This window comes from Schistocerca serialis, chromosome 9 (genome assembly GCF_023864345.2).
Source record: "Schistocerca serialis cubense isolate TAMUIC-IGC-003099 chromosome 9, iqSchSeri2.2, whole genome shotgun sequence".
Classification (NCBI taxonomy): Eukaryota; Metazoa; Arthropoda; class Insecta; order Orthoptera; family Acrididae; genus Schistocerca; species Schistocerca serialis.
The window spans coordinates 209,232,301-209,376,479 of record NC_064646.1 but is presented as its reverse complement, the minus strand read 5'-3'; the positions used below and the strand labels follow the sequence as shown (position 1 = coordinate 209,376,479).

At 42.2% G+C, this 144,179-nt stretch overlaps 1 protein-coding gene across 1 annotated transcript; it reads left to right on the top strand.

The window, feature by feature from the left end:
• The first annotated feature begins 66,092 nt into the window (after positions 1-66,092).
• On the top strand, positions 66,093-135,935 carry LOC126419486 (odorant receptor 43a-like). Its single transcript, XM_050086674.1, has 5 exons — positions 66,093-66,904; positions 84,611-84,710; positions 115,657-115,758; positions 121,113-121,268; positions 135,867-135,935. Exons 1-5 carry the CDS (start codon positions 66,093-66,095, stop codon positions 135,933-135,935), a joined length of 1,239 nt encoding a protein of 412 aa, XP_049942631.1.
• The last annotated feature ends 8,244 nt before the right edge of the window (positions 135,936-144,179 follow it).

Below are 144,179 nucleotides of genomic sequence, written 5' to 3'. Positions count from 1 at the left end.
GCGTTATTTTCCGCGTCCCCCCGACACGTTTTATACAGGGTGTTACAAAAAGGTACGGCCACACGTTCAGGAAATATTCCTCACACACAAAGAAAGAAAATATGTTATGTGGACATGTGTCAGGAAACGCTTACTTCCCATGTTAGAGGTCATTTTATTACTTCTCTTCAAATCACATTAATCATGGAATGGAAACACACAGCAACAGAACGTACCAGCGTGACTCCAAACACTTAGTTACAGGAAATGTTCAAAACGTCCTCCGTTAGCGAGGATACATGCATCCACCCTCCGTCGCATGGAATCCCTGATGCGCTGATGCAGCCCTGGAGAATGGCGTATTGTATCACAGCCGTCCACAATACGAGCACGAAGAGTCTCTACATTTGGTACGGGATTGCGTAGACAAGAGCTTTCAAATGCCCCCATAAATAAAAGTCAAGAGGGTTGAGGTCAGGAGAGCGTGGAGGCCATGGAATTGGTCCGCCTCTACCAATCCATCGGTCACCGAATCTATTGTTGAGAAGCGTAAGAACACTTCGACTCAAATGTGCAGGAGCTCCATCGTGCATGATCCACATGTTGTGTCGTACTTGTAAAGGCACATGTTCTAGCAGCAAAGGCAGAGTATCCCGTATGAAATCATGATAACGTGCTCCATTGAGCGTAGGTGGAAGAACATGGGCCCAATCAAGACATCACCAACAATGCCTGCCCAAACGTTCACAGAAAATCTGTGTTGATGACGTGATTGCACAATTGCGTGCGGATTCTCGTCAGCCCACACATGTTGATTGTGAAAATTTACAATTTGATCACCTTGGAATGAAGCCTCATCCTTAAAGAGAACATTTGCACTGAAATGAGGATTGACACATTGTTGGATGAACCATTCGCAGAAGTGTACCAGCCAATCAGCTGCTGATAGTGCCTGCATACGCTGTACATGGTACGGAAACAACTGGTTCTCCCGTAGCTCTCTCCATACAGTGACGTGGTCAACGTTACCTTGTACAGCAGCAACTTCTCTGACGCTGACATTAGGGTTATCGTCAACTGCACGAAGAATTGCCTCGTCCATTGCAGGTGTCCTCGTCATTCTAGGTCTTCCCCAGTCGCGATTCATAGACTGGAATGTTCCGTGCTCCCTAAGACGCCGATCAATTGCTTCGAACGTCTGTCGGGGCACCTTCGTTCTGGAAATCTGTCTCGATACAAACGTACCGCGCCACGGCTATTGCCCCGTGCTAATACATACACCAAATGGGCATCTGCCAACTCCGCATTTGTAAACACTGCACTGACTGCAAAACCACGTTCGTGATGAACACTAACCTGTTGATGCTACGTACTGATGTGCTTGATGCTAATACTGTAGAGCAATGAGTCGCATGTCAACACAAGCACCGAATCAACATTACCTTCCTTCAATTGGGCCAACTGGCGGTGAATCGAGGAAGTACAGTACATATTGGCGAAACTAAAATGAGCTCTAACATGGAAATTAAGCGTTTCCGGACACATGTCCACATAACATCTTTTCTTTATTTGTGTGTGAGGAATGTTTCCTGAAAATTTGGCCGTACATTTTTGTAACACCCTGTATACCCTGTACTGCCGCTTGCCCTGTGTTAATGGTTATTGCATTTTGACCTCGAAGATAAGACTGTGTACCAAGTGTCGGGAAGAATAGTAGGCCAGCCGCGGTGGCCGAGCGGTTCTAGGCGCTTCAGTCCGCAACCGCGCCTTGGCTACGGTCGCAGGCTCGAGTCCTGCCTCGGGCATGGATGTGTGCGATGCTCTTACGTCAGTTAGGTTTGAGTAGTTCTAAGTTCTAGGGGACTAATGGGCTTAGGTGATAAGTCCAATAGTGCTCAGAGCCATTTGAACCATTTGAAGCCGGCCGGTGTGGCCGTGCGGTTTAGACGCTTCAGTCTGGAACCGCGTGACCGCTACGGTCGCAGGTTCGAATCCTGCCTCGGGCATGGATGTGTTTGATGTCCTTAGGTTAGTTAGGTTTAATTAGTTCTAAGTTCTAGGCGACTGATGATCTCAGAAGTTTAGTCGCATAGTTCTCAGAACCATTTGAACCATTTTGAACCATTTGAAGAATAGTAAACGTTTGTGGTAACACTATAGACTAATTTGAGTAATACAGCCCTCATAACATGTCTACAATTTTTATTGGTTCGAGAGAAACAGCAGCTCCAACATAACTGAAATAAACACTCGCAGATGGAGTCAGGCAAGGAAAGTTGATTTTCATTTTTCACCTCCTACTTCAATGCATTTTCGTATTCTTGTCAAAACACCACGTGTAGCTCTTCTGAGATCGTCTTGAAGCTCTTATGAGGCAACACTAGTCATACATCAAAAGATAAATTTGTTCCTTGTGTCTGCTTCTTTCCTATACATTCGACCTTCCATACAGGCACAGACCCAACTGGCTAACGTTTGGAGATCTTGGTTGTCAAGAAAGATGACTATGTATACCGAACGATGAGTAAACACCTTAGAATCGTACTCTGTAGGTAGTAAATTGTCTACTGTATCATCTTCAAGTAGCAGCAGCGCTTCCATCACAAAACCCGTACGTATATATCATATCGGGATACTCAGCATTCCTAAATACCTGTGGCTTGCTTAAACGATGCAGTGGAACTGTCAGTATATCACAGTCGCAGCTGAAATATTCAATTATATAAACTCAAACACAACTTCAAAACCTAAGATTCAAAACAAGAATGAGTCGATAAATAAATTCATAGCAAGTGGAGTGTCATCAAGCGAATGGGAAATATATCTCCGTAACGAGCTAGATCTCTCGAATGTTTCATTCGAAATAGTTTTTACTACCACGTAAAATATGTACTGCTCCTCCTGACGCACGCTGCATCTTGTGGCGATAGAACTGATGCTTCGGTCACGGCTGGTAGCACACACTGGTGAAGGTATCATCCTATACACATGACAGTCGCGTTCATCTGAGTGTCCTACAGACTTACTGGGTGCTGTGTAGACTAATCGCAATAAAACAAAATGTCGTGTGACTAGGGCCTTGGCGTCGGGTAGGCAACATGAAATTCACTCAAAACGGAAGGACCAATTCGACATGTCGAAACTTGCCCTATAAGTTTTTATATAAGACGTATAAATCTGCTAAGACACAGTGCAAGTCTTTGGATTTGACGCCACTTCGGCGTCAAAGGGGATGAAATGATGATGATTAGAACAACACAACACCCAATCCTTGAGCGGGGAAAATCTTTAACACAGCCGGGAATCGAACCCAGGCCCTTAGGATTGACATTCTATGGCGCTGACCACTCAGCTACAGGGGGCGGACAGTTGCAACGCTTATACCTAACAGTACTCTGCGGACTACGTAGAAATTCCCGTGGGCTTTGTTGTTATGAACAGTGCGCGACGCTTACCGTTACGCTACTAGCTCACACATGGCTACAATACCTCCAGCAGTCAACAATTCTTCCATAACTTCCGCATTCCACAGTGCTGTGAGATAATGCATATGGCCGGATCTAGACTTCTGAGAGATGGACAGTTACAGCTTTTCTTTTGCACTGCATGACGTTTTCAACAAACAGATAGCGCAATAGAGTAGCTCAAGTCGAAAGGAACACTTCCTATTTAAATTTCTGCGTCCTAAACTGTTGGCAGTTCTGTGTAGGTAGCAGTTACATTATTTTGTTTCGGTGATTACAAAATAGAGTCGAATGTATGCACTGGGCAGCCGAGGCCGCTAGTTCATGGCGATTGGGTCAACCAAGTACATGAATGTACTGAACATGCTGGTAACAGGGAGCCTGTGCGTCAGAATTCTTATCCAGTGTGGCGCAGCGTTGTTACGATAGAAAAAGGAATACTAGAGAGGAGGATTTGGTGGTCTGTTGGATTGGTGATTGCTCCTATACTCATGGTCTTGGTTCGATTTCAACTTCTGCTGATGATTTTTTATAAGAAGAGACAGATTCTGTTCTTTTCTGGCTACGCCAAGTGAAGAAGGTATAATGGCATTGTGGTCTGACATTCACGTTAAACATGATATTCCTTATCTAACAAGTAGACGTTAGGTTGAACCACAATAAAGTCAGGAGTCACGACACGTAGAAACTCTATCAGCTCTAACTTTTCTTATACTAGTTATTTATTTCTAGTGACGAAACAAGCGCTATGTGAGGTCACAGGACACTTATTCCATCTCTTATTTGAGTTTCTGTATGTCGATGAAATTGGTTATGAACTGGGAATGCAACTCAGACCGCCCTTAACGCGGAATTTGATACCTTAGTGACAATACAGCTCGACTACAATTTGTTGTTTGTTCAAAACTGCAGATTCCTCAACATCTCCACATAATGCGCGTGAATGGGTTCGAATCGTGGCCCGGCACTAAAGTTTTCATTATGTTATTATCCAGCTCTAGCATGAGAACACCTATCTGCTGGTGGATAATAATTTTTATTTTTAATGTATTTTTATTCGTTGTCAACACTAACTATATCTGACGTTTTTGATTCCCAGTGAGACACAGAACTGTTTGCGAGATCACTGTAAGTTCAAGGATGTTATTCAGAGCTTCTGGTGGAGGAAAGTTCGGTAGCTGACGTCTCTTTGTGTGCAATCAACAACAACATGTGTGGGGTTCGATTCCCAGTTAGCACTGAACACTTCGTCATATCGTTTCTAGTTCAAACATGGTCACATGTCGCTGCTGGTGTAACAAACCCATATTTAAAGTTCGTTTGCTCTAGAATATAACAGCGATAGGTGCCAAGTTGGAGTCCTGGAAAGGAAAACATTAATGTTTCGTCTTGTCATTTCAGTTAAAACATCTAGCTACTGCCGAGAAAATCCGATATTCACAGTTGATTGTGCTTCGATAACAATGCAATTATGTTCTGGATTCGAATCCCTGTTCAACACAAAGCTTTATCTCACAGCATTTCAGGTAAGTTACTTGTGAAGAAGCAATATTTAACATCTCTCCTGGTTCGCTAACAAGGACAATAGATGCTGGGTAGGAATTCGTGTCCATTAAAAACGTTTACGTTATGTAATTTAAAGTTGATATTTGCTAACTGATATCGTCTAAAATCGAGGTATATCACTCTCTGTATGCCTAGTCAGGAATGACTGTTAGTTTCCGTCTGTCACGAAGTCTTTACTTAGTCTGTATGACCTGGGTTTGAATCCATATGCAGAACGAGACGGTTCGTCGTGTCATTTGAAGTTCATACATATTCTCATCTAGCTGCTCGTGAATAACTTAAATTTTTAATGTCAGTTTGTGTTAAATAATAAGTACGGTATGTTACTTTGAAGAGGGAAGTATGAATACGACGAACGTATTTTGTGAATTGCCTATCTGACGTAATAATGTGAGTGGTAACATTACAGGTACGTCGTTTTTTGTAATAAATGTGAGCTTACAAGCATTAAGGAGAGTCTTATCGGTGATAAGGTGTTCCCTGATATCTGTAGTACCTTGGTTTACATTACAGTTTGAGTTATTGCGATACAGAGCAGTTTTTTCTAGTGGTGTCTTGTTCGAACCATTTTCAATAGTCAACGACTGTACCGAGGAGCGATTAGAGGTGCTGCTAGACAGCTGCGTTATGTGGGTTGCATTCGAATCAGGTGAAATGCAATTCAGGACGTTCGGATACTTTCGAGCACGACTGTACGTACTGAGTTCATCGCTTATCAAAGCGTTTGATTTGCAGGAATCACTACTAGGAATGACGCAGGACGTCAAAAAGCAGCAGCAACAAACAATAAAATGATGCCTTTGAAAAGGTAGCTTCACGCCTTGATGACAGTGACAGAAAGATAGAAAAACGACTTGCTGGTGGTGAAAAATTGGCGGAAGATCGGCACAAAGCTCTTCAGAATCAGAACGATGGAAGAAAACCTTAAACACCTAGCAGAAGAGACGGATGCGGAGTTTGACAAAATAGACGGAAGTCTTAAGGAGCCAGATGATCGATCCTCGAAGGTAGAGAAGCAGATTAATGACAACAAAAAAGGGTGCAAAGATCTCATAACGCTGGACGAGAAATTAGAATCTGAGATAAGTTATGTCTGAGCAGAGACGAAAGAAATCATTGACGAAAGCATCAATGGAGCTTTCGAGGTGGTAATGAGCACTACTTGTGCCTTATGAAAAAATGCTCTTGTTTTATAAGACAGGGAAGAAGAAGTTTCAGATGAAATAGTTGTACGTATAGAAAGGAGTCCGGACAGGACAGGTCCGATGATTTTGGGGAATCTCATTGTACTATCTCATCTCAATAATTTCTAAAATATTAGATGTCACGTCGAGGTTGCACTGTTGACGCAATGCTTCAGGCAGTTTTTGGAACAGCAGAGTAGCCTTAAACGATAGGCTTTGGCAACAGTCCATAAATTATCTGCCACAAAATCCAGCAATTTTGTCAACATAGTGGTGTCTCCTACTTAAAATGAAACACTTTACATCCCCAAAGAACATTTATAACCAGCTAAGAAGGCTCAAATTTTAGCAAATATAACATAACCTGAGTTGGCTCTAAACGTTTCATTGCGCCTTTACAGAATTATGCCAATTGACGAAAAATGTTTGTAAGTAGGCTGTTTAGGTTCTTATATTGGTAACGCCACCTCTGTATAAAAATCACTGGCTGTGCTGTGTGCAGTCTGTGTCTAGTTTGCATTGTTGTCTGCCATTGTAGTGTTGGGCAGTGGCAGCTGGATGTGAACAGCGCGTAGCGTTGCGCAGTTGGAGGTGAGCCGCCAGCAGTGGTGGATGTGGGGAGAGAGATGGCGGAGTTTTGTAATTTTTCATGAACTGCTATATTTATATATGATGATATCAAGGTAAATACATTGTTTGTTCTCTATTAATATCTTTCATTTGCTAACTACCCCTATCAGTAGTTAGTGCCTTCAGTAGTTTGAATCTTTTATTTAGCTGGCAGTAGTGGCGCTCGCTGTATTGCAGTAGCTTGAGCAGCGAAGATTTTTGTGAGGTAAGTGATTTGTGAAAGGTATAGTTTAATGTTAGTCAGGGCCATTCTTTGTAGGGAATTTTGAAAGTCAGATTGCGTTGTGCTAACAAAATATTGTGTGTCAGGTTAAGCACAGTCCTGTATAATTGTTCAAAGGGGACGTTTCATATGGCGACCCTGCCAGGATACCTCACTGGAATCTTCTGATTTTTTGTTGTAGTTTGTGTAATTAGTGTAGATTTTGTTTATTGCTAGTGCGTAATTGTAGAGAGAATCTCCTTTGTAGTTGTAGTCTTTCATTGTTGTACAGTAAAACAGTCGTGGCATGCATGTAGATTTGCACCAAGTATTTCGCAGCTGCAATTAACTAGATATTATTTTCAGTGCTATTTTAATGTGTTCTCTTATTTTTGATCTTCAAATTGTGTTTTTCTGTGTTGTCGTGTGAAATACTGTGACAATAATGGCGTGTGAAAAACGTAATACTAGGCTCCAAAGTAAACTGAGAAATGACAGTGAAAATGAAAGCAGTGTGTTAGCGCCACGGAGTAATGAATTAACTGATGTTCAAAGTAGTAATTTGGTAATTGTGCATAGGGAAATGGAGCGGGCGGCAAACAATGGCGTGGACAGTGAAACAATTAGTGAAGAGGGAAGCATTATCGATCGATCGGTCGGCAACAGCTCGCCTCAGGAATCCGAAATGACAGGACACAATTTTGCAAATACTGTAGATTCAGGTTTTGGATCCTCACTGTTTTCTCAAATAGGCCAAGACACATTTTCTGCTTGTCAAAATGTGAATGTTTCCGGTGCAAATTCACTGCCGAAAAGCACTGAGGAACATGTTTCAGACACCAATGCATTGTTATTACAATTAATACAACAAATGGGACAAACACAGCAAAAGCTTCAAAAGTTAGACTCAATGGAACAAAATCTTAAAAAGTTAGACGCAATGGAACAAAATCTTCAAAAGTTAGACTCATTGGAACAAACTCTTGAACAAACACGTGAGGATTTAACTACTGAGTTACATCACATTGAATCGAAATGTCAAAAAGTCTGTAATGACGCAAAAACACAAATTTGTGAGCATTTCCAACCTATTTTTTCGCGTCATGAAAATGCATTACAGAATCATGAAGCAGCCATAAAAGAACTGCAAACTATTGTTCATGAAAATCACAACACCTTGCAAGCTAAAATTGACTCAGTTGCATCTACCGATTCGGTTACGCAACTTGCAAGAACTCAGGAAAACTTAAAGGACACAGTAGATACCCTAAAAAATTGGTTCAGAAAGACACATGGAGGAAATAAGTACACTATCGGAGAAAGTAGCCGAACTTTCGGATCAGGTCACTAGCTTATCTACAAAGGTAGATGATGATCTGAATGACACAAGACCCGTAGCCTTCACTGACACAGAAGAGTATGAACAAATAAGAAAATTCAAACAAAATCAAAATCAAATCAATACATAGGACAAAAGAGAAATCCGGGAAGTACAAGATCAGTTGACGCAAGTAATACAAGAATTACGTATTTCAGAGGACACTCGCGCTCCAATACGGGAAGAGGGACATAGAAATACGGAACAACCACAAAATAATAACACAGGACACTTCGGAAATTATGAAAGAAATTGGCAAGGCGCATTGGATTTTGAGATGGAACCGCCGAAACGAAGTAACAATGACCGACATGCGACTCGCCGACATGACCATTTTGACTATAAGCTGTTCATTACTACACGTAAATTCAAAACATTTAAGAATTCTGGCAACGACATTCATCCACAAGCATGGCTCCATCAATTCTCTCATTGTTTTCCTCCCAACTGGTCATTAGAACACAGATTAGAATTTATGTGTGGCTACTTAGAGAATGAACCAGCTGTAAGAATGCGATCGGTAATTCACGATTGCCACAGTGAAGGAGAGTTTTACCATGCCTTCCTCTCAGCATATTGGTCTCAAGCCACACAAGACCGTGTAAAACATAGCATCATAATGATGAAACGTTTCGAACAATCTGAATTTTCCAGTCTTATGAAATATTTTGAAGACATGTTGCATAAGAATCAGTATCTTTCAAACCCATACAGCCCCTCAGAACTCATCCGCATTTGCTTACTCAAATTACCTGAACATTTACGACATATTATTTTGGCAGGACGTTGCAAAGACGACATTGAAGCATTTCAGGGACTCTTACAAGAATTAGAAATTGACACTGATAATCGCGGAACGCGAAAACAAGGACACAACAATTACAGGTCACATCCGTCACAATTTCGTGACGACAGAAACAATAACTGGACACGAAAAGGCTATTCTTACAACGCAAATCGTGACCAAAAGAGACACCACCCATATGACAACCACTGGCAGAGTAATAATAGTTACAGAGAAAGATCGCATTTCCGTAGTAATGACTATCACAGAGACAATCAGAGAAACAGACAATATGGGAACCAAAATAAATACTATCAAGGGAGACAGAATAACTTTAGACGCAACGGACCAGCGCGCAGTTACGATTCAGGGAGAAATTCTCCACCATGTGACCGACAAGAAAGAAACTATGGAATCTACCGACATGACGACAGACGATATGATCGTAACGACAGACCTGAGTTGCATCAGAACTGGCGGGATTCAAACAGAGCAGGGCCCTCTCGTCACGGTAAATTCGTAGAAGTTAGGTCTCCAAATCCCAATAACGACGCGCGCCAACAAAGAGACAGACAATGACTCGCACCGCAGGCAGCCGCGTGCGCCGGCTAGCTCAGAGAAAAATAACATAGACGCTAACCTTGAGAAAAACTCCAGTATTCTTTACCGACGTATACCGCCTGACAATTGCATTCAAGTTCAAACTCTGAGTACTATGAAGAGTAAAGGTTTACACCACATTTCACATGTAAAACCGTTTATTGAAAGATAATCTGCTTTTTAACTTTGTCTTTGCCATAAAACTTTTCACTTCACATTTCTAGTATGTTTTGTCAGACTTAGAATCTGTTAACATACAACAATGTTTGAAGTTAAATATCCAGTCTAGAACCTAGGGAACATTTTTAAACAGAAATTACGATTGCATTGTTATAGTGAACATACGACACAGTGTTGTATTTGTACATTCTTGCTTGTTAGTTGCTTGATTACGTAACAACTATCAGGGTCACATACTTAGAACATATACCGGCACTGCTAATGAGATTTTCATGTAACATTTTGGTTTACTTGAAAAGACATTCTTTATTTCAAGTACTTTTTGTGGGATTAAATATGAGTTAGCACTTGGTTTCTTTGACAGCTACACAATTATATCACGACGCTACTAATGTGTGACACAATTTACATTGTTGCTTTTGTGCTGTATCTGCTTTATATCTGCACAGTTTTTTTTAATTCTTCTGCAAAGTAAAATATGTTTTAGTAGTAACTTTTGTGGTATAGCTACATGAGACTGCCTTTTCCGTAGCACAACAATACGTTACAGCACAGTACTTTCTTCATCATGGCAATAAGCGTAATAACTAAGATATCTATACGCAAAGCATTTCACTTTTGTTTATCATGAGGTAAGTACATTGACTTCTGCAGAACTTAGCTTTCGGAGGACGATAACTACGACACTTCCACAGAGATTATGTTGCAACAAGACGCACATTTAGCGCTACAGGACACGTATTTGAGTCACTAATTTTGTACTTAAAACATTTATTTTTAAAGATTTTTGAATTACAAAGAAAGTTTTCCGTGATATATTTCATTCCATTGGTGTAATCTGTAACACCTGAGGGTATAATTACATTAATTCTCAGGGGGGTACATGCTTACTTTGTGTACCATGTGTGTGGCAACCACAAGGAACCCTAGCTAATATGGTATTTGCTTATACAACTTTACACATCAGTACCATATTTCTCTAACACACAAATTACACAGCTATCTGATCATTTAACTGAGAGATAAACATGTTTTTTACTACGTCAGTGACACATGTTTACGTAATTACACCGTTGGATAACTTCACACTTACGAAATTGTATTTTGTCTGTACTGTGTGAACTCTTCATATTTTTTCGGAACCATTGTGATACTATGAGAGCTTTGAATGATGTATTTGGTATGGATTCATGATTTTTAAAGTACGTTTGAGGCAGATGACACTTTTGACATGAGCAGAGAATTTTTTTATTTATTGGAGGAAGCTACGACGATTTTGAGATTTGACTGAGGTGTTATGATGTTATTTTTACGACGACGATGTGTATTATGCTGCTGAGGTATGTTTATGATTAATAGGCTGAGGCTATATGAGTTATTTGATTATGCTTCACATTTATAATGACGAAATATTGGCGAGTGTCGATGGATACGTATATGTGTAATAAGGTAAGGAGTAATGAATAGTGTTTAGGGACTCTGATTTGTGGAAAAGGTTGTTGGAAACCAAGAATCGTACTTTAAGAGTTATGAGATGTGTGTAAATGCGTGAATGTATCACAATGCCGGCGAAAATTTTTTTGGACACTTATATTTATAGGATTTTGTTTCTACAGATTTGCAACGCTAATTCTTGACCTGTGAAATATTTTTATATGCGACTGCCACAGTAGCAGAAACTGCTGTCGTAAATATTTCCGTACGAAAGTTAAGTGACCACCTGCACGTAATGCGTTGTGGCGCCCAGCTGGGCCAGCCGCCCGGAGAAAAAGCCATTAGGTGGAGAAAAAAAAAAAAAAAAAGAGGCCATTAACCTCGCTTCTGACATTCCTTTGTAGAAAACATCGCAAATACGACACGCTAATAATAACTTGGAAACATTCTTACATCTGCACACCTGATTATGACAAGCGTCTTTCTACGAGAGTTGAGAGAGTTTCTACTAACTTATGAAATGTCACATGACTACTGAATGATATTTTTATACTTTGCTTTTCGTAGTTGCTTATTTCACTTGATATCTGGTTTCCAGCTGTGTTGCAGCATTGCTTTTATAAAATGAAATGCATTTGCTAATGTGAACACTTTCTGTCAACAGATCTATTAAATAATTATTTTATGATCCACATTCTTTAAAAAAGGAGCACTTGGAAAGGAAAGAACAATAAGAAGGAACTAGTAACAGTAATACATAATTTTCTTTTCAAGTACATGGTAATATTTCTTTTTACAATCAGTTGTTGTGGTGCACCACTTTAATTACTTAGACATTAAGATGTGATTATACATTTCCCTTATCTGCATTGTTGTCTTTAGTGTAATGTTTTTTTTTTTTTGCTTGAGCTATGTCATGTTTAGATATAAGCTGCTGTTTGCCAGGCATAGTGCTACTGAACTTTAATTTGTGTTACTCTGCTAAGCCAGATTTATTTTTTTGTTGCTGCACATTGGCTCATATTAGTTGTAATTTTGCATTTTTTCTGTTAATTTAGATTTACTGTAGCTTGCTTTGCAATTTTCCATTTTTTTGGTCATTGTTGTTTGTGTTACTTATTTTGTGCTGCTGCATTGCCTCGTCCCTTAGTTTAATATCTGAGCTCAGTAGATTTAAGTTAGCTTAAGAGGGGGTAGACTATATAAGAAACTGACTATGGACAATATGAAAAAGATTTGGGCCAAAATGAGTATTGTACACTGAGAAATAATTATATTGAAAGAAATATGAATAGAATACAGAAAGCATGCTTGGATAGGATTTTTTTGGTGGAAACAAAGGATGAAATAAGAGGAAAGATATATGAAGTTTTGGGTTGGACTGCAGTACCAAATGTTACACTGAAAACGAACCCTGTCCTTTCCTATTGGTGTTATCCCACTATGTGTTTGTGTACCCTTGAGTATTTGTTTTCTTCCTGTCTCTGTGTAGTTTCATAGAATTTTTTCTTCTTTTAATATTAAGCTACATTCACTATGATGAGGAATACTGTTATCCTCGAATATAATTGGCATTAATAATATGTTATTCCCCCATGAACCATGGACCTTGCCATTGGTGGGGAGGCTTGCGAGCCTCAGCGATACAGATGGCCGTACCGTAGGTGCAACCACAACGGAGGGGTATCTGTTGAGAGGCCAGACAAACATGTGGTTCCTGAAGAGGGGCAGCAGCCTTTTCAGTAGTTGCAGGGGCAACAGTCTGGATGATTGACTGATCTGGCCTTGTAACATTAACCAAAACGGCCTTGCTGTGCTGGTACTGCGAACGGCTGAAAGCAAGGGGAAACTACAGCCGTAATTTTTCCCGAGGACATGCAGCTTTACTGTATGATTAAATGATGATGGCGTCCTCTTGGGTAAAATATTCCGGAGGTAAAATAGTCCCCCATTCGGATCTACTCAAGAGGACGTCGTTATCAGGAGGAAGAAAACTGGCATTCTACGGATCGGAGCGTGGAATGTCAGATCCCTTAATCGGGCAGGTCGGTTAGAAAATTTAAAAAGGGAAATAGATAGGTTAAAGTTAGATATAGTGGGAATTAGTGAAGTTCGGTGGCAGGAGGAACAAGACTTTTGGTCAGGTGATTACAGGGTTATAAATACAAAATCAAATAGGGGTAATGCAGGAGTAGGTTTAATAATGAATAAAAAAATAGGAGTGCGGGTTAGCTACTACAAACAGCATAGTGAACGCATTATTGTGGCCAAGATAGACACAAAGCCCATGCCTACTACAGTAGTACAAGTTTATATGCCAACTAGCTCTGCAGATGATGAAGAAATTGATGAAATGTATGACGAGATAAAAGAAATTATTCAGGTAGTGAAGGGAGACGAAAATTTAATAGTCATGGGTGACTGGAATTCGTCAGTAGGAAAAGGGAGAGAAGGAAACATAGTAGGTGAATATGGATTGGGGGGAAGAAATGAAAGAGGAAGCCGCCTTGTAGAATTTTGCACAGAGCATAACTTAATCATAGCTAACACTTGGTTCAAGAATCATAAAAGAAGGTTGTATACCTGGAAGAATCCTGGAGATACTAATAGGTATCAGATAGATTATATAATGGTAAGACAGAGATTTAGGAACCAGGTTGTAAATTGTAAGACATTTCCAGGGGCAGATGTGGATTCTGACCACAATCTATTGGTTATGAACTGCAGATTGAAACTGAAGAAACTGCAAAAAGGTGGGAATTTAAGGAGATGGGACCTGGATAAACTGAAAGAACCAGAGGTTGTAGAGAGTTTCAGGGAGAGCATAAGAGAACAATTGACAGGAATGGGGGAAAGAAATACAGTAGAAGAAGAATGGGTAGCTCTGAGGGATGAAGTAGTGAAGGCAGCAGAGGATCAAGTAGGTAAAAAGACGAGGGCTAATAGAAATCCTTGGGTAACAGAAGAAATATTGAATTTAATTGATGAAAGGAGAAAATATAAAAATGCAGTAAATGAAGCAGGCAAAAGGGAATACAAACGTCTCAAAAATGAGATCGACAGAAAGTGCAAAATGGCTAAGCAGGGATGGCTAGAGGACAAATGTAAGGATGTAGAGGCTTGTCTCACTAGGGGTAAGATAGATACTGCCTACAGGAAAATTAAAGAGACCTTTGGAGAGAAGAGAACCACTTGTATGAATATCAAGAGCTCAGATGGCAACCCAGTTCTAAGCAAAGAAGGGAAGGCAGAAAGGTGGAAGGAGTATATAGAAGGTTTATATAAGGGCGATGTACTTGAGGACAATATTATGGAAATGGAAGAGGATGTAGATGAAGATGAAATGGGAGATAAGATACGGCGTGAAGAGTTTGACAGAGCACTGAAAGACCTGAGTCGAAACAAGGCCCCGGGAGTAGACAACATTCCATTAGAACTACTGATGGCCTTGGGAGAGCCAGTCATGACAAAACTCTACCATCTGGTGAGCAAGATGTATGAGACAGGCGAAATACCCACAGACTTCAAGAAGAATATAATAATTCCAATACCAAAGAAAGCAGGTGTTGACAGATGTGAAAATTACCGAACTATCAGTTTAATAAGTCACAGCTGCAAAATACTAACGCGAATTCTTTATAGACGAATGGAAAAACTGGTAGAAGCGGACCTCGGGGAAGATCAGTTTGGATTCCGTAGAAATGTTGGAACACGTGAGGCAATACTAACCTTACGACTTATCTTAGAAGAAAGACTAAGAAAAGGCAAACCTACGTTTCTAGCATTTGTAGACTTAGAGAAAGCTTTTGACAACGTTAACTGGAATACTCTCTTTCAAATTCTGAAGGTGGCAGGGGTAAAATACAGGGAGCGAAAGGATATTTACAATTTGTACAGAAACCAGATGGCAGTTATAAGAGTCGAGGGGCATGAAAGGGAAGCAGTGGTTGGGAAGGGAGTGAGACAGGGTTGTAGCCTCTCCCCAATGTTATTCAATCTGTATATTGAGCAAGCAGTAAAGGAAACAAAAGAAAAATTCGGAGTAAGTATTAAAATTCAGGGAGAAGAAATAAAAACTTTGAGGTTCGCCGATGACATTGTAATTCTGTCAGAGACAGCAAAGGACTTGGAAGAGCAGTTGAACGGAATGGACAGTGTCTTGAAAGGAGGATATAAGATGAACATCAACAAAAGCAAAACGAGGATAATGGAATGTAGTCAAATTAAGTCGGGTGATGCTGAGGGGATTAGATTAGGAAATGAGACACTTAAAGTAGTAAAGGAGTTTTGCTATTTGGGGAGTAAAATAACTGATGATGGTCGAAGTAGAGAGGATATAAAATGTAGACTGGCAATGGCACGGAAATCGTTTCTGAAGAAGAGAAATTTGTTAACATCGAGTATAGATTTAAGTGTCAGGAAGTCGTTTCTGAAAGTATTTGTATGGAGTGTAGCCATGTATGGAAGTGAAACATGGACGATAACCAGTTTGGACAAGAAGAGAATAGAAGCTTTCGAAATGTGGTGCTACAGAAGAATGCTGAAGATAAGGTGGGTAGATCACGTAACTAATGAGGAGGTATTGAATAGGATTGGGGAGAAGAGAAGTTTGTGGCACAACTTGACTAGAAGAAGGGATCGGTTGGTAGGACATGTTTTGAGGCATCAAGGGATCACAAATTTAGCATTGGAGGGCAGCGTGGAGGGTAAAAATCGTAGAGGGAGACCAAGAGATGAATACACTAAGCAGATTCAGAAGGATGTAGGTTGCAGTAGGTACTGGGAGATGAAGAAGCTTGCACAGGATAGAGTAGCATGGAGAGCTGCATCAAACCAGTCTCAGGACTGAAGACCACAACAACAACAACAATATGTTATTTACTTTGTAAAGATGTTAGACATTATTAATTCTGTTCTGTTCAATGCTCATGTGTGAAGTTGATGTTTCAAAAGTTATTGTGATCTTTTATGTATGTACTCATGTCATAATTCCACTGATGTATATGTTAGTTCGATTCTTTTGTAAAGCCTGTACTACAGATGTTATCTGTATTGTTATGTTCTTTAATGATGTATTTTGTACCTTTGTAATTGTATTATTATGTTATAAAATTGTAATTGTCACCAGTTCATGATATTATTAACTTGTTAGTTACATTTCACTGCACACGTTTCTGTTGGTCATAGTATATGGACAATATGTGAGAAGTAGGGACTGTTAGTGTTTGCACGTGTGTTGATAATTCAGCAAGGGACTGGATAACAGCATTGCTGGTTCTAAGGACAATTCCAAAAACTTTGTGAGTGCACAAGTGGTGGTTTATGGACTTGCTATATTCTCCGCAAGACTCTTCGATGGTGAATGTGCACCTGCACAATCGCAACAGATGGCTGCTGGTCATCTCTACAAGGACTACAGTGGGTCTGCACCTCTGGTGGCCCACCAATACCATTATCTCTACAAGGACTACAGTGGGTCTGCATCTATGATGACCTACCAACGCCATTATTTCTACAAGGACTGCAGTGGGTCTGCACCTCTGGTGGCCCACCAATATCGTAATCTCTACCAGGACTACGGTGGGTCTGCTCTGTGATGACCTACCTACCAATATTCTTCAAAACTTCGAATGACTCTGCTGTGGGTTTGCTCCATTGTGGCCCATTACCTGTCAGCATGTCAAGAGTCAGCACTGTCTTTCCGTTGGAAGGACAACACTACTTCTTCAAGACTGCATGGAAATCCACTACTTCTGTGTGCAATTTCTTTTACTAATGAGACTTTGTGAAAAAAAACCTGTAACTACTATTATGATGAATGATCAGGACTATCTTTATGGACTGTGAGAAAATTTTAGCTTTTGACCAACATAATATCAATAAGTGTGTGCATTTGATTTCTTTGTTATTGTAATTATGAAAAATTTTATCAAATCATTATTGGCCACTGCCCAAAAAAATTTTGTAAAATTTTTTGTGGGGAGCATGGGGGCTATGTAAGTAGGCTGTTTAGGTTCTTATATTGGTAACGCCACCTCTGTATAAAAATCACTGGCTGTGCTGTGTGCAGTCTGTGTCTAGTTTGCATTGTTGTCTGCCATTGTAGTGTTGGGCAGCGGCAGCTGGATGTGAACAGCGCGTAGCGTTGCGCAGTTGGAGGTGAGCCGCCAGCAGTGGTGGATGTGGGGAGAGAGATGGCGGAGTTTTGTAATTTTTCATGAACTGCTATATTTATATATGATGATATCAAGGTAAATACATTGTTTGTTCTCTATTAATATCTTTCATTTGCTAACTACCCCTATCAGTAGTTAGTGCCTTCAGTAGTTTGAATCTTTTATTTAGCTGGCAGTAGTGGCGCTCGCTGTATTGCAGTAGCTTGAACAGCGAAGATTTTTGTGAGGTAAGTGATTTGTGAAAGGTATAGTTTAATGTTAGTCAGGGCCATTCTTTTGTAGGGAATTTTGAAAGTCAGATTGCGTTGCGCTAACAAAATATTGTGTGTCAGGTTAAGCACAGTCCTGTATAATTGTTCAAAGGGGACGTTTCATGTTTTGCGGAGTTTATACAGGAGTCAGCCAAGGATGCTGTTGACGTTACTGAATCCGTAGGTAAACTCTGCTCTCCACTGCAGAATGAGCCTAGTATTATGGAGCTCGGAATTGTTCTGTCAGCAAAGCCCTGTCACGTGCAGTAGATACGAGTTACGAAAGGTTACAAAAACTAAAACACCACGTGAACTTGGAACACGAATTTCAAGATGTATTCTTGATGAAGATCCGAGTCATAGCTCATTCGAATGATACCCATAATTTAAACAATGATATTAAGTCTTGATCTATATTATTTGCGTCAACCTGAAGCTCTGCTGAATTTCGCCGTGATGGCGTATAAACCGTGAAACATTTACTTAGACAGCTCTGTGATATTACTCAACGTGTCAGTCAAGGAACCCTTCTGCGAACTGCAATTCGGTCTCTAACCGAATAATAATGACGCATGTACAGGTCGTAACATATTTGAGACTTCATCAAAATAATACGGTATTGTAACCTGCACCGTTAATTCTCATTTAGCTTTCTCTGCTAGGGGGCAAAGTGCAAGTGGTCTTCATGGATGAGGCACGGACGTCTGACACTTTGTCTACAGTCAAATTCAGCGTCAGTTCTCCGATGTCGGTAAGGAGTAACGGAGATGTAAAATACATAAATACATATACGGCATCATCCTACAGCTCGTTATATGTCGTCGAAGATTCAAAAACTTTCTAATATTATCAGTAGTATTTCCTGTTTAATTTTAAACTTTAACATTTGAAAATATTTTGTCCACAATGTAGCTTCAGGGCAGCCACCTTCACTGTGCTTGTAAAAATCTGAATATTTCGAAATTTTTTTCCGGTTGTGTTCAAAAGTATTTATCCAAGAAAGTACCTAAACGGTCTATCTTGCACTATTTCCACATATAGCATACGTCTATAAAACACAAACCCGTTTATACAATGAACTTACAGGTAAGGCAACAGTTGTGACTTTCCAATTACTGCCTTTGTTGCAAATGATTCGCAATCACTCGAGATTATGTACGAAAACTACTTGGTAGGAAGGCTGCAATATTTACCAACCAGAATTATAATCCCAATGATCTCTAAAATATTTATAAACTATATTCCCTGTAATATACTATTAAATAATACCAAAAGTATAATCTAAACACGAGAGGTAAATTCACACGGCACGATCATGGAGAAACAACTCACCAAACATAATTTTAGGAAGAAGGTATTTCGACGAGATCTTCTTTGCGACATAACACTTGGATTGCATATTTTCGTGATACCAGAGGAGAAATTCATAAAACTAAATATTTATGTGCTACGAAGGTAGGAACATTAATAGTAGCAACTATTTATTTACAACTTACACAAAACAGAAACATGTTTCACAGATTTGCTGTGGTTTAAAGTAGTCACCAGCATTGTGTGAATCCGTTGTGTGCGTTGTGGAAGTAGTAAAAACCCCTTAGGAGAGAGTGTCGCCACTTCCTTCTCTAAGCTGTTAATTTTTGGGAGACAGCATGCCACCTTCTTAGAGAAATAAACGTCAAAAATATTTGCAGAACACGCACATCATTTTGCACACTGTTGTTGGGCACATGTGGTGAAACCTGTGACTGAATCGTTCGATCGATGGGCTGGAAGTGCTACACTACCCTTCACACCCCGTGGACATACACCATTTCGGCTTCAACGTGATTCCTGAAACGAAGACGCTTCATACCACTGGATTAGGAACTGTTACAGAGAATCGCCGATCGATAGACCATTCCATTCGAACTGTCAACGCAACTGGCGGTGCTGAGGGTAAACTATGACTTTCACACTGTTTGGAAAGAGTTGTACATAATGGTGGTGACTACTTTGAAGGACAGCACAACTTAGAAACATGTATTTATTTCGTCTGAAGTGCAAATAAATAGTTGCCACAATTAATTATCCAGTCCTCGTACAAAACATGGAGGATTATGTTGATGAGTCAATAGAGATTTAAGACGGCCAAAGATAATGGTAAAATAAGGCAGAGGTTAAAGATCTATATCTATGCACTATTCGTGCAGATGGTGGTTGTCTTATAAATGTCCCCATCTGTTGACTCAGGGATCGAGACGTGGCTGCTCGATCCGTTACAGCCATGCGGATAAGATGCCTGTCATCTCGACTGCTAGTGATACGAGACCGTTGGGATCCAGCACGGCGTTCCGTATTACCCTCCTGAACCCACCGATTCCATATTCTGCTACCAGTCATTGGATCTCGACCAACGTGAGCAGAAATGCCGCGATACGATAAACCGCAATCGCGATAGGCTACAATCCCATCTTTAACAAAGTCGAAAACGTGATGGTACGCATTTCTCCTCCATACACGAGGCATCACAACAACGTTTCACCAGGAAACGCCGGTTAACTGCTGTTTGTGTATGAGAAATCGGTTGGAAACTTTCCTCACGTCAGCACTTTGTATGTGTCGCCACCGGCGCCAGTCTTGTGTGAATGCTCTGAAAAGCTCATCATTTGCGTATCACAGCACCTTCTTCCTGTCGGTTACGTTTCGCGTCTGTAGCACGTCATCTTCGTGGTGTAGCAGTTTTAATGTCCAGTAGTATACTACTAAATAATAACAAAAGTATTTCTCGATACAGAAAATGTTCTACTGCTGCCCTGGCCAACACATTCTCCAGATCTCTCACCAATTGAAAAAGTCTGGTCAATGGTGGCCGAGCAACTGGCTCGTCACAATACGCCAGTCACTACTCTTAAATAACTATGGTATCGTGTTGAAGCTGCATGGGCTGTACCTGCACACGCCATCAAAGCTCTGTTTGACTCAATGCCCAGGCGTATCAAGGCCTTTATTACGGCCAGAGGTGGTTATTCTGGGTGCTGATTTCTCAGCATCAATACACCCAAATTGCGTGAAAATGTAATCACATGTCAGTTATAGTAAAATATATTTGTCCAGTGAATAACCGTTTATCATCTGCATTTCTTCTTGGTGTAGCAATTTTAATGCCCACTAGTGTATAAGGTGTAAACGGGAAAAGTTGTTTACAAAAATGCCAAAAATTTTGGATTGAATTATGGTAAATGTTTGTATGATACTCTAATGAACGCTCAGACGGATATGGGCTACATATTTATGATATGTAATGTATACAAATATATATGTATTACATGTAGGGCAAATGTTATTAGCAATTATTTCGAAAAGGGTTTTGACCGATTTACTTGACATTTTTAACGACACTCTAATATTTATTCAGGCAGATATAGGCTACATGTTTTTCAACACAAAAACTTACAGACAACCACATAGGGGAATTAAAGTTGTTATTAAATTCCTCAAAAATTTCTTGACTGGTTCACTGCAGATTTTTACACGATACTCTAATAAACATTTGGAGGAACTTAGGATTCATACTCGTATAATGTAAAATTATATATGCAGTAAGTAAAGGGGGCCGGCTGGTGTGGCCGTGCGGTTCTAAGCGCGTCAGTTTGAAACGCGTGACCGCTACGGTCGCAGGTTCGAATCCTGCCTCGGGTATGTATGTGTGTGATGTCCTTAGGTTGGTTAGGTTTAAATAGTTCTAAGTTCCAGGGGACTGATGATCTCAGAAGTTAAGTCCCATAGTGCTCAGGGCCATGTGAACCATTTTCAACACCTCTGGTCACTAGGATATGAAGTTGGTTTTATGTAACTGCCATACTGATTTTGGAACCGTAGTGTGATAGTTTTTAATAGGGATGTTGCTTAAATGATATGTACATGATTACTATTAATAACCGACAGTCTCAAGGAAAGTACTTTTAAGATCGGTTCGAAATGGTTCAAATGGCTCTGAGCACTATGGGACTTAACATCTATGGTCATCAGTCCCCTAGAACTTAGAACTACTTAAACCTAACTAACCTAAGGACATCACACAACACCCAGTCATCACGGGGCAGAGAAAATCCCTGACCCGCCGGGAATCGAACCCGGGAACCCGGACCTGGGAAGCGAGAACGCTACCGCACGATAAGATCGGTCTTACCAACTAACTAATAACCACTGACCCACTACCATCACATTTTGCTAGCAGAGTATGATTACGAGTGTGGTAAGTGGTGTGACTAACTGGAAATTAAGAAGGACGGGCGTCTTGAGTTCCAAAATTCACAACATTTTGTTTGATGTTAAGAAGTGGTTTTCCCGCGTTCCTGTCGATTCTTTTTTGAGACGCCATTTGGTGTTTCAGAATATTTCCGGAGGACGTGCCCGGACTCGCCGGCTTGCACAAGGAAGAATTTATTTATGGACTATGAAGGTTTTTTACTAAATTGTTTAAAACTTTAGAGGGAGTGTTGTGGGAAGTGGTAGTATTGCCATTAGTGTGCAGTGAGGAGACTGAGTCTTTCATTTGTAGCATCGAGGTGAAATATTTGCCTTGAATGACGAACAGTGTTACCAAATTTTGTGTGCGGTGGTCATGATGCATTACAATAGTCTTTGAAGCAGGCGCTGTGGAAAAATTTTACCTTTCCGGAATTTAGGTAGCGTAAGTTGATAGAAGAATTACTTTGGTTTGCGGCAGCATAGTGAGTTATTGAGAAAGTACATAAAGAGAGTGAAGGACGCCAGAAGTACACTGATGAGCCAGGACATTATGATCACCTACCTAACAGGCGGTATGTTCACCTTTGGTGCGGATAACAGCGGCAACGCGTCTTGTTATGGAAGCAATGAGGACTTGGTAGGTCAGTGGAGGGAGCTGGCAGAAAATCTGCACGCACAAGTCCCGTCATTCCCATAAATTTAGGGAAGGGGATCAATGAGCTCTGACGACACACTCAATCACAAATCGGATGTGTTCGAACGGATTCATATCTGGTGAGTTGCGGGGCTAGCACATCTACTGGAGCTCGCCACGGTGTTCGTCAAACCACTCCATCACTTCATGCCACCTGACATGGCGCATTATCTTGCTGAAAAATGCCACTTTCGTCGGGTCTATGTGGTCGGCAACCAGTATACGGCACTGCGTAGCCGTCATGGTGCCTTCACGAGCTTCGTGGGACCCATTGATGCTCTCATGAATATACCCCAGAGCGTAATGAAGAGATCGCCAGCTTGTATCGGTCCCGCAGTATAGGTGTCATGGAGCTGTTGCCCTGGAAAACGCCGGATTGATGAAGTTATCGGGATTCATCAGACCATTCAAAACCCTGTCACTGCACCGACGTCCAGTACCGACGCTCACGTGCCCATTTCAGTTGTAGTCGATGGCGTGGTGTTGACATTGGCACATGCATGGGTCGTCGACTGTGGAGACCCATCGTTGGGGTGTTGGATGCACTGTATGTTAAGATACACTTGTAGTCTGCCCATCGTTGAAGTCTGATGACAGTTCCGCCACAGTTCGCCGCTTGTTCTGTTTTGCAGTTTGCCCTGCCTAAGACGTCTGACGTCTGTAATGAGGGATCGCAGTTTAACTCCACGATGTCTGAATGTGGATTCACCTCCGTTTCACAATGTCTTGAAGAGACTCACCTAAGCACTCTTTGAACACTCGATGTGTCTTACAGTTTCAGAAATGCTCGTGCCGAACCTCTTAGCCATCACAATTAGCCCTCGATCAACCTCAGATCGCGATCCTTTCCGATTCTACACACGGACAGCACGCCGACCGATACTACTTGCACTGTGCGTGTATCTAATAGCTATTCCTCACCAAGTGCCGCTGCTATCGCCTGAAGAGGTTTATATCGATTGTAAGTCGGCGGTCATAATATTCTGCCTGATCAGTGTATGTGTTTAGATTTTCAGAAACTGAGACTATTTACAGTACTTTGGAACGAATGTGTCCCATTGGTACTCTAGAGTTGATTTTGATGAGCAGCTGAAGAGTTTCCAAAAGTTGGGAAGATTAGTTTCGGAGGTTGGGGCCATGCACCTTACTGACGATATTCATGTAAAGATTGGGGTAAGAAGGCAGCAGCCGTGTGACAGTCGAGTGCCCGTTAATAGATCATACTTACTTAGCTGGTGTTACGAACTAAAGGTGCTGGGTAAAGGGTCACCTAGCGAGGAGCTGTACACAGCCAAGGAACTGGTCTGATACATGGCAAGAAGCGAATGACGCCTTGCCTCGTGTCACGTTTTGTAAAAGCCTAGCTGAAGAGTTTTAATGGTGCTCTTTAGAATTACAGGGGATCTCTGAGTCTGCTTAATAAAGGCTGGTATCTGTCACCCCACGAAACATGCCCGCTTCCTAAGATCACAGTCAACATAGAATAATGTGGAGTAGCAAATTCTGGGGAAATGCAGTTGTTGAAGAATGTTACCATTAAGGTGCGGATTCAAAATGTTACTTAGATGATTCACGTCAAAGTGGCTCAGAATTTGTTGGTTCCCGCTGTTCTGTTTAGCAGATTTTATACGTGTGGGTCTACTTAGAGGAGAGGAAAGTTTCGCTTGGATCTGATGTCGCCACGCCTATGACTTTTGTAATCTCCAGTCGGAAAGAGGCAACGAGAAGCCAACGAGAGTGGTCACAACGGATTTGGTTAAGGAAGACACTTATGATTTTAGTCATTTATCTCCTGAGCGGCGTAATGGACTTACCCACATTCCGTATTTTATGGACTATAAGACGCTACGGACTATAAGACACTCCTTAATTTTTAAGCAATTTTTAAAGTAATATTTCTATTATTAGATTGCAAAGACAGAAAACAAAAAATACTTAGTTTATATAACCGATTTGACCTTAAGAATCCTTGAATTTTCCTCTTCTCCATCATCTTCGAAGATTCAACAGTAATGTCTTCTTTCGCTCTAGACCACGAGTGTATTATCCACCGACACACTTGTTTGATTGGAGATCGTTTTAAAGCTCCCTTCAGCGTGAATTCTTTTTGGGTTTGATGCGTCATCCATTTGTTTCATTCCTCTCTCATACACATTTTAAATGGTTCATTTATCGAGACGTCACGAGGCTGCACTTGTGAAGTAAGTCTTCCTGGAATAGCAGCAAGCTCTGTATTTCTTTGTCTCAACTTCTCTTCTACAGTACATTTCAAATGACTACTACACTGACCTATCACATGAAGAGGACTCAGACAATGGAAAAATCCATGAAGGAATGTAACGATATTATGATGAAGATAGTTGATGGAATGAGATTTTCTCTCTGCAGCGGAGTGTGCACTGATACGAAACTTCCTGGCAGATTAAAACTGTGTACCGGACTGAGACTGGAACTCGGGATATTTGCCTTTCGCGGGCAAGTGCTCTACCAACTCACGCCCCGTCCTCCCGAGTTCGAGTCTCGGTCCGGCACACGGTTTTAATATGCCAGGAAGTTTCAAGATAGTTGATATTCACCATATAGCCGAGACGCCGAGTCTCAGACAGGCACGACAAAAAGACTGTCACAAAACAAGCTTTTGGCTGAGACGGTTTTTGTCAAATATAGACGACAGACAGACACACACACACACACACACACACACACACACACACACACACACACACACACACACACACGAGCGAGAGCGCATCTCTGTGAGTTACGTATGCGTAAGGGTATGGGTGTCTGTCGTCAATTTTTGACCAACGCCAAAAACTTGTTATGTGACATTTTTTGTTGTTGTTCCTATCTGCGACTCAGCGTCTCCGCTATACAAGAAGAGAACTTTACCAACCCCGTCCGTCCAACTCCTGTCATGTACGAGAACGACAACGCCTGGGGGTATTTAAGATGGTTTTGGCACTATTTTGGGCTTGAAAATGATTGTTGGATTAAGTTTAGTACAACATCAAAGGACAACAGAGTAGTGCATTTTTAATGTCCACTTTTTCTTATAGTTACTGTTTTACCACCTTTCATGGCAACAGTTCTGTTACTTGGCACCTTAAATGTCCGAGGAGATTCGTGCGTATTCGCTATTTGGCTTAGTTTTACACTGGTTTTCTTTCGACGTTGAATAATAAAGCGATGGAAAGAAAATATTTTCTCTTCATACTACTATTGCATTTTCTGAGATGTTTTGGTTTTGATTTGCATGCTAAATCCATGACGCTTAATGAACCTGTAGCAACAACCAACTTCCTGTTATGTTTAAAGTCTGTTAAATTCCATTTTAGCGTTACCTTACGAGCGTATTTTTTGAACCATTTTTGTATTGATTCCAATATCCTTGTAACGGTGTTCTTCAATCCATATGAGTGCGTCACTTCCACTTTGGCTATTTTTGCATTTAGTCCTCTATTTCCACATTTAGTCTTCCTCATTTTTTTTCAGTTCTTCTTTACCAGCCCGACAGCCGTGAATCGCTTTTCCTGTTGGTGGAGGGTCGACATGCCGCTCATCTGCTCTGTTTCCATGTGCTTCTGCGTATGCTATTACTTTCAATTTGTAACCCACATCATATGAACGCCTTTTTTCCATTATAAAACTAGCTACTACCAAAAATAATGTATTGTTACCGATAACAAAAATCACTCTCAATTCGGTTCACTGGAACAGTCGACTGCAATGACGTATCACAGGCTATCCAGTGTTCTGGGTTTGTGATGGCGGTGCTGCCAGTTGAATCCAATGTTGCCATATAGAAATAGGTTTCCCGCGCCAAGGAATATTTGGCCTTTTTTAAGATTGGCGGTAATTTTAAATGAAACATTGGATATTTTTATTTTAATTTCGAATATAAGACGCACCTGAAGTTTGGAGGCCACTTTTCAATGAAGAAAGTGCGTCTAATAGTCCGTAAAATATGTTACGTGGTCAGTTTAACGATGTGTTGTTCGATCGTCCGGTGGAAGTGAATAGTGAAGAACACAAAACAGCGCTTAGAGATGATATCACTGTAGGACATCTGCCACATCGGCTCTCTCCCCTCGCAATAAGCAGCTCAGAATCGTCATAGATAAGACGATGAAAGGGGGAATTATTAGGACAGTGAGCCCATCATATTTCTCAACATATTGGTTGTATCCAATCTGCCGGATTTGGTACACCCCACTGTGGGGTACCGAGCCTTAACCGTTTCGCAGCTACTAGGGCCGAGCGTCCTGCCTTTCTGGCTGGCAAAACGGGTCAAACCTATTGTGAGCCTGGCTGGCGGGCGGCTGACAGCGAACAACATCTGTAGGCTACGCCCATCTGTATGTTAACTGTACGTTCCAGTTTGGGCGTTTTCGCTAGAAACTGTTTGCTTTAAAACTACATATCTTGAAAAGTATTTGTCTAGTGTTAATGAGATTTTAATAGGTTGTAGGTACACGTATTGGTTGTGTAAATATGAAGTTACAAAATACACCAATTACAAAAAATTTCTCATCTTTTTCTCAAACAGCTTTTTATCAGCTAAGAATAAATTTATAACTCAAAGCTAGAATTAGTTATGAAGTTCTCTTTCGCTTTTATAAGAAACTGCAGTCACTGCGCCCACTCAGTTTGATACTGTTTTTATAAAGGCTATTACTGAAGAGTTCTAGATATCTGCTTGGTATAGCGATCACTTCAACCATCATATCAATGAGATCATGGCTGAAGTGATCGCTGTAGCAAGTAGAAATCTACTAATACCGGTATTGCTGGTCCCTGTTTTGACTAGAACCGAGGTTGAATCCTCCTGCGCGTCGGTAAGGGGCCTGAAGAAGGCGTAGTAAATCGCCGAAACTGATAGCCAAATAAAATAAATTTGGAAACTAAACGGCTGAAAGGTGTTTGATTTGACATCCTTCTTATAGATGCATGAGGCTGAGAGGATTTCCACGGAGGGTTGGGCATTAGATTCCACCAAAACTTCCACCTCAGTGACCATGGGACTAAGTTTTATGATCACGTCGGTGAGTGTCTATCGCCGACGAGGTGGGTTGGGGCTGATGAAGAGAGAGTAGGTAAGGAAAGATGTGAGAGACAAATGAGGGCCAAAGGTGATATGGGAACTTTCGAGGGACTACAGTGTGTTCAGGGGGAGAGGGGGATTACATATGGACGTAATCTCTGTTGGTGATAAGCTGAGCAATGGGAGCACTGGGGATATATTTGCAGATATGTTGCATGAGGGTACCAGCATCAAGGAATTTGGGATTGATGTTGGAAAGGATGAATGTATGCCGGGTGGGTGCCGGAGATGTGGGAGGAGGGGTGGTGTCCATAGGGGGGATCATAAGGAAGAGGGGTGGGCGGTGGTTTCTTGGTGGCTGGTTCTTTTTTTTGGGAGGGGGGGCGGTTGGCCTAAGGAAAGGAATGGAGGGCTGGCTGGTATGGGAAACGGTGGGAGGTAGGCCCCTCGTACGAGGCAGAGGCACTTTGAAGGGAGCGTGGGTGCTCTGTGGTGGCGACTTTGGAACAGTGGGTGGTGATATGGATGGGAAGGTAGGGGCAGTCATAGCAGGACGAGTGGGTAGTGGGAAAAAGTCATTCATACAGGTAGTAGAGGTGGGAGTGGGGGCAGGGCATGGGCAGGAGGAGGAGGAGAAGTAGGAGCAGGAACAGGGGCAGGGGCAGTATACAGGTGGGGATACAGGGCAGGGGAAGAGATGGAAGGGGAGGAGACTGTGGGTAGGGGAAGTGGAGCAGAGGGGTGAAGTACAGAGGAGGCACTCAAGCAGGTATTGGGGCAGGGGTAGGGGAGGTGTAAATGATTGTGGTTGTGGGAGTGTCCATGATTGACTGTGCAGACTACTGCGACAGGTGTCACCGAGTTAGAGGGAAAGAATGAAGATGGGGCGGCAGCAGCGACGAAGTCAGGTGGTGGTGACAGGCACCAGTGGTGTGTAGTGACGGGCAGATGGATGGAAGGTAGCAGACAGATGACAGCAGATGGGATGCAGCATGTGGCGACTGATGGCAGCAAATGGCTACGGATGGCGACAGACGGCAGCAGACGGATGGCAATGGATGGAGACGGACAGCAGAAGACGGCCAGTGACAGTTGGCGTCAGATGGACAGCAATGCAGCAGCTGGCCATTGACGGCAGCAGACGGCGACAGACGGACAGCAGCGCAGCAGCTTGTGACTGACAGCAGCAGACAGCGATGAGCAGTGCAGATAGCAATGGATGGCACCAGATGGACAGCAGCACAGCAGCAGGTGACTAATGGCAGCAGATGGTGACGGACAGGAGACAGCGACAGGGGGGAGCTTCAAAAGCGTTGATTTTGCCCTTGAGGGAAGACTAGGCCATGAAAAGCTTCTGGCTTGGAAGTTGTGGGACGATGTCAGGCTGGCACTATTCCCTGCTTATATACCTATTATTACGCCCGCTGGCACCAACCAGAGAGGGCGGAAAAGACACATGTAGTGAAGGTGAGTTGGGCTGCTCATGGCAGCTCTGGCCTGCCACGGGACTGAGTGAGGTCAGGTGGTGTGAAGGGCCGGGACTACTTTTGAAACTGCTGCTCCTGCATCCTTACAAGCTTTAAGCATCCGTCTTTGCTTCCTTTCGACATCCAAAGCCCACCCCCTTGCCATACTCAGTGTGTAACCGTGTTCTCTGTTGAAGTTGTTGCTGTTCGTTCTAATCTCAGCCTCCTCTTTTATAATAGGCTCTCAGTATGTTGATGCATGAGCCAGGACTCGTGTTCTCAAACTGTACTTTGTGTCCACTTGCGAGGCATTGGTCAGCTATGGCCGATTTGTCAAGCTTTCTTTGCTTGATATGTCTCTTGTGCTCTGTGCAAAACTGTTCTACTGTGCGAATTTTCTGGCCTCTATAGGAGCTGCTGTGCTCTCATGGGACTCCATACATACTGGACACTCAAAGATCTGTGACGTCCTCAACAAGATGCAACATATCTTGTATCTGTCTGGTGGGCTGGAACACTAGTCTCAAACCATATCTCTGCAGTACACATCTTAACTTACTGCTCCTTTCCCCACAGTATGCCAGGGAAACTGCCAGATTAGCTTCTTCTGCTGATTCATAAGTCGTCCTCCTTGAGTGGCACTTGAAAGTGTTTTCAGTGTCTCTTTCCCATAGCCATTCTCCATGAATGTGAACTTCAAGTGCTGTAATTTAGACTGTAGGTGTTCGTCGCCAGAAATAATTTTTTGTTATGTGTACTAACTTTCTGAGGACCGCTTTCTTGTGTACAGGGTGGTGAAAATTACTGGCGTTCAAATATCGATCAGTGTGCGTCGGTCCCTGTACACTGAATGACCAAGCCGGTCACCAGCCTTCCGCTCAGCTAAAGAATGGTAGCTTGCCATTCGAGAAGATTTTATTCTGTCATGACGCCATGAAAGACGCTGAGAACAAAACTTGGATTTACGCTGCTGCCATCAAACGACTACTGTAAAAGGTACAACTGACTCTTCCATGAGGTGTAGTGCCTCACGGAAGGACATATGATTGGTAGATAAAGAACTACAGCCTGTCTGGTTCCACTGTGGACGCCCTGGAGACAATGTGTGCTGCCACAGTGAAAGAAACGAGTGTCTTACAACAGGTGCACTCCAGTCAACTGCAGACGATAATAGTCGACATATGGAAAGAAGCACACTTTCGTACTCTGGACGAGATCGCTGCACACCAAGACATACAAAGGTATCAGCTATTACATTGGCACCAAATTCAGCAAAGCTCAGTCAGTCGGCCTCCATTGACAACAGTCACCAAGATGCCATAAAATGTCACTGACGTCATAATTGATGGTCAAACTGTCAATAAGCTAGTCGACTTGGCAACTTTCTTTCCTGTAATGTCTGCTGCATATAGTCGCCTTCTAAACCAGATTATGCTCTGTGATATGAAAGCAATTGTGTTGAAATTCACAAAAAGAAATATGTCCGCCAGCCGATGTGGCCGAGCGGTTCTAGGTGGTTCAGTCTGGAACCGCGCATCCGCTACAGTCGCAAGTGCGAATCCTGCCTTGGACTTGGATGTGTGTGATGTCCTTAAGTTAGTTAGGTTTAAGTAGTTGTATGGTCTAGGGGACTGATGACCTCCCATGTTAAGTCCCATAGTGCTCAGAACCATTTTCAAGAAATATGTCCAACCAAAAATGTATTGCAAGAATAACTATCAATGACAGCACACAGCCCACCGAATTTGTCATTTTAAAGAACTGTAGTAGTAGTAGTAGGGCAAAGCTGGTGCAGCCCCACTCTGCATTGCTTCCACATTTATTGAAGATGGTGGGTCTAAGATGTCAGCGATAGATGTGGCTACACCACACAGACAACATGTGGGAACTTCAAATTTCTGCGGGAAAATAGTTCAATTGGGTTACCTCCACAAACCTAACCCCACCATCCTTTCCCCTCTCCAATCTCCTCCCAACCCCTCCCTTTCCCTCCCCATCAAGGAAAGGATTCATTCTTTGCTGGGCTGTGGGATGGGATGGATGTAAGTCTTTATTCTCTATCCTTTGTGATACATTGTTTATTTATACATTTCGAGTTATCTTAGATAGCACCTCTATCCAGTGTGTTCACCTTGTGGTCTGGAGTCCTACTGAAGTAGTTCACAGCACCACTACCAGATGGTTCTGTGGGCCCTGTCCCCTTCTCACCCATGGTGTAATCAATTATGGCGGCCCAGGGAAATATGGTGGGAAATTCACTCTGTGCTGAGCTTACCAAGAGGATGGACATAATTGTTTACTGTGTACTATGTGTTCAATGGATGTGATGTCTGTGCTGGAGAGTTTAACAGTTGTAATCATGAACTTGGAAAGTAATGTTATTTGGTGAATGTATGAAGAAGTGAATACGCTTCATCAAATAAGGTAGATGGAGCAGGATGGGGCTAAATTACACTTCACAACTTATGCTGCTAAATGGTTGTGCTCTAACTGTAGACCAGGTGAGAAAAGTACAGTCAGTCTTCTGAAGTACAAGAGCACGATACGGACCCACTCTGCTGCACGTGCTCCCTGTCCCGGCTCTACACACCCACTGGCAGAGCCCACATGCTGGACTCACAGTGCTGGCACGTCGTAGCCTCAGAACAGCCGCACTAAGCACTTACTGTCGCACTGGAAATACCCACAACCTTCCTCCCCTCACCTCTGGCACACTGATACCGCTTGTCATTGAACAAGAACTGCCTCAGGAGTTGTTACAGAGCACTACATATTCCCCCCAAGGTTGGTCGGTCATCCACCGCAGTCAATGGTCATCAGGCAACTGCCCCCACACACGCTGGTCTGATGTGCTATCAGAGCGTTCTCCACAGACAGAAGTCATTTTCTGAACTGGTGTGAAGGCTGGAATGGTTCTCCCAGCACTAAGGCGCAGTGGCGAAGCGTGAGGGGAGACTTTGAGACTTATAGTATCCCCTGTATTCGTGCTTAAAAGAAGCAATATAAATTCATAACAAAAAAAAAAGTTCTACCATGAGCACTAAATGTGCGATGACATCAGTTTTGTAGTCCGCGCCGCCGCATCCTGAGTACTGGTGTATCTGCCTGCTTCAGACTCGACTGCTCTCAGTCTCTGCCTCCCTTCCCTTACCTGGCTGTGTGCGCCTCAGCGTTGGTGACTTTCTCGCCTCCCCTCCACTTCCCCTTCCACAAAGGCCGGTGCGCTGCACTTGCTAGCAGGTATCGAGACTAGTCTCTGTCGCTTCTATGCTGGCTTTTAACATGGAAGTGAACAGTCGCGCGGTTTGTGTTCATAGCCATTATTGTGTGATTTTAGTGCATATTTTCGTTATGTCGCCAACATGAGTGAGCCAGAAATTGAACACTTTATACAATTTTTATTAAAAACGCCTATTTCTACATTAACGTACGAAAAAAAGTGCGAATTGAAGGACAAATGACCTTCACCTATACTCAGAGTAGTTTTGTAGTTTTAAGTGAAGCCAAACAAAAACGCTCTTTGTAGACAGCCTGGTACGAAAAGTATGCTTGGCTGACTGCGAACGCAGTTAATAACAGATTATTTTGTTATACATGTCTTCTGTTTGGTGGTGAAAAGGAATAATGGAATGAGAGCATTTGTACAATGAAGAACTTTGACAGGAAAGCACAAAAGCATCCGATATCAAAACGCCACCTGCAGAACAAAGAATCATTTCTGTTACTGGGCAAAAGTAGAATTGAGCACGCCCTTTCTGAAGCCGCTCGTCTGACAGCAATAAAATACAACAAACAAGTTGCATCCAGCAGGAGAGTATTGGCTCGTCTTATTGAGGCAATTGTATTTATTTGTAAACAAGGACTAGCCTTTTGGGGCCATCGAGAAGACGAATCCTCCAGCATCAAAGGTAACTATCTGGAATTGTTGGATTTACTAGCTCAAGGAGAGCATTTAATCCGAGACTATCTGTCATCACCTTCAACCTTTAAAGGAACTTCTCCAGATATACAGAATGATGTACTAGAAATGATAACTCTGGCAGATAATGAGAAAATAAAATCTGAAATTCAGAACTGCAATTTCATTTCTATTCAGGCTGATAAAACATTAGACATGTCATGCAAGACTCAAATGAGTACAATATTCAGGTACTGTATTGCAGACAAAATTGAGGAAAGATTCGTTGGATTTTACGATGTTTCTGGAGATAAAACTGCTGAAGGTTTGTCAAATATTATTCATGCAGTATTGAAAGAATAGAATGTGGAAGGAAAAGTGGTTAGTCAAACATATGATGGCGCTTCAGTAATGGCGGGCAGAGAAAGAGGACTACAACAATTGGTGAAGCAGTTCTGTGCCTATGCGCTGTTTATTCATTGCTACACACACCAGCTGAATTTGGTACTGTTACATGCCTCTAAAACCATTCGACAGGGACGCATATTTGTAAGTGATCTTACTGCATTCCATTCGTTTTTCAGCAAATCATCAAAACGAACTGTATTGCTTACTGAGAAAGGATTTAAACAGTCACCTGCAAGCAACACTCGCCGGAACTTTCGTTCCAGGGCAGTTTCAAGAACATCTAGTCATTTCTCAGGGCTATATAGTGTTTTTAATTGTATATTTGATGATACAGAATCTCCGTGGGACCCAGAATCTTTGAGCTGTGGTGTGGGAATGAAACGACGGATGGATGATCCTACGTTTGTCTACTTCCTTTGCTTCTAACGAGGGTACTTGGTTTAGATTGAATGTTCTTCAGTCAAAATCTGTCAGCATAACTGCTTGCCACGACGAAATAAGAACTGTTTTGAGAAACTTACGACGATTAAGAACGGAAACATTCGTTGATGAATGCATTAAATGCAGCTTGTGTTTCAGTGGCAACTTGTCATTCTGTGACAGTCAAAAGACATCTCTCAGGGCATTAATTTACGAGATACTGGATTTACAAATTGTTCAGATGGAAAGAATGTTTCCCCAAATTCAGTTTGTTGAACTTTTGAGCGAAAAGTGTTTTTCGAACTATCAAAAAGAATTCCCAAAGTTGAAAACTGCTTCAATTATTAGAACAGTATTCTTTTTTCAAACAAGAGCAACTTGAAAGTGAACAGTGTAGCATAAACGCTACGCTTATTTCAAGGAATCCTATTAAAGTACGATGTCAACAATGATTTAGAATCCGTCTATGAAGAAACTTCGAAGTTCCTGCGTTTGGTTTTGACCCTACCCGCAACTACAGCAAGTAGTGAACGAAGCAAGAGTGCTCTTAAAAGAGTGAAGAATTATTCATTATGCTGCGAGAAGTTGAAAATGCACATCGAGTGAAGAATTATTTAAGGAAATCAATGTCCAACATCCGGCTGTCGTTTTTGAGGACGTTAACCATAGAAAAGACACTACCTGGAGAGCTATCCAGTGATCATATTTTTGTAGACCGAGCTATAGACATTCGTGGAAAGAAAAGACAGGCGCATTGCACTTGTGTACAAGAAAATATAAGTACTTCTTCTCTTGCTGCTGGGGTTCTGCAAATTTGTCATCGTTTCTTGAACAAGTTAGTTATTATCATTATTATTATTATTATTATTATTATTAGTGGCGGTGGTTGTGATAGTGCTATTAGTAGTAGTAGTAGCTGTTGTTGTTTTGTTTGATGCATTTTGTTTCATTTGTTTAAATTATTGTTTATTGTACTATTTTGTCTCCCTATAATAACTGCAGAGTCTCCCCAACTTTTACAACCACGCTACGCCACTGCTAAGGCGTCACTCTTTCCAGCCCCAAGTTGCCTGCATACTATAACATGTGTATTTTCACATGCCTTGCCAGAATATTATACCATTTACGCGATAGTTCTCGGCATTAGCTACATAGCAGTATGGTACCAATTGTGGATTCATTAATGAAATGTTGAGAAGAGTGACTCTTCTTGTATTTTTTGAAGTTTTATTATCTGACCACATGCTTTTGTGTCAACAGGTTTTATACGCTGACGTAATTTCCCGATAGATTCCAAGTACAATTTTTTTTTTTTTTTTTTTTTTTGCAGAATTTGTGCTGTATTAAGTAATAAGACCAGCATTGCAGTTTTATTACATCATTAGGCGCTATTTTATAATCATATTTTATACGTTGACGTAATCCCAGCACAAGTAAGTTTATTGACCTCCGAGTACTAGTGTTCTTTTATAAAACAACAGATCTGTATTACGAATATGTCTAGCCTTCCTGGCAACTAACAGTAAATATTGTACTGGCGCCCTTCAGAAGACACCAACCTTATTATCTTTGAGAGTTGCCATCGACCCCAGTCGTTGTGGTAACACGTGGAGTCCATGATATACATCTTGGATACTTGGTGATCATCTTACTATGACGTCTCCATGGCAACGGCATCCATAGATAGCAAGTACGGGCCAAGAGACTGAGCAAATGTTGCACTAAATTTCGTATCATTCAGAGCGCAGTGTAACTACTGCTTATTAACGAGAGATGATAATTACTTTACATTAGTCCACGTGTCTATTCTATATGCACATTCTGTTGATTAAATAGCCTTTGCTTTGGGTACATTACATTGATTAAATAAATTATTTCCACGAGATGGTGCTATAAGAAATGAGAGAAATAACTTTTAAATCTTATTACATTATCCACATTTTTAACATTCTGTCCTGTCCTATAGGCACTACTTTTTATAAATCGTCACTTTTAGGTAAACTGTTTCTTCAAGTGATATGTAACTTGTAACTTATATAAATCGTCCTTCATTGGCTGATGGTGACGTCACACGGCACAAACACGCCCTCACGAAATCTATATAATGCAATGTTGCTTGGCCAACAGCAGCAGTTTCAGCGATTGAGGTCTACTGACTGTTGTAGACATCGTCAACTTCAGCTGATGGGAAACGTCTCTTCGATTTTAATATCTACAGATTACTTTATTATAAGTCACTGACTTCTTTATGCAACTACCACATTTTCTACCTTTCAGTGTGATACTCTGAAGATGGCCTAAGATTAGGCCAAAACCGGTCATTTAAATGCAATAAAAGTCGCGATCTATATTTTTTTTCACTGATTTTATGTAGCTTCCAAGGTCACCGTTTCCCAAAAATGTAACTAAAAATTTCAAAAGAAATGTACTAGTATCAAACACAGGCCTTAATTTGAGGAAGAAGTTTCTGAGAATTTTCATTTAGAGCACCCTATTTTGTCGTAGTCAATCGTGGGTACTAGGAAAACCAGAACAGAAGAGGACCGAAGCGTTTCAGATATGGTGTTACAGAAGTGTTTTGAGACTAAGTTGGACTGATAAGATAAGGAATGAGGAAGCTCTCCTCAGAATCTGCGAAGGAAGGAACGTATGCCAAATACTGACAAGAAGAAGCGACAGTCTGATAGGACATGTCGATAATGAAATTCTATGTTATGGCAAGAAATCAGATTAGAGAACTTCACGAGAACACAATAATTCTAGTTTTTTGTGTTATACTCATTGCCAGCTAACTGGACAGTAGGAAAACGATGGTTACCACTGAGAGTCAGTCATATGACACCAAACTGGAGATATTTCTACTTCAGTCATTGAGATTCCGAGTCCATAAACGTGTCTAGAGACGCCCCAAACAACGGTGGGATACCAACCTGACTAGTGCTCGCCATACGTCCTGACAACCAGGTGTGATTTCATTTTGTTGTAGGAAACCTTTGGTTGTTATCCTCGGCACTCTTACAGCACAGCGGTGCATCGACTATATTGTACGCTCTATTTTGTTGTCCTTCATGGCAGGCCATCCGGGACTTACATTTCAGCAAAATACTGCCAGCCTGCACATAAAGTTTCCTACCTGTGTTCGCGCCTTCCAAACCCTACCTTGATTAGCAATGTCGACGTAGCTCTCCCCAACTAAGAACTTTTGAAGCATTAGGGTCATGGCTCTCCACCCAGCACGAGATATTGACTCTCTAACTATCCAAATCGACAGAATTCGAAGCAATATCCCTCAGGAGGAGCCTAATAATCTTCTACATAAGGACCAGAAGTGTACTAACGTGCTGTTGACTTTCTCAATTTGTGTAGCTCTCCCTCCTGATTAAATCATCCAATTTTTCTGAAATTGTAATCAATTGTTTGCCTGTACATTGCACTAGTTTAGCGTCCCTTTCTATTATTTCATTCGTAGTGCTTTATTTCCTTTTTTATCTTACAGTGTACACGGTGCTGCCACGTTCTTTAGTACTATGAAACTGAGAAACTGAACAAACTGCAGGGGGTACTTCACACATCGACATACTGGGTCACACTGGTTGACTCCCTACGAGGAAACAAATATAGTGATTCTTTGAAACGCAAACGTAACCAGCATGAAGTATGGATCGTCACTGACGAAAGGGGGGGGGGGGGGTGGTGTTACGCAGGCAGCACCCAAAGTCAAGCTTATGCTCAAGCTCTGGGCTTACGCCTACCTCACCTACTGGCACATCAGTTGGGGTTCTCACGAGCTGAGCAATGCCAAGGTGCCACCCATCACCCTTGGAGTATTCTAGTCATTTGACGCAGGTCTTTCATGGATTTTTCTACGTGAAACTCTACACGGCAGTTACCGTCACGACCTGCGTCACGACAGGCTACGGTTATGAGATAAGTCACGTTATCGTCACGACACAGATCAAGACATTGTCTTGGGTTCGCCATGTTCATTTCAGTTGTTTCAGTCACAAGCTACAATACACTGAACTTTCTTCCCTACGTGCTGTATCAATGAATTGGGAACTCATCAATTGCGTGCAGCCTATCACAACCAAAACACATAAACCTCCAAGAGGAGAAATCTGAGGAAGGAATTGGGTTGTGTTCTTGTTTTCCAAGGAATCATCCCTGTGGCTATAAGCGATTTAGGGAAATCACGAATATTTTAAATATGGATGACTGACAGGCATTTTAATCGCTGTTCTCTCTAATACAGATCGAGTATCGTAACTGCTGCGCCTCGTCGCCCGATGTGTTGATAAACATAAGTGACTTTAGCGTAGATTACATTATGATATTGAGAGTTAGGGAGCTGAGACAGGTATATCCAGAGTGAGTGAAGTAAGGGTTACGTTACAGTGGACTTCGTGGCAAACTTCCTGAAGCCTGCTAGTAAATTTCGGCGTTTATATCTGCCGAACTATGACGCAGGCTTCTTTAGAAATGAAACTATACACTTTTCTTTAGCATTGGACAGTGATTTCGTAGAGTCCTCAGCGGCATAACCTGGATGGCGCGCAAACAAGTAGTAACGAGATAACAACGCTATTAACCACTGTTCATTGTAAGGAGAAGATGTCTGCTGTAGCGTATCAAACACAAGCAGACACATAACTCAAGTACACTTCATGTATTTACTTGAATTACTAGCTGAGTACCCCACATTGTCTCAGTACGTATTTATTTCTATTCCATTAGCCTATCGCCTCCTTCCTCCTCCTCACTTTTCCTTCCCTCCCTTTCTCTATCCACCTCCTCCATACACCATGATTATCTTTTCCTCTCGCCCTGTCTATTTGCTGCTCCACCTCTTCTCCTGCATCCTCTGTCCATCTGCTGCTTCCCTATCTTTCCATCTGCTCCAAATACCCCGCCTGAGTCCATCTTTTCTGAACCTATCTCCTCCTCTCCTCCTCATTATCTCCCCCTTCCACATCTGTCAGTCTCCTCGTCCCCATCTAATTGCCTATCTCTTCCTCCCCCTCATGTGCTCTTCCCACCTCTCTCTGTCCAACTCCTCTTTCGGTATACTTCCTCCTTCCCATCCCTCAGCCTATTTCCTCCTTCACCCTTCCTCAATGCATCTCCTTCTCCCCTCTCTCGGTGTCCATTCCTCCTCTTCCCTTTCTATACCCATTTGCTTCTCCCCACTCTCTCTGCTCATTTCCTCCTCAGCTTCTTACTGTGCATTTTCCACTGCTCAATGTGACTACCTTCTCCTCCTTCAAGTCTGTTTCCTCGCACTCTTTCCCCCTCCGGCCATGGTGACCGAGCGGTTCTAGGTGCTTCAGTCTGGAAACGCGCGACAGTTACGGTCGCAGGTTCGAATCCTGCCTCCGGCATGGATGTGTGTGATGTCCTTAGGTTAGTCAGGTTTCAGTACTAAGTTCTAGGGAACTGATGACCTCGGATGTTAAGTCCCATAGTGCCCAGAGCCATCTTTCCCCCTCCCTCTCTGTCCGTCTCTTCCTCCCCCTCTTTTCTCCATGTTTTCACTCCCACCCCAAATAAGTTATTGGTTCATAATTCCACAATATTGTTTCCAAATAGGAATATGTGTACCATGTTTTCCAAGAATAGATGCATGGCTTTAGGAGGCCCTTTCCAGAAATGGTTTTGCCAGAGTACGCCCATGTAACACCTCTTTCATCTATATTTAGCCGCGCGGGATTGGCCGGGCGGTCTAGGGCGCTGCAGTCGTGGACTGTGCAGCTGGTTCCGGCGGAGGTTCGAGTCATCCCTCGGGCATGGGTGTGTGTGTTTGTCCTTAGGTTAATTTAGGTTAAGTAGTGTGTAAGCTTAGGGACTGATGACCTTAGCAGTTAAGTCCCATAAGATTTCACATACATTTGAACCAATATTTATCATATTTCACAGGTATTTGTGCTTATATTTCACCTGTATCTCTAACTAATTTTATCCGGCAGCTTCAATTTCACGCAGCTCAATTTTTATTGTGTCATATCTCCTGAACTATGTGTCGTGCAATGATATAATTTGGTTGCTACATTCAGCGGCATATACGGGAACTGTCTGTGAATTTTGATCTGAAGAGAGTTAGTAGCACAGAAGTATTAAATTCAAACGTCATGCATGATGCGGCAGTTTTTCGTGCGTCTCACTGTTTATGACATCACATCTCCTGAACTGTGTTGTACAGTGATATAATTTAGAAGATACGTTCAATGTTATATGTGAATACTTTCAGCAAAACGCTTCGTTTCTAGAGTTAGTAGTACAGTAATGACAAGTAACAAAACGTCATGGCTGCTGCATCAGTTTTTTTACTGCATGAACAACGAAACTGTAGTGTGATAAACTTTTTTCCTGTTTAATTCTGCGCGCCTTGTCTGCCAGACAATGTTTCGTAAAGGTTTAATACTATGTGTAAAGCTTCTTGGAAGCCACTAAATGCTCTCATTCTCAATTAATAGATGACTAAAGTCTGTGAATTCGCTCATCATGAGCTGCACTACCTTTTCACAAACTTGGCCCATTGGATAGGTAGGTGGTTCTTTCTCCCACAGCGACGATTTTGAGATAGTAAGTGTGGTGTCACCGCCAGACACCACATTTGCTAGGTGGTAGCTTTTAAATCGGCCGCTGTCCGTTAGTATCGTCGGACCCGCGTGTCGCCACTATCAGTGATTGCAGACCGAGCGCCGCCACACGGCAGGTCGAGAGAGACTTCCTAGCACTCGCCCCAGTTGTACAACCGACTTTGCTAGCAATGGTTCACTGACAAAATACGCTCTCATTTGCCGAGACGATAGTTAGCATAGCCTTCAGCTACGTCATTTGCTACGACCTAGCAAGGCGCCATTACCAGTTACTATTGATACTGAATCATGTACAGTCAAGAGCGACGTTCACCATTAGTGGATTAAAGTTAAGTATTCCACCAGCTACGTCCGTGTTTTCTAAATTCAAATTTCCTTGTCCTATTCCAGACCTCACGCCAGCCTACGTGAGCTAAAACGCGTGCCTTTCGGCTTCCTCTAGTAACACGGTGTTGGCTCTCCTGACAACCCACATCAGTAAGTGACACGTGTACCAAGTCTGATTGAAATCGATCCAGTGGACTAAGTATAAATGTACTATATGAGCAAAAGTATCCGGACACCTAGCTGAAAATGACTTACAATTTCGTGACGTCCTCCATCGGTAATTCTGGAATTCAGTATCGTGTTGGCCCATCCTTAGCCTTGATGACAGCTTCCACTCTCGCAGACATACGTTCAATCAGGTGCTGGAAGGTTTCTTGGGGAACGGCAGCCTATTCTTCACGGAGTGCTGCACTGAGGAGAGGTATCGATGTCGGTCGGTGAGGCCTGTCACGAAGTCGGCATTCCAAAACATCCCAAAGGTGTTCTATAGGATTGAGGTCAGACCTCTGTCCATACCAGTCCACTACAGAGATGTTATTGTCGTGTAACCACTACGCCACAGGCCGTGCATTATGAACATGTGTTCCATCGTGTTGAAAACTTCAATCACCATTCCCGAATTGCTCTTCAACAGTGGGAAGGAAGAAGGTGCTTAAAACATGAATGTAGTCCTGTGCTGTGATAGTGCCACTCTATACAAAAAGGGATGCAAGCCCCTTCATGACAAACGCGACCACATTATAACAGCACCGCCTCAGAATTTTACTGTTGGCATTACACAAGCTGGCAGATGACGTTCACCGGGCATTCGGCATACCCGCATCCTGACATCGGATCGCCACATTGTGTACCGTGATTCGTCACTCCACACAACGTTTTTCCGCTTTTCAATCGTCCAATGTTTAAGCTCCTTACACCAAGCAGTGCGTCGTTTGGCATTTACCGGCGTGCTGTGTGGCTTATGAGCAGCCACTCGACCACGAAATCCAAGTTTTCTCACCTCCCGCCTAACTGTCATAGTACTTGGAGCGGATCGTGATGCAGTTTGGAATTCCTGTGTGATGGTCGGGATAGATGTTTGCCTATTACACATTACGGCCCTCTTCAACTATCGGCGGTCTCTGTCAGTGAAAAGACGAGGTCGGCCTGTACGCTTTTGTGCTGTATGTGTCTCTTTACGTTTCCACTTCACTATCATATCGGAAACAGAGGACATAGTGATGTCTACAAGTGTGAATATCTCACGTACAGACGTATGACACAAGTGACACCGAATCACTTGACCACCTTCAAAGTCCATGGTTCCACAGAGCGCCCCATTCTGCTCTCTCACGATGTCTAATGACTACTGATGTAGCTAATATGGAGTATCTGACAGTAGGTGTCAGCACAATGGACCAAATATGAAAATCGTATGCTTTTGGGGGTGTCCGAACACTTTTGATCACATAGTATATACAGGGTGAGTCACCTAACATTACCGCTGGATATATTTCGTAAACCACATCAAATACTGATGAATCCATTCCACAGACCGAACGTGAGAAGAGGGGCTAGTGTAATCGTTTAATACAAACCATACAAAAATGCACGGAAGTATGTTTTTTAACACAAACCTACGTTTTTTTAAATGGAACCCCGTTAGTTTTGTTAGCACATCTGAACATATAAACAAATACGTAATCAGTGCCGTTTGTTGCACTGTAAAATGTTAATTACATCCGGAGATATTGTAACCTAAAGTTGACGCTTTAGTACCACTCCTCCGCTGTTCGATCGTGTGTATCGGAGAGCACTGAATTACGTAGGGATCCAAAGGGAACGGTGATGGACCTTAGGTACAGAAGAGACTGGAGCAGCACATTACGTCCACATGCTAACACCTTTTTATTGGTCTTTTTCACTGACGCACGTGTACATTACCTTGAGGGGTGAGGTACACGTAACACGTGGTTACCGTTTTCAATTACGGAGTGGAATAGAGTGTGTCCCGACATGTCAGGCCAATAGATGTTCAATGTGGTGGCCATCATTTGCTGCACACAATTGCGTAATGAATGTCGTACACGCCGCAGTACATCTGGTGTATGTTTATATGTTCAATTTCCACGAACAATACGAGACTGGAATAGAAGGGAGAACCGATAGAGGTACTCAAGGTATCCTCCGCCACACACCGTCAGGTGGCTTGCGGAGTATGGATGTAGATGTAGAATGTCGCCGCAGGCTGCCACAATACGTTGTTTCATATCAAAAATGTTTCAAATGGCTCTGAGCACTATGGGACTCAACTGCTGAGGTCATTAGTCCCCTAGAACTTAGAACTAGTTAAACCTAACTAACCTAAGGACATCACAAACATCCATGCCCGAGGCAGGATTCGAACCTGCGACCGTAGCGGTCTTGCGGTTCCAGACTGCAGCGCCTTTAACCGCACGGCCACTTCGGCCGGCTTGTTTCATATCCTCTGGGGTTGTAGGCACATCACGGTACACATTCTCCTTTAACGTACCCCACAGAAAGAAGTCCAGAGATGTAAGATCAGGAGAACGGGCTGGCCAATTTAGGCGTCCTCCACGTCCTATGAAACGCCCGTCGAACATCCTGTCAAGGGTCAGCCTAGTGTTAATTGCGGAATGTGCAGGTGCACCATCATGCTGATACCACATATGCCGACGCGTTTCCAGTGGGACATTTTCGAGCAACGTTGGCAGATCATTCTGTAGAAACGCGATGTATGTTGCAGAGATTTGGGCCCCTGCACTGAAGTGAGGACCAATGAGGTGGTCGCCAATGATTCCGCACCATACATTTACAGTCCACGGTCGCTGTCGCTCTACCTGTCTGAGCCAGCGAGGATTGTCCACGGACCAGTAATGCATGTTCCGTTGATTCACTGCCCCGTGGTTTGTGAAACCCGCTTCATCGGTAAACAGGTAGAACTGCAAAGCATTCTCTCTTAATGCCCATTGACAGAATTGCACTCGATGATTAAAGTCATCACCATGTAATTGCTGATGTAGCGACACATGAAACGAGTGAAAGCGGTGACGATGCAGTATGCGCATGACACTACTTTGACTTAGTCCACCGGCTCTCGCAATGTCCCGTGTACCCATGTGTGGGTTCATGGCAACAGCAGCTAACACACTAACTGCACCCGCTTCTCCTGTGACAGGCCTGTTACGGACCCGTTTGCGTGCTACAACCATACCTGTTGCATACAGTTGGCGGTAGATGTTTTGCAATGTGCGGCACGTTGCATGCACTCTGTCCGGGTACCGTTCTGCATACACCATGCAGGCTTCAGCTGCATTTCATCGACACTCGCCATAGCTGAGTATCATCTCCGCCTTTTCAGAGTTCGAATACACCATGGTCACAGTTCCTACAACACTACACTGTCTCAGACGTCTGGTAACACGGCGTACTAGAGTTGGTCTGCGTGCGGAGACGAATGCAGAATAACAATAGCAGCAAGCGCTACATGCGGACACTGCGACAGCTAGACCAAACCACTACAGTGCACTACAGCCACACTCGTAAACACGGTCGTAATCGTAAACATGTCCCTGCAGATGCTGCTCGGCGACCGTGGCCCGTGTTTGTTACAACACGCAACTGAACGTCGGAGGTTTCAAGCGTCAACTTTAGGTTACAATATCTCCGGATGTAATTAACATTTTACTACGCAATAAACGGCACTGATTACGTATTTGTTCATATGTTCAGATGTGCTAACAAAACTAACGTGGTTCCATTTAAAAAAACGTAGGTTTGTGTTAAAAAACATACTTCCGTGCATTTTTTTATGGTTTGTATTAAACAATTACACTAGCGCCTCTCGTCACGTTCAGTCTGTGGAATCGGTTCGTCAGTATTTGATGTGGTTTACGAAATATATCCAGCGGTAACGTTAGGTGACCGTGTGTGTGTGTGTGTGTGTGTGTGTGTGTGTGTGTGTGTGTGTGTGGATTAAGATTGCGACAGGAAGTGATCAAAATTATGACCTTTAGCCATAATACAATTTATGAAGAGATTCCAGACAGGCTGTAATCCATGTCCTTACCGCTGCACAGGTCGTTGTAAGAGGCATTTCACGTCTTTGCCAGCTATCAGCTCTTGCTTTTCCTTTTAGAGGTCTGGTTGTAATTTTTGCAACGAAAAAAGTTGAGAGGTTTTGAGTCTAATAATAAATGCACTAATAATGCCCTGTGTTACAACTCTCTTACTCAAAAACTTTTAAGAACAACAGGAGCTTAGTATTTGGGTTGTCTTTCAGACACAAATGTAAAACTGAAGCGTTAACGTGTGATGCAATGATCATTGTAAATCTGTTTCATGCTTCCCCGAAAGCTAGTCCATCTTTTCAGCGATTTCACTGTTGATTCATTGTGCTCCTTGCTTTTCCGCTTTTGCAGCATTTCACAAAACACTCTCGAAAAACATGTTTTTTTAAACTTCTGCACATTTATCTGCGCTATTTCTTTAATCCAGCTTAATGACATAAAATAATTATTAAATATTTTGCATATCTTTGAGGCGACAGTAGTAAGTTTCCTTTTCAAGGTTTGCGATGCGTATAGTGCTTGCGGTTTGGCGACTGTGTGGTATTGTCTTAGTTCTACATTCAGGAATGCTGACGTTTTATTACACTTGTTATTCGCGTGCCGTCTTTGTAATTTACAGATTATTTCTCTTCATCCTCCCATCCTCTATTTATCAGTGAAAGTTTGGTGTTTCACTACGTATCTGAACTGAATTAGTAGATATTGTCCATCACGGTATCGTGCAGTTCACTAAGTTTACTCTTTAGGGAGAGTGAACTCCAGTATTGCTTAAATTTTATGATATTTTCCTAAGTGGGGAATCGATTCTCTTTTGTTGTTTGAGAGAATTGCTAGGTAGCCCGTGAAGGCCACCAATTGTACATATTTTTCTTTTTTCACGAAGTCTGACAACAGTTATTTCTTTTAATTCCTTTGCCCAGTTTGTGATTATTTTTCAGTACGAGACTGAACAATCGGAGGATAAATGGTCTCCTTGTTCGACTTCCGTGTCACCTAAGAATTTTGATTCGTAAGTGATATTAGTTTACCTTTGTTGGATGAATTCTGTTATTTTTTTTATCTCAAATCTTCTACTGTAGTGAGCAGTGTATGTGTAACTGAACTAATTAGCTATTTGGTGATAAGTTTATTACTTATTTTCAGAGCCACAGTAGACTTACTACTATACAAGTACATACTTTCCTCTATTTGAATAGTAAACGTCATTACATCTCATTACAATTTATTTTTCTAATTCCGAAAGTTATTCATTAGTGCCGAAGTAATGATTTAATGGCATGCTTCAGCATAATAGAATAATAGTTTCCCCTGATAATATTCTTGTCGAATCAGCTGCATCTATACAAAGTATTTCAACGCCCCATCGACCGGTTAAGTGACCGTACGACACGAATGTAGACCAAATAAGAATTCTATTAGTTAACGTACCGCGAAAATTTACGTAGTCACTACGACTGTTGGTCGTTTTTCTTCTTTTCGTTCCTGACGTCACATCTCCTTTGAACTAATGCAATTTTTATACTTGATTAATAAGCAAACTTGCTAAATAAATTGTTAACTGGTTAATATACGGGAGTGATGTTGTTTTGTTTCTGTCTTTCGTGTCTTCAGTCCGGAAATTGGTTCGATTCGACTCTTCATGCCAGCCTACTCTGGAAGAACATCTCTACATAACTACAACAATCTACATATATTTCATCGTTGTCTCCCTCTGCAATTTTACCCCTCACACTTACTGCTATTGTGAAACTGACAATTCCTTGATACCTAGGATGTCTTCTTTTTACTGATCCCTTCTTTCCTCCCCCCTCCCCCTCCCCCAAACAATATTCAGTGTCTCCTTATTGGTTAGTCCATCTTTCAACCTGATTTCCAGGATTCTTCTATGGAAGCACGTTTCAAAAATTTCTATGCTCCTCTTGCTGAAATGACTATCGTATACATTCCACTTCTGTTGGAAGCTACACATCAACAAATAATTTAGAAACGATTTTATAATACTTAAATTTGTATTACATGAACAAATTCCTCTTCTTCGGAGGTGATTTTCATGCAATTGATAGTGTGAAATTTATATTTTCCCTGCGTCGCCCATAATCATTTTTCTTTTCAAACAGCTAAAGTAATCTACTACTTTCGGCATGTGATATCCTAATCTAATTCCTTCATCATCGCTTGATTTAATTCGATTACACTCCGTTACTCTCGTTTTAGTGTTACTGGCGTTCCTCTTATAATCTCTTTTACAGACACTATGCATTCTGTTCAACTACTCTTCCAGAATATTTGCAGTCTCTACCACATTAAAATATATCATCATGGAACTGCAAAGTTTTCGTATCTTCTCCCTGAAGTTTAATTCCCTTCTCTAATTTCTCCTTGGCTTCTTCCGCAGCTTGCCCAGTGTACTGTTGTTGCTTTGGTAAAAATAAAATTGGTTCTTTTTGTCGTGACAGAATAAATTACTATTAATCACACCAGATTTGTCGGAGAACAGCAGCAACATGTGTAATTGATCCAGCTTTAAGAAATTCTATTACCTTTTAGCGGAAAATTCGTGCGGTACTCTCCGACGTTAGAAAAGTCGTGGTGTTCCGTTCGGAGCAGGAGGCGGCTGTCTTTTCTCATTCGCGATATCGAAAATTACTAAAAAATGAACAGAAATTTTTTTTTTTCGGAGGAAGATCGCGCGGAGAAAACAGACAGAAGTTACATGAAAGAAACCTAAGGAACCAACTAATTGGATTTGTACGAACATACAAACGGAACTGAAAGAACTTGGAATAAATATTATAACGATGTCGTCACGACAGCCTCCTGTTCCGACAGAACACACGCTGGATCACAAGCTGCATAAATCTGTTAAACAGAAAAGATTATCACAAGTATAATTAATGAAAGGTTGAGAGATTTTCTTTGAAATTAAATAAACTTCAAGGCTTCAAGTATTATATTATGAAACGGAAACTTACATTAACATGGCCACCCATTGTGGCGGTGGAGCGAATTTTCATGATACACATTCTCGCTTGTTTGTGGCTACATATATTTTTAATCACTTAAACTCTTAAATTTACACTAAGTGATTATATCAGTATGGAGCACAATACTTTTGCGACCGACTCGCAACACATTCACAGAACAGCTAGAGAGCGGCGCGGCTCCCTGCAGAAGTAAAAATTGGCAATTGTTATTTTGAAACATAGGTGCCTCGTTTTTTTTTTACTGATCGATAGCAGCGTATAACAGTTTATAGCTATCGTGATATTCTGCGCTTTTCAGGAGCGCGGCAAAGATATCTGGTTACAACATTCATTGGTATATGTTAAAAGTTCGCACATACTGACGCGAATACAGAAAACAAACTTTTACATGTTAAAAATCGCAGTGATAAAGGCTGTAATGTCACAATGCCTCCCATGTGAGGCATGATGATTCCGGAAGGATCATCAGGACTCACATGTAGTTTCAAGACATTACTGTGTTTTATCATCTGTTTACTTTCGTTCTAACATAAAATTGGAATGAGTTTGTCATCTAGTTATTTTATGCTTCCAGTACAGTTATGAAAACAAATAAAGTCTTTCAGTGTCTTTTGTGCACTTTGGCACTTCACTCAGTTCATTGTAAGGTGTCCTTGCACTGTTATCTTAATTGCTGTTACTGTGAAACAAAATATGACAAAAAACAATCTTAAGCCCAACACACACAAAGATAAATGAATAATACTCTATATAGAAACCAGAACATGTCGGTAGACAAACATCCACGGATACATTGAAATAATTACTTAAACAGTCCTCTAAAATTGTCTGTGACCTGTTTGGTCTCGTAATGTTTTTTATCCGTTTCATTAGATTCTTTTAGAATGTCGTTGTTAATCAGGACGTTTCACTTGACACTATACTGTACACTTTTATTTGTCACGCGCTCACTTAACCGGAGTCTGCAACGTCTATTCTCGTTCGGTGAGCGGCGTCGTCCGAGAGGTCACGACCCTGGGTAGCGTCTTTTTTGTGTTCGCTCGTGTTGCCTCTCTAGTGTCTCGCATCAAGCGTCATGTCGTTTACATGCAAATAAACAGAAAGAAACCTGTGTTAGGTTCGTGCTATAATGTAGACTTACAGGTAAAGGTTTTATAGGATTCTGGACAGGATTGATAACCTTCCCTTCCAGTTAACGTTTCAGTGCTCAGTAATGCCTTGTCTTTATTTAACTATCTATCGCAAAATATCCGACGTGACTGATTAAATGGAAATTAATTAGAAGCTAAGACTTCTCTTTTTACAGAATAAATAAAGTTCATAATTAAGTTTCACTGTGATAGCTTTAGCAATGTCTCTTGCGTAGTTGTGAGACGGAAAACATTCTAAGGTCAAAGACACGCCTCCACAGCGCGCGCGTCGGTTGTGTTTCAAATGTTAATTGTTGAGTCCAACTGCAAGCAGCTCCGCGCTGTTGCCGGTTACTAGTCCAGTGCAACACGCGCTCGTGTATGCTCGTATGAAGTTTAACGTGTGTCACTCGCGCTCTGCTAAAATGAGAACACGCGGAAAACACACGTCTAGTGTCCTTTCTCCATCGTCAATCGGCTATCGAAAACTTGGGTAGAAAATACCACCGTCTGTTTCGAGGATTTCACACGACAGTCCCTGCGACCTGTCATGCTGCTTACACACAGGTAAGTGAAGCCAACGTTTTACATATAGTTTGCAAAATGCTTTGCTGTGATCGCTGTCACTACCTGCACTTGCGTGTACACATGTCACTGCACACGTATTTAGTACACTTTATCACTCACATTTTGTTTAGAACGTCTTAGAGTGTCTGCAAATTCACATCTCCCATCTCACATTGCGATTTCAAAGTTCACAGTTCAAGTTACTCACAGGTAAATACATTACAAAATTAAACAATGTCCATAAATTACATACATACATACATACATTTCTTAAGTTTGCTTACAGTCACAAAATTCTGTTAACCTTTTCAGTCACGCCACGCCGGATTAGCGTATTGAATACCACTACTTGTGCATCAAGGCACGATTATTTCGGTTATTCTCTCTCCCTTTTACAAAGGTAAATTTTTTTTAAAAACAAATCTTTTAAGCAGCTTGTTATTTCGTTTCTCTTCAAAATTTAGTGTCACTGTTTATGTAGAGCACAGATTGAACAAATTCTGTCTCTACTGGTCGAGCATACTCATGCATTTCTCTCCGGAAGATTCATGTTTCATAAAGTTACTGGCTGCAAGTACTACTCGCGGAATGTATTATAATCTCTCAACATTGCTACTCGCGATACGCGATTAGAACAAAAACTTTCGCTAACGGATCTCTCCCACAAATTTCGTTTCCACTTCAAATGTCTAAAGAGCACTCAGATGAGCCTGTCAAATTCTAATCCTCACTTTTTTTTAATGGGATAGGATGGGGAAGTGGAAGAGGAGAGGATCAAATATGAACATAAATACACTATATACATATACAAATTCTAGCACAACTACACTAGGATATTTTTGTGACCTTAGATGCCTGACATGCGTCACGTGTGCCTTCAAGTGGCTATTCTTTAATCTAATATCAGATCTTGGTTTTATTATTATAATGTGAGTCATATCTGGTGACAGCTTTCCAGTTTCTCACGCTTCCTTCTGGGCGATTGTCGGGCTTGGCTGTGAAATAGCTAATTACTTTAGTGCATCTTACATGTTTAAAGAAGAAACGTTTACCATCAGGAATACTTCAGACTTGTCAGTACGACGTATATGTTTCCATGTAGTGGCACTCTCGACTACAGGACCTAACAGCTGTTGTAAAACAGAATAAAGGAAATGCTTTGTTGCTTAGCTATTAAATCTTTATGAGGCTTACTGTTCGTAGTTGATACTTTGAATCTGAGATTGAATCTCCTGAAAACTATCAAATACTACGTGATACTCTCTCTCACTGTTATTTACTGCTTTTGACAGTTCAAACACTTGGCTACACAAATCTGTTTAATTCTTAAGATCGCGCTAACAAAAGGTATACTTCATGGCGGTGTTACAATAACGCACAGTTTACACGCAATAGGCTGTACTCTGTACACTTAAAGACTAACATTCCATCTTGAGGGCTGAAAAAGAAATTGCTTAACCTAATATTTCACATACATATATATTCATTGCAGTTGGAAGGTGGCAATCTGCTACTTCCTTCCGTATCTCCTTTCACCAATAACGGCATTCCTCAATGCCAACAGCCAAGTTGGACTGCTTACACCTATGACTAACTTAAAACTAACTGAGAATCTGTCCTCTCAAATGGAATGTGCTTTCCTTTTCGTACGCCATAATAAATCAAATCTTCAATTACCTCCATAGTTTTTCGACAAAGTGTGAGTACTCGTATTGGTGTGTTTGAATACCGAAGTGTTTCACAGGTTAAACCTTAGGCTAATGTTCCTTTGCTTGTTACTTTGCCTCGTTATACTTCTTGAGATCCTGGTGGTGATACAATCCTTTAATTCTGCCAGATGCTGGATCCGCTATTAGATAACATCCTGTATGTGGTTTTCTAATTACTACAAATGGTCCGTCGTACAATAGCCTCCATTTCCGATTTCTTTTCAACAACTTCGATGGCTTAAAATGTGTCCGTAAAAGCACCTTTTCATTAATATCATATGTAAGAGCCTTAGATACCTTCTTGTCATAAGACTTGTTGCGTAGATTCGCCTGTACAGCTAAGGATGCCAATGCTTGCCTAAGTTTTGCATCTAAATCTAATTCTGGTTCTACAATTTTAGGTATGGGATCTAACCATTCATTTCTTTCCCGATGACTCGTCATTAATTCCGCAGGTGTAAATCCAGTTGAGAAGTGTGGAAGATTGTTGACAATCTGCTCGAATGAAGATACAAAGTCAATCCAACGGGTTTGTCGATTAGGTATGTAGGTTCGAATGAATCTATTGAACTCTTTGAAGATACGTTCGGTCGGATTAGATTGCGGTCTGAAACGAGATATAAGTATTTGTTTGATGCCATGTCTGGCAAGAAAATTGCGCCATTGTCTGCCAGTGAAATTCGATGCATTATCTGATAGAATGGCCTCCGGCTTGCCAAATCGAGGAAAATAGTCTTGTTCGATTCGACGGATGATCGGAAGTGCACTGGATGATTTCACTGCATAAAGTCTCACATGTTTTGTGAAAAGATCCAACAATGCGACTAGGTATTTCACCCCTCCCCTCCCTTGCGGCAGGGGGCCGACGAGATGAAGAGCCAGAACTTGATTTGGTCTCTCAGTAATAATTGGATTCAGAGGAATTAGATTCGAATGGTTGAAGGGTTTTGCCTTCTGGCAGATAAGACATGTACTTAACAACTTGTGGATTCGATGGTGCAAGTTTGGTACATAGCAATACGCAGAAATCTTTCGTTTGCATTTTTCAGGTCCATAATGACCCCAGGAAAGATGTGTGTACCAGATAAGGTGTTCAACGTATGCGTGTGGTATACACACACACCATCTACCAGAGAGGAGAGAAGTTCGATGGAATAAAACATCGTTGTGTAGTTTATAAAATTTGGACAAGTGGTGATTGGGTTTTGTTAGAAGAAGTTGTTTGACCTTACGCCATTTGGGATCTGTTTCTTGGAGTATACGCATCTGCTTGCAGAGCTGAAGGAAATACTTTCTATGTAGTGGGTCTTTCATTAGAAGAATTCGGTAGTTAGACATCTGCTCGATAAGTTCACTGGACTCGGGAAGTCCTTGCGGCATGCGTGACAAAGCATCCGCGATAATGTTGTTTTTACCCTTGATGTATACTATTTCGAAATCATACTCTTGCAAGAAGAGACTCCATCGTGTAAGACGAGGATGAAGAAGTTTACACGAGAGCAAGAAACTAAGAGCTTGGTGATCAGAAAAGACCTTAATTTTCCGACCATGGATGTAGTAATTGAACCTTTTAAAGGACCATACAGCGGCCAGAGCCTCCAACTCTGTCACCGAGTATGACCTCTCACATTCTGTGAGAACCCTACTTGCAAAACTGATAACTCTTATCTCTTCTTTTCCATCAATTACTTCTATTTGAAACAAACAAGAACCAAGCCCCTGAAATGAAGCATCTGACGAAATACAGAATTCTTTATCCATGTCTGGATGGAACAAAATATTGCTGTTACGAAGTGCTTGTTTAATGCGATCAAAATCTGCCTGACACTCTGGCGTCCAATGCCAGTCAGTATTTTTCGTTAGAAGATCATGCAATGCTTGACTGTTCATCGACTGGTCCGAAATAAACTTTCTGAAAAAGAAAGTCATTCCGAGGAAGCCTTTCAACTGGCGTTTAGAAGAGGGCACAGGAAAGTTTTTAATAGCTGCTAGTTTGTCTGGATCTGGGGTAATTCCCTGTGATGATACAAGATGTCCTAAAAATTTAATCTCGCTTTTACCAAATTTAGACTTATGTAGATTAGCTGTGACTCCATAGTCAACAAACCTCTGGAAAACTTTGCTTATTATCTCTAAATGTTCTTCCCAAGATTTCGTAGCAATCAGTAAGTCATCAACATACTCGATCCAACAGTTCAGGTCCTAATACATGATCAAGTGCAGCTATGAATACGCCTGAACTCACATTCAGACCAAATGGAACTGCTTTGAATTGGTATGATCTACCTGCAAATATAAACGCTGTATATTTTCGAGACTGTGATGTCATCTTGACCTGCCAGTAGCTCGATCTCAAGTCTACCGATGTGACGAATTTTACTCCATGAAACCTTTGTAATTGTTCATCCATAGCCTCAGGTCGAGTTCTTACTGGAATAATTATTTTATTTATGTTTCTTGCATCCAAAACTATACGTACACTACCATCCTGCTTCAAAACTGGCAAGAACGGACTACTGTAAGGTGAGTCTGACGGTTGAATGATCTCCCACTTAAGCATTTTACGTATTTCATTTTTCACAGCCTCGCGCCTTGCATATGGGACAGAGTACGTTGTCTTGCAAAACGTAGAATGGGGAGCGACCTTCATGTCATATTCGTAGTCACGTATTACTCCAGGTTTCGAAGAAAAGACATGAAGATACCTCATAAGTAAGTGCAGTAAATCTTTCCTTTGTATGTAATCAAGTTCACTTGATTCGCTTACTTCATTCAAAATCTCTTCTCTAATCGGAAGTCCGTCATCAGTATCAAAATCCGTCCAACTGTTACTCTGTCTTGTCATGTGTGCTTGGTTCAAAAACATTCGCTGTACCAGTCTGCGTACCTTAACTTTGTGCTCAGTGTTGACTCTTTTGACCTTGCCGCGCAACAATTGCAGCGTTACCTCCTGTTCACCTACTCGGATTGTACAGATACCCTTTTCTGTATCAATCACTGCCTTATTCTTCCTCAGGAACTCCATTCCTAATAAGCATGAAAGAAGTAGAATTAATCCTTATGGGTACCTGAGCTTGCAAATTGACTCGCTGTGATAAAGATCCTACCGCTCCTGTTACTGAACAACCTTGTACTGGTAACGTTAAAATTTTCATCCCTGCAGAAACTTTCTTAAACATACATAGTGATAAAGCATTTACGTTTGCACCAGTATCAATAATAGCATCTATTGGTGTACTGGCTATATAAATTTTAGTCATTGCTTGTACTTCGTCTTCCCATACGTCATTCAAGTCTGTCTCAATATTTTCCTGCAACAAATCGTCTCTCAAGTCAGTGTCGCGATCATAACGTATTACGTTAAGTCGTTCAAGGTCGAGTTTGCCCCCATTATGTCCCGCAGCATCCCCAAGGAGGCGAAAAGGTGCTGCCTTTAGTTTTCCGCTTTCTTGTGATGCGACTGATTTGATTCTTCTGTCACATCACTTGACGATTCTCGCTGGTTTTTTTACCCATTGTGTGTGTTGATTTGTATCAAACCCTTGTTGGTACTGCACTTGGTTACCAAGCTGAAAAATCGGTACATTACTTGCCTGCGTAAAATATACCGGTGGATTGTATTGTTTTCTTGGTTTATTGTTATTGTATATAAAGTCCTGTTGTGGTGGCGTGTACTGTTGTTGTTGCATGAATGGTTGTTGCTGAGGCGTGTATTGCTGTTGTTGCTGGTGTTGTGGCTGCCCATAGGGTTGTGGTGGAGGTAGCTGACCTCCGCAATTTTGATTGTTGCAACGTTTACCCTTGTATTTGTTCCCATTCTGGTAGAAGTTACTACCGTTATTGTTTGATTGGTATGGGGCATTCCCTTAATACTGTTGTTGCGTGTTGTATATTGGATTGTACCGTTGGTTGCCGTAATGCTTGTTTTTGTGTTTACCATTACGCTAACCATTGTTTCGGCCTCTATTGCGGTTATTGTACTGTTTGTTTCCGTATTGTGTTTCGTGTGAACCATTTCCATTACTACCGTTTCCATTCGAATACGTGCCTGTGTTGTTGTTCTTACGGTTAGCGTTCGCACGCGCGTCTTCGTGTATAAGATCGAGCGAATCAAGGACGGATAAAAATGCGTCCTGATCTTCCTCTGACACGTTCACTAATTTTTCGCGTATGCAAATGGGTAGTTTTGACTTAAGAATCATAATAACATCTTTTGTTGTTATGGGAGTGTCCCAATATTGTATCTTTCTCAAGTACTTTTCAAAGTACCGGCGAAGTCCGCCACTGTTCGAATGGAAATGTTCGGCGTTGTAGACCTCTTTGCGTAGGCGTTGCTGAACACCTGCGCTCCAAAATTTGCTTAAAAAGTTCTTCTCAAACTCGCTAAATGTTTTGCACTTATCAACCATCTCGGTTCCCCATATAGCACTTTCTCCTTGTATGTATCCGGTAATGAATTGTATTCTCTGTTTGTCATTCCAGGCAGCTGGAAAGACTCCTGAAAAGTTCTTTAGGAAAACGACTGGATGAATATTTCGCTTTTCCGGTTGGAATGGTTGAAAAACTTTGTGTTTCAATACACTCTCCTCTTTCATGAGGGTTATGAGTGTCAATTGTTCAGTGTTGTTGTTGTGTGAATCGTTAAATTCATTTTTCGGTCGCGGAATGTACTGTGGTGTGTTGTGTTGCCTGGTATTGATGTTCATCTGGCTCAGAAGGTAGTGAGTGTTTCCCGTCACTCTGGTTATCATACTGTAGTGTTTGAATTTGCTGTTTCAGGTCGGATATCTCATCTGTTACTTGCTTCCGCCATTCCGGCAAATCCCGGGTAAACACTCGTCTAATTTGGCCTAGTTCAGTACAAACAGTGTCTCCTGAACTGCCGGGTGCAGATAATATGTCTAAGGTTGCGGATTTAACATCTTTCAAGTCACGTGTAACCTTCTCCTCAACAAGCTTCTCTTGTACATCAATCCATTCTTTGTAATGTTCGGTAAGTGCTTTAGTGTGCGAAGCAACACTACTGTTAACTCTTTTCTCAATAGTTCGGTCCGAAATGTCATTCGCCATTCACTTACTTTTGATTCTACAGTGGCTACCGCTGTCGCTAACTCGTCTACCTGTCGTGCAACTGTTTTATACGCAAGTTTTACCGAATCGGTTTCTTTGCGACACGCTTCGATTTGAGTTGTGAGATTCTGGCCAATGTTATCAATTTTGTTATTCAGAGTGCTTATCTGTGTTGGCAAAGTGGTTACTTGCGCCGTGACGTCACCCTTAACCGAATCTATCTGTGCTGTGAGGGAGCCTACTTGCGTAGTGAGGGTACCTACTTTCGCATCAATGGTGGTATTTACGTCATTCCTAACTGAGTCAATCTGTGTTGTCATATCCGTTTTCAACTCTGATAAAAACTTGTCTCTGACTTTCTCACGTTGTTCGCGATCACGTTCACGCTGTTCCCTCTCCTGTCTGTCTAGTATCAATTCCTGTAACATTTTGACAATGTCAATTGAGACCGTTATCGGGGAGGTGGGTGTTTCCTGCTGAGTGTCGTCCACGTTAGCTACCTCTTGTCTGTCGTCTGTCCTGGCCGTCGTTCCGCGTGAGCGGAGTCGGTAAATGTTTGTTAACAGTGCCGTCGCTTTCGTCTGCAGAGTTCGCGCTCGATTGTCCGTCCGCCATAATGAAATTCAACTATTGCCAACTTAAAATGGGTACTGCCAACTGAAATTCTGATTGTCAATTATTCTTGCGCGCAAGTTAAAGTCGCGGCGCGTTCGTCAAATGTCTAATGTTACGTGGGTAATAACTGACACACGCCTGTAGCAAAAAGACGAGATGGAGTCAACGCCGTTGAAACAATTGATTGCCAACGCTGTTACACAGAAAAGACTGAAATGGCATCCATCTTGAACTTACACGAGAATACTAACTACAGTATAAAACAAATAGTCAAGCAAAAGGTTACAGAAAATGTTCAAATATTTACGTAGAAAAAAAGTGGTTTTTTACGTTAAGCTACAGAAAGGATAGAGTGAGGTCGAATTTGAAGGTCAAATGAGCTACTCTTTAGACAGAACTATGGCAAAAGAAAATTTGGTACTCACTCGGCGTTGTCTTCAAAACTGCAAATCTGCGTCTTATTAAATCCCAAGATATTTGTGTAAATACCGCGTCCTTCAATATTGCGTATATTTATTGCTCATCCGTAATTTTATGCAGCATTGGGTTCCAAAGAGCGATACGTGAAATAAGACAATCATATATTAGTACCGTGACACTTTCAATATTTTAGTCAATTCCCTGTTCGGGCGCCAGATCTGGTATGATTTTTTTTTTTTTTAATTTAATTGAAAGCTTTGTTGCTTTGGTAAAAATAAAATTGGTTCTTTTTGTCGTGACAGAATTAATTACTATTAATCACACCAGATTTGTCGGAGAACAGCAGCAACATGTGTAATTGATCCGGCTTTAAGAAATTCTATTACCTTTTAGCGGAAAATTCGTGCGGTACTCTCCGACGTTAGAAAAGTCGTGGTGTTCCGTTCGGAGCAGGAGGCGGCTGTCTTTTCTCATTCGCGATATCGAAAATTACTAAAAAATGAACAGAAATTTTTTTTTTCGGAGGAAGTTCGCGCGGAGAGAACAGACAGAAGTTACATTAAAGAAACCTAAGGGACCAACTAATTGGATTTGTACAAACATATAAACAGAACTGAAAGAACTTGGAATAAATAATATAACGATGTCATCACGACAGCCTCCTGTTCCGACAGAACACACGCTGGATCATAAGCTGCATAAATCTTTTAAACAGAAAAGATTATCACAAGTATAATTAATGAAAATAAGGTTGAGAGATTTTCTTTGAAATTAAATAAACTTCAAGGCTTCAAGTATTATATTATGAAACGGAAACTTACATTAACATGGCCACCCATTGTGGCGGTGGAGCGAATTTTCATGATACACATTCTCGCTTGTTTGTGGCTACATATATTTTTAATCACTTAAACTCTTAAATTTACACTAAAATGATTATATCAGCATGGAGCACAATACTTTTGCGACCGACTCGCAACACATTCACAGAACAGCTAGAGAGCGGCGCGGCTCCCTGCAGAAGTAAAAATTGGCAATTGTTATTTTGAAACATAGGTGCCTCGTTTTTTTTTACTGATCGATAGCAGCGTATAACAGTTTATAGCTATCGTGATATTCTGCGCTTTTCAGGAGCGCGGCAAAGATATCTGGTTACAACATTCATTGGTATATGTTAAAAGTTCGCACATACTGACGCGAATACAGAAAAAAAACTTTTACATGTTAAAAATCGCAGTGATAATGGCTGTAATGTCACATCTACCACATTAAAATATATCATCATGGAACTGCAAAGTTTTCGTATCTTCTCCCTGAAGTTTAATTCCCTTCTCTAATTTCTCCTTGGCTTCTTCCGCAGCTTGCTCAGTGTACTGTTGTATAACATCGGAGATAACCTACAACCCTATCTCGCTCCTTTCGAAACCACTTCTTCCCTCTCATGTCGTTGGACTCTTATAACTGCTGTCATCGCACAAGTTGTAAATAACGGTTAATTCCTGATCTCTTATCCTTGCTATCCTAAACACTTCGAAGAGAGTAGTCTAGTCCACATGTTTAAAAGCATACTTTAAGCCTGAAAGTGCTCTAAACGTAGGTTGGCCTCTCGTCAACGTATATTCTAAGCTAGGTCTTAGGGTCATCAGCGCATCTCGTCTCATGTCTCTGAAATCAACGTCGGCCTCTTTCAGTTTTCCTATATCATTGTCAATAATTTGTGACAAAGCTTACCAACATGTCTTATTAGACTGATGATTCAGCAGTCTCCTGTCTTATTATGAATTTGAGTTGTTACTTTCTTACAGAACTGACAAACTGACAGAACGACCATGAAATATCGTATCTAGTTATTTAACTATAACCTTGTTACCATGATGTCCCTCACTGCGCAGAAAAGCGAGTGAGAAACCTCATTTCTCTTTAACACTAGCGCACAGTCGCGAAATATCGACCGTACAGTGGTTGTGCAGGTTCAAAATCTTTGTGACGGACCCGGTCTTCAATAGGAAGTCAGTGTGCCACATGCCACCTAGGAGACGGGTACTCGGCAGAGATACGGTGTACTTGGCAGATCGGCGTCACTTTACTGGACTGCAGTATTACTGAAATGCGTTTTGTCAAGAGTCAATAGGTTCACTTTAGGCCGCGAGACAAAATTAAATAATCAACAAATTAATCAAATTAAAAAAGAAAAAGATTTAAGCCTAAACTCGTTTCATGTAACTCGCTTGGCAATAAGAGGGAAGAACAATAATTCGCGTACGTTCCTCACATTTCCTCCGGTTTTGGAATTGCCTATCCTAGACTGTATGTGTCCTACAGGTATGACATACGATCCTAACCCATGAGTTGCACTCTGGCAGAAATGCAGGAGTAAGACTGTACATTAAGACATTTTTGCTTAGTAAATAACATGTAACCAACCATATTATCACAAAATTTCATCCCTCTTAGAGTGTGAACTTTGTAAAAAATGTAGAAAAATTGTGTGTTCGAGTAACAGCTACGTATATTTTATTCCTCTGAGCTTATTTGAAACCATGTAGGAATACACCGTGCTGCGCCACCAGGTTAAAAGCAATAGCAAACAATCTCGTAAGTCTCGGGTGACAATAATCCATTTGTATTATTATGATATTTTTTGTAGCACGTGTAACCAGTGAATCCTACATAACGGGATAATTCAGCAACTGACATTGATTTCCAATGCTTGTAACTTGTATAGTGGCAACTACACTCCTGGAAATGGAAAAAAGAACACATTGACACGGGTGTGTCAGACCCACTATACTTGCTCCGGACACTGCGAGAGGGCTGTACAAGCAATGATCACACGCACGGCACAGCGGACACACCAGGAACCGCGGTGTTGGCCGTCGAATGGCGCTAGCTGCGCAGCATTTGTGCACCGCCGCCGTCAGTGTCAGTCAGTTTGCCGTGGCATACGGAGCTCCATCGCAGTCTTTAACACTGGTAGCATGCCGCGACAGCGTGGACGTGAACCGTATGTGCAGTTGACGGACTTTGAGCGAGGGCGTATAGTGGACATGCGGGAGGACGGGTGGACGTACCGCCGAATTGCTCAACACGTGGGGCGTGAGGTCTCCACAGTACATCGATGTTGTCGCCAGTGGTCGGCGGAAGGTGCACGTGCCCGTCGACCTGGGACCGGACCGCAGCGACGCACGGATGCACGCCAAGACCGTAGGATCCTACGCAGTGCCGTAGGGGACCGCACCGCCACTTCCCAGCAAATTAGGGACACTGTTGCTCCTGGGGTATCGGCGAGGACCATTCGCAACCGTCTCCATGAAGCTGGGCTACCGTCCCGCACACCGTTAGGCCGTCTTCCGCTCACGCCCCAACATCGTGCAGCCCGCCTCCAGTGGTGTCGCGACAGGCGTGAATGGAGGGACGAATGGAGACGCGTCGTCTTCAGCGATGAGAGTCGCTTCTGCCTTGGTGCCAATGATGGTCGTATGCGTGTTTGGCGCCGTGCAGGTGAGCGCCACAATGAGGACTGCATACGACCGAGGCACACAGGGCCAACACCCGGCATCATGGTGTGGGGAGCGATCTCCTACACTGGCCGTACACCACTGGTGATCGTTAAGGGGACACTGAATAGTGTGCGGTACATCCAAACCGTCATCGAACCCATCGTTCTACCATTCCTATACCGGCAAGGGAACTTGCTGTTCCAACAGGACAATGCACGTCCGCATGTATCCCGTGCCACCCAGCGTGCTCTAGAAGGTGTAAGTCAACTACCCTGGCCAGCAAGATCTCCGGATCTGTCCCCCATTGAGCATGTTTGGGACTGGATGAAGCGTCGTCTCACGCGGTCTGCACGTCCAGCACGAACGCTGGTCCAACTGAGGCGCCAGGTGGAAATGGCATGGCAAGCCGTTCCACACGACTACATCCAGCATCTCTACGATCGTCTCCATGGGTGAATAGCAGCCTGCATTGCTGCGAAAGGTGGATATACACTGTACTAGTGCCGACATTGTGCATGCTCTGTTGCCTGTGTCTATGTGCCTGTGGTTCTGTCAGTGTGATCATGTGATGTATCTGACCCCAGGAATGTGTCAATAAAGTTTCCCCTTCCTGGGACAATGAATTCACGGTGTTCTTATTTCAATTTCCAGGAGTGTATTTACACTATAGCACCAAAGAAACTGGTATAAGCATTGGTATTCAAATACAGAGATATGTAAACAGGCAGAACACGGTGCTGCAGCCGGAAACACCTATGTAAGGTAAGTGTCTGGCGCAGTTGTTAGAACGGTTACTGCTACTAGAATGGTAGGTTATCAAGATTTCAGTTAGTTTGAACGTGGTGTTATACTCAGCCGCAGAGCCATAGGACACAGTATCTCCGAGGTAGCGATGAAGTCAGGATTTTCAAGAACGACCATTTTACGAGTGTACCGTGAATATCAGGAATCTGCTAAAACATCAAATTTCTGACATTGATGCGGTCGGAAAAAAGATACTGCAAGACCGGGACCAACGACAACTGAAGTGAATCGTTCAGCTTGGCAGAAGTGCAACCCTTCCGTAAATTGCTGCAGATTTCAGTGCTGAGCCATCAACAAGAGCCACCGTGCGAACCATTCAATGAAGCATCATGGATATGGTCTTTTGGAGCCGAAGGCCCACTCGTGTACCGCTGCTGACTGTACGACACAAAGCTTTACGCCTCACCAGGGCCGGTCAGCAACAAATTTGGACTGTTGATGGCAGGAAATATGTTGCCTCGACAGACGAGTCTCCTTTCACATTGTACGGAGGGAATCGACGTTTACGAGTATGGAGATAACCTCACGAATCCATGGAGACTGCACGTCAGCAGAGCACTGTTCAAGCTGGTAGAGGCTCTGTAATGGTATGGGACGTGTGCAGTTGGAGTGATATGGGAATCCCGAAACGTCTAGATACGACTCTGGTAGATGACACGTACGTAAGCATACTCTTTGATCACCTGCATCCATTCATGTCTAATGACATTCCTACGGGCTTGGACAATTACAGTAGAACAATGCGACATCCCACACGCCTAAAATTGCTACAGAGTGGCCCTAGGAACATTCTTCTGAGTTTGAATACTTCCGCGGGCCACCCAACTCCTCGGACATGACTGTTATTGAGTTTACTTTAGTGCCTTGCAACTCGCTGTGCAGTAGAGATCTCCATCCATTCGTATTCTTACGGTTTAATGGACAGCTCTGCAGGATTCATGGTATCAGTTCGCTCCTGCTCTACTTCAGACGTTAGTCGAGCTCATGCGAGGTCGTACTGCGGTACTTCTGCGTGCTCGCGGGGTCCTACACGATATGAGGTAGGTGTTTCTTTGGCTCTTCAGTGTATTTATAACTTATAAAAAATAGCAATCTTTGACCACATTTCTCGTAGAAAAAATAATTATCCAGATTTAATACTTTAAAAATATATCAAAAAGAGTCTTGACCACAGTAAAATATTTATTTACAATGGTTACCGCTTTCGGCCTGGATGTGTGTGTCTTCAGAAAATTTATACCAACATGATACGCGGTGGCGGTGAACGGAGCAAATTTTCTGACTCCAGGAATGTCACCAGCTGCTCATTTTTGCAACACAGCCTGTGACCAGCAAGGAGAAGTAGGTGGCGACATTTCCTGCATTTTGAAGGACAATGCTGGGGCACATATGGCACAAGGTGTGACTTATTTGTTCCAACGATGGGACTGGCAAGTGCTGTACCAACCACAACACTACCCGGACTGAAGCCCTTGTGACGTCCACTTGATGCATAAATTGAAGAAAGCAGTTCATGACAATCGCTCCAGAATTACACAGATTCGTCGGGCAATAGGTCCTTCTGCTCGAACTATCACCACAACTGGAACTGCTAAGCGTGTTATACGATTTCCACATCGATGACAACAGTATACAATGGTTATGACTACTCTGAACGACAGTTTATCTTTGAAACACATACCTAACGTGAAGGACAGTTAATCTTTGAAACGTATATCTATTTTGCCTGTTTGCAAATAAATAGTTGCCACTATTATAGATCCAATCATCGAACTGAGATTATTAATGAAAATCTTGCCTGGTCACAAGAAAGTTTTCTGGGAGCAGTGCATGAAGAAATAGCTGTCAGACGTAAAACTGTAGGGTCACCAAACCCTGACTTACAAGCTACTTTTCATTTCGGAAAAAGAGGTAAGGGTAAAGTACATCTATCAGTACACTACCTATGGGGGAAAACAACACATAGTAAGGTTGAAATTGTAGTTCAAATGGCTCTGAGCACTATGGGGCTTAACATCTGAGGTCACCAGTCACCTAGAACTTAGAACTACTTAAACCTAACTAACCTAAGGACATCACACGCATCAATGCCCGAGGCGGGATTCGAACCTGCGACTGTAGCAGTCACGCGGTTCCGGACTGAAGAGCCCAGAATCGCTCGGCCACAACGGCCAGGGAAATTGAAGCTCAAGTTGTGAACTATTAAATAATTTTCGAAAGCGATCACTTATATTTCCAGCGACGTGTTTAGAAAGGTAGATACTAAGAACAATGATATGTTACGATAACTAAAGACTTCCCTCAAAGAAGGTAGTATATCACATTTTTAGCAAGGCTGAGTTTTCAGTGAAATGAAGTGGTACATCACATGAGACACGATACCACAGTAACGGATACCTTTTCTCTATTGAAAATGTGAGCTCTTTGTAGCTGTAAAGTTGACCACTCTAAAAGAACATTGCATATCAATAAAAATGGCAGACGTGGCTGATGTGAGTTTTGCTCCATAGGATAATGTATCGTGAAATAAAAACGTAGAAAGGAAAATAAATCCATTATGTAGGTAGCGGAATGTCAAAAAAGCTGGAGGAATAGTGGAAAAATTTATATTTCTAATGCTGGTTAAGAGGTGCCTGGAAAAATGGTACATATAAGAACGTTATGTATATCATTGTAACGTATATATTGTACACTAGAATGATATGCTTAGTCTGACTGTTTATTTGGGCAAAGCAGTAACTGTGCAATGATACTTTCGACAACTGTCTTGTTTTGATAGAATATTTTACAACAGCATAGCGTAAGTGTTTGTTTTGGAGCATATCTTTCTGCCTTGGGACCATACTTTGGCATTGATTGTGAGAAAAAGACGCGTAATGGATGGCATGAAGACCAATGAATGCACGTAATGTCTGAAGCTTGTTTAAGGTCACCTTTCATTACAAAGGAAAAGGGCCAGAATGACACTGTCGCTGTCAATGTTCTTGAAGGGATTGCGGTGTGAGATCCTAATTTGAAAATGAGTAGTTCCATGGCTGAATATCAATGTAGATGATCCAAATGCACTGTATCTGCGTCTTAGTCATAATTTGATATAACCGTGGTTAAAACAAGAGAGAAAAATCAAGTTACTATCCTTATACTTGTTACGAGGTTTCCTTTATTATATAAAGAGCTTCTTCCTATTTCGACAGAAAAGATTAGGGACATGTTGGAGAATTTTAAATACCTTGATATACAACACAGGAAATTTTATGTGAACTTATCTACTGAGTGAAGAGTTTAATTTATTTTTCCTCTGTTTAATTGTTTTCTTTGCTATTGTTTCTTGTTTCATATATAGAAATAAATTCTTTTTGGATTGGAGATTACATAAATAAATACGTTCTATTTCTTCAGTACCTCAGATAATATATTTGTTGATACTTTCCAATACTTTACCCTCTGTAACAGAAAATTAATTGTTTTTTTACATACAATCTTATTCGACAATGTACGTTTACAGGATATGTAACGTTCCTACGCGGAGAACTACGCTAAATTTAAGGTAACTTTCTAGATATTATAAATTATGCTAAACGTAAGATGCTGTTCTGTAATACATACTGTATATTTTGATCACGCACAATAAAACGTACAAGTAATGGCACCAAAGGAAAACAACAATTGTTTCTACTTACTGAAAAATTATGAAATTGTGAAACACAACCTTCTTTGAAGGAGGTATTCAATTCCGAGCAGTGTCTATTGCCTAATAAAAAAGGTCGGATTTCAGTTTAAATTTTCTTGACGAAAACGCCAAATTTTTATAGCTAATTAACTTAAAACTTCTTTATTTTTAATGTGTCATTAACATTACTTTCTACCAAATTATAAAACTAAAGTTACGTGTGTGAGTGAGGCATTACTTTTATATATCTCAGTTGAGAAGTGTGTTTAATGCAGGAACTGGATGATCGAAACTTTCATTATTTGTTTTCATCGACGTATTGCGTTTGTTTATATTGCATGGCTCCGGTGGGACAAAAAGGAGACCCTGAATAAATCAGCTACAGAATCTTGTAGTGTTACTCAATATCTCAGCACTCACATCGACCTCTGTAATTTGCGCCGACAGTGGTATCGACGGGTCGTTTTCAACACAAGTTACTTGAAACAATAATAACCTTGGGGTAGGCCCCAGATGGATTTCACCAACACTTTCTTCCACCCTCCTTGTAAGAGGAATAGGAGTGACGGCGGTGGACTGTTGCCACACAGACGGAGCTGATTCGCTACTGGAGTGGGTGGCGCCTTCCGCGTTCGGAGCGAGATGCGCGAAGAAGACAGAGAGGAACGCCGCCTGTCCTGGAGGGAGAGCGGGCGTTCAGTCATCAAGCTCAACGTGCGCCACCTGTGGCTGTTCGGGGTGTGGCCACTGGGCACCTGCCCGCTGTACGACGCGTACACCGCATTCGGGTTCTCTCTTGGTGTGTGGAACACCGTGGAGGGAGTGGTGGCCGCCTGCTTCATCTGGGGAGACCTGGAGGAAATGACACTGGTCTTCGCCAACACTTTCACCATCGCCAGCGGCCTGGTCAAACTGGCCTTCTACACGCGCGACAGGGGCCTCTACAGCGCTCTGGCGCGGCGTCTGGAGGACCTGCTGTCGGTGCAGAGGGAGGTGTGCTCCGAGGACCCTGAGCTGGCCAGCATTCTACGCGGCTCTCGGAAGCAAGCGGGGCGCCTCACCGTGGGCATGTTGCTGATGATGTTCTCGCAAGGATTCGTTTGGTTTCCCATTCCGGCCATAGCACATCCCGGCGAACGCCGTCTGCCGTTCGCGCAACACGACTGGGACAACAATACCCATTACTACGGGCTGTCGTACGCAGTACAGTGCGTGGCAGGCGTGTACCTGAGCCAGATCAGCTTCAGTATGGACTGCCTGTTCGCTGCGATAATGATACTTGTGGCTGCCCAGCTGAAGATCGTGTCGTGTCGTATTGGAAAACTAAAAGCAGACGAGATTTATGAGCAGGAGGGAGAGAGAGATGACCGTTTAGGGGAAACGGTACTCAGAGCGTGCCAGAAACCATACAGCAATTTGTGCCATTGCATCGAAACTCATCAGAAAATTCTTAGGTACGTTGTCTGTATTGTTCACGAGAAGGAGGTTATTTTTTAACAGGCCTTTCTTTCAAGTTTCCCTTCCATAGTATCTATTCTCAAAAATTGTAGCTGACTTTACATTTATTTTTATTTTTTGTAAGTGAAGTGTTCTATCGGCTGTACCGCAAGTAGATTTCGTTATTTGTCACACAGTGACACGTCTCGGCGCCCTCCTCATGCTATTGATTTTTGCTCGTGTTTCTCTGTCCGCCTATAATAAGAAAGACAAACGTAGATACATTTTCGCGTCCACTCACTTAAAAGTAATCCAAATGCAACCGTAAGGGCTGTGGTTAACTATATCCACTATGAACAATGAGTTGTCTTTCGCCTTACTTTCTTCCTGACTATGAGGGGATCCAGTTTCTAATGAATTAACCGTTCCAATACGTACAACAAAGTCGAATAACTATAAACAGGACCAACTACTGTAGTAGAAATTTTTATCGATTGTATGTTCCTTTCACTCTTTACCGGTTCGCCCCCGGCAGCCGAGTGGTGCCGGCACGGTAGCTCAGCGTGTTCGGTCAGAGGGCTGTCTGCTTTCTGTAATAAAAAAAAAAATAGTCATAAATGAGCGATCAACTGGAACTGGTGTCTTGTGACGTCCGCCCAGACCTAACGCGACGAACTACATCGAATAAAAAAGAGTCAAAAATCAAATGGCTCTGAGCACTATGGGACTTAACATCTGAGGTCATCAGTCCCCTAGACTTAGAACTACTTAAACCTAACTAAACTAAGAACATCAGACACACCCATGCCCGAGGCAGGATTCGAACCTGCGACCGTATCGGTTGCGCGGTTCCAGACTGAAGCGCCTAGAACCTCTTGGCCACTCCGGACGGAAAAAAGAGGTGGTCACCGCGATAGAATGTCAATTCTAAGGACCCGGGTTCGATTCCCGGCTGGGTCGGAGATTTTCTCCGCTCAGGGACTGGGTATTGTGTTGTACTAATCATCATTATTTTCATCCCCATCGACGAGCAAGTCGCCGAAGTGGCGTTAACTTGAAAGACTTGCACCCGGCGAGCGGTCTACCCGACGGCAGGCCCTCATCACCTGACATTTACATTTTTTACTCTTTAGTGGATGGTCTAAGGCTTTGAAAGTTCTCGGTGGTTTAAGACTGCGCATTGCGTTGGAATGCGAAACGTTGCCTTTAAAAGACAATACTCATATTAAGAGTGTGAGTCAATAAATGTCGACAAATAAGTCGCAAACGCCATAATACCATATATCATTTAAAATTTCGCTCCCATATCTATCTAAAAAGTGGCACTACATGCAGCGTAGAAGCTAGCCGATAGAAGTACTCGACTAGAGAAACATGATTTCCGTGAGCTGCGGAGCTGTCTGCAAAGCACTCCCATTGTGAAATTCGTCCCGCATACGGTTAGAACTGTATTTCATGGAGTGTTCAGTTGGATACAAGAATTGAGTGAAGGACAAAAGAGGTCTGAGACAATGAACTCCCCGTCCACTCTGATTATCCAGAGATGGCACGATACCGTCTAGGGATATTTCTCTACCGCCAGGACGTATTGGTCTTGTGGGATGCATCAATTTATGAAACCAAGCAAGCTCGTTTTGGGTATAACGAGAATCATTCGTTAGGTACGAACACTGTCACAAGAATTCTATGTTGCAGGCTATTAACGCCTTGTCGAGCGATAGGATTTGCGTTCAAGTTTATAAACGGAATATGTTGAAAAGAAAAAGAAATTACTGGCTGGTATACGTGGCACTGATATCTTGTCCCAGTTTTTGACTTATTTATTAAACCACCCCCTCATATCACCTATCCGGTCACTATTCGCGCTCCTGAATCGAAGCTTTAGTTATGACACTTGATACGAGGGGACATAAAAAAGTATGTTACATGCGTCATCTAACGCTAAGATCGTTATAGAACAAAAGTCACACGTTGTCAGAGAGGTGCGCGTTTTCTTGGGTGCCTGCAGACACATTTCTACTTTGGTACGGATAAGAGGTGTGTCACAGTGTGTGGCTGAAATTGTGTGGTAACTGGACATGTACATCAAAGCTGAAATAACCCTACAATTGTACTCCACAAGCCACCATACGGTCCGTGGAAGAAGGTACGGGGGATCAAAAGGCCTAGTTTTTACGCAAATTCACTCTGAAATTATGGCAAAAGCTGGACCAAAAGCATTATCGCTCGTGCAGCTGTAGTGAAGTTGTAGCAACAGTCTGAACAGCTCCACACATGTGTGCGATGCTTACGGGAAAGAAAGGCCATCTAAATCGACCGCAGACGACAATGTCCCGGCAGTCGAGGAACTGATTCACCGCAGTCGCAGATTGTCCAAGGAGACACACTGGTCCTCGAATATTACCACAACCAAGGGGAGGATTTCTATCGCCGTGCCGTTGAATAATTGCTGGGAATTTCCGAACGTTGTTTACAGAGAGACTAGAACTAACTAAACACTCAGAGAGCCACCGTGTGGTGCATGGCGGAGGGTAACTTGCACAACTACTAGGCATTTCCTTTTCTGTTCGATTCGAAAATGTCTATATGCCTCCATAATATCTCTTATTTCTCGCTCCTTACGCGGAATGTGTGTTGGCCACATTAGAATCATTCAGCAGTGAGCTGCAAGTGCCACTTCTGTGAATTTTCCAAATAGTAGTTCGCGAAAGGAATGTCGTGTATCTGTTTCTCTTTGAGGTGTAGTGCCGCATTCAATAAAAGTTACTCAGGTTGCGGTAATGATGCATATCTCACTTTTTGAAGTCCTCCAGTATCTCCTATTCTCTAAACATCACAGCAGCTTCCTGACTGATAAAATTCAGGCACAGTAGCAGCCATTAGATGAATTAAGGTAACCATATATTTTTTATTTTTCAGTAGTGCTCAGCTGTAAAGCGATTTAACAATATTATACAGTGGTTCTCGGATTTTAGAATCACTGGATAGACAAATCAGAGAGAACTAAGCCGTGTTGGATGAAGTAATGGAATGTAGTTAAACAGTAAAACATAATAATAAGAGTTGAGTGTGGCTCAAATGGCTCTGAGCACTATGGGACTTAACTTCTGAGGTCATCAGCCTCCTACAACTTAGAACTACTTAAACCTAACTGACCTAAGGACATGACACACATCCATGCCCGAGGCAGGATTCGAACCTGCGACCGTAGCGGTCGCGCGGTTCCAGTGAGTGTGTCTGACTGTGCTAACTTTCATAACTATTACTTACGTGCTCTCTACGGCGGAAGTTACATTCCTCTTAAGCTGTAACAATATCTCCTACTAAAGATCACTTCTTTGGCTAGATACTTTTAACTCTTGGACACTCATAACAATTTGTGGGCGGAAGAAAGTCCAAACGTTGTGCATGAATGACACTCACAGGAGCTAATGGGTCGTAGCTGCCGTATTGAACGTTAACATTATCGTGAAAGTTTTTCCAAACACGGTTAGTTTCGAAATGCAGATTGGTTCCCAGATTCGACTTCCCACTGATTCCTTCGATCCACAAACCGCCGGTAGTACAGCAGAACCAGAATTGCGAATATTGAAGAATTATATGTTGAAATTACCATTTAATATACATGACCTTTATTCACACAGATCAGAAATACTTTTCCCTACTAATGACTATAACCTTAGTACTTACTCTTGCCCACAGTTCGGAAAATAGGTTCACAATTACAGAACTGCTCTAATAGCTTCTCGTAACAATAGCAGACGCCTATCCCAACCACTTTCCAAGCCAAAACTGCTCGAAAAAAACCTTTTATCTCGTTAAGATTCAAGGATTAAAGCCTTCGTTGCCAGCCATAGAACTTCTATAACATTGTTTTCCAGCGGCGACGGCCGTTAAATACCATTTCTGGCACGCAGCTTATACGCACTCTTAAATTATTCACACTGTACACAATCTGTACAAGATATACTGTGATATGCTTTGGGATTTATTTCCGTTATTCTGGTTACTATAATCTATTCACAGTTGCTGAACTGTTATGAACCGTCACAAACCACGAGTGTGCTGTAGATACTTACTTACAGGGATCACATCTTTTACTATTTTAAGAGTTTGCCTAAGTAGCTCATCAGTCTAACAGCAGCCTTCAGGAAGAATGGATATTTCGCCCTGAAGATCAGCAGTATACTAACAGTCAAAGAAAGAAAAAGAAGAATCGTGTAATGAAAATAGCACCCCAGCAACATTAAAAACTTTTCTCACGTTCTAGATATCTTCTAGATAATACGGGTCCTCCACCGTATAACTCTACAGATGTTTTAGCTTCGATAAAGGATGAATTATTATTGCGGAAACTTGGAGTATACGAAAACAACTTTGTGGTAGGGGTTATGTAGACCGGACTTCACCCACCGTGGAATTACTGCACATTATATATCCACTTCGCATGAAACGGAATTCGATAAAGCAACGATTTTGACTACTATTGATTCATTTTGGACATTCCCTTGTTCAAGAGTCCATGGAGACGAGCATGGTAGAAAAACCTTATCAAATAGGACAGCGTCTACCAGTTTGGGAACGCATGGACAGCCATTATTTTCAAGGTTTGCTTTCAGCGAAAACGGCAGAGAACTCCGAAGATGAACGCAAGTGGCAACCCAGCACAGAGCTGAGTTTCGCATTTCTAGCCAAGGGCGCCACCAGTTGACAGTGTGGTTGGTTTTGAAGTTACGATCATGACTCATGTGCGAAAAGAATAGAGCCCACTATTAAATGTCCGACGTAGTTAGCCGATGTGAGACTGTGATGGTTCATCTGAAGATTTCTGGCAATTTCCCGGATTAGGCATCGTGTGTGGTAGTAGATGACGATCGGATGCACTCTATAAGCATCTTGGAGAAGTACAACCAGTCAAAATGTTCATGCCTGAGTTAGAGCCCGAGCACTCATAAAACAGCTCCTTTTTAAAATGCGTTGTACCTTATAAACAGCTGAGAAAGGCTGTACAGCCCAAAGAATATTGTAATCTAAATAAAGTAAAAGTATATTTTTATCAAAAAATGTGGCAAAATGTTATCATTGCGACAGTTTTTGGTGGCTTTTGGCACTGTTGTCTCTCGTATATTTGTAATCGCTCTCCAGCGCTCCTTGTGAAACTGACACTCCTAGATGACATGATATAATAAAGAAATAGTCATTAGCCGAAGGCAAGGTTCCCGGATCGTACATTACTTTGGCACAAGGTTTTAATCTGGCACGACGTTCTTAATCATTTCATAGAGAAATAAGCATCGGCTATCAAATGTTACCTTCTAATCAAAGTAATTCAATAGCTCTCTTACATGAAAGAAAACGAAGTTCAGCGATAATCTCTGGGATGTTTCAGATGACCTTCAGATGTAAGTGTTTACGGGAGGCATCTACTCAATCATCGTCCTTATTACGTCACAAATTGTTCCCTGAAGCGATCCTAGAGGAGGCGGTTTGCAATTGCCTCACTAGGAGTTGTGGATAACGTGTAACAGTATTGCACCCATGTCTGCGATAAGTGCTTCACCAATGGCGTGTTGTGTTTTGTGTTCTTATGGGTGATAATGGTAATAAAAGAAAGGTGATGGGACTTGGAGTTGGCACATAGAATACCTTTCTCGAAATACGCGTAGAGTGACACTTGAACTTCATGTCTGTAGCCAACGCTCTGCAGTAGAGCCAAGACGCTACGCAACTATTTGCTGAGATTTGGATATCAGCAAAAGTCACTGGCAATAAGGTCTCAGGATCAGGAAGTGTATGGCCCAACATGTCGACCAAACAAAGCTGATCAATTTTTGTTCAACCACTCAGAATCCAAATGGTTACAGCCAGGAAGAGCGCCACCACTACAGTTCGGAACTGTTACGCATAAAGTCATGAAGATGAGCAAATCACTGGTATATTACTGCAACAGAATACGTAGCTTTATATTTTCAAACTAGTAAAGTAAGAATTTTAAACAGAAATAGGTCTAAAACAGATATCTTATTCATGGATCTTGAGACAACTCGAATATTATACATCTGATCATGTAGACAGTATTAAGGACATTTTATTTCTATTATATCTGTGCATTCCACCAGTTACTCAAGAATGTCGTGAACAAACGGTGAAAAGGTTGACATAGACATGTATTTGTACAAAAATCTATTTTCTTCCGTAAAAGTTTCCTTATAGAACAATTTGAGATGTGTGTATCAAGCTGTAGAGATGTAGAAGAGTAGAACTATTAGTTTAAGAAGGTGACTTGCCTTTTTTCCCATGACTGTTCCCACATATGTATTCAATGCGTATATTGAACACTCTTCCTCCTCCTCCTCCTCCTCCTCTCTCTGTCAACCTCTTCCTTCCTCTGTCTGTCCACTTCATCCTTCTACCTCTACCTATCTCCTACTCCCCACTCTCTCTGTCTCTTCATCTCCTCCTCCCCTCTCTTGATCAATTTCCTCCTTCTCCTCTCTTTGACTATATCTTCTTCCATCTGGCCCTCTGACCACATTCCCCCCTCCCCCCCCCCCCCCCCCTTATTTCCGTCTGTGTCCCTCTTTCCCTCTACAAATTCGCCACTACCCTCTACAACTTCCTCCTGCCTAATGCATCTCCTAGGATCCCTCTGTCTGTCCAATTTTTCCTCCGCGTCGCTCGATCCCCTCCACTATCGTCTCAATCTGTCCCCAACCATGCTCATCAACAAGTGCAGCCTCGGTAATACAGTTCAATAGCAGTCTGATACTGCTCACAAAGCTCAGCTGTTATGTAGTGCAGGCTACACATCAAGGCCTTGAAATTCGTTTGCCTCTGACAATCAGGTCATCATCCAAAGTAGGTCAACATGCTGATACACAACAATACAACGCGCAGTCTACATGTTGGGCCCTGGAGAACTGCTTCTTTTCCGATTTGTAGGCTGCCCACATTTAGGAGAGTGTGTGAACCTAAACCAATCACTGCTTCACTTCCTATCTTTCTTCCAGAAAGCTCTTTATTAATTCATTCTGTTCGTCTTCCTTTCATCTGTCCATTTTTTTCTTGGTAGCTTCTATCGTTGAGACTTATTCAAGTTCCTTGTGTTTGATTTTACTTCGGTTTTCTGCCAATTTATCCTTCTGATATTGCCATTTGTTGCAGGTATTCTTGTGTTTATTTTATCCAGTTGGTATTGCTTTGCTTGAATTAACAATGTTAAATATATACTTTGTGAGGCTTTTTTATCTGTCCTACAAAGGTGTCCATAGAATGGTATGTGTATTTTCCTAAATTTATTTGTAACGTCTGTGTGTTCGAAGAGTTCCATTGTAGGCCGTCTGACACACGTTCAATGTTGGAGAACAGCTAAACGCGTTTTTCTAGGAAGCTTTTGGTTTTGTTTCTCTAAGTCACGAATTACTGTCATCCCGCTGCATGCTTGTGGTAAAATCACCGTGTCGTAGTGCCATAGTTCTGCATTACGAGATATATCTCTTTGGTTCCAGTGATTGTATGCCTGTTTCTACGCCTTTTTGCAGTTTCAATTTTCTTTCTGTGTTAGAGATATTTTGCAGTCCCATGGGTTGGATGGTTCTCTTAAGTACTGAAGTGAGATAAATGTGAGGGTTTTCCATACTCTTTTTTTCAGTGGAGGTTTTCCAGTTGATTTTCATAGGAAATTTGGAGTCTGCCTTTTGAGGAGATATCATGTAGTTTATGTATCGCTAGTTTAGCACGGCGCGGGGTAGCCGTGCGGTCCACCCACTTACTATCGCATTTGCGTTTTTATCTTCGAATAAGTGGCAGTTCCGAGTATCTCTACGAATACCTCCCACTTTTCTGTGGTTTTATTATTATTATTGAAATCACTCCATACTTTCATCCTATATTCGACAGTTTGATCGCACACGATGTTCCACCAACTATGTTTTCTCCCAAGTTGACCTACCGGTAATTTTATTGTTGGATTCACTTTCTCTCTGAGTTTAGACCAATTTGCGGTATCCGCCCAATGGATTGCTTCAATGATTTTCTTCTTGAGTGCTAGATATTCGGGATCAGCCCAAATATTTGGGGTTACTCTTGTCTCAGAAATCTAACATCTGCGGGTCTCTTTCGCTGTAGTCATTTGTTGGTGTGCATACTTTAATCAGTGTATATGCCTTGTTTCCTGATTTTATTGGCAGTGCTGAGAGTATTTCAGAAGGTAACGTGAAGGTAACGTAAAGTCAATGACTGAACTGCGAAACCTCTGCCAAATTGTTTCGCTCCTTTGTTGATATGCACAGCAGGTTTGCTTCATAGAGCCTGCAATGCTCATAATCAAATTGATTTTCGCCTGTATACCGGGTTTCGTGCAATGCTTCTGTCCAGGGTACTTGTGAGCTGTTTCATTCCTGATTTCAGGGAAGTGTTTACGTTCAGTGTACCTATGAAAAATTTTTTTTGTTCGAAGAGGTTTTGAACAGCTTCTCTACATGGAACGTGTGGTCCCCCAGAATTCTACGACCAGATCGGAAATTCATTTTACTGACTGGTGCGTGGGATAGTGGAATTCTTTCTTGTTGTTCTGCCAAGGTTGCAGCAAGTTGAAGAATGTTTTTGTGTGATCTACGATGATTGTGCCACATCTATTAGACATACACATTGGTGGTCGAAGTGATATCTTAATGAGTATGGACAGACCTAAAGTAGAATTCAGCAGATTATCGTAAATTTTTAAATTAATAACTTCTGAATACATAATGCTACCGTACTTCCAGAGTATCAAACTGCAGATCTAAAAGAGGGAATTCAGCGTGTTTATTCACATTCCTCAACAGTCTAATAATTCGCATGTATTTAGCATTTTAACTGGAAAAACTAGTTATTCCTGTTTAATTAAAGAAGATCACTACACATAAGATTAAAAAGGCATGTGGTAAATATTAGAATTTCGCGCACTACTGAGTAAGTATATCTCTGATTTCTTCTTTAGGCTATAAGTGAATTTTAGTAATTAAGAGTAGGAAAATGTTCATTAGTCAGCGATGTTGTATGAATTCTGATTCCATCAACGACACAGGAAGAAAATTGCCAGCAACAGTTATACATATATTCCAAAAGTCAATTTCACGGGCTCTGTGATGGGGGCAGAATCGCTTCAAACTTCGACAATTAATGACACACTAGTATTTGAAGATTAAACAGAACTAAAGCACACACCTTTTTGTGCTTTTGGTTTCAGTGTAACTGTATAGGTTCAGATCTTATGGTTAATTTCTACAGCTCTGAAAAATCCACTACAGGACAGAAATAGTAAACACAAAACGTGATAGGAACAGTGTCGTTCCGGTTATGTTTCAGTTAGGACCTATGTCACTCCCAGTGGACATCTGGCAGCATTACTTTCAATACCTGTAAGTTTTTCGGCGGAAAGGCGTTTCGTGGTAATTTGAAAATATACGAGTGTTGGTGTACCGCATAACTCATAAACATGTTTGGGGCATGTGAGCTAGTATTCAACACTATGAATATTTTTAGGTACTGTGATACATGCGGTGCATGACCCAAACGGGTTTTTTCACGTTTAGCTCACAGTTACCTCCTTAGGGGGTTTACATTTGGCAGTGTTTATACAGTACTTCCCTATGGGATGGAGGTGCGGATGGGGGCAAATAGAGATATCCAGACATCACAGATCAGTGATTTTTAAGTCATTTTAACTGAATAAACTACTTGATCAATTCAGTTGTTAGAACTCAACTACATCATTACTATGTCTTTGTACCAGACAGAACTGATATTGGTTTTAAACTTTGTCGTAAAATTTTAAATGGAATACATATACACAAATGCGACAGCTGTGTTGCACCTCGCATTAGACAAAGCCAGAAACATTAAAATATTTCTCTATAATCGTCATAATCGTCTTGAGATATTCAGCAATTGTTTACATAATTAAGATAATTCTCGCGGTGCGGAGTAACCGCGCTGTCTCAGGCGCCTTGTCTCGGTCCGTGCGACTCCCCCCGTCGGAGGCTCGAGTCCTCCCTCGGGCATGGGTGTGTGAGTTGTCCGTATTGTAAGTTAGTGTAAGTTAGAATAAGTAATGTGTAGTCTTTGGGACCGATGACCTCAGCAGTTTGGTCCCAAAAGACCTTACCACAAATTTCCAATAATGTAATTCTCATTTATTGTTCTGGCTAAGTAGCACAATTTTTTTAATCATCTTCAGATATAAGCAGTTACGTCAGCAACCCATTGTCCCTGCTCAGAAGCATAGCAGCACAGTACTCTGATATGAGTTTCTGAGTCAAGTAGGGTTGTCGATGCAACTACTTAGATCTGAAGACCGCTTGGAAAAATTTATCTAATTAAAAATGTGCAACTGAGGAGGAAAAATAGATGTGAATTGTCTTAATTAAGATATTTGTCTCTACTGTTTAATGGTAGTTGATCGAGCAAACAATGTCATCGCAGTAGTATACAATTTTAGTTATACGTGCAATAAAGCTACAGTTATCTTCTTAAAAACTGCCCTGCAGATTTATTAATCACATACTTTCGTGTGGGCTGAAACCTCATAATACTCAAACACAACATAAAGAAAAGGCAGACAACACTAAACGAAAGCGAACCAGACAGTCCGAGCGGTTCTAGGCGCTAGAGTCTGGAACCGAGCGACCGCGACGGTTGCAGGTTCGAATCCTGTCTCGGGCATGGTTGTGAGTGATGTGCTTAGGTTAGTTAGGTTTAAGTAGTTCTAAGTTCTAGGGAACTGATGACCTCAGAAGTTAAGTCCCATAGTGCTCAGAGCCATTTGAACCACTAAACGAAAACGACCTAAGACTGTTCCTGCAGAATGGTGTATTTTGACTTTAACGGTGGCAACACTCAAACTACAAACACTATTTGCTTCACAACGTCCGACACATGCAAAGAAGTGCAGTGACGCAGTAGTCAGACCACTGACTTCTGATTCGAGAAGTTAATGGTTCGAATCCCGTTTCGCCATCCAGATTTAACTTTTACTTGCTTTTCATAAATCGCTCGAGCCATGTTCCGGGATGGTTCCTTTGATAACGGCTTGGCATGTTTTCCTCACCATCCCTTCGTAATCGAAACTTATGCTAGGTCACTAATTACCTTGTTGTCGATGGGATATCAAACTAATCTTCTTCCTTCTCCCTGACGCCTACCAATTCCTACATGAGGACCCAAAGTTAAGGACAAAGAGAGACTCGATAAGTTGGACTGGGATTCAATAGGATGAGGTGACACAGAAAAGCCACAATCCGTGCTGCGTGTTTCGCAGACATAGGCTAATCTTCTGCCAGATGCTAGAACAGAATTCTGGATATGGAAAATGTGGAAAACCACTGATACCTGGGTTATGTAGTTTCGACGTGTGCCACGTATTCGTCGGTGCTTCTATGAGTATGATACAATATGTAAACAGAAGGGCATGTAGTATCATCGACAATGGCATAAAATACTGTCTTATTGTGTATATTTTCCTAGTACTCCACGTTGTACCCCGCATTGCCCAGGTATTTATTTCTTTCAATTATGTTTTATTAGTCCATCTCGTTACTCCGCGTCTCTCTGTCATTGCCCTCCTCCCTGTCCACCTCCTCCATCCCCCTCTTTCTATGTCCTCCTGCCCCTCTCTCTGCCCATCTGCTACTTCAACACCTGCTGCCCCCCCCCCCCCCCCCCGTTGCCCCGTTTCTGTCCACCTCCTCATCACCCATCACCCCCCTTATCTCCTCCTCACTCCATTTATTTCATCCCCCTCTCTGTCTGTCTCCTCCTCCAATACCACCATCCATCTCTTCCTCGCCCCTTTGTCCATCTCCTCTGACGCTCTCTCTATCCAGTTCTGTCCATTTCCATCTCCTCATCCCTCTGTACGTCTTTCCTTCCACCCTCTCTCAGTACATCTGGTGCTCCACCCTCTCTCCATCCTTCTCTTCCACCTCCCTCTCTCTGCCCATCTCCTCATCTTTTTTTCCTCTGGTCATCACCTCCCCCATCTCCCTGTCAGTCTCTTCCCTTTCTCTGTTCGTTTCCCCCCTCCTCCTCGGCCAGTCTCCTCTTCCTTCATATCTCTATGTCCTCCTTTCCCCTCTCTCTGTCCATCTCCTCCACCCTTATATTCGTGTCTATGCCCTCCTTGAGTTCTCTGTCTGTACGTCTCTTCCTCCCCCCCTTCATCTTATCATATCACACCAAAAGAAAATGGCTGGTTCTAAAGCCGACAGTATTTATTTCCAGGTAGTGAATAATATGTGTACCAAGTTTGGGTGAAATCTATCCAGGGATTTGCCAACATCTTTGTTGATATGTGCGAATGTCACACATATTTAACACATATTTAGTGAAATGTAGATTGGCAGTTGCGAGAAAAGCTTTTCAGCAGACGAGAAATTTATTAACATCGAATATAGATTTAAATGTTAGAAAATTTTTATGAAGATTTTGCTCTGGAGTGTACCCATGTATGGAAGTGAAGCATGGAAAGTGCAGATTAAACAAAATGATAATAGAGCCTTAAAAGAAAGCTATATGAGGTACTGACATTGAAGTGTTATTACTCAGTGGATGAATTCATGCAGGACAAACTGGAAATTTGAGATGGGGACAATGTGTTATCTTTATAGTGTAGTTATTTATTATAGTGCTATTATTTATTAATGTTAAAATCATTGTAATTGTTCTATAAATTTTTGACATGTCCCCTGTATTCAAACCAAATGGATTGCAAATGTATGTCATGCGATGAATAAAACACGATTCACAGTTCACTAACATGCCTAAGATAGAATGTTTCATGGCTACAGTTGTTTACTCCGATGAAGTAATCAATGACACTCTACTTCATTTGTGGTTCAACTTTGGTGGTCGGTAATGTGAATTACTGCTTCAGTTCTTCGGCTGACACAATAGGATCGGCTGCAACTTTTGGTTTGCCTACATCGAGACCATGCAGGTTTTTCCATAAGACAGCTGGTATTTCTGTTATTGGTTAATGTATGGGCATGCATGTTTCGCAGTTTCATTGCCTGTTCTGCTTCTGTTTGTATAAAATTATGACCGCCTGTGTGATCGCGTGTTGTTTCACTTCTCAGAGGGAGTACAACAGAGATTATACCTGACATGGATTCTAAAAGTCCTTAACAGAACTCCGTAAGTATGGGGCGTCATATGTCTACGCACAGGTCAAGCAATTCGCGCAAACAACGGGACGGTGTTTACGGGCATGAGGGCCTGGTATGTTTCACACTTGGTACAGGTCAGGCAAATTTGTTGGCCGAGACATCAATAAGAGTTAACCATAACGTCCCTCAAACCAGTGTAGAACGATTCTGACCTTACAACACGGACAGTTATCCAGCTGGAAGATGTCAAAGCCGTACGGGGAGACCTCAATCATGAAGCGATGCAGGTGGTCCGCAATAACATTCACGGAGTTCACTGATATCAGGATGCCTATAATTTCTATCATAGATCCCATGAAAGCCCAACTCAATGTACCCTATAGCATCATTCTGCCCTTACTGGCCTGCATCTTTGGCGCGGTGGGTGTTCCACGCAGCCATTCGCCTGGATGACGGCGTGAAGGATCGAACCATCGACCAAGTGTAGCTCGAAATGCGATACATTTGACAGGCGACACGTTTCTATCGATCCGCAGTGAAACCTCAGTGTTGCTCTACCCACTGCAATGTTAACTGACGATGTAGTTGGGGCCGGCCGAAGTGGCCGAGCGGTTAAAGGCGCTACAGTCTGGAACCGCACGACCGCTACGATCGCAGGTTCGAATCCTGCCTCGGGCATGGATGTGTGTGACGTCCTTAGATTAGTTAGGTTTAAGTAGTTCTAAGTTCTAGGGGACTTATGACCACAGCAGTTGAGTCCCATAGTGCTCAGAGCCATTTGAACCATTTGATGTCGTTGGGTCAACACAGGAACAGGTAGGGGTCGTGTGACGTGGAGCTCCGTTTTTAACAGTGGCCTTTGAAGGGTGTCCTCGGACACAATTGTGTCTGTACCAGCGTTGTAGTCTGTCATCAGACCTGCCACAGATCGCTACCTATCCTCGATTACACACTGGGGGATCCTCTGACTTCTACATTTTATGATGAGACGTGGTCGCCCAGTACCATGCGGCTTACTCGTTATTTCACAAGCCTTCAATCACTTTGCTTAGGTGCTCACGATAGTAATACGCCAACAGGCGACAAGCTTCGCCGTTTCAAAGGTTCTTGTTTCCATCCACAGTGCCACAACATTTTGTCAAAACCGTATAGATCACACTGTTCTACAAAAAAAACCTTTTTTTCTATTTCTGATAAAAAATATTGTGATTCTAGTTGTATTTTGAGTGCTGAATTGAAAACTGTTTTTGGTTTTTTTCTGTCAGGGATAGTTTATGAGTAATCGCAATTTTCAGTTTCTGATATATTGCAGCAAACGTGAGGTGAAATTCGACAAACAAATGAACATCTTTATGATGTTATAAGTTCATCACATTAATGGAGGGTGGGATCTAACATATAACACAGTAACCTTTGTGTATACACTTTGAAACCTTTATTTGACATGAGAAATTACAGAAAATTGACAAACAATGAGCCACTGCCTTGTAATGCACATCACTTTTTTCTCTAGTATTGTGAATCTTTCTTCTCTCGAATGATATTCCAGCAATAATCTGCTAAGATAGATGGTACCCACTTCCCTTCATAGCGCCTTTCTATGGTAGAAATGTCTTTATGGAATCTTTCCCCATGTTCATCCGATACGTCACTACAACTCTCTGTGAAGTAGTCCAGATGAGAGTCCATCATATGTACCTTCAAAGACATATTGCACCCCAAATCCTGATATGCTTTGATCATATCCTTCACCACTGCTTTGTAGTTAGTAGCTCTTCTTCTTCCGAGGAAGTTTTCCGACACCATCTTGAAACAGTCCCATGCTGTTTCTTCTTTATCAGTTAAACATGCTTCAAAATTTGCGTCTTTCTGCAGCTCCCTGATTTGTGGGCCCACAAATACACCTTCCTTTATTTTTGCAGCTGAAAGACGGGGGAATTTGGTAGCTAAATATGGAAACCCACAGCCTGTTGGATCCATGGCCTTCACGAATTGTTTCATAAGGCCAAGATGTGAAGCGGTGGAAGTAGTATATTTTCAGGAGGTACCAGACTTTCACGTTGTACATTCTTTTCGTCAACTTTCCATCTTCGCCTAGGCCATTTCTTTTTCACTTAGTGAGAATTTCGGTCTCGACTATGCCACTCGCAAAGAAAACAGGCATAATTTGTGTAGTCTTGTTGCATTCCCAGTACCATAGCAATTACCTTGAAATCTGCACATACTTTCCATTCTCGATGAAGGCAGATCTGGGTAAACAATGTGCCTCTTCGACTTTTTGTTTGTAAAACCCTGAATTTTTGTTAGACAGAAATAACAATCAGTAACATGGTCCTTAGGCTCCCTCCACACCATGGGAACAGCAAACAACGCCACATTCTCTTTACCTTTCCACCACTGAATTAGTTTGCAGTAACATGTAGCACAACAGAAATGTGGTGCCCATTCTTTATATTGGTCTCCTACCTCTACTCCAAAAAAATGTTTGTATGCTTTCTTTATGACTAGAGAAATTTTCTTCCTATTTCTGGCAAGTGAACTTCCCACAGATGTAGCAGAAGTTGTCCGGCTTATATCGACATCCACGATGACGCGGCATTTCTGCAAATTTAAAAATACAACTTTGGTAATACATCTGTATTAAATTAATAGTAGGGAACTAGAGGAACGTTAATGTGTAAACACAAGCAGTCGTTTTACCTTCAGCACTAGGGTCAATCAGTTTACACACAGGAACTAAAAAATTCAACCGTGCTCGGAAATATGACAGACGGTAATTTGTCAGCCAAAACACCCACTCTTTAAGACTGACACAAATTGCGGCTAACACCACTGTTGTAAACTCGATGCACCTGCCCCTAGGAGGCGTGAAGCTTTACTGCCGAGGCAGTGACCGGCTGTCGCCGTTCGAGTTAATGAGATGTTTCAGGTGGTCTTAATGACATAGGTGTGGCGGGGGATAACCTAATGATGTCTGATTCTTCCCACCTGCTGTTGCACAAGAAATTATCACCTTCTAACACTACTGGATGCGGCAACATACCCGTATTTCTCTATAACGTCTCTGTGTTAGCCATGAATTGTGAATATACGTATATATACATATTAAATAAAAAGTATCCCTGACAACGATATTTTGTTTACATATTTGAATTTCCCACGGTAAAATGGTATAGAAGCACATACTTTAATATCAGAAATAGAACCCATGTCGAACAGTGTCATTGGATTACCGCAATTGCGGCTCGCATCTTCTCTATAATGACTTCCCACCGGTGTCTTTTCCGCTTACATTCTTTCCTTACTGCATCACGAGCACGAAACACTACCAGGAGCCATTCACCCTCGCGGTGGACAGTGGACATATTGTTTTACCTCACCAGTGTACAGTGGTATGGACGGATGCGTGAAACCCATCTGGGTGGGGGGAGGGGGGGGTTGTTCTGGGGGAAGAGACCAAACTGCGAGGTCATCGGTCTCATCGGTTTTTTAGGGAAGAACGGGGAAGGAAGTCGGCCGTGCCCTTTCAAAGGAACCATCCCGGCATTTGCGTGAAGCGATTTAGGAAAATCACGGAAAACCTAAATCAGAACCGTCGTCCTCCCGAATGCGAGTCCAGTGTGCTAACCACTGCGCCACCTCGCTCGGTAAACCCGTCTAGGGATTGGAGACCATAACAACAACGTATTTAACGAATGTCACAAATATTTGTACACTCATTTCACCTGTATCACTAGCGAATTTCTTCCTGTAGTTTCGTTTTCAGGCATCCAAGTGTATATGATATCATATCTCCAGAACTGTGTCTCGTAAACTGATATAAATTTGCAGGTACATTTAATGGTACGTATGAATACTGCCTGAAAAACATGTCGCGAATACAGTAAGTAAGAACTAATGAAAACGACATCATGTCTGATGCGGGAGATTTACTGCGTAGACAGCAAAAGTGTAGAAAGGGATAAACTTCTACCGTTTCATTATTTTGTGGAGTTTATCAGCGAAAAGAAGTTTCGTAAGGTTCTGATGATGATGATTTATGGTGGAGGGAGCTAAACAGCAACGTCATGAGCGTCAAAGATTTGCAATTACGTATAAAGTTACTTGCAAGTCACTATGTACCCTCATTCTTAAATTGGATATTCATCCAATTTACTGGGTACTCGCCCGTTGTAGGCTTCACTTTTTTCCCACCTGCATCACCACCCCTATGATAGGCAGGTGTTTCTTACTTCGACAGCAGTTCTTTTCAGATAGTAAGTAATATCTGTACCAAGAGTGGTTGCAAACAGTACCACGGTTAAATACATTCTTATGTACGTACATTTTTATAGTGTGTTTGGATTAAGTTGTAAGTGCTCTATTACCTTAATTTAATTGTAACTTAACAATATGCTGTAATAACATACAGACACAAAATGTAAGTTTCTTGAATTCACTTGCTAAATGTTCGAGTTTCATAACTGAGTGGCTCAATTTTGTATTTGCCCCATTCTTAATGTGTGGTATTCCTGCGTACATTTTATGTATTTTGTGTCAGCAGGATATATAAAAATTTCGTCATTGTTCTTATTCCAGGTTCGTCGTACGACTGCAGAACACAATGAGCCCCATCGCAATGACGCAGTTCTTCTTCAGCGTCATCGTCGCTTGCATGGCGCTGTTTCAGGCCACATATGTAAGATTTTTGCACCAAACGGGACAATCCCAAATGATTTTTTTCAGCATAGAACACGAGCAATTTTAGTGATCAACAATGGGGCTTCTTAGTAAGAGGCGGGTGCAGATGAACAAAGCATTAAAACTGACAATGGAGAAAAGGAGCTTTCTACATGGTGTTTAATCATGAGTACCACTGCTTTCGCAGCGTGCAGCCAGCCGGCGAGGGCGGCTTCTGTACCCGCGGTCAGGGTGTCGGAACGTCCGCAGTAAATATACTACTGTTTGTTGCGTATGTTATTTCCAACATATATAACACAAACACTTGAAAAGAAAAGTTACGAATGTTTGTTAAGGGGTGACGGTAAGCAAACACGCTCAAAAATCCATTTTTAGATATTTGCTTATTTGGAAAGCTGTCTATTCCCCGCATAAAAAAGCTTTGTTTCATATAAATATCACAATTTTCTCGCGAGTTGTGATTTTTTTCCTGATGCTCTCTGCTATTTGACATTCAAATATCACGCTTTCTTTTTTCCTCCATGCAGTGAAATTCCTTGTATCTCATTTGCTGCTTGTGTTGTTTCATCGTAACAAGGTTTCCTACCTCGTATCTACTATCGATACCCTTCCTTCCGATCGTGTTAGCAATTGTTAAGTTTCCGACATTTTTATCGGGAGAGCGAGCAGGCCACGCCATGCATGCAACATCTTCCATTTCCAAGGAAGCATAAACCGATCTTGTTATATGATGTCGATCATTATCGTCCATCAGTACGAAGTCTGGGCCAGCAAAACCTCGCAAAGGCGGCACATGCCTGACATCATTTCCCATTCCATGAAGAGATGTTCATGTGGTGAACGTAATCCGTGCTCACAACACTAAGTGATCCACAGCGATATCGGTCTCTTTCCATAACGTCTGGGTCCCGAAATCGTGTTCCACGTTCCCTCCAGATGCGAATGCGTTGAGACTCACTCTACGGACCAAATCGAGACTCATCTCTGTAAAGAACAATGGCTCAATATTCGCTCGGCCAGATGGCATGTTGTTCCCTTCTGTGAAGACACATCTGAGTTACGTATACAGCAGGTTTCCTAAAATAAAGGCCACGCTCTGCCGAAGCCTTCTAGGCAATGTTCGTCTTGATAAAACACGTCCAGTGGAAGCTGCGAGGTCAGATGCCAGTTGTCGTGCAGTACTAAGGCCATACCGTCGTGCCCTTACATCCAAATAACGGTCCTCTCTACCTGGTATCACACAATCTCGGTCCTGCCGTGGTCTTTGGTGTATTGTTTTGGTCTCTCCAAATTGTGGCCACATCCGAGAAGCAACACAACGATTCACATTGAGCCTTCATGCCTCATCATTTTGTGATTGTCCTGTGTCCATTCTTCTTATGGCCCTCCACCACAGGGAGTGTGGAAGCATTTTTTTTTTGTGCCATACTGCACCGTCGGTGACTATACACAGCAACTGTCGATGTGGGACTACCCGGCAAACACTACCCTGTTTGGTAGGTGCCCTAACCTGATCGTTGACGAGGTTGTCCGTTGACCGGAATACTACTTTCCGTGCGGAAGACGATTATATGTACATCTGTTGACACATAGTATGATAATACAGTGAATTAGACGCAAGATACGGAAACAGCTGTTCGTTGCTTTAATTTTGGATACCAGTGAGTACGAAAGAGAACGTAAATTAGTTACAAACTACGGTGTGCACTCACTTTATTCAACATGTAAACATCACTACAGATATTCAGATTTAGGTTATGGTATGTCCGATATGCCTGGCATCATTGGCGATGCTGTGGCGCAGACGAACCGCGAAATTCTGGTTGACCCGCTGACGTGTGGGTATATCAATGTTGTCGATCACCTGCTGAACGGTTGTTTTCAGGTCAGCAATGGATTTGGGCTTACTGCTGTACACCTTGTCTTTAATATAGCCCCACAAAAGGGTGTAGCATGTGTTCAGATCCGGAGAATATGGCGGCCAATCGAGGCCCGAGCCAGTGGCCTATGGGTACCCCAGAGCTAGAATACAGTCACCAAAGTGCACCTCCAGGACATCAACACCCTCCTGCTTCAATTGCGACGAGCTCCATCTAGCACTAACCTACATTTACTGGAAATGGGGGTGACTTTGGACAATGGGGATGAAATCATATTCAAAAACCTTCATGCACTGTTCGTTAGTCACTTCCCATCAAGGATTATCTCACCAATTATTCCGTGACTACACATTGCACACAACGAAGTCACCTGTTGAGAGTGAAATGCTAATTCTCAGCCCCCAGACGCGTCAAATTTGCTTTTTCACAAACCCATACAAAGTAAAATGGACGTTTTCGCTCAAACAAACCATATTCACATCAAAAACGTGTTTGTCAATTTTGGAGACAATTGTGTTGGCGAAACGCCACTACTGTTCCATGCCCCTGGGGCTTAGTGACTGGCAGGTTTGAATTTTGTATGGGAAGAGATGCAAATCTTCAACAACAATTTGTAGCAGTGTCTTCTGGTTGTTTCTCATCTGTTGTGCATCTAATATGATCGATTTCCTGGGGATTGTCGGAAACACAGCGCTGGTTTTCTCGAAGTTTTCAGGCGTGTTCGCCCTTTTTGGACACCGAGACTGCCACCATTTTCGTCAAAAAACGCTAACCGTTCTCTCAAATTTACGAATAAAATTTTTGATTGTTAGCACACTAGAACCGGTTCTCTTCAGCTTCAACACGATCGCAAACTTCCTCTCAGCCACAGTTGCTCTGTTATTTTTCACACAGTAGGCCTCCACAAGCGCTATACGCTTGTGACATTTTCACGTGGAAGTGGCCGACAACAAGGGACGGGAGCAAGCACATGCTAATTCCCATCATGCCCCACATCCAACCGTGCAGTTTTAACGTTCTAACGCAAACCATTCAAAAGTTACGAGGAATTTATTTCATATAGTTCAATAATAGTCACTTTTCCTTGTTCATCTAGGTGCAACCATTTCGTCCGAAAAGGTGAAGTGAGGGTCAATTTGTCTGCCGCATAACCTTTTAAAATTCCATTGACATAACTGCGAATTCTCTGCTGGGTCACCTGGTTTAACTATTGTACTGCAGTTATTTTATAGGGTCGCAGCTCCATAGCTGTTTGAACAGAGCCATAGGAAATACCCATTTGTTGAGAAAGGCGTAGAACTAAATTCCAAGGAGATTTTCCAGAGCATGTCCGATGCTATCCAAAATTTCTTTTGTGATTACTGTATTTGGTTGTCTATGTTTCCAGCAAGAACAATTTCCGCACCAAATTTTTTGACTAATCGATGAATCGTACACCAATTAGGAAACCGAACACCAGGAATTCCTCTTGAAATAATTTCCTTACTGCTCACCCTGATTGTGTACACGGGCAAGAATCATAGGTGAATACTGTTTGGCGAATATAATATTTTGTATTTGCCCACTTTGCTTGGAACATTTCCACTCAACACGCTGTGTACCGTTACCTAACAAACACACGCTATCTGAGGAAGACTTCCGCAGAAACAAAGGCCTCGTAGCGGCGAGCTGGCTGCCGACAGGAGAAGAAAAAAATCGCCACAGGGCGGTTACGCTAAGCACTGATCGCCGTGTATTTCTTTGGAGTTCCATTTCGCGTAGTTTGTTCATTCTAGGATTATTTCATTTCACTAAACCCTGTTCTTATACACTCCTGGAAATGGAAAAAAGAACACATTGACACTGGTGTGTCAGACCCACCATACTTGCTCCGGACACTGCGAGAGGGCTGTACAAGCAATGATCACACGCACGGCACAGCGGACACACCAGGAACCGCGGTGTTGGCCGTCGAATGGCGCTAGCTGCGCAGCATTTGTGCACCGCCGCCGTCAGTGTCAGCCAGTTTGCCGTGGCATACGGAGCTCCATCGCAGTCTTTAACACTGGTAGCATGCCGCGACAGCGTGGACGTGAACCGTATGTGCAGTTGACGGACTTTGAGCGAGGGCGTATAGTGGGCATACGGGAGGCCGGGTGGACGTACCGCCGAATTGCTCAACACGTGGGGCGTGAGGTCTCCACAGTACATCGATGTTGTCGCCAGTGGTCGGCGGAAGGTGCACGTGCCCGTCGACCTGGGACCGGACCGCAGCGACGCACGGATGCACGCCAAGACCGTAGGATCCTACGCAGTGCCGTAGGGGACCGCACCACCGCACCGCCACTTCCCAGCAAATTAGGGACACTGTTGCTCCTGGGGTATCGGCGAGGACCATTCGCAACCGTCTCCATGAAGCTGGGCTACGGTCCCGCACACCGTTAGGCCGTCTTCCGCTCACGCCCCAACATCGTGCAGCCCGCCTCCAGTGGTGTCGCGACAGGCGTGAATGGAGGGACGAATGGCGACGTGTCGTCTTCAGCGATGAGAGTCGCTTCTGCCTTGGTGCCAATGATGGTCGTATGCGTGTTTGGCGCCGTGCAGGTGAGCGCCACAATCAGGACTGCATACGACCGAGGCACACAGGGCCAACACCCGGGATCATGGTGTGGGGAGCGATCTCCTACACTGGCCGTACACCACTGGTGATCGTCGAGGGGACACTGAATAGTGCACGGTACATCCAAACCGTCATCGAACCCATCGTTCTACCATTCCTAGACCGGCAATGGAACTTGCTGTTCCAACAGGACAATGCACGTCCGCATGTATCCCGTGCCACCCAACGTGCTCTAGAAGGTGTAAGTCAACTACCCTGGCCAGCAAGATCTCCGGATCTGTCCCCCATTGAGCATGTTTGGGACTGGATGAAGCGTCGTCTCACGCGGTCTGCACGTCCAGCACGAACGCTGGTCCAACTGAGGCGCCAGGTGGAAATGGCATGGCAAGCCGTTCCACAGGACTACATCCAGCATCTCTACGATCGTCTCCATGGGAGAATAGCAGCCTGCATTGCTGCGAAAGGTGGATACACACTGTACTAGTGCCGACATTGTGCATGCTCTGTTGCCTGTGTCTATGTGCCTGTGGTTCTGTCAGTGTGATCATGTGATGTATCTGACCCCAGGAATGTGTCAATAAAGTTTCCCCTTCGCGGTGTTCTTATTTCAATTTCCAGGAGTGTATATAAAACTGTGCTACAGAGCAATATAATAAAGAAATGCAAAATCGAAAATATTTTTCAAAATCTAATGTGACATAAATCTTTGATAATAAATTCAATTTTAAAGAAGTTAAGTTTCTGTATTCACTGTAAACTTACAAGTAATGTTTTTACACATTTGTTTTTCATGTCATTGCATTTATTTTGAGTGACAGATTTAGAAAACGAAAAATGTAGCATCAGTTAGTGAGCAATGAACATTTCTTTCAGCTGTAAGTGATCTTTGATATGCTTTGTTTTTGCTCGTAGATTGTTTTGGAAATAAAATCTTATCAAAGAAGTTAGCTCTCCATACGAAGCTGATGCTGCTAGTACATGATGACCCGTTGTAATGTGCTTACTCAAGTTTTGCTTCGTCGTGCCTCGTGTGAAATCCCATTTACCTAAAACACTGCTAACAATTTCGAACGTAGATTTCTAAAGCCGTATTAACAGCTTCACAACTATGTGTTTCTTTATGTTGATACGTGCAGTGTTATTTTCGCATTGTGTTTTATTACTCATTTCTAATCGAATGGTGTGTTTACGCAGTGCCACATAAGTTCATCGTTTAGACTGCTGAGCTGCAATCTGTGATTCTCTAGTGATTAGCGCTCTCTCGTCACTCATGTCATATGGTGGGATCAGAAACCATTATGTTAGTCCCCGATCTTACCAGTAGAATCGCGTAGTTTGCAAGTTAAGGTAATTGGTTCATGAGATCTATTCTGCAGCTAAGATCCCACAAAATATAAGCACCGGCGGAATAGCGTGACTCTTTCCTCTTTAACTGAATAGTTCCATGTATCTGCATCTACATCGTACTCGGCAAGCCACCTACTGGTCCGTGGCGGAGGGTAATTTTGGTACCACCATCTGATCCCTCCTACTCTGTTCCACTCGTGAATTGTGTGTGGGAAGAATGATTGAAGATAAGCCTCTGAATTGGCTGTAATTTCTCGAATTTTCTCCTCGTGGTCTACACCAGAAATGTATGTGTGGGGGGGGGAGGGGGGGGGGGGGAAGTAACATGTTCTCTGACTCCTGAAAAGTGCTATCCCGAAATTTCAGTAGTAAATCTCTCCGTGCTGCAGAACGTCTGTCTTGTAACATCGGCCAGTGGAGTTTGTTTAGCTTTTCCGTAACGCTCTCTCGCCAGCTAAACGATCCCGTGACGAAACGCGCGGATCTTCGTTGGATCTTCTGTATCTTCTCTATCAGTCCTACCTAATAGGGATCCCAGACAGATGAACAATACTCAAGAATCGGGTGAACAAGCACCTTATAAGACACTTCGTTCGTGGATGAGTTACATTTCCTTATTTCCTTAAGATTTTTCCGATGAATCTGAGTCTTGTGTCTGCTTTTCCCACTATCTGCTTTATATGGTCATTCCACTTAAGGTCGCTCTGGATAGTTACGCCTAAATGTTTTACGGTAGACGCTGTCTCCAGCTGGTTGTCATCAATAGTATAGCTGTACAGCAATGGATTTCTTTTGCTATGTATGCGCAATATGTTACATTTATTTTAATTTAGGGGCAACTGCCAGGGTATGCACTATTGCAAAACTCTCTGCAGGTCGTTCCGCAAATTCTTATTATCATCTGGCGTTGCTATTTTGTTATAAACAACTGTATCACCTGCGAATAGTCTTAAAGAGCATCCGACGCTTTCTACTAGATCATTTATACATATTGTCAACAACAACGGTCCTATCACACTTCCCTGTGGTACTCCCATTATTACATTTACTTCTGTCGATTTAGTTCCGTTAAGAGTGACGTATTGAGTTCTATCTGCAAGACAGTCTTGAATCGAATCGCAGGTCTGCTGCGATACTCCGTAAGTTCGTTTTTTTTTTTCAGTAAACGGCAATTCTGGGCGGTGTCAAATGCCTTACTGAAATCAAGGAACACGGCATCAACCTGTGCGCCGTTGTCCACTGCGCTGTGGATCTCATGGAGGAACAGAGCCAGCTTAGTTTCGCAGGATCTCTGTTTGCGGAATCCATGTTGATTTTTATAGAGGAGATGTTCATTTTCCAAGAACTCTTGAGCATAAAACATGTTCCATAATTCTACAACAGATTGAAGTCAACGATATGGGTGTTAATTGTATGGATCTGTCTTACGCCCTTTCTTAAAAACGGGAATGACGTGCGCTTTTATTTTCCAGTCGTTAGGTACCTTTCGTTGCTCAAGCGTTCTACGATAAATTACTGCAAGAAAGGGAGTAAGTTCTTTCGCATAATCTTTATCGAATCGTATAGGTATCTCATCTGGTCCTGAAGCCTTCTACACTACTAAGCGACTGTAGCTGCTTTTCTATTCCGTGATTGGTTATCTCAATATCTGCCATTTCGACGTTTGATCCTCCGCGGTGAAACGACTTCGGGAGACCGAATTCAGTATTTCGACCTTCTCTCTCATATCTTCGTTTTCGATGCCGGCATGGTCGCTGAGAGAATAAATAGGTGATTTTGACCCACTTATTGATTTTACATACGGCCAAAGCTCTTAGGGATTCACTCAGGTCGGTTGTCAGCGTCTTACTTTCGAAATCATTGAATATTTCACTCATTGCTCTCCTTACGCTCATTTTCGCTTCGTTCAGCTTTTGTTTGTCAGCTAGGTTTTTACTTGCCCATAATCTGAGATGATAGTGCTCTTTGTTTACGTATAGTCTTTCTAACAAGGCTATTAAACCATGGTAGATGTTTCCCATCTCTTAAAACCTTACTCGGAACATAATTGTGTAGGGCATATAAAACGATGCATTTGAATTTTTTCCAGTTGTTCTCCATACCATCACCAAATATTTGATGCTGACTGCTGAGATATTCTGAAATTAGTATCCTGTCACCCTTGCTGAGCAAATCTATCTTGCGACCTTTCTTAACGTTCATTGTAGGACGTATCGTCATAGATATATATAATACTATAAATATCTATAATACTATCTTTGCACTATAACCTTCAATAAGCAATACTAATTGTGGGACCTTTCCTTGGATGAGGTGCTATCTACATTTAATTTAACATTGTAATTTTCTTTCTTCAAACTGAAATTCATGGCATTAGTTTTCCTTATGTTCAGTGTTACTTTATTGCTTACTGACCAATCGTAAACTTCCTTGAGAGCATCATTTGATTTCTCCGCAAGGAGTTCTCTCGTTTTCTCAGTGGCTATAACAATGTTGTCTTCAGCGAAGAGAATTTTTTCACCGTGAGTAACACTACTGGTAAAGTCATTGATGTATATCAGAAATAGTATTGCTCGTATTATGCTACGCTGTGTAATTCCTATATTAATGTATTTTGGTTATGATAAGAGTTTTACTAAATGTTTTGACCCATTTGAAGTATGTGTTATCTCTACACTTTGTACCCTATCTGCTAGGTATGATCAAAACCATTCATTAGCTACGTCTCTTATTCCTAATACTTCTTATTTGTTTAATAGAATCTTGCGGTCAACTGTATCAAAGGCCTTAGAAAGATCCAAAAATATGCCTGTGACACACTCATCTTTGGCAAGAGCATCAACTACAACCTTTGTGAATTCCACTATGGCTGATTGCATATTTTTGCCACTTCGGAAACCAAACTGTGATTCGCTTAACAAGATTGTATTTATTCGGGTTATTCATTAATCTGTCCTTCATAATTACTTCTATTATTTTTGAGAATGGTGACAGCAGGAAAATGGGCTGGTAATTTTCTATGTCTTCTGCATTACCTTTCTTAAGCCAAGTTACAACTCTTGCCTGTTTTAACTGCTCTGGTAATGTTCTCGATGTGAAGGATTCATTTACTATACTTCTTAAGGGGCCTTGTATAAGCTCTATGCATTGTTTCAGTACACACATTGGTACTTCATCTAAGCCTACTGACTTTTTATTTTTTAGGTTTTGAACAGTTTTATTGACTTCGTTCTCTGTGCTTGGAAGTGACATCATTGTGAATAGTGCAACATTATTTTCTGGTGTTACATTATTTGTTTAGGGAAATTTTTGCTGTAACTTCTCTACAATGCTTGAAAAATGCACATTTATATAGCTTGCAAAGTGTTGTGAATCATTTATTACCTTATCCCCCTACCTTAGCAGTATGTTATTCTCGGTTTGTTTGCCTCTCCTCGTTTCCTCTTTTATAACATCGCAGACTGCTTTGCTTTTGTTGTCTGTACTACATATTCTTTTGTCATTAAATAACTTTTTTGCAGCAATCAACATCTTCCTATAGATCTTCATATTCACATTGGTTTCCTTATACACTTCATCCGAGCTTTGTTTTGCTAGTTCCTTTTAAAAATCTTTTATTTTGATTTCTGATAGATATCGTTTCTAGGGTTGTAGTTTGGGAAATAATTCGCTGTCAGATTTTACTGTTGTTCTTTGACAGAGATGGTCTGATAGTCCGAGATCTTTTACAGCCACATGATATTTTTCCCTGTCCATATTTGTGGCCACATGGTCAATTACTGATGCAGTCATTGTAGTAACCCTTGTTTCACTGTTGACCAACAGGGACATGACAAATTCAAGGATATTTGTGAGGGTGCTGCTGGATTCATTTATGATATTAGTGTTGATGTTAATGTTCCCACACAGAATTATGTCGATCTTTGTACTGGAGACTTTACCCAGAACTTCAGTTAATTTATTGAAAAAAGTGCCCACACTACCATTGGGAGATCTATACACACATAAAATGATTACTTTCTTGGTGATATCAAGCCCTGTTAATTCAAAAGCTGATATTTCGAAGTGTTTGTCTTCACTTTCTGTATTGAGGTTGTATCTTGATTTGAACTGTGTTCCTTTTCTGAGATAAATGCATTATCCTCCACTGCTTGAAGCAGTTTTGCAGTAAGAGTTTGCCATTTCATACGATGACAACACTGAATGTTCGATTTCTGTCTCTCTACACCAGTGCTCTGTAACACAAACTACTGTGCGGTTCAAAGATTGGAACTCAACTTCTAATAGTCGTAGTCTATTTTTTATTTATTACGTGTTTTGATGGAGTATTGTTAAGTCAGTGAAATGCTTCATGTTTGTCTTTCCAATTTTTCGTTTTTCTTTCTGACATCTTGTGTGTGTGACACTTGGGGTGTTAAAATCTGTCTTGTGAGTGATAGGTTCAGTATTATTTAAAGTGCTGGAGATATTTTTGTGGCAGGGGAACCTGTTGTCTGGATTTATCCTGAAAAAGACTTACTTTTCCTACCCATGACAACAGGTATTCGACCTTTTGTGGCCGGAAATCCACCCCCTATACTTTCATGAATCAGCTGTACCAATCTTCCCTTCCCAGTCCTGTTTAGGTTTAGGCCTTGCCTAGTGAAACCTCATCTGTTGATAGTCCCGACGGGCACCAGAAAAACATGAGCAAAGTTGGCTGCCCTCAGAGCCATCCCTAACCCCACATTGATTCGCCTCACAGCTCCAGCAAGGTGTGGCTAATCATGAGGGTGGAACAGCTCAGCAAAGTGTATGTTGCTGCCATGACTCAGGGAAACTGCCTTGTCCAGGTCACCACCTGTGTCATATGCCCCATCCCTGTCTAAACTGTTTCCCACCACACCCACTATCACTACATGGTCCTCTTTTGTAAAGTCCTCTATCACATGACTTAGCCCTGCATTTGACTTGAAGATACTGGTGACCTGGTACGCTGCCCCTAAACTTCCTTGTAACTGAGGGCCTACATCTCGCCCATGGCCACTACCTAGCAGTAGCCTAGGCGTTTTGGGCTCGGTTGAAGTGTGCTGCACATTTTCTGCTCCCTGTTCTAACTGAGGCTCTTATCCACTTAATTCTGGCAATGGTAGATACCTGTTTTTGGAGTTGATGATAAAACTGTTAGATGGCGTTCTCTTTCTTCCTATACTCCTACCAGCTGCCATTTCCCAACCACCCTCCTCCCCCCTGTCTCCCTTGATCCTTATCAGTTCCTTCCTTGCTTCCTCCAACTATGACTGAAGGGAACAGATTTTCCTTTCCTGTTCCCCAATGAAAATGTTCCTACTGCAGACTCCGCAGTTCTTCTGTTCTCCCAATATTCTCCTCACTGCATCCCCCCCCCCCCCCCAGTGAAAACATTTGCTACAAGATTGACAACAAATCCCTCTACTCACTACTATATCACACATTTCTCACTCACGGTCAGTTTCGAAATGATAATTAAGTTTAAAGAATGTTTTAAATTTGTCAAGGACATGAGATTGGCTGCATGTAAACAAAAAACGACGCAAGGGTCTTATGTGCAGTTGTTATTTTTGTATTGATCTAGGGATACAATGAGAGAATAATGAATTATTAATTACTTTGCTTTTAGAGAAGTTACGTATCAAACTTGTTTGGTCAGGTTTTTAAACGTTCATTGCTTGGAAAATTTAGGCCTGGATCGCATCTATCTAACTAGTAAACAATACGAAATATGTTAGTTAAATACGATTTAGAAAGCTTCAATTACCCTTTTATTGCGACAGTAGACGCTGATGGAACTAGTAGCTGTCTTTTTTTAATGAATTTTACACTATCAAGAAAAGTTGAATAGATTTTTTTGTGGTTATGCCACACAAAATTTCAGGTTAAGACGAAATTTTTGGTGACTTCAGATAACACGAAGGTTTTTCGAGAACAAACTCTGCTGGGTCTCTAATACTCAATTGTGAGACAAGAACGGACACTACAGCAAGTATACGAAAGAAATAAAATTTAAATTTGACACTTTTTCCTCTTATATAATATCTTTTAGCGGACGAAGAAAATACCCGTGATCTCACTCAGCAGCCATCTTGAAACTCCTAGTACATATGAGGACCAATTGAAAGTAAAATGTCACACATTGAGCTATGAAGTACAATAGTAGGGATATTAACAGATTAGGTACTATCTCGGAGGGTTGTCATAGCATGAAAAAACAACTTGACGCAAAATCCAAACGAAGTCGACATATTAAGATAAAATAGCATGCAAAGTGAACGCTAAAAATATTCACAATTACCTTCTGGCCTAGGATATATAGCAAATCGAAATAAAAGAATATGATTTGGTTTCCTTTATATCACTTAACAGGACGGCATTACCACAGTGAAACAAACGGACAATGATCTCAAATCCTACTGAAGCAAGGTGAGTTCTCAGCCGACAATGTCATACAGTTTTATTAGGAGTGTAAGTAACTATCTAAATAGTAAGACGTAGCAAGTTGTGTCGCGATAGGGAACGTGGGAACGGAAAAAATTGTATGCCTCAGCTAAGCAATCAGTACGTTATAACAACGTTAAAAAGTACATTATTACTAAAATTATTAAACAGCAAAATTATAGGACAAGAAAAAGTATATTGTCGGAAACCTAATGGTCAAACGTATGAGGGCTTAGATAATGTAGGGGTATATAAATATTGCTGAACAAAAGTAACACCTCTCATCCAAAGTCTTCCTCCACCATTGTTAATTATTTTTATTTTATATTTAAGCAGTAGCTGGGTTCGAAACATACTCAGAGGCGCTACACCTATACCACGGGATTAGCCCACCGGTATGGATGCTTTCTACATGTAATCACATTCGCTAACTCAAGATAATTACATGTGGCTGAGGGATTCCACACAGGTGAACGAACAGTACATTATCCTATGGAGTGCTAGTCGCATAGAGCCGTTGAACTCCTGCATGACATTGAGTATGGCCCTACTGAACCCATCAATTCTAGATTCGCGTAGCATTCGTGGTATTCTGAGCAATGCCAGCAACAATATCGTGGTACGATAATCCATTGTCCCGATAGGTCACGATCCTGCCATCATCAGGCTGGGAGACGCATTCCTTCTTACACCAGCCAATACTGTCTAATGGTTTCTGATTGAGAAATCCTCTGTATCGTCTTTCTTGGTATACAGAATGCAGATAACTTTACTCTTACCGGCTTTGTGCGACTGCGCTGAATGCTAATCATTTGCACAGCCAAGCATATACTACATCTTACACCAGTTTGAGATATGTTCCATGCCGTCTTCATGGAGTTGCCGTTTTAATAGTAATAGTAATAGTGGTAGTTGTAGTAGTTTTATTCGTCTTTACATCTCTTTTACAATGGCAGTTTCTTGGTATTACAATTTAAGAACAACAAAAATGTTAGGTAACAGAAACTAAAGTAATTCACACATACAGATATCTAGAGACATAAACGCCTAGTGGATAAGGGTGTGACAGATAGTCGGCCATGGCCTTACATTAGGAACCACCCCATTATTTGCTTGAAGTAATTTAGGGAAACCACGGAAGACCTAGATCAGCGTGGCTGGCTGAATATTGGAGTCTCCACTGTCCTGAAAGCAAAACCACCCTGTTTAAAACAGTGCTACCTGATTTGGTTGTACCTAGTGTACAATAATAGCTTAACAATGAAAAAGGTTAATGTAACAGGGCATAAATTCTGATGACATTCTGTTTACAAGAATTTTTATGCGTTCACATCACGTAAGAATCAATATTCATTCACAGACATTTTGCATTTGCTACATACTCTTTACAGGTGCTATCTACATCTAATTTAACAGTGTCTCTTACGCTCTCCAAACTATTTTCTAAATTACCTCTCTTTAGCAGAGATACAGCTCTTGCCCATTTTAAATGCTCTGGAAATTTCCCTGGTGTGAAGGATTCATTAGTTATGTTTGCTAAGGGAGCTTGTATACTCTCTATGCATTCTTACTTTACACACAAGGATACTTTATTTTGTGCTACAGAAGTTCTATTTTTTAGTTTCACTGAATTCCTATTCTTAAGTAGGTAATAACATCATTAAACTTAGTGCTTAATTATGTGGGGGTGTTATGTTTGACTTTTGGGAATTTTTGCTTTAATATCTCTACAGAAATTGAAAGATGCTCATTACATATTTTGCTAGATGGTGTGGGTCGTTTATTACTTCTTCCCCCTCCGTCATACATATATTATTATGTCTTTGTTTGTGGGTCCCAATTTCCTTTTTTATGATATCCTGGACTGCTGGGCTTCTATGTTCTGCTTTGCAAATTATTTTGTAATTAAATGATTCTGTTGTAGAAATCAGCACCCTTCCTACAAAAAGTTTTGTCCCTATGACAGAATTTTAAGAATTCCAGCTCATTATGACATTTGCATGAAACTGAGCCACCTAAAGATCAGGGTGGACTTATTAAAACCTGTTGTTATCCACATGTTTTGTGAGACATTGATGTTTATGTGGATACTAGAGGAAATGCTTTTTCGAAGTTCAGTTTAAATAAAGTTGAAAATTTAGTCAATTTCACATTTACATTGGTTTCTCTGTACACCTCATCCCACTTTTATTTTGCTAGTCCTTCGGAAAAATTTTGTATTTTGATTTCTGATAAAGGTCTTTTGTAAGCTTGCAGTTTAGGAAAGTTGTCCTTGCTAGATTTCAGTGTTATTATTCAAAAGAACTGTTCTGACAGTTCTAGAGTTTCTACAGCTACATCACACTTTCCCCTGTCCATGTTTGTGGTTATGTTGATATTTACTAATACAGTTACTGTAGTAAACCTTATTGAACTACTGACCATCACGAACATGCCAAATCTCTGAAGAATATTTAGGATGGTTCTATTAGTTTCATTTATGATATTTGTGTTTATGTCACCTCACAAAATTATGTTGACTTTCTTACTTCAGACTTCATCTAGAAATTCTGTTACTTATTGAAACAAGTGTCCAAACAATCACTGGAAGATCGATACACACAAAACATTTTTGATTTCTTAGTGTTATCAAGCCCTGTTTGTTCAACAGGTGATACTTCAAAGTGTTTGTATTCAATTAATACACTACTATCGTCTCTTGATTTGAACTGTTTCTTCAATAAATACCTCGCCCTCTGGTCTTTGAATTAGTCCTACAATATGAGGCTACTCTTTCATTGAAAGATAACTATGTGTTTGATTTCTGCGTCTCTACATCAATGCTGAGTGACACAAACAGTTCAAAGTTTGGAGCTCGTTTTCAAGCTGTTGAAGTTTTTATTGATGGCCAGTGTTGGTGAAGTATTGTTAAGTATATGAGATGTCCGTGCTACTTTCTTCAGTGGTTCTTATTTGTTATGAAATATTGTGTCTGTCATTTGGTGTGTTAGATTCCGTCTTGTGAATGACTGTTTCAGATTTTTTTAAACTGCTAGAAGTACTCTTTATGCACAGGGAATGTTTGGTCTGGATTTATCCTACTGTGACAAGAGATATTTGATCATGTGTGGCCCGAGATCCACCCTCAATACTTTCATGATTCAGATTTACCAATATTCCCTGCCCAGTTCTGGTTAGGTGTAAGCGAAGCCTAGTGAAACCACATCTACTGACAGTCCAGACGGGCACCAGAGCAACATGCACAAAGTCGGAAAGCTATGTTGTCCAGGTCACCATCTACCTCATACCTACATCCACATGACTGCTCTGCAGTTCACTGTTAACTGCCCTGCAGAAGGTTCTTCCAACCACCTTCTGTCTACTTCTCTACTGTTCCGCTCTCGAACCGCCTGGAGGGTAGTCCAACAGTTAAATTTCTCCGTGGAAGCTCTGATTTCTCTTACATTATTATGATGATCTTGTCTCTCTCTGTAGATGTGGACCAACTTTCACACTATAAGGGCGAACATGGTGACTGAAATTTCGTGAGATGATTATGCCACAGCGGAAAACGCCTTCTTTTAATGACTACCACCCGAATTCGTGTATCATATCCGTGATATTCTCTCTCGTGTTTCGTGTTAATACAAAACGAGCAGCCTTTGTTTGAACTTTTTAGACGTCCTTCGCTAGTTCTGATGTGGATCCTACACCACACAGGTGCACAGAAATAGTCCAGAAAATGACGGACGACCGTTATGTAAGCAGTCTCTTTGGGAGACCTACTGCATTTTCAAAATTTTCTGCCAATAAATCGCAGTCTTTTGTTTGCTTTCCCCACAGCATTAATTTAGGTTATTCTTAGTTGTAATCCCTATTCATTCAGTTGAATTAAAAACCCTTAGACCCTTCTGAATTTTTCGTGTAACCAAAATATAACGTATTCCTTTTTGTATTCACGTGAATGATTTCAGACTGTTCATTAGTTACCGTCAATTGCCACACTTACCATCATGCTCACATGCAGCCTACAGCAATCTACAATTGGGTTTGATCATCTGTGTTTTTTTTTTACCCATCATTCTTCTGACTTTTTTGATGTGGTCCGCTACGAATTCCTCTCCTGTGCCAACCTCAGAGTAGCAGTTGCAAACTACGACCTCAATCATTTACTGGATGTATTCCAGTCTCTTCCTTCCTCTACAGTTTTTGCCCTCTACAGCTCCCTCTAGTACCAAGGAAGTCACTCCCTGGTGTCTTAACAGACGTCCCATCGTCCTGTCTCTTCTCCTTGTCAGAGTTTTCCATACATTACTTTACTCTCCGATTCTGCGCAGAGCCTCCTAATTTATTACCGTACCATTCCACCCAATATTCAACATTCCTTTGTAACATCATATCTCAGTTCGCTTGCTTAGCTGAGTGGTAATGTGCATGCCTGCCGGCCGAAGTGGCCGAGCGGTTCTAGGCGCTATAGTCTGGAGCCGCACGACCACTATGGTCGCAGGTTCGAATCCTGCCTCGGGCATGGATGTGTGTGATGTCCTTAGGTTAGTTAGGTTTAAGTAGTTCTAAGTTCTAGGGGACTGATGACCACAGTAGTTAAGTCCCATAGTGCTCAGAGCCATTTGAACCATTGTTTGTGCATGCCTACCATGCAGTGGGTCCGGGTTCTATTCCTGGCAGGGTTGGAGATTTTCTACACCTGTGGACTGGGAGTTGTGTTACCATCATCACCGACGTACAGGTCGCCCAGTGTGGTATCACCCGAAATAAGACTTGCACCCGGCGGCTGAATTTCCCCGAACGTGGCCTCAAGGCAAACAATGCTACACGATCATTTCACTTTTTACCGCATCTCAAATGCAGTCGATGTTTCACTACCATACAATGCTGTGCTCCAGACTCACATTCTCAGACATTTGTTCCTCAAATTAAGGTCTACGTTTGATACTAGTATACTTCTCTTGACCAGGAATGCCCTTTTTTCCAGTGCAAGTCTGCTTTTGATGTCCTCTTTGCGTCGTCCGTCTTCGGTTACTTAGCTGCCTAGGTAGAAGAATCCCTTAACTTCGTCTACTTCATGATCACCTATTCTGATATTGAGCTTCTCGCTGTTCTCATATCTGCTATTTCTCATTACTTTCGTCTTTCTTCGACTTACTGTCCGGCCATATTCTGTATTCATTAGACTTTTCATTTGACTGAGAAGATCCTGTAATTCTTTCCCACTTTCACTGAGGGCAGCAATGTCATCAGTGAATCTTTTCATTGAAATTCTTTCATCCTTAATTTTAATCCCACTTTTGAAGCTTCTTTCATTTCCGTTATTCCTTCTTCGATGTACAGCTTCAACAGTAAGGGCGAAAGACTGCATCTCTGTCTTGCCTCTTCTTAACCTGAGCACTTCATTCTTAGTCGTCCACTCTTATTATTACCTCTTGGCTCTTGTGCATGTTGTATATTACCTGTCTCTCCCTACAACTTACTCATATTTTTCTCATAATTTCTAACATCTTGTACCAGTTTACGTTGTCGAACGCTCTTCCACGTACACAAATCCTATAAAAGTGTCTTGATTTTCCTTTAGTCTTGGTTCCATTATCAACTGCAACATCAGAATTGCCTCTCTTGTGCATTTACTTTCCTAAAGCCAAACTGATAGTCATCTAGCACATCCTCAAATTTTTTACCATGCTTTTGTATATTATTCTTGTTAGGAACTTGGATGAGTGAACCGTTAAGCTGATTGTGCAATAGTTCTTGTACTTGTCAGCTCTTGCAGTTTTCGGAATTGTGTGGACAATATTTTTCCGAAAGTCAGATGGAATGTCGCCAGACTCATACATTCTACACACCAACGTGAATATCCGTATTGTTTACACTTCCACCAATGATTTGAGAAATTCTGATGAAGAGTTAGCTATCCCTTCTGCCTTATTTAAGTCCTCCAAAGCTCTCTTAAATTTCGATACTAATACCGGATCACCATGTGTTCTAAATCGACTCCTGTTTCCTCTTCTATCACATCAGACAAATCTTCCCCTTCATAGCGGCTTTCAATGTATTATTTCCACCCGTCCACTCTCTCCTCTACATTTGGCAGTAGAATTCTCATTCCACTCTTAATGTTACCACCCTTACTTTTAATGTCACCGAAGGTTGTTTTGTCTTTCCTGTATACTGATCCTGTCCTTCTGACTATCATTTCTTTTTTGATTTTTTCAAATTTTTCGTGTACCAGTTTCGTCTTAGCATCCCAGCACTTCGTGTTTATTTCATTCCTCAACGACTTGTATTTCTGTATTCCTGTTTCCATGAACATTTTTGTACTTCCTCCTTTCATCGATCAATTGAAGTATTTCTTCTTTTACCCATGGTTTCTTCGCAGTTACCTTCTTTGTACCTTTGTTTTTCTTTCGAACGTCTGCGATGACCCTTTTTAGAGAAGTTCATTCTGTGGTGTCACCGCCAGACACCACACTTGCTAGGTGGTAGCTTTAAATCGGTCGCGGTCCATTAGTACATGTCGGACCCGCGTGTCGCCACTGTCAGTGATCGCAGACCGAGCGCCACCACACGGCACGTCTCGAGAGACTTACTAGCACTCGCCCCAGTTGTACGGACGACTTTGTTAGCGACTACACTAATGAAGCCTTTCTCTCATTTGCCGAGAGATAGTTAGAATAGCCTTCAGCTAAGTCCATGGCTACGACCTAGCAAGGCGCCATCAACCATTTCTAGAGATAGTCTCACTTGTATCATCAAGAACGCTGTATACAAATGATGGATTAAAGTTAAGTATTCCAAGAGCTACGTACTTTTCTTTATAGCATTCATTACGTATCCTGTTTCAGACCTCACGCCATCCTGCGTGAGCTTATAGCGTGCATTTTGGTCTCCTCAAGACACACTGTGTCGGCACTTCTGTCGACACATCATATTGGCGACGAAGCTTAAAAGAGGATTTCGCGTTGGTATTGCTCTAATTTACTTGAGTCATGGCTTCGCCACAATCTCCAGATGTACTGTCCGAATTTTATCGCTTGCAGAATCAGCAGACGCAGGCCTTATTGGATGCCCTTGGACAGCTCGTCCAGGGTCAACGTGCCATGCAAAACGATGCGGCCGCCGCCGCTCCACCGCTACCGCACCCACAACATGCAGTTGCACCCCAGTTTCGTCCATACGATGCGGAACTGGAATCATGGACGGAGTGGTCACGCCAGTTTGGATTTCATCTCGCCGCCTACAGAATTCAAGGTAACGAGCGGCAGCCTCATTTATTGGCGTGTGTAGGGGTGCAAACGTACCGTGTGATAGTGAAATTATTTCCCCGATGCGACTTAGCAACTCTGTCCTACGAAGAAATTTTGTCTGCTTTAGATGCCTATTTCAAGGAATCAGTCAATGTAGTGGCAAAACGATATACGTTCTTTCGTACAAAACGTACTGAAACTTCCCCTTAGAACAATTCTACAAGACTGTGCTTAACCTGACACACAATATTTTGTTAGCGCAACGCAATCTGACTTTCAAAATTCCCTACAAAAGAATGGCCCTGACTAACATTAAACTATACCTTTCACAAATCACTTACCTCACAAAAATCTTCGCTGCTCAAGCTACTGCAATACAGCGAGCGCCACTACTGCCAGCTAAATAAAAGATTCAAACTACTGAAGGCACTAACTACTGATAGGGATAGTTAGCAAATGAAAGATATTAATAGAGAACAAACAATGTATTTACCTTAATATCATCACAAGCCATAATATATATATCAGTTCATGACAAATTACAAATCTCCGCCATCTCTCTCCCCACATCCACCACTGCTGGCGGCTCACCTCCAACTGCACAACGCTACGCGCTGATCACAGCCAGCTGCCTAACACTACAATGGCGAGTATTACAACAATGCAAAGCAGCCATAGACTGCACACAGCACAGCCAGTGATTTTCATACAGAGGTGGCGTTACCAATAAAAAACCTAAACAGCCTACTTACATAGAGAAAACATAAACAGCCTACTTACATAGAGAAAACATAAACAGCCTACTTACAGTACGGCCGGTCAAACTAATCGGGAGTGGGTTGCAACTTTGCAAGGCCTTACAAGGGATTGTGCTTTTGAGTGTGAATGTGGACTCCCTTATTCAGATACAATGGTACGTGATGCAATTGACCAGAACGTTTCTGATGTTCGTATACGGGAGCAAATTTTGAAACTAGTCAGTCCCTCCCTTCAACAAGTGATAGACATATTGGATAGGTAAGACACACTTGACTTTGCTCAGGAATCATTTGAAACTTCGCCAACTGTGTGTCACATTAATCGGCCCGCCGGGCGAGCTGCACGGAACTGTAAACAGCCCTCGCGCACGTCCGCGCAGCCACGTGTCCCACGCCAGCACGCAAATGCAGTACTAAAGTCATGCCCGCGGTGTGCAACTAGACATTCGCGTGACAATTGCCCGTCACGCCAAGCTATTTGCTTTTTCTGTAATAAAAAAGGACATGTTCAGAGTGTTTGCCAGAAAAAGCTCCGATCGGACACTAAAAACCATTCCAGGCCCTTTGCTTCGCGCCGGAATCGAACCAAGAATACTCAGGCTCGTGAACCTTCGCCAATGGAAATTCATGTAGTTCATTCCACTCCGCCCAGTGCCACTCCCTCTAAAAGTGACTGTGTGCGTCCCACAAAAAGTGTGCGTCGACGTCGCCGGAAATCACGTCAAGTCGCGAGTGATTCTGTACGAGTGTCTATTCACGTTGCACAAAACAGTCGCTCTTGTCGTCAGCAGGACAATAAACTTTTTGTAGCCTTGGACCTAAATGGCAACGTGATCCCATTCCAGCTCGATACCGGAGCTGCAGTTTCATTGCTCCATAAAGACACGTACAAACAACTGGGCACACCTCCGTTGCGTGCCGCAAATGTTAAGCTAACTACATATTCAGGACAGCTTGTCCCAGTGTTAGGACAGTGCAGCCTTCTTGCAACATACAAGGGACAAACAAAACTTGTGTCATTTTACGTTCTTCGTTCTTCTTCTGCAGTGAACTTGTTTGGTTTAGATTTATTTCAGTTGTTTAACTTGTCTATCGTAAATCAGGTCCTCTCAGTGAACCAGACTGTGCCTTCAGCCAGTGTTTCTCGTCTATGTGAAGAATTTGCAGACATTTTTGCACCGGGCATTGGTTGCGCTAAGAACTATGAAGCACATTTGGAACTGAAAGTGAACGCGCAACCGAAATTTTTCAGAGCGCGCAATGTTCCCCACGCATTGCGTGATGAGGTCGCAAGAACCTTACATGATTTGGAATCACAAGGTGTGAGTGAATGTGCGCAATGCCTCTTCCATTTCAGCTCCACTTCATCGCTTACGCTGTACAGGTGTTCCGTGCCTCTGGACGACGGAATGCGAACGCGCCTCTCGCCAGATGAAATCGGCGTTGCTTTCAAATACTTGCCTGACGCCATTCGATCCCCAGAAACCCCTTTTGTTGATGGTAGATGCATCGGATTTCGGGATCGGAGCTGTGCTTGCGCACAAAGATGATTCGCATGATCGCCCTATTGCCTTTGCGTCCAAATTGCTCTCGTCAGCGCAAAGAAATTATTCACAAATCGAGAAAGAAGCATTGGCTCTCGTGTTTGGTGTTACTAAGTTTCATGATTTCTTGTAAGGTCGTCACTTTACCATCATCACAGACCACAAACCTTTGACATAGCTTTTTCATCCGAACAAGCCTATACCTCCACGTACAGTGCAGAAATTTATTCGCTGGTCTATTTTCCTCTCGCAGCACCGCTACGATATCTTGTATCGGTCCACTGCTAAGCACGGAAACGCTGATTCGTTGTCCCGTTTGCCTGTTGCTGAGGATAGAGCGTTCGATTCTTCCGAAATTGCTTGCTTGTTCATTGATTCGGAAACCGATGACGTGGTCGAATCGTTTCCGATTGATTTTCGTCGTGTAGCTACAGCCACAGCTGCTGACCCTATCCTTGCTACGGTTTTGCGTTTTGTTGCTATGCAATGGCCCTTGTCAAAGTCACGGATAGAGGATCCGTTGGCTCGCAGATTTTTTGCTCCCAAGGAGAGACTTTTTGTTCGACGTGGTGTTTTGTTGTTGCGTTCTGATAATGATCAGTCCCGGGTCGTGGTCCCACGTTCGTTACAGTCCTCTGTCTTACGGCTTCTCCACCAAGGACATTGGGGTATAGTGCGAACGAAACAACTTGCTCGTCAGCACTGTACTTGGTTCGGAATCGATGCTGCGATTACGCATATGTGCTCTTCTTGCATGGCGTGTGCCGCACAACAATCCACACCACCGCGGAAATTCTTTGCATGGCCGAAAGCCACTTCCCCTTGGCAACGCTTGCACATCGATGTTGCTGGTCCATTCTGGAATGCTCGATGGTTGGTTGTGGTCGATTCTTTCAGTAATATCCCTTTTGTTGTCCGGATGTCTTCCATGACGTCATCTGCCATCATCCAAGCGTTATCTGCTATCTTTTGCATTGAAGGTCTTCCACAGACTATTGTTTCCGACAATGGGCCACAATTTATGTCCGCAGAATTTCAGTCATTCTGCAAGGCTAATGGTATTCAACACCTGACATCCGCGCCGTTTTCGCCTCATTCAAACGGTGCCGCTGAACGATTGGTCCGGACTTTCAAGTCACAGATGTTGAAGCTGAAAGAGTCGCATTCGCGGGAGGACGCGTTATTGCTCTTTTTGTCTTCGTATCGCTCTCAGCCCCGAGATGGTCGCTCGCTGGCTGAGTTGCTCCATGGTCGTCCTCATCAAACCTTGATGTCTTTGCTGCGCCGCATCAGTTTCCTGTGCAGCGGCAGACGCCTGCTTTTGCTCGTGGCGACGTTGTCTACTATCGCAACTATCGCGGTTCACGGCGTTGGCTCGCAGGGCGCATTCTTCGCTGCCTCGGCCGCGCGATGTATTTGGTTTTGGGGGCCTCTGGTGAGGTGCGTCGGCATCTCAATCAGCTGCGCCTCTGGCGTCGCACGGGTTCTGCCGCTCCCCGTCTGCTTTCAGCGACGGTGCCGTCCGGTCAGCGCCCTGGAGACCCATCTACTGGTTCGCCTCATCCCCAGGTGTTACCAACGCTGCCTTTCATTTTGCCCGATGGCGAAGCGCCGCCGCCGCCGCCTGTTCTCCCGCCGACGCCGCCCGCAGTGGACGCGTCGCTGCAGCCGCCAAGCGCCTCCCTGGGTCACGCGCCGCCGATCGCTTCCCGTGACCAGCAGTCTTCCGCCATGGAACTCTTGTCCGCTCCGGACCACATGGCGTCTTCGCGCGTCGGGTACCCCGCCGCGATGGAGGTCGACCCTTCGGCCCCTCCTGTCTCTTTACGGGCGCATACACCGCATGTTGGCGTGCACCCTGGACTAGGTTTTCAGGCGTTTCCTAGCTCCCCTCGGACCGAATGGCCGGGTGCGGGTGGCACAGCCTCGCCTGTTGTTAGGCTCCCCACCTCATCGCATACGCCAACATGGGGTCCTCCCCACGGCGGGTGGAAGCCTTATCAAACGACCGTTCGCCGATTTGCGGGGGAGGAATGTGGTTTCACCGCCAGACACCACACTTGCTAGGTTGTAGTTTTAAATCTGCCGCGGTCCATTAGTACATGTCGGACCCGCGTGTCGCCACTGTCAGTGATCGCAGACCGAGCGCCACCACACGGCACGTCTCGAGAGACTTACTAGCACTCGCCCCAGTTGTACGGACGACTTTGTTAGCGACTACACTGACGAAGCCTTTGTCTCATTTGCCGAGAGATAGTTAGCCTTCAGCTAAGTCCATGGCTACGACCTAGCAAGGCGCCATTAACCATTTCTAGAGAGAGTCTCACTTGTATCATCAAGAACGCTGTATACAAATGATGGATTAAAGTTAAGTATTCCAGAAGCTACGTACTTTTCTTTATAGCATTCATTACGTATCCTGTTTCAGACCTCACGCCATCCTGCGTGAGCTTATAGCGTGCATTTCGGTCTCCTCAAGAGACACTGTATCGGCACTTCTGTCGACACATCACATTCCTCTTCAACTATACTGCCTACTATTTCTTATTGCTGTATCTGCAGCCTAAGATATCTTCAAGCGTATCTCGTCATTCCTTAGTACTGCCGTATCGCACTTCTTTACGGTTAGATTCTTCCTGACTAATAGTTTAAACTTCACCCTACTCTTTGTCACTACTATATTGTGATCTGAGTCTATATCTGTTCCTGGGTACGCCTTACAATACAGTATCCGTTTTCGGAGTTTCTGTCTGACCATGATGTAATATAACTGAAATCTTCTCGTATCACGCTGCCTTTTCGAAGTATACGTCCTCCTCTTGCAATTCTTGAACAGAATATAGGCTATTACTAGCTGAAATTTGTTACAGAACTCAATTAGCCTTTCTCCTCTCTAGGTCCTTGTCCCAACCCCTTACTCTCCTCTGACCTTTTCTTGTACTCCTTCCCCTACAATTACATTGCAGTCCCCCATGACTATTTGATTTTCATCGCCGTTTACGTACTGTATTTTTTTTTTTTTGTCATCAGTCTACTGACTGGTTTGATGCGGCCCGCCACGAATTCCTTTCCTGTGGTAACCTCTTCATCTCAGAGTAGCACTTGCAACCTACGTCCTCAATTATTTGCTTGACGTATTCCAATCTCTGTCTTCCTCTACAGTTTTTGCCCTCTACAGCTCCCTCTAGTACCATGGAAGTCATTCCCTCATGTCTTAGCAGATGTCCTATCATCCTGTCCCTTCTCCTTATCAGTGTTTTCCACATATTCCTCTCCTCTCCGATTCTGCGCAGAACCTCCTCATTCCTTACCTTATCAGTCTACCTAATTTTCAACATTCGTCTATAGCACCGCATCTCAAATGCTTCGATTCTCTTCTGTTCCGGTTTTCCCACAGTCCATGTTTCACTACCATGCAATGCTGTACTCCAGACCTACATCCTCAGAAATTTCTGACTCAAATTGAGGCCGGTATTTGATATTGGTAGACTTCTCTTGGCCAGAAATGCCTTTTTTGCCATAGCGAGTCTGCTTTTGATGTCCTCCTTGCTCCGTCCGTCATTGGTTATTTTACTGCCTAGGTAGCAGAATTCCTTAACTTCATTGACTTCGTGACCATCAATCCTGATGTTAAGTTTCTCGCTGTTCTCATTTCTACTACTTCTCATTACCTTCGTCTTTCTCCGATTTACTCTCAAACCATACTGCGTACTCATCAGACTGTTCATTCCGTTCAGCAGATCATTTAATTCTTCTTCACTTTCACTCAGGATAGCAATGTCATCAGCGAATCGTATCATTGATATCCTTTCACCTTGTATTGTAATTCAACTTCTGAACCTTTCTTTTATTTCCATCATTGCTTCCTCGATGTACAGATTGAAGAGTAGGGGCGAAAGGCTACAGCCTTGTCTTACACCCTTCTTAATACGAGCACTTCGTTCTTGATCGTCCACTCTTATTATTCCCTCTTGGTTGTTGTACATATTGTATATGACCCGTCTCTCCCTATAGGTTACCCCTACTTTTTTCAGAATCTCGAACAGCTTGCTCCATTTTATATTGTCAAACGCTTTTTCCAGGTCGACTATGAAAGTGTCTTGATTTTTCTTTAGCCTTGCTTCCATTATTAGCCGTAACGTCAGAACTGCCTCTCTCGTCCCTTTATCTTTCCTAAAGCCAAACTGATCGTCACCTAGCGCATGCTCAATTTTCTTTTCCATTCTTCTGTATATTATTCTTGTAAGCAGCTTCGATGCATGAGCTGTTAAGCTGATTGTGCGATAATTCTCGCACTTGTCAGCTCTTGCCGTCTTCGGAATTGTGTGGATGATGCTTTTCCGAAAGTCAGACGGTATATGCCAGACTCATATATTCTACACACCAACGTGAATAGTCGTTTTGTTGCCACTTCCCCCAATGATATTAGAAATTCTGATGGAATGTTATCTATCCCTTCTGTCTTACTTGACCGTAAGTCCTCCAAAGCTCTTTTAAATTCCGATTGTAATACTGGATCCCCTATCTCTTCTAAATCGACTCCCGTTTCTTCTTCTATCACATCAGACAAATCTTCACCCTCATAGAGGCTTTCAATGTATTCTTTCCACCTATATGCTCTCTCCTCTGCATTTAACAGTGGAATTCCCGTTGCACTCTTAATGTTACCGCCGTTGAATTTAATGCCACCAAAGGTTGTTTTGACTTTCCTGTATGCTGAGTCTGTCCTTCCGACAATCATATCTTTTTTGATGTCTTCACATTTTTCCTGCAGCCATTTCGTCTTAGCTTCCCTGCACTTCCTATTTATTTCATTCCTCAGCGACTTGTATTTCTGTATTCCTGATTTTCCCGGAACATGTTTGTACTTCCTCCTTTCATCAATCAACTGAAGTATTTCTTCTGTTGCCCATGGTTTCTTCGCAGCTACCTTCTTTGTACCTATGTTTTCTTTCCCAACTTCTTTGATGGCCCTTTTTAGAGATGTCCATTCCTCTTCAACTGTACTGCCTACTGCGCTATTCCTTATTGCTGTATCTATAGCGTTAGAGAAATTCAAACGTATCTCGTCATTCCTTAGTACTTCTTTGCGTATTGATTCTTCCTGACTAATGTCTTGAACCTCAGCCTACTCTTCATCACTACTATATTGTGATCTGAGTCTATATCTGCTCCTGGGTACCCCTTACAATCCAGTATCTGATTTCGGAATCTCTTTCTGACCATCATGTAATCTAATTGAAATCTTCCCGTATCTCCCGGCATTTTCCAAGCGTACCTCCTCGTCTTGTGATTCTTGAACAGGGTATTCGCTATTACTAGCTGAAACTTGTTACATAACTCAATTAGACTTACTCCTCTTTCATTCCTTGTCCCAAGCCCATATTCTCCTGTAACCTTTTCTTCTACTTCTTCCCCTACAACTGCATTCCAGTCGCCCATGACTATTAGATTTTCGTCCTCCTTTCATACTGCATTACCCTTTCAATATCCTCATACACTTTCTCTATCTGTTCATCTTCAGCTTGCGACGTCGGCATGTATACATGAACTATCGTTGTCGGTGTTGGTCTGCTGTCGATTCTGATTAGTACAACCCGGTCACTGAACTGTTCACAGTAACACACCCTCTGCTCTACTTTCCTATTCATAACGAATCCTACACCTGTTATACCATTTTCTCCTGTTGTTGATATAACCGATACTCATCTGACCAGAAATCCTTGTCTTCCTTCCACTTCACTTCACTGACCCCTACTATATCTAGATTGAGCCTTTGCATTTCCCTTTTCAGAATTTCTAGTTTCCCTACAACGTTCAAGCTTCTGATATTCCACGACCCGACTCGTAGAACGTTATCCTTTCGTAGATTATTCAATCTTTTTCTCATGGTAACCTCCCCCTTGGCAGTCCCCTCCCGGAGATCCGAATGGGGCACTATTCCGGAATCTTTTGCCAATGGAGAGATCATCATGACACTTCTTCAATTACAGGCCACATGTCCTGTGGATACACGTTGCGTGTCTTTAATGCAGTAGTTTCCATTGCCTTCTGCATCCTCATGTCATTGATCATTGCTGATTCTTCCGCCTTTAGGGGCAATTTCCCACCCCTAGGACAAGAGAGTGCCCTGAACCTCTATCCGCTCCTGCGCCCTCTTTGACAAGACCGTTGGCAGAATGAGGCTGACTTCTTATGCCGGAAGTCTTCGGCCGCCAATGCTGATTATTTATCAAAGTTTAGGCAGTGGCGGGGATCGAACCCGGGACCGAAGACGTTTTGATTATGAATCATAGACGCTACCCTTTCAATATCCTTATATACTTTATGTACTTAGCTTTCGACGTCGGCTTGTATACCTGAAGTATCGTTGTCGGTGTTGGTTGGCTGTCGATTCTGACAAGAACAACCCTATCACTGAACTCTTCACAGAAACACTCTCTGCCCTACCTTCCAATTCATAACGAATCCTACTCCCGTTATGCCATTTTCTGCTGCTGTTGATATTACCCTATACCCATCAGACCAGCAATCCTATGCTTCTTTCCATTTCACTTCACTGACCCCTACTATATCTTGACTGAACCTTTGAATTTACCTTTTCAGATTTTCTAGTTTCCTTGCCACGTTTAAGCTTCTGTCATCCCACACCCCGACTCGTAGAACTTTATCCTTTCTTTGATTATTCATTTTGAGTGAAAATCACGAATCCAATTATGCAACTGACACAATAATCTATAGGCACACCGTTTAATTAGAAGTCTCTCATGAGGAACTCCTTCAAATCCTTCTGGAAATCTAGAATTTTGGAATCATTTTGACGTCCCTAGTCGACAGCACTCATTTCTTCGTCAAAGTAAATATGTAGTTAGCTGTGTTTCGGAAGACGGATGTTTCCTGAATCTATGTTGGTTGTTTGTCAATAAGATGCTTTCTTTGAGGTAACTCATAATGTTAGATCACAGTATATGCCTGAAAATCGTCTTTCAGATTATCCTGTTTCATTTCTTGCGTATTGGTTAGAGTTGTGCCACTTCTCAGTCCTTGGGTACGTATATGTCGACGAGCGGGTGGTTGTATAAGATTACTTATGATGGGCGTAGTGTATCAGCATACTCTGAAAGGAACGTTTCTTGTTATACAGTCTATACTTGAGGCCTTGACTGTATAAAGTCACGCAACCACCTGTAAGTAACTAATGTTGGCAGTTGTTCCGGATGCCCCATGCCTGTAATAACTGTTTACTGCCCAATCCACTATCACTACCTGCTCCTTCTTCGAAAAATCCTGACGCAAAAGCCCTAAGTCCTCTATAATTTTCCTTAGCCCTGCATTTCGAATGGAAATGCTAGTGGCCTGGTACGCTGACCCTAAGAATTCCTGTAGCTGGTGGCCTACACCTCGCCCACGGCTGCTGCGTAACCCTGCTCATTCCTAGGCAACGTGAACTCGGTTGAACTGTGCTGCACATTCCCTGCTTCTAGTCGTAGCAGAGACGCTTCTCCACTTAACTCTGGCTGTGATAGACACGTACTTTTCGTGTTGATACTAAACATAGCACCGTGCTTTCTCTATCTCGTTGTCTTCCATCTAGCTACCAATTCCAAAGCAACCTCCATCCCTCTCTCTCCCCAAATCACTTTCTTACTTGCGTCCTCCAACTGGGAAATTTTTTTTTTCTAATCTTCAATCGCAATGTCCGTACTGAATGCTCTGTAGTTTCAAGACAGAGTTTTCCAGACGTTCTCCTCACTGCCCACTGCATCTCCCCCCCCCCCCCCTCCATCGCCCCAACCCCCCTTGTAAAAGTATTTCCTACAATATTGGCAACAACCCGCCCTTCTTACTAACCTATATCAGCTCCCTCTTTGGCCATTCACGGTCAGTTTCGAATAAAGAGTTAAATTGAACTGTAAAGAGTATCTCAACTTCGTCGAAGTTCGAGGTTGGCTGTACGTAAACAACGTCTTCCCTTGCTACACAATATTTTATTTCTCCCAGACGACTTTCACCTCCCAACCGCTACCCACTCACTTATTCATGAACCTCTCCAAAAAAACATTTAAACCAAACCTTAAATCAGCTGAACACCAATACCTCCAAACATTCCACACACACACACACACACACACACACACACACACACACACACACACATAACAGAAATGAGCAGACATTAGTTTTCAGCATATACTTCGTTAGGCACGTAAACAAACCAAACAGTATGAGGATGAGAACTGAAAGTAGTTACGCCTTGAAATCACAGATTTTGTTCGTTCAAATATCTATACTTAGTGACATAATTCATCATAACAATAAGGGCAAACAAGATGAAATGTGGGAAGAAAAGTTTCGGAACATAAAACATCTTTATGTTTCGTAAATAGAGCTGTAGTGCGACTTTCAGTATGTGACAAGATGAGAGGAAACGCAGATGCCAACTAAAAACGCGGAGAACTGTAAGTAATCACTTATTTGCATAAAAAACGAGACATAAACTGTTTTATAATCTGCAAATAACACATATCGAAACAAAGCTGTATCGTCCTAGATTCCACTAATGATGCTTTAAAGTGAAAAAAGGCGAAAGTCGTCTGGGAAAAATAAAATACAGTGAGAAGGCCTTTTTTCCTTATAAAATAAATATAACCCGGAATGTTTAGGCCTAGATCGTATGTATTTAAGTTGTAGACAATACGAAATGTTTTGAGAAATACGGCTTAGTAACGTTCAATTACCTTGTTATAGTGAGAATGTACACTACTGAAACTTATAGTGGCCTTGTTTTAACGACCTTCATACTATTAAGAAAAATTGAACAGAATTTTCAATGTCCCACAGTATTTCGGCCTACTACAGGAGTGTCGGGGTTTAAGACAATACGAGTGTTTTTCAGATAAAACACAATAGGAATGCTAAACATTCACTCGTGTAAAAGAAAAAAACAAAATGTATTTGAATTTAATACAACTTCTTCTTAAATAATTACGTTTTGCGTTGGTAACATACTCCTATATGGCACTAAGCGTGTTATTGGATCCAGTACTGTACCAGTCGGTTGTTTCCACGCAGTTGTATGAGTAAGAGGAAATTTAAATTAGGCAGTTTGTTATCGTTTTTTTCAGAGCAAGGACTTCACTGCCGTATTCAGATGTGTCGCTTTCATGCCCATTCCTTGCGGCCAGGTTTTACTCTACTGCTGGGCGGCTCACAACGTAACAGAACAGGTGAGCACAGTATGGTACTAAGTTAATACTATGTACTGGATTTGTGTGCCACTACACTAGTTCTCAGTGACACAGACTGTCGTGCAGTTCAAGATTGGAGCTCAGCTTCAGTGTAATGTTTTACTGATTGCGTGTCTTGGTGATGTATTGCTATGTATGTGAAATGTCCCACGTCACTTTTGCCAATGGTTTCTTTTTCTGTTTGAAAAGCATTACGTGTCTATTAGTGTGTTGTAATCTACATTTTCAGTGATGGCATCGAAATTTTTTAAACTGCTAGAGACACTCTTTTGGCATGGAGAACCTGTAGTCTGGATTCATCCTAAAAATACCTACTTCTCCTACCCGTGACAACAGGTATTTCACCATGTGTGGCCAGAGATCCACCCCCTGTACTTTCACGGATCGCTGTTTCTGTTAACCATTCCATTTCCACAACGGACAGCTTTTACGTAGCGATGACGTAACCAAATCGTCATCGTTTTTTCTGATGTCATGGGCTGTACACGTCATGACTGGTGGACATGTGCAGGGAAAACCACATGCTGAGTGGCTAACTGCGGTAGGATTAGGCGATTGTTGTTCGTACTTAAGCAGTTGCACCCATCTAATGTAAGAATAAACCGTTAAGAAATACGTAGAAATTTTTTCAATTGGATGATTTCTGTTGTGACTGAAAATTCGCAAATTTTCACAAACACAACTTTTATTTATGTAAGTTTACAAGGTTGATGACTGAACAACAAAAGAAAAGTAACAATAACGATGTTAGCATAAAAGTCTCCTAATTTTCCACAAAGATTTGTGGAAACACACACACACACACTAGTAAAAGTCTAATTAAGGGACGAAATCTTCAGTGGTCGAAGTCCACGAGGTCGGCATCCAGAGTGAACTGAGCTTGGGGGCTGGTTCTAGCCCCTAACTAGCTGTCTCCAGCCAATCAGGTTTTGGCGTAGTGATACTTTCTGCAGGCCGTGGCTGGAGGCCCCCCCCCCTCCCCCCCCCCCCCCCCCCCCCTGCATTACGTAGTGTTCAGAAAGTCTGTTTCCATTCTCTTGACCGAGCGAGATGGCGCAGTGGTTAGACACTGGATTCGCATTCGGGAGGACGACGGTTCAATCCCGCGTCCGACCATCCTGATTTAGGTTTTCCGTGATTTCCCTAAATCACTTCAGGCAAATGCCGGGATGGTTCCTCTGAAAGGGCACGGCCGACTTCCTTCCCCATCCTTCCCTAATCCGATGAGACCAATGACCACGCTGTCTGGTCTTCATTCCCAAAAACAACCAACCAACCAACAACCATTCTCTTGTATGTAAATAGCTGGTGTTTATTATGGTTCATTGGTACGCCTTGGATATAGACAACTCTGTCCTCTGTGGTGTATTAGAGGTTGCCGGCCCACTGGGGCTACCTGGGCTCCGGCATAACAATGTCATTTGGCACAAATTTTAATAAATGCTCTCTGTAGCTTCCTGGGAGCTAATTATGCATGACAAAAGAGGAAAAAGAAGGCCTGGAGTCTGGCCCTGAGTACTACGTGATAGTAGACTGACCGCTGAGTTATATGCTGTCAGCACACCGTACTCTGGCCGTTGGCGTTCCGATCTAAGAGCCCCTACATCTCACTCAGGTAGCTGGCATCTCGAGGCTAAGTGCACCGTTCCAGTTCTCCCTCCAAAGAAATATCGCTATCGGTACCGGAAATGGATTCCGGGCCCCTCGCATGAGGGTCTGTCGCATTGACCGTTGGTCTGTGGAGGCGGACTTCACAGATAGGAGGGTTGGAAAGTACTCAGAATCGAAGCGCAAATGGTGACAATCATATCACCGATTGAATTTGGTTTTGCCTGGGCATAGGAGGCTTATGTATTGTAGTTCCTGTCCAATGAGAGGAAACTAAAAGTTCTACTTCTTAAAGCAGGGTCAACATTCCACTGATACCTGCCCCTTCCCAAGACCTTGCTAAAGTCAAAATGAGGTACACCATACGCTGCACTCGTTGCTCTCCACAACTTCTTCCATAAAGAGCAGATAACGAGGACACCAGGCGCTACCGGATATCATTTACTTCATAATTAAAGCCCACAAATCTGTTTTTTGACAAACGGATATGTGTGCTCGCACTATGTAACAGCGTCACCATTTTATTTAACAGTAATGATAACGACATATAAATGTGTCAGCTCATTTTAGGTTGACACGGCCTAGTGGATATAGAATCTTCAATTGAGAATGGCCTAAGGCCGAAATTGCAATCGTGAAATAAAGAAAGTGTTACAGTCACTGGCGTAAATATGATTTCTTTTATACCGCACCATGTGTCTTTAAGTGGCCTAACATACCTGCCACGCCGAAATGAAAGAACTCTGACAAGGTTTGTAATATGAATGCCGTCGCGGCGACATCCACCAATATTCTCTACACAGCAACAGTGACACAGCTAACATCATCAAGGCAGAGAGCCACGGAGAATCAGAAAGGGAAGTTCAGTGGCTTTGACTACTACAACTTGGAGCAGAATGAAAAATTGCATAACGTACTGTGATTAACATGACAGCAATAAATATCGACGCGGGTGCCATCTCAGCACTTAAGAAAGGATTAAATTTCGCTTTTTCACCAAGAAAACACCTTTCGATGAGATATTGATACTGAACAAGCAGTTCGCAAATTAACCAGTGAATTTAAAGATGAAATTGGTAGAGAAGCATTCTGTTAAAATCCAAGCCTCCAGCACCAAACATGACTAGAATGTGATGCCCTTCATGCTCTCCGAACGACGCTCACACCGTCGTCCTGCCAGCTGAAGAGGGAAATGCTGCCGTCCTAATGGAACCGGCTGACTATGACGCGTAAATACGACGGATGCTGGAACAAGATACTTAATAAAAACTGCCTCGGGTCCCAACAACCGGAATAGTGAGAAACACCTCGGAACTTCTCAAACGTTACCGTTGAAGAGAGTGTTATTAAAAACCTTCTCCCTCTGGCACCCAGATCACCCACGTTGTATTGTCTGCCAAAGACACACAAGAAGGAAACATCTTTAAGGCCTACGTGAGCACCAACGCATCGCCGACCTATGGACTTCCAAACACTTGGCCGGTCTCCTCTTGACTCACACTGGATATTGTGCGCACCTTATAAGAAATACGGAGGACTTCATTGATAGTATTAGATGTCTACTCCTCGGTGAAGGGGATATAATGATCAGTTTTCATGGAGGTTCCCTCTTCACCTGTGTGTCCATCACAGACACTATTCACCTGCTGTCCCGACTCTTTATGAAACCATCGTGTACTTATTTAAACATACTCTGAAGCCATCGTGTTTTTTTTACATAGTGGAGAATATTGCAACCAGGCGGACGGCGTGGCGATGGGGAGTAACTGTTTCACTTGTGAAGCAGTTCGATTACACAGCCTTGGGCACAGCTCCTGTAAAGTTGTTCTTATCGCTACCTCGGCAATAAGTTGTATTTATCGCTACGTCAACGATATCTGCGTCAAATAGCGTCATGGACGTGAAATGCTGAGAGTTCCGGAAACACCTCAACAACATCCACGACCATTTAAAGTTCACGATGGAGGCAGAGAAGGACGATTCCTTAGCGTTCCTGGGCGTCTTTGTCAGCCGTAATGCAAATGGGTGTCTTGGTTACGGCGTTTACCGCAAGCCCACCCACACGGATCGGTATCTGCACGCCGCCAGCAACCACCACCCACCACACAAACGATCTGTTCTGGGTACCTAGGTACAGCGAGCTGAAACCGTCTCAGACGCCGAAAACTGCCGAAGGAAATGAGCCACTTACGTAAAGTTTACCAGGTAAACGGTTACTACAACAGACAAATTTCGCAATCAGTTTTTACTAAGCCGCACCCGCCACGTTGGCCGAGAGCGCTAACCAGCTGCTTCCTGGATTCGGGTAGGCACGCCAGCCCCCAATCGAATACGCCCGGCGGACTAGCAACGAGGACTGGTGTGCCGACCAGCCTGGATATCGTTTTTAGGCGGTTTTCCACATCCTGATAGGTGAATACTGAGCTGGTCCCCACATTCCACCTAAGTTACAGGATTCGCAGACATTTGAAACACGCTCGCGCTATTCCATGACTTACACTAGACGCAGACAGCTGGGGTACATTGATTCTGTACTGGGGTTACAGGATGGCTGCTGGAAGGGCATCAGGCCACCACTTAAAATTAACATGCCACGTCCGTTTCACTGTAACAGCAGGCTCCGCCAGTTGGGATTAATGCTTGGAAAGAGAGTTCCGTCTAAGCTGAGAAAACAGAAGACATTCGAAGAAGACACGAAGAAGGTTGCGTCTTTCCCGTTCTGTTGTTCAATAACAAGGAAGATTAGCCGGCTCCTGAAGAGAGATAAAACTGATAGGACTACAGTCTTCAGGACCTCAGTGAAGATGAGGCAACTAATGAAGACAAAATAGGCCTGAGATCACTTCGAACAGAAAAAAAGAAAACGTGTAGGGATGGGCAGTTGTCTGTCGGTCAGACTGACTGCACTATTGAGCAGCGCTGCATGGAACATGAAAGGTGTTTCCGCCCAGAAAAATCAGCTGCAGCAGAGCACTCATTGGAAAACGGACTCCTAATTGCTTTAACGATAGGTCTACTATTACACGGACCAACAGCTTCTGGAACAGGGTAATAAATGAAGCAATATAGATCAAAATATCGGGAGACACCGTCAATAAAGACGGTGGATTGCAACTGGGTACACACTTTTATCCAATGATTAGGGAGCTGAAGCGGACGCGGTCGTCGCGCCACAAAAATATTGCCGTATATGGTGCGGGACTGGATACCTGTGTCGTCACTGGTGGGGGCGTAGCTATGTAAGAAGAGCGGCGGTACTCACACGACAATCAACCACTTGATAACGGTAGAGCAGAACTGTGCCGAAAACTCGTGGGAAGTTAACTACTTGACGCTGCTATAAACCCGATAATGTTTAATTAAAATAATTGTAAACTGGTAGACACTACTCTAGTACTAACATATCAAATTATCCTGCAGTTCATGATGTCATCTAAAATGTGTAAGAAATTGCACGGATGTATATTGAATGGGAAGTATTTTGCCATTGATCAGACAGTCATCTCCAAAAAAGAGAGTTATTGGAGAAACAAGACTGGAACATTGTTTCTCGTGTAAGATTTTAAGCTGCATATTGGTTTCGAGAATGGAAAGTGGTTAAAAACCACAACACTATTTTATTAACAGCAGAGGAGCTGAGATAGAGATTCTCCACGCTATGTTCGTGCTGTGGTAAGTTGTCACTAGGGAGGTGTCTACCAGGCCGTGTGTTTACCTGTGCACAGGCGGAGGCGGTATCGTCCGCGGCGTACAGCTGCTCTTGGGTGGAGGCAAGTCCGCGATTCAAACGTGTCCTGAGGATCGTCATGTGTCGAGCCCAGAAACCGCTGGTTCTCACTGCTGGACACCTGTACGCCATAAATCGGGCCGCCTTTCTCACGGTAAGTGTCCGTTGGAGCAATGAGTCTGTGGCCCCAAGAGCGTGGTTTTCGCCAGTGTCTACAGGACAATCTCGTAACGCGGGTGAATAGTCGTTAGTTCGTTTATTTTAAAAGCTAGTGATCGCTCGTTGGCATCTGTCAGACAGGCAACAAGCAGCCACTGTCCAATACAGGGAAGTAACCGTTCCTGTAACCTTTTACAAGTTCCTAACCAAGAGTGGAATACATAGTTCCACCTGTAAGCTTTGGTTGTTTAGTTTTCGAATTTCTGAATGTTAATTTGATATTTAATAGCAAAGTTTTCACATTTTCTTTTGTGTCGGAAAGTAAACCGATTTTGTGACATATTAAAAGTTCCTAAGCAGGAGAGAATTATTTAATCTCACCTGTGTGGAGTTTTTGAATCTCTGCTTCTTAATCTAATTTATTATAAACACTCCTTGCGTTTTTATTAGTGCCTACAGCAGAGTTCTTCAGGGCGTGTCGATAGTCCTTTATTTATCTGTGTAGTGTAGTTTTCCACGGTCTTCAGAATGGCTCCGGACTGTGATTGCCGTGTGCGAATGTGAGCCGTGTAGGTGACACTTTGCTCCGAATTGCAGGCCGTGTTGTCTTCGGTTACACAGGTTTCAGTGGATGAGCTTCACTGTTGTGGGCATCCAACGAACGTCCAGCATGATCCACGAGTCTGCCGATCTGCCCGCACTGGTGGCCAGCCAAATTACTGGCCCCTCAACAGTGGTCGAGTGGGAGGTCGCCTCAGGACTTGGTAGGTTGCGAAAGACTTCCTGAGGGGCTGGACTAAGCCTACTCTGTTAGTCTACAAACAGGTTCCAGTTGCTGTTTGTGGCTGAACAGCACAGTGTGCATCCAGCTGCAGGTGGTGGATCACATCGGTACCAATGTGTGTCGCTTTGGATCGGAAGAGATACTCTCTGCTTTCAAGCGGCTATGAGAAGAGGTAAAGGCTGCCAGTCTTTCTTGCGAGATGAAAGCAGAGCTCAAAATTTGCAGCATAGGTCACAGGCGAGTGGAGGTTCTGGATGAGGAGATCGTGTAGGCTGCAGGAGCCAATTACAAGCAGGAGGGGACTACACGGCTAGAAGAAGCTGTTTGGCGTGGACTGGGAGGTTTCCTAGGTTAGAGTGTCTCGAGGAAGCACAAAGAGGAGTTCGCTCTCGAAAGATGCGGTCGTATTTGTGTCAGGAAAGTACCAGAGCTCCAGGCGCTAATAGAAAGCGCTGATAATCAAAGCGTTATAGGCATTGAAATCTGGCTAAAGTCAGAGTTAATTCACCAGAAATTTTTGTGAAGGAGCTAATGGTATGCAGAAAGGATAGTGTAAATATGGTCGGTGGTGGTGTGTTTGTTGCTGTTAAAAGTAGTTTATCTTGTAGCGAAAATAGTATGAATAGAGATCATTCTTACAACCGGAATAAAATAATAAATGGATCCTTTTACCGACCTCCCAACTCAAATGATACAATTTCTCAAAAGTTGTCTAATTTCAAACACGTACCCAACTCATTAAATTATAGAATTATGATGAAATCCCGACCTTTAGCTGCTTACAGGCGTTGATAAATATCAACAGGGACAGTTGAAAATATGTGCCCGGACCGGGACTCGAAATCGGGATCTCCTGCTTACTTGGTAGATGCACTATCTTTTTTATTTCATACAATTTTGTTCGGCATTGTTCGTTTCATTTAGTCTGGGCAGACGTGACATGACATCTGTTCAAGCGAATTTTTATCTGCTTTTTTGTAAAGAAATGTTTTTACTATATTTATGAAGGATTTGTGACGTACCGTATTCAGTGTCGCTACGACAACCCTGTGTTCACTAATCTCTGTTTCTGTTTTAATGCTTGTTATTTGCTTGTTATTAGCTCAGGATTATTTCTTGATAAGACGTCAAGTGTGTTTTCACAGCCGTTTATTATTCGAGTGAACTCATAAACTAACTGCTAGAAATAATTTTCAGAGAATGGGTTTAACACAATTTAGGATGATGTCTTACCCGGTTTTAAACATGTATTTTCACCAACATATGTAGGGTAAATTGAAGTCACCACCAACTATAATTTTATCTGAAGTTGGTACCTGTTCTTTCGGTCATGTCCAAATAACAATACCATTTGTCGGGGCAGACATTGGCAACTATCTCTGTTGATATTTATCAAAGTACGTAAGCAGCTAAAGGTCACTCAGTTTTTCTAGTACAGAGGAAAATCTGGCCGATCACGTTGAGCTCCCGTGCCGGCTATCCGAGTGAGTCACCGAGGGCACAGAGGATAGTGCGCGTGCAGGGACTTATCTCTGGCACGCTCCCCGTGAGACTCACATTTCCAACGTACTGTCCACACACTACATTTGTGGTGCCCCTGCCCACTACACTCGCTACTCGCGTCAGTTAATCTACCGATTCTCGTAAGGGTTCGGGCAATGTGAGTGCAACCGCACTGAACAAGATCATTGGCCGGTAAGCCTTATCTATATGAAGATGGTATCTGTTCTTTCCGACATGTTCCCAAGAACAGATACCATTGGTGACCTTGCAGCTCTCGAAGAATGAAACAACAATGAAATCGAGACCTTTAGCTGTTTATAGACTTTGATAAATATCAAGAGGGACAGTTGAATATGTGTGCCCCGACCAATGTTATTGTTATTTGGACATGACAGAAAGAACAGGTACCATCTTCACATAAAATTATAGTTTGTGGTGACTTCAATTTATCCTGCATATGTTGGTGAAAATACATGTTCAAATCCGGATTAAATATCATTCTAAAATGTGTTAAATTCATTCTCTGAAAATTATTTCGAGCATATAGCTCATGTGTTCACTCGAATACTAAACGGCTGCGAAAACAAACTTGACCTCTTAGCAACAAATAATCCTGAGCTAATAACAAGTTAATAACAAGAATTAAAACAGAAACCAAGATTAGCGAACACAGGGTTGTCGTGGCGAGACTGAATACGGTACGGTACGTCACAAATGCTTCAAAAATGAAGTGAAAACTTTTCTTTACAAAAAAGCAGATAAAAATTCGCTTGACGCCCTCCTGAGAGACACTGTCCGCTCCTTCCAGAATAACAATGCAAGTGTAGGCCAGATATGGCTTCTATTCAAGAATATTATATCGACAGGACTTGAGATATTTGTACCAAATAAATTAACAAAAGACGGAGCTGATCGCCCTTGATAAATGAAACAGGTTCAATACTGTAGCAGAAACAACGAAAAAAGCATGCCAAATTAAAATGAGAGCAAAGTCCTCAATATTGGCGATCTTTTACAGAAGCTCGAAATTTAGCACGGACTTCAATGTGAGATGCTTGTAATAGTTTCCACAGTCAAAGTCTGTCTCGGAAACCGGCGGGAAATCCAAAGGGATTCTGATCGTATGGAAAATGTGCTAACTGTAAGACACAATCAATGCCCTTTTTGCGCGCTTTGCAATAGAAATACTATCGACGATAGTTCTGCTGAAGCAGAATTTCTAAACACAGCCTTCTTAAATTCCTTCACCAAAGAAGACGAATTAAATATTCCAGAACCAGAATAAAGAACAGCTGCTAACATGAGTAACTTAGAAGTAGATATCCTCGCAGTAGTGAAGCAGCTTAAATCACTTAATAAAAGAGTCTTAAGGTTCAGACCGTATACCAATTAGTTTCCTTTCAAAGTGTGCAGATGTAATAGCTCCACACTTAACAATCAAATTTAACCGCTCGCTCGATGAAAGATCCTCACTAAAAAATTACAGAGTTGCACAGGTCAGACCTGTCTTCAAGAAATACAGTAGGAATAACCCATTATATTAAAGACCCATATCATTAACATAGATATGCAACAGGATACATTGTGTTCAAACATTCTGAATTACCTCGAAGAGAATTTTCTATTGACACAGTCAACATGATTGTGAAACACAACTTGCTGTTTAATAACAGGAAGTGTTGGATGAGATCGATAAGGGATTTACAAACTGATTTCGTATTTCTAGATTTCCAAAAACGGCTTTTGACACCGTATCTCACAATCGGCTTGCAAGCAAATTGAGTCCTTATGTAATATCGTCTCATTTATGCGACTGGACTCGTGATTTCCTGTCAAAGTTCGTAGTGACTGACGGGAAGTCATTGATTAAAATATAAGGGATCACTTGCGTTCCCCAAGGTTGTGTTACGAGGCCCTTGTTGTTCCTCATCAACATATACGATTTAGGAGACAATCTGACTAACTGTCGTAGGTTGTTTGCTGATGAAGATGTCGTTTATCGTCTAGTAAAGTTATAAAAGATCAAAACTAATTTCTAAAAGATTTATATGAGGTCTCTGTATGGTGCGAAAATCGACGATTCACATGAGTGCTAAAAGGAATCCACTAAACTTCGGTTACCCGATAAATCACTCAAATCTAACGGCAGTAAATTCAACTAAATATGTAGGAATTACAATTACAATTGCGATCAACGTATATTGGAAGGAGCACATAGAAAATGTTGTGGGGAAGGCTAGCCAAAGACTCAGTTTTATTGGCTGAACACTTAGAAGAAGGGAAAGATCTACTAAAGAGACTGCCTAATCTACGCTAGTCTGTCCTGTCTTGAAGTGCTGCTGCACAGTGTGGGATCCTTAAGAGATTGGATTAATGAGGGACACAGACAAAGTTTGAAGAATGGCGTTACATTTTATACTTTCGAGAAATAGGGGAGAGAGTGTTTAGGACATGATACAGGATTTAGGGCGGACATAATCAAAACAAAGGCGTTTCTCTTTTCGGCGGGATGTTCTCACGAAATCTCAATCATGAACTCTCTCCTTCGAATACTAAACTATTTTTTTGACGCCAATATGCATAGAGAGAAACGATAATCATAATAAAATAAGGAAAATCAGAGTTCGTACGGAAAGATATAGGTATTCGTTTTTTCCGCGCACTGTTCGAGAGTGGAATAATGTAGAATTATTGTGAAGGTGTTTCGGTGAACCCTCTTCCAGGGTACCCATGTAGGTGTGGACGTAGGTGGATCTTGGAACTCAGCCTGGTGTACACCTAATGGGGAGTGGAAAAACACCTAAAAACCACATCCATGCTGGTCACCACACCGGCCCACGTCGTAAAACTGCCGGGCGGTTTAGATCCGAGCTGGGACACCTCCCCGTCCCGGAAGCGGCGCCTTAAACGAATCGCAATCCAAGCGGTTAACTCTCTGACGCAACCAATAAATATTTACGTCTGACTGGATCTTTGGAAACTACAGAGGAACACATAAAAACCAAATAACAAACATTACATTAAAAAATCACGTATCTTCTGCTTGACAAAACGACATTAAAATACAGATAAAATGATATTTTTTCACAACCATGAATCAGCATACGACACATGTAATGTACGTAAAATGAGCTGTCATACTAAAAATGTACGTAAATTAAGCTGTCCTACCAACTACCTGAAGTATGGATGTACAACTGTTACATGAACTCACCTTCCACTCATATCAGCGCACACTCCGTTGCAGAGCGAAAATATCATTCTGGAAACATCCCCTAGTCTATGGCTAAGCCATGTTTACGCAATATCCTTTCTTCCAGAATTGCTAGTTCTGCTAGGTTGGCAGAAGAGCTTCTGTCAAGTTGGAAAGTAGGAGACGAAGTATAGGCAAAATTGAAGCTGAGAGGACTGCACGCTTGGGTAGCTTGGTTGGTAGAACACTTACCCGCGAAATGCAATGCGGGACACAGTTTTAATCAGCCAGGAAGTTTCTTATGAGCGCTCACTCAGCTGCAGAGTGAAAATCTCATTCAAGACCTTATGAGCTTAGGTGTGAGTTAGCGCATTCACGTATAGATCGTGCTCACCCAGTTTTTACAGGACGCTGACTACTATGTTGCAAGGTGCATTTCACTGATTAAACAGTTACTCACTCTCAGAGAAAACAATTGTCGTCTATGGGTGATATGTTTCCCTGGACCGCGAAGACTAATAGAGCAATACAATGCTACAAAGACATTTTCCAGGCAGTAACGCAGATACAGTCGTAATGTATCTCATCTTTGACTCTTCGTACTAAAAGCACGGCCTTTCAGTCGTAATATGAAGTACAAAAAACGTGGCACATTAGAAAGGAGGCAAGCAGCATTGCAGTTTCCTTCATTCGATCAAATTTCTGCTGTTTACGTCTATACTACGTTGTCTTCCTGATTACAGGCAACGTGAGTGTGCTTTGAAATTTCTTACGGAAAACCGTACTACTGTAGTCGGCTAGAGTCTACCGACCTTATGGTTCAGTTTGGCACTTGGTGGTTCCACTGCAGCTTTATTTTCACAGAACATCATAATCGACTCTCACCTCATACATGTATGACATATGAAACTTACTTGTGCCGATTATAGTGTTTCACAATAGAGCCATTAGAAAACTTACAACTAGTCAAAGGATAGTAACTGGATAGAAGAAATGGCGTATAAGTTGGTATTTTATGTGAAACCTGGTTGGTAGGTAATCAGAGAGCGCACAGTATAAGGTTAGGGTTGTGGATGGGGCCGTAAACAGTTACTGCGGGTTACACAAAAACACAACTTTATTTTCTAAAATATTCCACTTATTTATACATTGGCTTAAAAGACCACAATTAAACAATGCGACACAAGGCCTAGTTAAAGAAAATTTGAGATGCTTTCCGGTCTGAAGGCCCCAAAACCACAGCAAACACAAGAACGGCTGAAGGTCTGGCTTAGAAATCAAAAGCAATTAAAAGTAGAAGGTAATTTTTTAAAAAAAACAGACACGCAATGAAAAAAATTTGCGGCTGAAGGCCTACACTATACGTCTGAAGGACAACTATAATTAAAGCATATTAATAAATATTTTTTTCTAACGAAGAAATTTACTTTTGAACTTACAACAGAACGATTGGAGCCAGATTAATGAAATGTTACCTTCTTGCACCGCTGAAGGCCCCAAACAAATTTGAAACAATGGCTGAAAACCTGGGCAAGAGATCAGATAAATAACTTTGAATTATAAAAAACTTTCCTTTAAAGAATACACACAGCTGAAGGCCTTACTAAGGGGTTCACACAAATCCTTAGCTGAAGGCCACGCATAACACATGGAACAAGTTACGACTTAGGGCTGGGATTACAAACAATTTCAGATAGAAGAATTTTTATGAAAATAATTTTTTTTTTGTTAATCAGTGCTCAAAATTTTAAACTAACACGACTGAAGGCCTTTACGTAAAATTTAAGAAAACTAAATTAATACACTGCAGAAGGCCTCGTACAATACTTCAACTAAAATGAAAATCACAATTTGCAACAAACAGAACAGGTGGTACTCAAAAGTGTTCCAAGGGTCGTCCTGGGAAGGTAGCACAAACGTAAGGTGAGTTGAGGCAGGCGGCCTAGAGTTGTTCGATAATTGGATGGCAACCAAAACTAGGGACGGCCCAAGGACCGACCAACAATTTAACCAATTCCCTTAAGTCCGACCAACGTCATAACGATGGAAAATACTGGCCGAGGACGAGAATACGAACAGCACTGCTAGCCCGAACGGCCCAGGGAGCAACAAACCGCAAATGAACGCAGAGATTTCACAATAGTTGAGGTTTCATAACAGTTTAACTAATCACTCAACTTCAGGTTCCGGTTAGGTGGGCAACGAAGTTTGTCACTCTCGCAGCTAGCGCATCACGATCCGAGAGTGCGTGCAACTGTCAGCGGCCCAGGCCTGCCCTCGCGCCATGGAGGCTTTCCTGCTGCTCCGTCCCAACTGACTCAGTCAATCCAGCATGCAGACAGCATTAAAATTACTGCTCAGTGAAAATCAAACAAGCTACACACGGTTCCACGAAATACTTCCGTCGTCCGATGAGACGAACGACCTACGAAGGTCGTCCCCACTCAAGTCATGTGTGTCGGCACGGTCGGGCGAGTCATGGCTGTGCGGACCTCGCTGGTGATCCGTCCCGACTCTCTTGATGTCCGTTCGCAACTTGGACACATGACGACCCGGAGACACTGACTCAGACACAACCATGGAGAGGGAATACTTGCCCATTAGCCACCCGACATCTCCGCGCAAGGAAGGAACCGAGCCAAACCACGTACTGCAAGATGACCAACTGAAGGGGCCCAGGAGCGGTCGGAAGACAAAATACCCGTCGTCCGATGAGACGACCGGCCGAACGACCAACCATCGGTCGTCCCCGCTCAAGTCTCCTTCCGTCGGACAGTAGATGTGTGTCTCCAGCGGTCGGGCGTGTACTGGTTGTGCAGACCTCACTCGAGCTCCATCCCGACTGAATCCACCGCACACCACGACCGGCAAATAAAACAGTCGCTCCAAAGATAGTACGACAGTGCTCTTATCGATACCGCTGGTACTGCCACTCACGGGCAGGCAGGCCAGCAACTTAGTGACGCCAGTAAATCTAGTACGGAACGGACAGCAGTACCGCAAAGACAAGATGTCAAGTACTAAATGGCATGAACACGAATCGCGCACGGCTCATTGTGTTAACATCCACTTAGATTATGTTCAAATAGTTCAAATGGCTCTAAGCACTATGGGACTTAACATCTGAGATCATCAGTGCCCTAGACTTAGAACTACTTAAACCTAACAAACCTAAGGACATAACACACATCCATGACCGAGGCATGATTCGAATCTGTGACCGTAGCAGCAGCGCTGTTCCGAGCTAGAACCGCTCGGCCACAGTGGCCGGCCACTTAGATTATGTGGCTAAATTGATTTTTCTCAAATGTGAAGTTGCCTAAATGTCGTTATTTGACTCTCTAAGTATGGTACTCGATCAGAGACAATCGCCATGGGCTTTCGTTGTCAACTATTGATTGACATTTGTTCACAAAATTTTGGCCAGAATAAATGACCACGTGAACTTACTTTTATTGGGAAAAATGTAGATAGCTAGAAGACATTCATAGCGCGACACTGTGTATGAAGGGGCTTCTATCATGTCTTAAAGTATTATTACATTTTCAAGTATTCTAGTACAGCTTGGATGCGTCGTATCTTACACAGAAAATACTCCAGACGATAGACGTTTACTGTGGGTGTTGCATCACAGACACAGTCCCTTCGATTGTTCAGGGATGTCACTAAACCCGCCCAAAGATGTAAAGAACCATGCATGAGCACCGCCTATTAGATGGAGCGGATCCGACAGCTGACTAATTCCAGTCATTCCACCAGGAAGGAGGTACATGGCTCGTGTTGTCTGCAGTTCAACCATGCCTAGACGGACAATACCGCGGTTCAATCGCGTCCGGATTGTTACTTTGTGTGAGGAATGGCTCTCAACAGTGGAAGGGTTCAGGCATCTCGGAGTCAACCAAACCGTTGCTGGCACGGTAGCTCAGCGTGTTCGCTCAGAGGGTTAGCTGCCGTCTGTAATAAAAAAAACTGAGTTAATCGATCAACAACGAACTTCAACGGACGTTTTACGACGTCCGCCCCGAGAAGATGCAACGAACGAAAGCGAAAAAATTGAGATTAAAATAAAAAAGAAAAAAAGAAAGAAAAAAGATGGATACAGCAAAAAGAACCGATGTTCTTCGGACATGGAGGAGATGCAGACAGACAGGAACTGTCGATGAAATGCCTCGCCTAGGCCACCGAAGTGCTACTACTGCGGTGGATGACCGCTACCTACGAATTATGGCTCGGAGGAACCCTGACAGCAACGCCACCATCTTGAATAACGCTTTTCGTGCAACCACAGAAGGTCGTGTTACGACTCAAACTGTGCGCAATAGGCTGCATGACGCGCAACTTACTCCTGACGTCCATGGCGAGGTCTATCATTGCAACCACGATACCATGCAATGCAGTACAGATGGGCCCAACAACATGCCGAATGGACCGCTCAAGATTGGCATCACGTCCTCTTCACCGATGAGTGTCGCATATGCCTTTAACCAGACAATCGTCGGAGACATGTTTGGAGGTGAGCACCTTAGCCACGCTGTCCAATGAGTTCTGATAGGTGGAGGTTCTTTTGGGGTGCCATTATGTGGGGCCTGCTTACGCTGCTGGTGTCATGGAAGGCACCATAGCGGCTGTACGATACGTGAATGTCATCTTCCGATCGATAGTTAACCATATTGGCGACGCTTTCGTCTTCATTGACGATAATTCGCGCCCCCATCGTGCACATCTTGAGAATGACTTCCTTCAGGATAATGACATCGCTCGACTAGAGTGGCCAGCCTATGCTCTAGACATAAACCCTATCGAACATGCCTGTGATAGATTGAAAAGAGCTGTTTATGGACCACGTGACATACCACCCTCTCTGACGAATCTACGCCGAATCGCCGTTGATGGGTGGGACAATCTGGACCAACAGAGCGTTGATGAACTTGTAGACAGTATGCCAGAAGAATACAAGCATGCATCAATGCAAGAGGACGTGCTGCTGGGTGTTAGAGGTACCAGTGTGTATTTCAGCCTGGACCACCACCTCTGAAGGTCTCGCTGTACGGTGGTACAACACGCAATGTGTGGTTTTCATGAACAATAAAAAGGGCGGAAATGATGTTTACGTTGATCTCTATACCAGTTTTCTGTACTGGCTCCGGAACACTCGAAACTGCGGTGATGCAAACCTTTTTTTTATGTGTGCATTATTCCTGCGGAAAGCAGAATAAGCACGTATGAGCTGAGCATGAATGTCCTAAGTTTCAGAAACTTTTGCGAAAAGAAAATTAATGAAGCGTAGACTTGATACTAATATACATTTCAATTCAAGAAATAAGCAGGAGAGTTCACAATAAAAGATGCATATGTCATTCGCCAGACTATGTAGAACCGCACTTCCACATATTCTCAGAAATGTCAAAAACCTGTATACTTGTATTCATAAATCACTGAATTAAATAGCTAGAAAAGTTATTTGAGACACGACTATATTCACGGATGGCCTAATGAAAAACCAAAATTGTTGATACAGAATCACCCCCCCGTAACGCTTGCAAGCAATATCTCAGTAATACTGAAAACTGTTGACTAAAACGCCTAGAGGAAGTTAGTTACTACTTTCACGAAGAAGCTGAGTACAGCGTTAGCCCGAGCAATGACGTGCAGCTGAGAAACGTATGCTTCTCCGACGGCATAGGCCAGGCGAACTAAAATTTTGCCCATCTCGCACCTCATTGGTCGTCAGAGTTCCGTCTTTAGCCACTAGCAGGGTCTGCCTCCTTAGTTACAATGGCGGGTTCACAGCAGACACACCAGAGTGTACTAGAAATCCTACCGTATTGTATTGCCGACTCAATGGTATTCTGTTGTCCCGTTCTTAAAGTCATGCCTTCCAGCGTCGCGTCTCGTTTCTTGTCTGAGAATTGTTCGAATGTACAGTGGGGTGATGTGATCAGTTTCGTTTTATTACGGCGCTTGATTTTTTCGGGTTGATGAGATTTATAAGTTTGGTTGTCTTCTGACCGTGTAAGGAAGTAGTAATTCCCTAGTGAACGAAGGAATCTCGAAATGGAAACAAGAGCCTGGGCGAGACAATGCTGTTTCATTACATCGTTGCTGCCTGTTGGTTTAGTCTATATTTTTTTTCTAACTATGTTTTTTAGTAGTATACTCCCACAGTTTCGCAATTTTATGCTTGTTCACACATGCTAAGCTACATCATTAGGGTCGCCTCTGAATATTTTTCCTTGATTCTACTTCTGTGTTTTGCAGATTTGCTAGAGCGTTTTATTATTTATGTTTTAGACATTTATCTCTTTCACTTTGTAACGGAACACTGTTCTCTCTATAATCAGATAAATATGAGAGCACAACATTTACCAGTTTCTTACACTCTTAATTTATTCCGGTGAATCTAAATAGAGTTGCAGTTAGTTCAGAATTCAATGTAGCCATGATTGGGTACATGTGTAAACTATTACGTCATGCAACTGGAATACATATATGTAACCTTTCCTGGTTCACTGACAACTTTTTTTGCGGCTGAGGAGTAGCGCGAGAAACCATTTTATGTTACTGGTTGCATATTTTACGACCACTGTTTAGAGTTTCATATCGATCTTCATGCAATGATGCAGCATAGTGCTAACCTACATATTGTTTAGTAATGAAAAGAATATAACAACACAGCTCTGCCTACTAAATATTTATACCTGTTTTATGCAGGATGAGTCACTAACTACTGCCACCAAGAATAACTCAGAAGCTAAAACGTTTGTAGGACAAAAGTTGCATGGGACAACGTGGGCCATAATATGACGTTGATTTTTTGTTGCTAGGTGGGGTCGCTTCAGAGATATGAAGGTTACCTTTGTTTATTTTGGATGGGATGCTATAGCTTGGTAATTACTTTCTGATAGCGGCCGTCGAGACCAAACTAATGATGTGTAACAGCAAGATCGTTGGTGGTTAACGGAGGTCAAAAAGGTGGCATGGACGTCCATTTACAGAAGGTGTTCGAAGTGGTGACCATTGGTATAAATGCAGCGCTGCAATCTCCTTATCATGGATTGAGTGGGATTCCTTATCACATCTGCATTTATCGAAGCACATGCTTTGACAATTCTGTCTCGCATATCTTCAGGTGTGATTGGAACATTTTTTATAAACATATCTTTTATGAATCCCCACAAGAAAAAATCCAGAGGCATCAAGTCAGACGAACGAGCTGGCCACGACACATCTCCTCGGCGTCGAATCCAACGATCTGGGAATTGTCTCAGCTACTCATTTCTAGCCATCAATGAAAAATGTGCCAGAAACCCATCGTGTTGATGCCACATTCTGTTCCCTGTTCCTAAAGGTATTTTGCTCCAATAACAGACCAAATGTTTCTTGCAGGAATGTGGTTCACCTCCCACCATTAAGATTTCCTTCGATGAAATAGGAGGCTATAATTCTGTCTTCCAGAATCCCAAAGCAGACATTCACCCACCATTGTTTTTGGTGTGCAACTTGCCGCAGCCAACATGGATTTTCAGTTGCCCAATAATGCATGTTAAGCAAATTAACATTTCCATGGATCGTGAATTTAGCCTCATTAGTAAATAAAATCAAATTAATAAATGTGTCATCCCTCTGAATCTGAAGTTGAGCCTATCGACAGAATTCAATGCGACATGTACAATCCGTACCAGTTAATTCTTGGTGGAGACTGATATGGTAAGGGTGATATTTATTGCGATGCAGGCCGCGAACATCACTGCTCTGGCTCATGCCAGATTCCCTTGCGATTTGACGCGAACTAACACAAGGATCTCGAACCACAGTGGCAAGAGTACCAATTTCCGATCCACCTTAATAACTTTCCTTTGCCGGATATGTTTCGATGCGTTAAAGATCCAGTTGTTCTCAATTTATCACACACACATTATAATGTATGACATGTAGGGTGAGTACATTGAGGATATCTTTCAGCCTATAAGTCTCTAGCCCCCAAATAATTTCGTTGGCATTCTTCGTAAATGAGAAACATATCGACTTGTTCTTCAAAGGAATACATAATTCACATTCGCTTGATTTGACGATACTAGTCTTACCGTTCCTATTTGTGTTGTATTGAGAAACTGTCGAATGGTGAGTACATGTCAATGGCACGTTAGATGGATACGCCGTATTCGCTGAAAACGAGTATTTACTATTTGTACGATATACGAGAGAGGAAAGTCAGAGCATGTGCTTTGATAAGTGCCGAAATGGTAAGGTACACCACTCAATTCAGTGATAAGAAGATTGCAGCACTGCATTGATATCAATGGTAATCACTTCTAACACGTTCTGTAAATGGACGTTAATGCCAACTTTTTGACCTTCATTGACCTTCAAAGACATTACTGTTAGACATCACTGGATTCGTCTTGATAGCTGCTATAGGATAATAAGTAACATACCATAGCATCTCATTAAAAAAAATGAAGTTGACCTTCATATCTCTGACGCGACCCCACCTTGCAACAAAAAACCAAAGTCATATTATGGCCCTGTTGTCCCAAGCAGCATCTCTCCCACAAAATTTTCAGCTACTGTCACACTTCCGGAATACTTTTAGAAAGTAATAGTCACGCACCCTTACATGACAGAAGTTACTATATCTGTGTGATTCTTTAGATGCTGTAAAATTCTGGCATTTCGCTTGTTTAAGGTGCTCATCATGAACGCTTTAATCTTAAACTGATGTCTCAAAGTATTTTTGTTCCGTAAAATATCGAAACTATATGCACCATATGAGACTTTCATGGTGTTATGATATTGTATGAGCAATGGAATACATATAGGGTTCTGTAGAGATCACCAGACTGAGTAGTAACTTTAAATGAAAGAAATACCTGGCGAATAGTTCTCGGGGTTCCAGCCGGGTGGCGGTGTTTTCGCCAGAAGATGACGAGTATGTCACTCGTCGAAACGTCGCAGTTTGAAGACAGCGCCACCCGGCTGGAAGCCCGACAACTCTTCGCCAGCTGTATACGCCGGGAAAGCATACATTCACATAAAGAAATACCTACTTACTAAGAAAAAATATGTAAATATTTTGTATGTAATTTTCTCTGATATTCTTATTTTAATTACAGTTGGTGAATGCATCTTATTCGTATTACACATTGTTGGGTCACATGAACAGGCGTCCAACGCAAGCCTAACTGTGAAACCGGCACAACCATTGATGCCAACTTGGACAGCAATGAAATATTTTATTTGAACAACACACCAAGCAGTTTAAGTGAATGGTTTAAGAAGATTAATTTGAATACGGGATGGAAGTTTTACTGTACACAGTGTTCGTTACTCTGAATGATAAAATGTGTACCATGGTATTTCAACCTAAGCCCATGACTTATTCATGACAATTTTATATTGCTATGATGCAGAAGGGGAAATAACATCATATGACAGATTCTAATTTTGAATAACCATTGCTATTCGAATTCGAATATTGAGGAAAGATTTACTTGTAAGTATGGTATGGAAGGAAGGAATAACTTCAGGAATAACTTCCTTTTCTGTTAACTTCACGAAATTTTTCATGACAGTATTCTTATATGAATCCCTCTCTATGACATATAACATTTAAATAACAATACTGTAGCTCAGATATTGACATCATTTACATCATCAGTAGAAAACTAATTACCATAACAGAATAGGTTCACTTTTATCATGTCATGGTGCTTGTCATCAAAAGTGTGAGAATTTCATGAATCGTAGTTTATCTCGAAAACAAAGAGAATTTTATAGATGCTTACATTTTTATCAGTGAAGTGAAGTTAGTTTCTTTTCTACAAAAATGAGCCCTTGTATCTACTTCATTCTCTGCATTTGTTAATTTCAGATTTGTTCTTCTTTATCTTATTCCACAAACTGTGTTATGAGTGTTTCTTATCAGATATTCTAAATAATGTAAAGAAAGGAAATGATATTGAATTCAGTTTTTATTAGTCATATGAACTGCATAATATTCACAAAATGTGTTTTTCTATTGAATAATGACACAGGAAATTATATTTTTTAAGTAACTGTGTTATTCTCTGACCTTTGAACACTTTCTAATGTTCCTATTAAAAACGTACATCTATGTATTTAAAAAATTTCGGCTGAGAAGCATTCAGAACTGGAAATAATGCAATGAGTCAATAAATATTTAGTAATATTTCATTTCGTTTATACTAGAACTATTATTTTGAAAGTAAAAGTTACCCTTAACATAACAGATTTATAATTATTAGACAATTAATTATCTACAGAATATGAAATGTAGACATATTAAACACAAAGAGGTAAGAAAAAATGAAAACAAGTGTATTTAAATAATATTTGCTTAGCCTTGGAACATATTTTAATGTTTGTTAATACTATTTTGGTTCAGCAATGGAACAATCAGTATTGTGTGTGATCAATGTGCACAGCGATGTACTGCATACTATGATATGGGAAGTTAATTCTGATTGTGTCTAGAAGCTATGGTGAAAGTCTGCGCTATTGTCTGAGGGCTCAGAGCACCGACATGCATTCTTAGAGTATTCTGAGAACCTGTATTGGGTTAAGGTGAGAAAATTAAATGATTTGCTAATTGTAAAAGGTATTTGACAAATTGTCTGGCCACAAAAAGTCGTGAAATAGAAAAATATCATATTCTGTTGAAGTGATAGGAAGAAGGTAAGTCTGTCGCAATATCCAGGAATAATTAAGGAAGATAAAGTAAACAGAGCAACATCTATGAAAAATAAAATTGTTATGAGCGCAACAGAAATGGAGATATGACACGAGATGGGATGATACGTCGAATGTAATCAAACATGACGAAACGTCGATGCATTAAAAAAGATAGTGATATATATTTGGTATGCGAAACCAAGTTTCATTACAGTTGTGGCATCCTCAGGGGGCTGTGTTCTTTTATTTTTCCTGAAGTACATACATACACATTTGATTTAGATTAATGAATATGTTACGTGGCATTTTGTTCTTTTCCGCTGCTTTATATTGTGCGTGTCCTGTGGCTGCATCCGAAAGCAGCCATATGTCTAAATCAGTACGCCATGTCGTCTGCAACTATAGGGATGTTTGGGAATCGCCTGAACTGATTATTTGTTTAGAATACAATCTGTAGAATTACATATTTAGTAAAGCGGTGGCATATTCTTATTTTTAGGCTTACCATTGCTGTATTCGCCTCGTCCTGAGTTGTAGGTGGTTTTTATTTCTCTACTGTACATGTATTTGTAGTCGTTTGTGTATACACAGTCATCTACATGCGTGCTCTTCTGTTATTTGTGTATTTAGAGTCATTTGTGGGTATCGGTATAAATTTTATGGGACTTTGGTATAGAGGACTATCCCTTAAATGAATTGCAGGTTTATGATTCCAGCCCTAGTTCTTATGCATCGTAAAACAAGCGCTGACGCACATCTGTACTGTATGGCTGTAGTTACTTTGCTTGTTTAGGATGCATCTCTGTATGTATTAAGAGTCGGTTTAAAACTATAAGGGAAATCAATAAACTATGTAATGTCTTTGATAAAAGAATTACCGTATTCCCAGTAAGAGATGACTAAACTACTTTTTGTGATTATTTGGCGAAAGACCATATAGCAAAACGTCTTCTGTTCATCCTAATATTTTTTTGAATTAATCATTTTGGAATGTGAGTGCAGATTTGAAACACAGATAATTAAATAAATATTCAAATGCAACTGTATTAAATTGAGATTAATAAATTGCGATTGTTTCTGAACACTATCCAAAACGGATTTAGAGCCACGTCATATCCTTTTTTCTAAATAAATTAAATTTCTCCATATTAACTTAAATGAGCTGTTCCAAAGGTGCATATAAATTTGGAGGTAGGATAGTATACTTCCCTGACGTCCCTGGGACGACAACAGTGGTAGATGTTGTTCGCTATATTTCTTGTATGGATTATAAACACTTGTATCTTCTGGATCATTAAATTCTGAAATAATAATTATTTTCTAAGTATTCAGGCTGCAGGTGCTACGTAATAAGCAGGTTTAGAGCAGAATGTGGCTGCTTAAATCAGCAGGACGTTTTACAGTCAGCTCTACCATCACTCGCAATTGCGTATTAACGAGAGATGTTTAATCTGTAAAGCCTAAGGAGATGCAGTCCAGAGTTAATTTCTTCTTGCGATAAATGCGTCCCAATATGCTATAGTGTTTAAACATTTAAGAAGGCTGAAAGTCCTTGTCCTTACGTACAAAAATGACACATTTGCTAATTCTGTAGAATTCAGATTACATGAGTATACCCAATGCCCTTTGGCTCTTCGAAATCATTTCCCAATGGAAAGCTGCGAAAATATGCGAGATCTCTATCAATTATAGCCATTCAGATGATGGAGATGTGATTACAGTACTACCTTTAGAAAGCACAGCAATGCCAATCGATCCGTGATTTAGAAGAGGCTGTCAATTTACTTTTTTGGCAGGTACTGTGCGCCATCTACAGGGTGTTTCAAAAAGACCGGTATATTTGAAACGGCAATAAAAACTAAACGAGCAGCGATAGAAATACACCGCTTGTTGCAATATGCTTGGGACAACAGTACATTTTCAGGCAGACAAACTTTCGAAATTACAGTAGTTACAATTTTCAACAACAGATGGCGCTGCGGTCTGGGAAACTCTATAGTACGATATTTTCCACATATCCACCATGCGTAGCAATAATATGGCGTAGTCTCTGAATGAAATTACCCGAAACCTTTGACAACGTGTCTGGCGGAATGGCTTCACATGCAGATGAGATGTACTGCTTCAGCTGTTCAATTGTTTTTGGATTCTGGCGGTACACCTGGTCTTTCAAGTGTCCCCACAGAAAGAAGTCACAGGGGTTCATGTCTGGCGAATAGGGAGGCCAATCCACGCCGCCTCCTGTATGTTTCGGATAGCCCAAAGCAATCACACGATCATCGAAATATTCATTCAGGAAATTAAAGACGTCGGCCGTGCGATGTGGCCGGGCACCATCCTGCATAAACCACGAGGTGTTCGCAGTTTCGTCTAAGGCAGTTTGTACCGCCACAAATTCACGAAGAATGTCCAGATAGCGTGATGCAGTAACCGTTTCGGATCTGAAAAATGGGCCAATGATTCCTTTGGAAGAAATGGCGGCCCAGACCAGTACTTTTTGAGGATTCAGGGACGATGGGACTGCAACATGGGGCTTTTCGGTTCTCCATATGCGCCAGTTCTGTTTATTGACGAAGCCGTCCAGGTAAAAATAAGCTTCGTCAGTAAACCAAATGCTGCCCACATGCATATCGCCATCATCTATCCTGTGCACTATATCGTTAGCGAATGTCTCTCGTGCAGCAATGGTAGCGGCGCTGAGGGGTTGCCACGTTTGAATTTTGTATGGATAGAGGTGTAAACTCTGGCGCATGAGATGATATGTGGACGTTGGCGTCATTTGGACCGCAGCTGCAACACGGCGAACGGAAACCCGAGGCCGCTGTTGGATCACCTGCTGCACTAGCTGCGCGTTGCCCTCTGTGGTTGCCGTACACGGTCGCCCTACTTTTCCAGCACCTTCATCCGTCACGTTCCCAGTCCGTTGAAATTTTTTAAACAGATCCTTTATTGTATCGCTTTTCGGTCCTTTGGTTACATTAAACCTCCGTTGAAAACTTCGTCTTGTTGCAACATCACTGTGTTCTAGGCGGTGGAATTCCAACACCAGAAAAATCCTCTGTTCTAAGGAATAAACCATGTTGTCTACAGCACACTTGCACGTTGTGAACAGCACACGCTTACAGCAGAAAGACGACGTACAGAATGGCGCACCCACAGACTGAGTTGTCTTCTATATCTTTCACATCACTTGCAGCGCCATATGTTGTTGAAAATTGTAACTACTGTAATTTCGAAAGTTTGTCCGCCTGAAAACGTACTGTTGTCCCAAGCATATTGCAACAAACGGTGTATATCTATCGCTGCTCGTTTAGTTTTTATTGCCGTTTCAAATATACCGGTCACTTTTGAAACACCCTGTACGTTGCTGAGCTATTGAAGTTAATGTTTAGAACAACGTTGTCTTCGCTTCTATTTTTCCATTATTACTGACTGAATTGGTTTCTAGTTTGACGCGTATCTGACTGGAAAGAATTTTCTGCGAAGGTACTTACACTGAAAACAGTTTCATTCAACACATGGAATTGTTTAAGAAGACAGAAGTATGCTTTGCACTGTCGATCAACACTCCAAACAAGGACGAAGCAACTTGAGTAGTGTGCGGACATTTCAGAAGAAGTAATAATCTTAATCAGAACCAGAGGAGATCTTTTTAAAACCTTCGATGAGGTATCTGTTCTTCCTTTAGAACGTTGGTTATGGAGTAAGTTCATATGTTGAGGGCTTTCACATAATAGATCCACGTGTTAGTCTAGTTCGTAGCGCTTCAGAAAGTAAGAAAATTGCGCAATAAGAAAGGGTGCCTTTTAATACAGAGTTCGTGTTCTCCGTTTCCTACAGACACAATTGCGCTGAGTTGCATATAAGAGGTGCATCACAGTATGCGAGTCAAAGCGCACAGCAACTGAAAACGTACCGTACTTTCAAGTTGAAGTACACGAGAGGTATGACTCTTCTGTACATATCGTCTATACTGAAAACAGATTCACCGTGATTTTCTGGTGGTATATGCACCACATGCTATGTCGCGCGCAGCCTGAGTGGAATGCAGCCAACAATTTGATGAAGGCTCCATGGACGTGAATGATGCTGGATGGAGAAAGCCATAAATATCGACCAAAGACAGCAGTGTACAGGAACTCGAGGAAAAACATCTGCACGAAGGATATTTTTCAATGTTGAGGGCTTTCACATAATAGATCTCGAATGGCCCATGAGTAAGGAGACGATTTCTGCAGTCTAGGATCTGAATGACTGGTAGAAAGGATCGAGACAGGACAGTAAGGGTGTTCAGTTATATCACCGTTGTTCAAATTACTAAGAAATGAAGTATTCGCTTCGCGATATGTCATGAGTGTGATAAATAAGTTAAAACAAGAATTGAGGTATCATTAAATGGACGATCGTTCAATTGAGTTTCACGTTTCGTAAGCTTACCTAGTATTACTGGTCTGTACCTGCTGCAAGTAGAGAGAATGGCTGCACTATTTCTAATCCCAGGTGTAATCTTCATGAATACAATGTTTTCAAAGTATCTTCACATTACGAACATTTATTTTATACAATCATGTGCATCGATATATCCCAAAGTTTTTCGGGATATGACGATACATTACATTCCTGACATTATATGCGACGCTGTTAGAATGAATAGCTGTACATTTATGCCGGGTGTTATTTATGTCACCAGTAGCCTTATACTGAGTAGAAAAGCAGTAATATCATTCGTAGTACAGCACTACTCGGACACGAAACGAGTACCACTTGGACAATGACGCTGTTGACGGTACTGGCTTTCTGCCGTCTAGACAGTGACGTCAGAGAGGACGTTGCCCTGGCTTTCACAGCATCGAGCAGGAAGCTGGAATGTACCACATGGATCAGGCATGGCCAACATTTGCCGACCCGAGGGAGTATCCAAATGCTTACAGAAGCACACGGATCACGTTACGTGACAGCTACGCACTTGACGCATCAAGTCAAAACTATTGCGCCCGTGACGTTAAAGTGTACAGTGGAACACACCCATACGAACGGCACTCCTTTTCCGACATGCTATACCAATAAATTAAGCCTCACACAAGCGTTTTTCAGAATACCTTCATGATACGTTTACCTTCTATAGAAATGTTTACGTTTGTTTATACGTGGTAAGTATCATTTCTTTACGTAATACGTTTTACAATGTATATATTAAATACTTCTGTTCCAAAATCCTGCAACGTTATTAGTATGGAAACAACATTCCGTTAGATACACTATGTGATCAAAAGTATCCGGACACCCCCAAAATCATACGTTTTTCATATTAAGTGCATTGTGTTCCACTTACCGTCAGGTACTCCATATCAGCTACCTCACTAGTCATTAGACATTGTGAGAGAGAAGAAGGGGGTGCTCAACGGAGCTCACGGGCTTCGAAAGTGGTCTGGTGAGTGGGTGTCACTTGTGACATACGTCTGTACGCGACATTTACACATTCTTAAACATCCCTAGGTCCACTGTTTCCGATGTGATATGAAGTGTTAACGCGGAGGGACACGTACAGCACAAAAGCGTACAGGCCGATCTCGTCTGTTGACTGACAGACACCACCGACAGTTGAAGAGGGTCGTAATGATTAATAGGCATACATCTATCCAGATCATCACACAAGAATTCCAAACTTCATCAGGATCCATCGCAAGTACTATGACAGTGAGGTGGGAGGCGAGAGAACTTTGATTTCATGGTGGAGTGCCAACAGTAAAATTCGGAGGCAGTGGTGTTATGGCGTGGTTATGTTTCTCATGGAGGGGGCTTGCACTCCTTGTTGTCTTGCGTGGCACTATCACAGCACAGGCCTGCATTGATGTTTTAAGCACCTTCTTGTTTCCCACTGTTGAAGAGCAATACGGGAATGGCAATTGCATCTTTCAACACGATCGAGCACCAGTTCATAATGCACGGCCTGTGGCGCAGTGGTTTCAAGCCAATGACATCCCTGTAACGGACTGGAATGCACAGAGTCCTGACCTGGATCCTATAGAATAACTTTGGGATGTTTTGGAACGCCGACATCGTGCCAGTCCACACCGACCGACATCATACCTCAGCTCGGTGCATCACTCTGTGTAGAATGGGCTACTATTCACCGAGAAACCCTGTAGCACCTGATTGAACGTATGACTGCGAGAGTGGAAGCTGTTATCGAGGCTAAGGGTGGGCAAACATCATATGGGATTCCAGCATTACCGATGGAGGGCTCCACGAACTTGTAAGTCATTTTCAGCCAGGTGTCCGGATACTTTTGATCACATAGTGTAGCCGTAATGCTTATAATTCTTAAGTCATTCACATGTACAGCACCAACAAAAATTGATAACTGACCTGTCGTAAAAAAATTAATGCTTCGAATGTGACAGCACTATTACAAATTGTTTTTAATGCCATCAAGCATCTTACCAATTCGGCAAAATTCTGTTCACCTAGGTAAACTTACTTGTTTGAACACCTTTTTACTATGGGACATAGTACATCTGCAGTATATAAGAGTCACGCCTTTACGAATTCGCCATCACAGAAAGGTTTCAACAATATGGCATTTTTTCCATTCACTTTAGATCTAGTTTTAACTGAATTGTCGCATCGAGTCTTCCGTTTGTCGATTGTGAGCTGTTGCTTGTCCGAATTGAGAATTAATAGTTTAATTTTGTTTTTCTGCAATTTTACTGTAAGCCGTCGTTCAGCAATGT

Coding starts and splice junctions, on each gene's coding strand:
- LOC126419486 (XM_050086674.1), top strand. CDS start 66,093: ATGCGCGAAGAAGACAGAGAGGAACGCCGCCTGTCCTGGAGGGAGAGC. Junction 84,711..115,656: donor CGCTGTTTCAGGCCACATAT/GTAAGATTTTTG, acceptor CGTTTTTTTCAG/AGCAAGGACTTCACTGCCGT. Junction 121,269..135,866: donor ATCGGGCCGCCTTTCTCACG/GTAAGTGTCCGT, acceptor TTTTAATTACAG/TTGGTGAATGCATCTTATTC.